The following is a 113,247-nucleotide window of genomic DNA, read 5'->3' as shown; positions in this document are numbered from 1 at the left end:
AGGACACAATGAGTTAAAATACAAGTGTCTAAAACAGTTTGACACTCAATAAACGTTAGCTTTATTTTTCTGTATGTCCCATGGCAAAGGCAACTCAAATTCATCTCCATTGCTTTTAAAGGTACATTCCAGCAGATAAAAGGAAAGGAGAGACACTTCCAATGACTATGAAATATTTATTAGCAAAAGGCTTTTTAAGATTGACATAACAAAGAGGGAAATAACTATGTTACTCTATGAGTTGCAACATGTTTTCATTTGCTGCACAGAACATGAAACATGCAGGTTGTAGTTGTCTTCTGGGGAGGCGGGATGTTGGGGAGGCAGGACGTTTGGGAGCCTTATTTTACAAATGAAAGGTGAAGCCACTTGCTGTGGGGTCACACAACTAGTTAAAGGGAAGCTCTGAGACTGGAATAATGGTTTTCTGCCTGGTATCAGAGTGCAGCTGAACTTCTTGGTTAAAACCAATACATAGGAACTAAACCACAGGCCTGCTGTGGTGACTTACATCTGTAATTCCAGCACTCTAGGAGGCCGAGGTGGATGGATTGCTTAACCCCAGGAGTTCGAGACCAGCCTGGGCAACATGGTGAAATCCTGTCTTTATGAAAAATACAAAAAATTATCCAGGCATTGCAGTGCCAGCTAACCAGGAGGCTGAGGTGGGAGGATACTGTGCCTGGTAGTGGAGGCTGCAGTGAGCCATGATCACGCCACTGCACTGCAGCCTGGGTGACAGAATGAGACCGTCTAGAAAAAAAAAAAGAAAAAGAAAGAAAAACGCCCAACACGATTTATTCTTCTTCCTTCTGTCTTTTCAACTGCTCCAGTGTGTTCAAGTTTCCAGAACATTCCTAAGGGAAGGGCATTCGCTGGCCAGAGCTGGGGAGCATTAATGAACAATTAAAAGTGGCTTTGGTGAAGAAAGCAAACGGAAGCCTGCTGCATGCATAGGAGAATAATATTTTCCCTCTGAAGAGGGCAGTATGCAACCAAGGCCAAGTTGTGTACTCAGGTTTTTCTCCCAGGTCTTGCAGTGCAGCCCTCAGAAGCCGAAGCATTTCCAAGAGCTTATTTCTGAATGACAAACATCTTCATACACGAAATAGGATTCTGGAGGTTTGAGCACAGTTACACACTGCCTCTTGCCTGAGGGGACACAAGGCAAACTGATACTAAGGTGGTTATGTAAGATGGATGGAAGAAACTCCAACGATTTCTTTTTCTATCATCTGCCCTCCCAAACCGTCCTCTATGAAATTAAACAATAGCACAGCATTTCAGATGGTCTCTGATGTTTGCAGAAGGAAGTGTTTCTTTTTCTACTAAGACCGCATGCAGCCTGGTTTCTGCTGCCTAAAGCAAAACACCTTCTCGAAAACATCCTTTGCACAGAAATAAAATGTTGGGACTGGGGATCTTAGCTCCTGGGATGCATTTATCAAGCCAATCACAGTAATTATAATTAAAACACAAACTAAGTGAGAGCCGAGCATGAAATACATTAGCAGGAAACCTGAACTGCCTACAATTAAGCCCTGCTTGGTGGCATTTTGAGGTATGTCATTAATACATTTTTGGGGTGGAGAAGATTGATTTTTTTTCCTTAAACATCTTGGTCTAGTTGCATGAAAGGCTTCAACATCAGTCACAAAGGAGGAATAAGGATACACACTATTAACTGCTAAGATTAGAGCTGTAACACAGATGTCCAAAGGTAGCCTAATTGGCTATTTTTTAAAAAAATCTTCCTCAGACACACTGTTAAATATGTTTATTGGGCATTAATTTAACCTATGTCTATTTTAGGGAAGCAAATAATTGAAGATCTTTAGGGAAAATACAGCTTCCATTCCTAGCCTCAATGCGTTAAGTCGACAGTGTTGAAAACCTTTCCACTCTTCCCCATTGTCTAGAGGAGAAAGTCCGTTCTCCTTACAGGTTCTTCATTCAGGTGTCGCCTCTTCAGTAAAGTCCTTAACATATTCTGCTCTCCTAAACCTGGGCTCCCTCAGTCATTAAAACAGGTATCACACTGGTTTTTAACTCTATTTATTTATTTGATCTTTCTCCCCTGGGTCTCCAGCACCTAGCACATGACCCAGCACAGAGCAGATGCTTCAAAAACGTTGAATGAAGAGCGACCAAATAAATAGATAAATAAACGAATGAATAAATGAATGATCTATCTTCCTGGGCACCACAAACCAAATCCTCCAGGTAATCCTCCATTTTGCCCTACCCTGGACAGAAGTCAGCTGGCTCTGCAATGGAAATTCTGGAAGACTTTTAGGAAAAATACATAGAAGAGTAGCTTAGGAGAGGCAGCTCAGGTTGGAAGGGATGCGTGTGAGGTAGGGTGTGTGTGTGTGTGTAGCACTATGAAGCTTCCCATTAGAATAAAAGCACAGGATTTTACTTAAATCTTATTTGGGGGATTGGGTGGGTGATGACAGACTCCAGGGCACACCTGGGTGTATCTTCCCATTTTGCCTAGGGATGGGAGAGCATAGAAGAGATCTTTCTCCAAGCCACTTCAAATATGTATATTTTTAATTTCTATTTTGAGATTGTAGATCCAAATGCAGTTGTAAGAAATAATACATAGACATCCCATGTACCCTTCACCCAGTTTCCCCCGATATTGACACGATGGCAACCAGGACATTGACATTGATACAATCCACCCACCTTACTCAGATTTCACCAGTTTTATATGCGCTCATTTGTATGTGTGTGTGCGAGCGTGGGGTGTACACTTTATATAATATTTCTGAAAGTGGCTTTTCCCTCGCAATGGAGACTGGTGAGGGGTCCAGCCTGATCCATCCCTGCCACGGAGTTGACTCCGGCAGACAGCAGTCTACGCTTGTATTCGTCTCCCGCACACAGTAGGTGGCCAACGACCGTCCCAACCCTTGAACTTGTCATGTCAGGGCGCGTGCAGGAGGGGAGCGCCACATTGTAAGGAAGAAAACCGAGACTTAAGTGCCCAGTATTTTGGAAGCAAAAATCAAACAAACAAAAAACTTGACGATTTCCCCCCGAATTGTGAATTAGCTAGCCGGCTAATTACTCCAAAGCGATCCTGGTGCCGGCACTCGCTGCGACCGCCGAAAAGCGCTGTTTCTGAGACCCGCTCCCGGCTCTGCCAGCGGGGTAGGGGACGCGGGGGCTCCTCCCACCCCTACCGCCGCGTTCACCCCTTTCTTCCCTGGGGCTGGACTGTTTCACCCCGTCTCCAGGCAACGGCCAGGCGCACCGAGCGGGACGTCATTTCCTGAGGAGCCCGGGGGGAGGGGGCGGGCAGGAGGAGGGGCGAGGGGGCGGGGCCCGAGCCGAGCTGGCAACGCGACGGCGTCGGAACTCGCTGGAAGACTCGGCCCGGGTGGCTCAACAGTTCGCAAAGTCCGGGCTCGCGGCCGGGCGGCGCAGGGGCGCAGAGGCTCCCCGGGCGGCTGCATCCCGGGGCTGCCCCGGACATGCCCCGCACCCCTTGTCGGACGCCCGCGCGGCTTCACCGCCTGCGACTCCTGGACTTCTCTGGGACTAGAGCGCCCTCCGCCCCAACTTCTGACTTTGGGGTCCCCCAGCCCTAGAGGAAGGGGCGGCCCGGCTGTAGTAGCCCCGGGCATGGTGTGACGGGGCAGTCAGGTCAGCTTTGCGGCGCCCCCAAACTCCAGCCACCCGTCGTCTCCGTGCCCTCCAGAATGTAGCTGCTGACCCCGCGTCCCCCGGACTCCAGCAGCAGTCTCCGCCACCTCCGGGCTCCAGCAGCCAACTCTTGTGTCTCTCAGGAACCCGCCGACGTCTCCGCGTCTCCCGGATTCCAGGTTCGCGACCCCCGCCGTCTTCGCGCCTCCAGGACTCTAGCAGCGGTCTCCGCGACCCCCTAGGATCCAGCCACTGTACCCGTGCTCCCCAAACCCAGGCTCCAGCCGTCGTCTCCGCGCTCCCGGGGATCCAGCTGTCGCCCAATACCCGCGAGGACAGCGGCACCCCCCACACCCCGCGCGCCCAGAGCCCGGCCGGGCCTCGGCGTGGAGATGAACGCGCCGCTGGACGGCCTGTCGGTGAGCTCGTCCTCCACCGGCTCGCTGGGCTCGGCGGCCGGGGCGGGCGGCGGCGGGGGCGCGGGGCTGCGGCTACTGTCTGCCAACGTGCGCCAGCTGCACCAGGCGCTGACCGCGCTGCTGAGCGAGGCGGAGCGGGAGCAGTTCACCCACTGTCTGAACGCTTACCACGCGCGCCGCAACGTCTTCGACCTGGTGCGCACCCTGCGCGTGCTGCTGGACAGTCCGGTCAAGCGGCGCCTGCTGCCCATGCTTCGTCTGGTCATCCCGCGCTCCGACCAGCTGCTCTTCGACCAATACACGGCCGAGGGCCTCTACCTGCCCGCCACCACCCCCTACAGGCAGCCCGCCTGGGGCGGCCCCGACGGCGCGGGGCCAGGGGAGGTGCGCCTGGTGAGTTTGCGGCGTGCCAAGGCCCACGAGGGCTTGGGCTTCAGCATCCGTGGGGGCTCGGAGCACGGCGTGGGCATCTATGTGTCTCTGGTGGAACCAGGCTCTCTAGCTGAGAAGGAAGGACTGCGGGTCGGGGACCAGATTCTGCGCGTCAACGACAAATCCCTGGCCCGGGTGACCCACGCGGAGGCCGTCAAGGTAAGGCTGTGATTTGGAGAGGAGTCTGGGGCAGAGTATGGACAGAGTGGCACAGCTTTTTCAGTAACTCCATGCTGTGTGTCCTTAGGTGAATCACTTGGCCTTTCTGGGCTTTTTTTTTTTTTTTTAAATACTTTAAAACAGGAATATATAGCTTACAGAGCAAATAGCTCTCAGGCACTGGGAACGTAGTTCTGCACAAACAGACATGGCCCTTGCCTTCGTGAGGCTTAAAGGCTAGTGCAGGCGATAGTAACAAATACTTGAGCAAATGTATGGTTACAATGTGTGAAAAGGGCTGTGGATTCTTATGAGCATTAAAAGAGATAAAATCTCTGCTTGGCATCATTAGCTGGCCGTTGCTAGTGCCATTCTGTGTTTTTTTTTTTTTCCCTGAAACAAAGTTTTGTTAGCTCTTAAGTGGCCTGAGGAGGCCGTTTGTGTGATCCACAGTGCACTGGCTTGACGCTGCTGTTTTTGGACCAGGCTGTGTATCCTGAAGCAAGTCACTTGCCCTCTCAGGACCTCTTGTTCTCCACTTGGAAAATGGGGCCACTGGACCAAATAAGCGGTCCCTAACCTTTTTGGAAATGAGACTCCTGCCTGAATGTCAAAAATAAATTCCTCAGCCCCTGAGAGTGTTTGTCCTTTCTGCCATCTGTTAATTGAGAAATATAACCTCATGACAACAGGCTTCCAGGGATTTAATCATGCTTTTTAAAGGAGTGTGTGTGCTTACTGATCTCACAGCCCAGGGCTACTGAAAACCAGTTGGAGTATGATGGATAGTGTTGGGTCCAGGGTGGATTCATGGATCCTTTGCAGGCATTTGTCCCCCTTCCCCCTTCCCCCGACCTCCTTTTCGTACAAGAAGTGAAGAGTTTGGGGGAAAAGGGACACATGCTCTGCTTCTGCAGAGAAATGCTTTTCAGGGGGTTGGACTGTTCTGTAAACCCCTACTCCCTGCCAGCGCAGGTGTTTTGAACTCCAGCTGAGGGCCTGCTGGCTACTGGGCAACTCCTAGGCAGCAGAGGCCCACGACTACTTCCTCCTGAGTGCCGTTCAGTGACCTGTGTGCAGGTGAGTCTTGAGCCATCTCCCTGGCTGTGCACCTGATGTTGGCTTCCCTCATTTGCTTCCCAGCCCATCAACCCCTTTGGAGGAAGCCCTTGAGGCTTTCAGAAACTTCTTTGCAGCTTCTGGAAAAAGGCCGATCGGTTTATACTGCACCAGGGTGCAGTGGGCGAAGCTCGTTGTGAGTTTCCATGCAACAATGCCTCTTCCGCCTCTATCAATCTTTTCCCTTTGTTTAGCATTCCATATATTTATAAAGAAGTAGTCCATTAGCCTTGGCCTTAAAAGGTCTGGAGTTCCCAGATGATAAATTTATGCACTAAAGATACTTGATGCAAATGATCATTTATAAATGTGGATTCAATTTTAGTGGCAATTTAAAAAGACTTGGGTAACTTAACGGTCACAAGGTGATAAGGTGATACGCTTTGGAAAGGCTGTCAGTTACCTTGGGCATTCAAAACGCAGACTGTGCCTTCCATTTGCACCCCAGACTCAGCTATGCCATAAAGGTCAAGCTGCTTGGCTGTGAGTTTCAGTTTACCAGCAATGCTCCCCGCCTGCCACCCCCGCCTTCCCCCACCACCATTTCATTGAGCCCACTCCAGATCTTCTCTCTGAATCTCCCTCAATAACACCATGGTGCTGTTAAACTGTGACTCAGAGCAGCACCAGCCTTTAGCTTGTTTATTTACTCTTGCTGCTTCCAGAGTAAAACCTAAACTCTCCGTGTCATAGTTTTTGAAGCCTGAGAATAAACCCTTGTTGGCAAGGGAGAGGTTGATAGGAGCAGAGCTGTCCTTTAAGTGTGGGAGCCTGTGGCGCAGGAGCCTGTGTGAGCTGAGCGGCTCTGTCTCTTGACTGTCATTTTCCCAACAGAGGTGGCTACATTGGCAAAATGAGCTCTTGCCCTAGGGTCACCCCACTTCTAGCCATGGCGGGACACATAACCTGCCTGGCATGGACCCTTTGAACCCTTCAGAAGCAACAGGCAAAAGGATGGCTGCTTTGTGTTACATTAACCCCAGGGGGAAAATAGGACAGACTTTTCTTTGGTGGGTGGAATTTAAAACGGAGGAGGCGGAACTTAGTCCCTGAGGCCATGGCACTCCTCATGTAGTTTCAGGGACAGTTTAAAAGAACACCTGGAGAACTGTTGACACATTTCCACAAAATTAAGAGCGAAAAGCCCCTTAACTGAAAGCCAAAAGAGGCCCCAGGTTTTCTACTAGGCACAGACTGCCCTTAACCAGGATTTCTCCACAGGGAGCCGTTCTTTGTGAACTGCAGTGCGGCGAGTCACCATGTCGGGGATTTTATGGTAAAAGTACATAACTGTTAACTGGACTTCAGACTTCATTCAAATTTCGCCATTTTCTCTGCCTATGTCCTTATTTTATTCTAGGATACCACATTGCATTTAGTAGAAGATGTGTTTTCAGTCTTAACAATATTTTTTTTCCTGCAATGGAAGGTGGGGTAAGGGGGAGGAGATCCTTTGAGCTTCCCAAACGGAGAGATTCAGTGTGTGTGTGTGTAATAAAAATTAAATTAAATTAAATTTTAGGAATCAAGTTACCTAATAATTTATGAATAAAGGAATGTTGCAGCTTTTTAAAGAGTGGGTCGAGCAAAGTTTTTTCCACTTCTCTTTCTGATAAATCAAGCATCCATTGTTACCTGAAGCAGTTCAGTGAGGATTTGATCCTATATCCATTGGGGCTTCCACCCCTCTCTTGAAACCCATTTGCAAAATCAGCAGTGACAGGTCCATATGAGGCAAGCCATGTACTATTTGCAATTATGTTGAAATGTTTGATTTTTGAAAAAATATCTTGAATGGGAGCCAACTAATAATAATAAAAAAGTAGACCTTTCAAAGGTTTTCCGCCAAATGTGCTTGATAAATTGGCCAAAGAGTCTACAGACCAGGGATGCTGCCTTAGGCCCTGCTGCATACTTCCTGTGTGACCCTGGGCAAGTCACTGACCCTCTCTGTGTTCCAGGGTGGATGGGCCAGGAGCTGTCCAAGATCCCTTCCAGCTTGGACAGTCTGTGATTTGCTTGGTATGTGCTACACAGAAGGCATTTAGAATGTCTAATCTGATGTTTTCTTGTTCTTTTGAAATTGCTTTCATTTAAGGCAGAATAAGGAAAGTTGGCTAAGGCTTGGGAGATGAGGATCTTGGCACTCTTGTGTAGCATCCTACTATATCATGAAATTGATGGGTTATACACTGTACTGACGAGAGCTTGACTGCTGTCTCTTGACCCACGAACACCAACCCTGGTGCTGTTCCGAAGCAAATGAGGAAACAATAGAATTCTGGCACAAACAGCACTGCCCTGGGGGCATTCAAAATCAAATTCACTTGCTCACTTGCCTTCTGAATCTCCTGATTACGCGGGTAGCAGAACACAGGGTATCCGGGTGCTGCTGGGATATGTGCATATATGTGTGTGTTTCATCTCAATAAAAATTAAACGGCTTCCTTATGGCCTCAGCATCCCCATGGGTGGATTCAAGGAGCATATTAGAATTGAAATATTCCAGAAGTTAAAAACTGTTGCTGGTAATTTCATTTAAATACAGTGATCGCATCCTCCCTCGCTTTGCATAATAACCTGGAAAGAATCTTTCCATATTAATATAAGACATTATATTTGGTCCAGCACGTTCTAAATGACACAGTTGTCCTTTTCCCATTGTGCATGGTTAGCTGAAGCCATTGCAAATTATTACCACTTCCAACTTTATGTCTGAAATGTAGCTTCTGCCCCGGTCTCGTTCCTGTGTCCAGTTTGGAAACTGTGGCACCGTGTCGTGCACAGACTTTCCTCTGGCCCTGTTTTCACTCTTGGGTCCTGTGAGTCCTGCCAGCAATTACATGTAGAAAAGCTCACTTATTAATAAGCCCATTATTGAGTAGATTTGTGGCTGCTGCACATCCATTTCTTTAATTTAGTCTTGTATATTTAGTTGGCTCAAGCTGACGCTCAAGGTTTTAGAAAATTTAATACCTAGGTAGGACAAAATCCTCTTTCATCTGGTTATTTACTCTTTAAATCAAAGAAGCATTTTGTAGGATGGAAGAGAATGCCCTTAAAAAAAATCGGTATTTTTATAGAAAATTCTTGCCTCCTGACTTGAAGCTGGACATGAAAGAGATATAGAACCACACTAGCGCTAGTGTCTTGTTTTCCTGTCATTCTCCTCTGCTGACAAACCCAGCGTTGTTTATTACTTGCCATCAATTCATCAGTTGGTTGGAGCTGCAAAGATAAGTGTGATTCTTTAACCCCCCGACCAATTGGATTGTGTGTGTGTTGCTGCTTTCCAACTCTGCCTGCCGTCAGCCGAACCGGCGGTACGCAGCCTGCCTGCACCTGTCAGTGCCTGCAGCCCCTCACTCATGTGCCTGACTGCTCAAGCTTGAAGCACATGTACAGTCTCCTCAGAGTCATAATCCCTCCTTCATCCTGCAGAGGGCTTTGCACCGAAGCAGGCGTCCATAGGGGATTAGGCTCCAACTGGTGATTTCTTGCAAGGTTCTTTTATGACCTAGAAGGGAAGCCTTTGGTTTACCTTTCTCAGGGACCCCAGACTAATCCTCATCCAGGACCAGCAAATCTGATTGGAAAGAATGACATTAAATGGCTGGACGTATTTGGAGGTTGAAATACAAATCTTTCAAAACTGACTTCTTTTTTAAACTCCTGAGGAAGAATCTGATATTAACTCTGAACTCACACAGACTTCTAATCATGCCCCAGGGTAGGGGTGATTTTTAAGATTTTGTGCTGCTGACATTGGCCTTTTACTTTTAAAGCCTGGCAAGCGGAAAGGGTGCGGAGAATAGGAATCACACTCTCTCTCCATTCTTTTTCCGTGCATTCCTGGTGTCAGCTGCAGGAAGCAGCATCATGGGGCAAGTGCACTTGTGGTTATTTATTTTTTCAATAGACTATTTATTAAAGCAGTTTTCGGTTCACAGCAAAATTGAACAGAAGATACAGAGATTTCCCATATAGTGGACACATGCTAGCCACCCCCATTATCAACAATTGATGAACCTACATTGACACATCATTGTCACCTACAGTATGTAATTTACATTGCACTTGCACTTTACTTTATTGGAAGCCTGTTGGGAACAGGGGAGACTGGCATTAACGAGTACCTACTATGTGCTGGGTGCTTTGTCCCTCCTGTTCCCTTTAACCTTCCCCAGGGGAGGCAGGCAGGCGAGGAGGATCATGCTCAAGGAGATGGAACTGGGGAGCTCAAGGTCCCCATTGGGATTGGGAACCAAGTGGCCTCCCTGCTTGGACCCCAGCCCAAGAATTTTGTAGTCAGCCTCCTGGAAGACAATGCCAGCCAGTCCCCTTACTAGAAAGTGTGGCAGATGTCACATTTTGTACTTGACATTTGAGGGCCTTTTAAGAACCACCCAGAGACTTCACTTTACTAAGATGGGGGCAGGGGGGCGGTCTGAGACCTACATATCAAGGGAGAGTGGTATATTTCAGCCTGTTCCATCGTTGAGTAGAGACATGCATCCATACATTCTCTGAGCAATGCTTACCACACACAGGCCTGTGGCTGATACTTGGACATCAGAGATGAATAGGACATGACCTCTGTCCTTGGGGGATATAGACCTATCCGTGGCCACAGGTCACCCAGCATTTAAAGTGCTGTGACATTCTTATGCTTCTGCATCCCTGCCACCCTCTCTGAAGTAGTACCCCTACCTGCCCACTCCTCTATCCTTCTACTTGGCTTTAGTGTCCTGCAGCCCACTTGTCACTACTAAAAGGACATTTCTTTGTGTCTCTTTATGGTCTCCCTCCCCCATTACAAGTTTGCTCCAGGATAACCAAGACTTGATCTGCCTTGCTCATTCACGCATCTCCAGCTCCCGGCACACCGTAGGTGCTTTAATAAATAAATGAATATTTGCCGAATGAATGGAATGATCTTGCTGCTAATCCAGCACTAGTGAGTTCAGAATTCCCCAGCTCCTGAGAGTGAGATCTGAAGGAAGTCTGTGTATGGCAGCGTTGTGGGTGCTAGACAAAAACACTGAAAAAAGCCACAGGCTCTAGTGCGTGCTTTACCGCCAAGCTGGCTGTGTGGCCGTGGGCAGTTCACGTGACATCTCTGAACCTCAGTCTTTGGAGCTGTGAAATGGGCATACCTACCTCCCACCTGCCTCCTTCCCAGGTGGCTGTGGGGATCAAATGACTACTAGTTGTGACAACATTTGGAACCCTCTGCTATTCGAGTGTAAGGCCTTTAAAAAAAATGTGGTCTGTGCCTGGATACTCAACGGCTTTTCTCATCCCCTGAAGCCCAGAGCCACTCTACAAGACTCTTTCAGCTAGTTCATTTGTCACTTTGCTCTTAATTTTCAAACCGCATCCCCAGAAGTGGGTTATTTCAGCAGCCTGATTGTGTCTTTGATTCCAAAATAGAATCATTTATGCATTCTGAAGCAATCAATGAACCAATTTTGGGTGAGATATATCTTCTGGCTTTTGGTCTTCTTTCTTTCTTTTTTTTTCTTTTTCGTTTTTTTTTTTTGAAAAAAACAAAAACTGTTCAGGTTTCTAGAAACCCAGCATTTTGGGTGAAGGCCAAGTTTCCAGTAACCACACATATGCTTAAAAGCTGCTTTATTCTCTGAGCATGCATAAATGGATTTATTTTTTCTTCCTTTTCAGTCCCAGCACCTTTGCCTCCTTCCCTGTTTGAGAATTTGTGTTCCTTTTGCTAAATTGGCTGTGGCTTTGCTTCAGTTAGCAGCCAGTTTCGTCATGATTTTTTTTCTCTCCACCTGAGTTTCCTAATATCAGCATCCTCTCAACTCTGAATACAAAGCAAATATATCAGCCTTCCATAAACAAGTCCCCAAATGTCCTCTTTCCTGGATTCTAAAGCTGTAGGCTGCAGGGAAGAACAGAGTAAAATGATAAAAAAAGAGTATTCCCAAATCCCCGGGTGTTAGAGCCTTAGAAGTGGTAATTTACAATGTTAGCTTGCTTAAGAATTAACAAACTCCCCAGCCAAGCCTTAACCATGCTAAGGTTTGGGAAACACTGTCTTCCTTTAGGATTCCTCCATCCCCAACACTGTTTATCCCCATAAAGACTTGACCAGAGAGGTGAACCTTTCCTGTCCCCATCCTTAACTATCTCGCAGCAAGATTCCACTTGTGCAAGGTCAACTGACATACTGGAAAATCTGAGGAAGGGAGGTATGTACCCAAGAGGTTAGAGATGGGTTTTGGAGATGGACCTGGGTTCATCTGACAGTGTAACTTGGCTGTGACCTTGGGCAGGTCCCTTTGCCTTTCTGTTACTCAGATATCCTACCACCAAACCTGGCCCATAGTCCTCACAAACATGTCATTGTTGCTGTTGAACATCAAAAGTCTGGAAAATATGGCAGTGGAGGTCCCGCTGCAAGCATTATAATGAAAAATGGTATGGACTGCCTTCGCTTGTCTTTGAAAGTCTTCTGGTTATACCTGCCTAGTTGTTTTGTTTGTTTGTTTGTTTGGTTGCATTTTTTGCCTACTTAGGTTTTTTTTTTGTTTGTTTGTTTGGATTTTTTTAGGTGGCATTGGAAGAAAATACTGGACTCAGGGTCCATGTGATCCACTGTAGCTGTTTGAATTGCAGAGTCATTTACTAAATGTAGTCAATATCCCCACATAGACAGAGTTTCTTTAAAAACGTAATTGCTCCTATCTGGCTTTTGGCATCAGCATTTTTGCTTTATAGCAGTAATAAAGCCCGGTGGTTGAATAGAATTCTGTGTGCCCCCACCGTCCCTTCTGATTATCTGTGAGGCCTTATAACAATGTGGGTGGCGTACCAGACAGTTGCGTGACCCAGAGTGTGACAGTGTTGTCCCCTGGATCAGCTGCATCCGTAACTTTGTTTCCCAGCAACCTTCCCTGATGGCCTCCCCAGGGACCCTGATGAGGAGGGAGAGGAGGTGGCTGTTTTTAGAGCCCATTAAAGCAATTAATGCGGGTGAAATTGGTGATTCGATAACATGGGCTTCTGCCTTAAAGAAAAAACCCTGTAATTTATTTGAACTACATCTGAAAAGGTGTACAAAGTCTCATTAAGAGGTTTCTGATTAAGAAAAGAAACGTGGTCCAGCTTTCAGAAATTAACCTCCCATGTGGATAGGAAAACTTTGAAAGTCAGGGGAGGGATTTTCCTTCTGCCATGTCCATTCTCCTGTCCCTAGATGGAGGAGTGGCATCCTTTGTAGTGTTTGGACCCAGTGTACCCTTTTCCTTTTCTTCATTTCTTTCCTTCTGCCTCCCTCCTCTTTCTCTTTAGAGAATCACACATTTCTCCCAAATTTTCCCTGACTCTCTTGAGCCCCTCTCCTCCTGCAAGTCCTTCCAATCCTGAGATTTTTAAGTCTGCTTCTCAGGTCCACATACATGTACAGCTCTCCCTCAAATTCCTCTTTCCCCAAATGTCTGCATCTCCACCCATCTTCTAGGCTTGTTGTTTCTGTACAGGATCTGTGCCTCCTTTTAGTGTATTTATCTATTTTTTAATTGCCTTCTCATGGTGCTTTCTCTCGCCCTTAAATCATGGATATTTCCCCTGCTCTTGTTCCCCACTTTCTCCCACTTGAGTATTGCACCAGCCCCAGGGAGGCTGGACTTTCCAGGCTTTACTTATTTCCAGCACTTCTCAGACCACACCTCCCTCTTCCCCATCACTACCATCGCCACCAGCACTGCCGAACTGTAGCAGCCTCCTGGCCAGCCTGTCTGTCACCTGTCTTGCTCGTCTGCCCACCGGTCTGATGTCCATCCTGGTGACAGGGTGCACTCTCTAAATATGTATCTCATCAAGCTGTGCCCTGCCTACAACCCTGCTCTTGAGCTGGGAGCCTGCAGGGCAGATGCCAAGCTCCTCAGCCTGGTGTTTGGGCTGCCCATGCTCTGATCTTTACCTGCAGTCCTGTTCCCCAAGTTGTGTCCACTCTTGGCCAAGCAAGCAACATACCCTCCTCTGAAGCACGGCTTTCACTCTCTCCACCTGTTGACACCACTGATCCTGTTAGGTGCAACCTCAGTACGTCCTCTCCAGAGGACCTGCCTGCTCACCTCTGCTGCTGTCCCCATCCTCAGGAGCCTGCTCTTCCCTCCTGAACCTCCCCCCCCCCCGCCCCGCCAGTGTCATGGCCTTTCTCACTTCTGTCATGACACAGATAATGCATTTCTTGGTGTTTTCTTTTCTTTGTTGCTCCTTGTATGATAATAACCTTTGATAGAGGGCTTAGAATGAGCCAGACGCTGTTTTCAGTGTATGTGTATAAACTCACTTAAGCCTCATAATCACCCTGTGGAGTTCGAGGTAGGTATCATTTTCATCACTTTGTTTTCCAAAATCGCCAAGAGTTTGTCACTTGTCAGTCATCCCAAAGGTGGAAAGTGACAGAGCCAGGATTTACACCTAGGTTTTGTTGACTTGAGGGATTGCGTCTTTGCCCCAACATCAGAGAGAAAGGATGCTCCACAGTGCTCGAGCCTGAGCTCCGAAGCCCTGGGTTTCCAAGCCTGACTCTGCCACTTTCTAGCTGTGGGGCCTTGAACCAGCTTCCTAACCTCTCTGATTCTCAGATTCCTCTTCAATGAAATTGTGATGGGAATAATAGTAAAGTAGCAGACAAGTTACTTACCTTCTCTGTTCAGATTTCCTCATCTCTAAAATGAGGATACTGATGGTTATGCAGACAATGTATTAAAGCACTGGGTGCATCTATTGGTCTCAACATTTGATGATCATTTACCATGTTCAAACTCCTGTGTTGGGATCTGTTTTCCTATCAGATGCTGCTCTTCCTGGCAATGTAGAAGGTACAAAACAGATAACACACACAAGATGTTTACAGTACTTAGTGCACTAAAAAATATCACCACCACTGGGAATCTTCTGTGACATCACAAGCTCTGTGTGGGTTTCATGTAAATCCCCCACTGACACTTCACCATAACCCCCAGGAGAGGACTCTGAGAATTAGAATAGGAGGTGACCCATCACGGGCACACAGTCAGGGGTGGCGGGACTAGGATTTGAACCCAGGTATTCTGGCCTCCAAAGTGCATGCTCATTGCCAGGGCTCTCGGCTGGCTGCTAACAGAGAAGCACGGCATACAGCCCAGCATGGTGCTGGCAAGAGCAGGAGTTCAGTAAATGTGCGTTTCCTCCCTGAGTTTTTTCCTTGTGGAAATGGCTTTGTAGCTATTTGATGAGAAAACGTAGGCTGCAGCCTCCCTGTTCTCCCCTGGGCACGCTGTATGCATTTTATTGACGAGATTTCAGGGACGGAGGTGGCATTGGGCACTTTTTCCTTTTTGTTTTTTTTTCTTTTTCCTCTCTCTTATCTCTCTCACCGTGCCTTGACCTTTGTCAGGTTTTTATTTTGTATGTTGTCTGTGGAAATTCCCTGGTAGATAACTGGTGACTTGTGAAATTATCTCATTGAATGGTGGAGTCTCTGAATTCGTCTATACTGCCTGATCAGCACACTTCAAAGATGAGAGGAGAGTCTCTCTCCTGGGCCTCATGTAAAAGGCTGGTGGTCATTAACTCTGCTGTCACAGACTGGACAAGTTGAAGGGGCATTTTGTTTGGTCATAGGAAACAAGTGGAATAGAGGAGTTTGTCTAGGCTGTTAAATAAAATGTGTTTCTTCTCCCCACCCCCTGACCCCCACTTTTTTTTTTTTTTTTAAAGATAGGGTCTTATTCTGTTGGCCAGGCTGGAGTGCAGTGGTGCAATAATAGCTCTCTGCAGCTTTGAACTCTTGGGCTCAAGTGATCTGCTTGCCTCAGCCTCCCAAGTAGCTGGGACTACAGGTGTGCACCACCACACCTGGCTAATTGTGTTTATTTTTGGTAGAGATGAGGTCTCACTATGTCGCCCAGGCTGGTCTCAAACTTCTGGGCTCAAGCGATTCTCCTACCTTGGCCTCTCAAAACACTGGGATTACAGGCGTGAGCCACTGTGCCCGGCCTCTTTATTTTAATTACCTAACATATATGGACTTAATTGTTTTTCTTTTGTTGAGATAGGGCCTTGCTCAGTCACCCGGGCTGGAGTGCTCTGGTGCGATCCTGGCTCACTGCAGCCTCAACTTACCAAGTTCAAGCAATTCTCCTGCCTCAGCCTCCCGAGTAGCTGGGACTACAGGCTTGCGCCACCATGCCCAGCGTGGTGTGTATATATATTTGTGTGTGTGTGTGTATTTTTTTTTCTTTTGTAGAGGTGGGGTTTCACCATGTTGCGCAGGCTGGTCTTGAGCTCCTGGGCTCAAGCAATCCACCCACCTCCGCCTCCCAAAGTGCTGGGACTACAGGTGTGAGCCACCACGCTGAGCCTGGACTTAATTTTTAAAACTTGAAAACTTCAGAAAAACACCAAAAGACCCTACCCAAATCAGTAATAATTGTACCCACTCACCTACCAGAAATAATCACTATTGACAATTAGAGTACCCTGTATGCATCTGTGTATGCATTTATATTGGGAATTCTTCTCAAAGCTGCCATTCTGAGCATCATTATCTAGCCTATTCGTTACACCAAGCGATGTATGATGACTGTGTTCCCACCTTGATAAATGTTTTTACACTGTGATTTTTAATGATTGCATAATATATCGTAGTGAAGAGGTACATGATTTATTTAATTTCTTCTTGTTAGACAGTTTGTTTTTTAATATTATCCATATTGCTGCTTTAAACATCCCTGCACATTCATCTTTAAGCACATTTCTAATAATTCCTTGGGCTGTCTTTCTAGAGGTGGCATTGGCTCTGGGGAGAGGCGCAATTTTAAAGCTTCTGATTAACTGTTGCCAGATTGCCCCTGGGACGGAATTTGCTTTGTATATTCCCTCCCACCAGCGTTTAACAGCAGTTGATGCTCTTCATTTTTCTCCAGCCATGCCAACACTGGGTATTATATTTCTTTTCCAGTTTTGCCAATCTGATAGACAAAAAGGCATCCTGTTTTAATTTACATAACTTAAATAGTGAAGTTAAGCTCTTTTTTTTTTTTTTCAAATTACAAAGCTACTTTTAATACTTTGGGGTGAGCACCACAGGAATAAAAAACACTGGGAAGGGGTAACCTTGTCACCCCGGGAGTGACCCAGGAGGAGAGAGGCCACCTGATGGGGGAAGGAAGCACAAAAGGGACCCGCTGCAGACTCAGGGCAAAGGGAAGCCATCAGGTCTGGGACTTGTGGGCCCTGCAGGAGGAGATGTGGGCATGGTGGGACTGGCTCCAGGCACTCAGGTGAAGGGCAGGAGGGTTGGACACGAAGCACAAAGCTACTTGGGTTCCTGCTGCTTCTTGTTTGCCTTTTTCTGCTTCTGCTGCATGATCTCCGAGTCCCTCTGCTTGCGGGTGGCAGCAGAAAGCCCGTCATCTTGCTGCTTTCCCTTAACCGAGGTGCACTCTGCTTTTTCATACTCTTCTGGTGGGGAGCTCTCGCTGGTTACCACAGGTCATGGTGATGGCAGCGGCTCTGACCTGCCTCCGTTGCATCCCCTCATTCTGTCCCACGTTACAGTGAAGTTAAACTCTTTTACATATTTATTGTTTGTGTGTGTGTTCATGTATTTACACATATATATTTCATGCATAACTGATTGATATCCTATGCCCATTTATCACAAGAGTTTTGCATTTCAGTGTCATCAAATCTATCATTATTTTTCAGATATCGGCTGAGTAGGTTTTTAGGAAATGGTTGATTAATCCACCTTGAATTCAGATTTTTCATCTGAGCTTGAATTAAATTGGAGGCCCATCACCTTTTCAACTGAGAATTGTCAGAAAGTGATGAGGCACAGGGATATCAAGAGTCTGGGAGGAGACTAAATCCCATCAACGTGTCTATTCATGGACTGAGAAAATGATATGGATATAAACAGATATTCCTGATGGATCTCTGTGCTTTGGACATCGATCCCAGACAACAAAATGCTCCATTGCAAACCCACTGGGGCTCATCTTGAGTGAATATATTTATGACTCTGAGAATCTTGTTCTTCCTTAAAGAAAAAAAAGAATAAACAGACAAAACTTAAAAGAACATTTATAAAGCAATTTACTTAAATTATAACAGACTAAAAGCCAGGCTTTGAGGATAATTGAAGAATTGCATTAAAAAGCAATCAATATCTTTCTGGAATCTGTTCTGTCCTTATGAGTTGTTTTGCAAAGGGGTGGACAGCCTATCTGTCACTTTGTTGCAAATTTCTTGTAGCATTATTCCCAAGGTCAGGATTTTATCCCTCTCTTTGAAGGTTTATGTTTTTTTCTTTTCACACAGCCTTAACTCACCCAAACATTTAGAAGCAATGACAGTGGAGAGCAGGGACTTTAAAATGTCAGGTCTTTCTTCCAGCCTCTGAGATCCTGGCGTTCCCAGCATGGGAGCAAAGGTTTCCTTCTGCATCCTCACATTGAACCCTCGGAGAAGGTCAAACTCTTAAAGAAAAGAGGGTGGAAGGAATGAACAGTTGGTTTTTATATCTTTTTTTAAAAAACGTTTTCTTTAAATATTCTTCTTTCCTTAAATATTCTCCTATCCAGCCGTTGGTTTTTAAAAACCTACTTCGTGAGACCCAAATTAAAGGCATATTTAAATAGCATTAAAGAAAACCAGAAAAGGGGAGAAGACACCCACGTTCCCACCCTTCTAACTGGACATCATACATTTCTCTGCCATCTCCCCTGGCCTTTATCCTTGTGTGTTCACATTTCCTCAATTGTCGAATCACCTGCTTCTTTGCATTTCTTTTTGACGTATGTTGTCATTTTGTTTAATGATCCTTTTGTTGAGCTGCATTTCAGGGATGGGGTCTTGGAGGGGTTCACACCAATGCTCTGTGGTCCACTCAATTTACCCTGGGATGCAGCAGCTCAAGGAAGCGAGGTGGCTGCACAGAGCCGGAGCAGATGGGCCATGTCGTGGCATGGCTGTGTCACAGGTCCTGGATCCCTGATGAGCACACAGATGTTGAGGATGCTACTGTGAAGCCACAGTTCTTTTAGAAACAGAATTCTTACCACACCATTGCCCAGTTATATCATCATTCCAAAATAATATAAGAATAACAATTTTTGGACTTTTGTTTAAGAGAATGTTTACAAATGACATGTGTTCTTAGACCAAACTCAGTAGCTGCAGAGCCTTTCTATAGAGTGGAGGGAGGGAGGTAGGAGGAGAAAGCAGAATGATTGCCCAAGCATCTGTAAAAAGGATCTCCATCTCCAGCTGCATAGAAAAGGTATCTAATTCTAGAAATGTGCTTAGATTTTAGTGTTTATTCACTCAGCAGTGGTTTTATTGAGCATCTACCATGTGAATGGTGTAGTTTAACCCTCTCTTTAAACTTTGCTTATCTCATTTGCTTATTTGCTAATACATTTATAATTAAGATTCTTACTTAAGTCAAAAGTAATTGAGTGAGTTAACGTGAAAAGCACTTCATTAAAAAGGTAGAGGAATCAGAAGTGAACTTGGAAAGTGTGTGTGTGTGTGTGTGTGCACGTGCGCACGCGTGTATATGCATGTGCGTGTGTATGTGTGTGTGGTGCCTTTGGTAGGAACAGTATTTATATTGAAATTGAATTCTGAGCCCCCTAGCAACCAAGGCAAAAGGAGAAATTAATGGATTATTTCCATTCTACTAGAGAAATCATTGGTAACTTCAGGAGACGTAAATTTCCTTATTGGTGTTCAATTCCAAGAAGAAAGCATCCTTTCATTTCTTCACTGTCTCTTTATGTGGAATCTCTTACCGTCTCCTATGTTTTCTATTTATTGATACATCTCTGATCAAGCCACAACAATTTCTTGCCTTCCTGGTCAACTGAGAAGAGTGTAGATAATAAAATAATCATTTGCATAAGTAAGTATGTTGAGATATGTACTTTCAGGGACAGAGCATCACGTGCAAAGGCCTGAAGTGGAAAAGAGCTTGGAGTACTTGATCCTATAAGGAAGCTCAGGTGGCAGGGCAGGAGATGAGGCTGGCCAAGCATCAGGACCAGGCGCACAGGCCCAAAGATGCACTGTGGGGAGTTTTATAGCAGAAGCAATGGGGAGAGTTTAGGGCAGGGAAGGGCCAGAGTCCACTTATGTTTTATAAGGATTCTCTGGTTGCTGTGCAGTGACTGGGCTGAGAGAGGAGGCTGGGAAGCTGTTGCGGTTAGTGGTCCCTGTAAGAGGTAATTAACACAGATGAAAATGGTACAGATGGAAGGAGCTTGGAAGACAGAGTGCTAATTAGGGTTTTACCTTCTCATGACATTAAAATATGCTACTGAAGCAGAGTCCGCATCACCAATTTCTGTCCTCCCTCAAAGCAGGGCTAAATAGGAAGGGACTTTCCAGTCCATGTGGCTGGACACAGCACCTGCTTGGGGTTCAAGACCCTAAGGGACTTTCTTTTGTTTACATCCTGTGAGGGCCACGTCCTTTTTAAAAACCCTCCCCTGTCTGTCTTGGGCCAAGGTGTAGGATTGGCCTGGTGTTTAAGGGGGTGTGAACCCCCTTAAACTGCTGGTGAGAGGGCAATGGAGGGAAGTGGGGAGAGGGCTATAAAAGCCCTGCCTTTTATCTTCTGTGACCGTGCATAGACGCTTCACCACCTAGAATCGCTTTCCTCATCTGTGCAGTGGGAAGAATAAAACGTGACATCATTGCTGTAATTTTGCTCTTACTAATGCTACCCACTATTTGCCAAGCACCTCCTGTGTGCCCTGCCCAGTGCAAGATGCTTTGTGCACATTTTCTCATTGGCCCTCATTCAGTTTACATGACAGCTCCATGAGCATAGGCGTTATGGCCCCTTTTAATAGGTGGGAACACTGAGGCCAGAGAGGTTAAGTAACTTGTCTGAAGTCTCATAGCTAGGAAGGGGTTGAACACTGTTTGAGAATGGCTTTCTAGCAACTGTACCTTCCACTGGAAAACACTTTGAGGGAGTTCGCACCCTAAGACACCACCAGGTTACCCTTTTCATTTTGGTGCTTTGCAATGCTTTAGGGCCCAAGATTTAGCCCCCAGATGATTGGAAGATAGAGCCAAGATTTGCCTAAACTGGGAGCTTTTTGGAACCTGTGGAAGAAAGCACGAAGGAGTGTGGATCTCTCTACCAGAGTGAGCACTGCCTTGGGAGAAGGACATTGCGAGGCCTCCACCCAGCCCCATCCACATTGTCAGGGGAATTCAGGTCCTCTGTAGGCCCAGATGGCCTAGTGCCTCCCCCTGCAGGTAGATACAGGAACTACAAAAGGGATAAGTCATGCCCCAGGGGACACCCTGGCAAAGAAATGTGATTGTCTGTGAATAAAGACTCACTGCCTATGGCTTCAGGAATTCCATTTTTCTCTAGTTTAGGGAATTAGATGCATGTATGCTCCAAGATGGCATATACAAGGATGTTCATCGCAGGTGATGGTGCTAGCAAAAAATGAGAAACAGCCTAAATGTCCATTGATAGGAGAATGAGAATTCGGTAGTGGTGAGTCCCTTCCAGGGAATGGGATGGAGTATGGGAAGAGATGAGCTTTATGTCACTGAACTGGTAAGAAAAGATCTTCAAAATACATTTTTAGTGGAAAAAAAGATGGAGCAGAAAATGTTCAGTTGTGAGTTGATTTATGTAATCAGATGATAAGCTTGTATATGTATATATATGTGTTTATAAAGTACAAGAGCAAGTCAGGAAGAACAGACATCAACACATATCAGTCGTTACCATGGGTGGTGGGTTGAGACTTCCACTCTGGGTTCTGGGTACTGAGTTCTCTACAGTACTCAGAATTTCTTGTTGTTAGACAAAAAAAAAAAAAAAAATTTTTTTTTTGGTATCTCTTACCTAGGTTCCAGGTGCTAAACACTTTATATATATATTGACTAATTTAATAATCACAACTACTCTGTGAGATAATGCCTCTGTTATCTCTTTCTCTCTCTCTCTTTTTTTTTTTTTTGGTATCTCTTACCTAGGTTCCAGGTGCTAAACACTACACACACACACACACACACACACACACACACACACACACACACACACACACACACACACACACACACACACACACACACTAATTTAATCATCAGAACTACCCTGTGAGATAGTACCTATGTTATTTCTCTCTTTCTGTTTGTTTTTTTTTTTTGCCTGGGAAGCTGGGGCACAGATTGGTTAAGTAACTTGCCCAAGGTTACTGTTGGCAGGTGGCAGAGCTAGGATGGAATTCCTACAGCCTAACTCCAGGGCTGTGGCTCTTAACCACACTTTCTTCACTTGTCTCTCCAAATTCCATGTGTATCTAATGTGTCTATGCTCACATTAAAGTAAAAGTGTGGTCTGCCTGACTACTGATCTGAAAGAGCACTGCTCTTTCTGTGTCCTAATTTGAACAGATTCCTGAGGCTATCTGGCATATAGAAAACTCGTTAAATATCTTGTTCAATGAATGAATGAATGGATGGTTGGCTAAACAAATGAAAAGGAGCAGGGAGAGGTCCTAAAGGAAACAGAACATGTAATGTGCCTCAAGAAACTTGTCTTGTAGTCTTAAAGACAAGATCACAAATGTGACTCAGAGCCTGTGGTATAGACGGCAGCACAATCACAGAAGTGTGCTGGATGCTCTTGGAGGACAGAGTCAGCCACAGTCTGGGAAGCTTTTCTGGAGGTCGTGGGAAAGGAGCTGAGTGTTGAAGGCAGCGCAGATACGAGGAAATGTGGATTAAAGAAGGATGTTTCTTAAAAAGGGGAAAGTTGGGGGACACATGTGTTTGTGTCCATATAGATTCGAGGTTTAGAGAATTTCCGGGACCTGTGTTTGGGAGAAGGAGCTGGCAGCCTCAGGAAAGGAATTAGCACGCATTTAGTACCTACCATATGCTAGGTGCTGTATACACAGTTTACAGTTAATCTTTACAACAGTTGCTTTTAATTTTATTATTATTTTGAGACAGAATCTCGCGGTGTTGCCCCGGCTGGAGTGCAGTGGCTCGATCATAGCTCACCGTAGTCTCCATCTTTTGGGCTCAAGCAAACCTTCCAACTCAGCCTCCTGAGTAGCTAGGACTGCAGGTGTACACCATTATGCCTGGATAATTTTAAATTTAAAAAAAAATTTTTTGTGGGGTCTCACCATGTTGTCCAGGCTACTCTTGAACTCCTGGCCTCAAGTAATCCTCCTGCCTCTGTCCCCCAAAGTGCTGGGATTGCAGGCCTGAGCTGCTGTGCCCAGGCAACAATTGGTATTTATATACTTATTTATTTAGAGATGGAGTCTCGCTCTGTAGCTCAGGCTGGAGTGCAATGGTGCAATCTTGGCTCATGGTAACCTCCGCCTCCTGGGGTCAAGCAATTCTGCCTCAGCCTCCTGAGTAGCTTGGATTACAGCCACCCGCCACCATGCCCGGCTAATTTTTTGTATTTTTAGTAGAGACGGGGTTTCACCATGTTGGCCAGGCTGGCCTCGAACTCCTGACTTCAGGTGATCCACCTGCCTCGGCCTCCCAAAGTGCTGGGATTACAGGCATGAGCCACTGTGCCCGACCAGCAATTGCTTTTTAAATATAGAAACAGGCACAGAGAGTTTAGGTAATTTGCTCAGTGTCACATAGCAAGTCGTCTACAGAGCCAGCACCATTGTCCAGTGTGTCTGAACACACAAAGCCCCAGCTAGGCAAGGTGCGGCTGGGAAGAGCAGGCATGCATAATTTTTTCCTCCCTTCTGGGTCACTAACCTGGGCCTTAGACCAGCTCTCCTTCCTGTTGTTGAGTCTCTGTTTCCGAAAAGAGAAAACCTTGCCCTTTGAGGTCTGCACCCTGAAATAAGCTGGGTGACTCATTATTACGTGTCCTTGCTTGAGACTTTTTTGGAATACCTCTGTTGCACATGCTCCTCAGCACAGTATTCTGATAGTCTTGTGACCTTGAGGTCCACCCCATGCTTGCCTTTGGTGTATGGTTTTGAACACAGAAGCATATGTGCGTCTGCCGTGTTAACACATCCCATTAGTCCCCCTACACTGTGACCCTCTCCAGTCTATTTCTCACTCCTCTGCTAAGCAGAGAATCGTGTCAGCCTGGTCTATGATTTTGGGGTTTCAGAGTTGGCTCCAAAGAGCTGAGTGAGGCAAATTTGCCTCCTGAGAGCATTAATCCAAGTAGCAAGTTATTAAGTTTGAAGACATACACATATAATTTACATTTCCGTAATCATAACGTGCTGCCGGAATAGTCATCTGGTGATGGATAGTATCTTAGTCGTGCCATCTGCTGGGTCAGATCGAGATTTCTCTATGATTTGAGTTGGTGGAATGCCCCAGGGTCAAGTTTCACCAGTAAACATGTGATAACGAGCATGGGAACACAGCACTCTAATGACCATCCCTGCATGCGGTGGACTCTCCCCAGATCTTGCAATTTTCCTTTTCAGCCGTAGCTCATTGAATTCCTCAGTGATAGGCATTGTGCTAATAGGGCTCCTCTAAGTAAAGAGAAAGGAGAATGGTGATCTTCATTTTGCAGGAGAGAAAACAGAAGAACAGAGAGGTTTGGTAACTTGTGTGAGGTGGCACAGCTAATATGCCATTGATTCAGGAAGACTGGTGGATCCTGTGGAGCTGTCATGGCTAGAGAGGGGTGTGGTTGATGGAGAGTCACCAAAGTGTAGATGGATGTGTTGGATGTGACTTACCACCTGCAGGCAGCTTCCTACGAAGAGCAAGGACACAGCCATGGCCTCGGAGGGGCAGCCCTCTGGCCTTCAAGTCCTGTCAAAATCTCCTGCTGCTGCTGATAGTGCTGAGTTGGGGTGTGCATCCTGCCATAACTGAGATGCTCCAATTGTCCTTCTGGTGTTTTCTTAAACCCTGTGGAACCTCAGAGCCCCCAGGCTCTGGATCTGGTTCAGTGACCTGGTAGCAACACCAGCCAGCATAACTCAAGTGCTCACTGCTGGGATGGGAGAAACTGAGGACAGTTTTCCAGGCCCAGAAGTCAGGTGCCCGTAGGTGCAACCCTCAGCCTGCCTGGAGTTATCCCTGGGTGTCGCAGAGCCCCTGATCTCTCCACTTTAATGACCTGTGACCACCATAAGAGCAAATACAGTCTTTCCTTCTAAATACAGCCCTGAATCAGAAAGACATAGAAGTTTAACTTGGGACAGGATCTTAGCAAACAGGTCCAACCTGCTCATTGCCAGAGGGCAAAACCGAGGCCTAGCAAGGGGAGAAGTAACCCTAGGACACCCACAAAGCTAATGGCGCAACAGGGACCTGCTGGGTCTCTGTCTCACAGGCTCAAGCTCTGCTGCCTAAGGCTACTCACTCTGTAGGCTGCTCTGGTGAGAGAAGTGAAATGAGTGGTCTGGTGCACCTAACCGTGGGTGAGGATCTCTCGATCCCCCAGGTGGCCTGAGCCTCAGGGATCAAGGTAGCAATGGCGGGTGAGTTTGAAAGGCTGGCAGGGTGGCTACAGGGGAGAAAGCATTACCAGCTTTGTTTAGGAAATAACTCTCCCGTTTAATGATGCCGTTTAAAATAAGCAAGCAATGGTTTGTAGAAATGGAGACAAGAAGGCAGTGGGAGCAGAGACCGTCCTCTTCCCCTTCCCTGCATGACCCACACACATTTTAGTGGCATTAAACAGCAATGGATGGAGCTGTTCCTGCAGGATTCTGATGGCCACTGCACCAAGACCATATCCCAAGAGCCTGCGTAGATGTTGAAAGTCTGTCCCAGGAATCTTGTTTATCATCAGTTTTGCCAGAAATATAAAAAAGCAGTAGAGGATGATGATATTCTTGCTCTCCGAGACCCAGAAAAAGCCCATATTTATCCCTAAAGAATAGTCATTATCAGAGGCAGACGAATGGTCTACACTTGAGTGGCTGTCTGAGTTTCTAATCTCAGAGTCCTGTGATGGGGAAACTGAGGCGCAGAGGGGAAGGAGACCCAGGGCTGGCCTCCTGCGTCCTGGGCTGTGCCTCTTGTACTCCTGAACCCTATGTGTCCCTTCCCATCTTGGGGCTTCAGGGTCCCCTTCTGTAAAATTCCGGGGGTGGGCAGCCTGTGGGAGACTCAGTGACTTGGCCCAGGCCCTCTCCAGCGCTGGCTGTCCGTGGTGTTCTCATCAAGGACATTAACCTCCTCTCCGTTCTCAAGGTTGCTGCTGGCCTATTTATAGAGCTGACCAAGAGGATTCTACTGTTGCCGGCGATAAAGAATACAAATGATGCTCTGCGCATTGTTCTTTATTCTTTCCTTCACTTTTTTTTTTTTTTTTAAACTCCTTGGTCAACGTTTTGCTACCGCATGGTTTTCAATCTCCATGCAGACATGCTGGGGGAGAGGGGAGTGGGCTCTGCCATTTGCTGAGCTCCTCCTGTGTGGCCAAGAAGGCTCTGAACTTTATGCACATTGTCTCATTTAACCCACGCTGCCCTGGGAGGTGAGCATTGTCCTTCTCCCCAGTTCACACATGCTGCTTTGCAAGGGGAAGCAGCTGGCCCAAGAACTCTCCACTGGCAAGCCGTGGAAGTGCGACTGGAATCCCATTTTGTCTGTCTCCACAATCCACGTGTGATTTTTCCACCTGCACTCCTCTGTTCCTGACCCGAGCATAACCTTCCAGACTAGATGTGGGTGCAGGAGAATGCCTGTGGATGTTAATGGTTTCTTTTGGGGGCAATATTTACTTTCTTAATCAATCAGGCAGTCTTTTCTTAGGACCTACTGTGTGCCAGATGATACTTTATCTCTCACCAGGCTGCAAGCATCATTGAGGACCTACTGTGCACCAGATGATGCCTTGTCTCTCACCAGGCATGTGTCATGAAGACCTTCTATGGACCTGGCTATGCTTTGCTCTTCACTACGCACAAGTTTCACGAATACCTACTGTGCGCAGGACAGTGCTATGTCCCTCACCAGGCTCAAGTGTCATAAGGACCTACTGTGTGCCACACGATGCCTTGTCTCTCACCAGGCGTGTGTCATGAAAACCTATTGTGTACCAGGCAATGCCTTGTCTCTCATGAGGCTCAAGTGTCATGAGGACCTACTGTGTGCCAGGCAATGCCTTGTTCCTCACCAGGCATAAGTGTCATGAGGACCTGATGTGTGCTGGGTGATGCCTCCTTGTTTCTCACCAGGCTGCAGCCTGTCATGAGGATAGACCCACTTTGTTTCCTCTAGGCTTGGCACACAGTAGGCATTTGGTCAGCCCTTGTTGAATGAATGCTGTTGTGAGTGTTGCAGTCTGTCTAGGAAGGAGCAGAGAAGGAGGCAGGCCAGGTGGAACAGCACTGGAGCAGGGAGCTGTGCCCTCATGGAAGAGGGAGCAGGGGGCAGAGACGAGAGGAAGAGGAAAGAGAGGTCAGGAAGACAGGGGCCATGGAGGATGTGGTGGCCTCAGAGGCTTCTGCTGACGCCTCCTGTGCCCTGAACCACTTTCCACTTTGCTCTGGGAGAAGCCCACTTGGTCTCAGGCTTTCTCCATCCCGCCTCTTCACCTTAACAGGGATTTGATTTTCCCGACTGTTCCGCCAGGGGAGCCCTGGGGAATGCTAAAAGAATACTGTAAATCTTACCCTGCTCATTTTCACAAAAATCTTTTTTAAAAGCAGAATTTTGGAGAGATGCCATCCTTGTTATCCCTCCATTGGGGACTGGCATTTAGCTGTAGAATTGAGGGCCTGGGTGCCTCCTGGCTCACCCTTCCTCTGCTGAGAGAGGCTCAAATGTCAGAGAGTTGCCTCTTCCCGCAGGCCTTGCCTAGCCAGGGCTCCCTTCTGTCTTGGAAAGCTCAGCCCAGGGTCTGGTTTGTCTGTTGAGAGTGTTGGGGAGTTGGTAGAGCTGTATGTGCAAATTGGGGCAAGCTTGGGGGACGCAGAGAGCTAAGTGTCCACCCCCCTTCTTAGGCATATTATTATTTTTTTCTCCGATATTGAAAGCAATGTGACCTCATTGTGGAACATTTGGAAAATATTGAGAAACAGGAAGAGCAAAATAATAATCACCCATAATCCTACCACCCAGAGAGAAACACTGCTAGCATCTTGGCACATTACTTCTCAGTTTTGTTTCATTTTGTTTTTCCAGTATGATTTTTCTCTTAACATAACTGACTTCATACTATAAGACATGATTTATAGCCTTTTAACCCCACTTAACATTAAAATATATCACATTTCCATGGCATTACAACCTTTGTAAATAGGATTTCAATGGCAGCATAAAATTTCAGTGTGTGTGAATTCTATCATTTATTCAAACAGCCAGATGGTGCTGCCATAACAAAATACCATAGATTGGGTGGTTTTAGCAATAGACATTTAATTTCTCACAGTTCTGGAGTCCAGAAGTCTGAGATCAGGGCGCCATTGTTCTCAGGTTCTGGTGAGGGCGCACTTTGAGACTTGAAAACTTCTATCTTCTCATTGTGTCCCCACATGGAAGAGAGACCAGAACTCTCTCTATCTTCCTACAAAGCTACTGATCCCATCATGAGGTTCCCACCCTCATGGCCTCATCTAACTCCAGTTACCCCCTAAAGGCTTCATCTCCAAAGTAGCATCACATTAAGGATAGAGCTTCGGCATATGGATCTGGAGGGAAACACATTCAGTCCCTAACACAGGCTGTGTTTATTGTTAATCCTAGTGCTTAGTGAGTGTCTCCTTGGGTCAATGTCTTCATCTCAGCTGCAGGTGCCTTGTGGTGAAGCAGTATGGCAGACCTCAGCTTCCACCCCAGGCTGTAGAGTTTTGGGCTTGTCTTTCCTCACAGTGGTTCCATCTGAAGACTGGGAAGTGTACAATAAAGGTGGTGTTCCACACTCAGAATTAGTTGCTATGAAAAAGGAACTTCTTTTTTTTTAATTAATTATTACTATTTTTTTTGAGAAGGAGTCTCATTCTGTTGCCCAGGCTGGAGTGCAGTGGCGCGATCTCGGCTCACTGCAACCTCCACCTCCAGGGTTCAAGTGATTCTCTTGCCTCAGCCTCCCAAGTAGCTGGGATTACAGGTGCCCACCACCATGCCCAGTTAATTTTTGTATTTTTACAGGATTTTGCCATGTTGGCCAGGGTAGTTTTGAACTCCTGGTCTCAGGTGATCTGCCTGCCTCGGCCTCCCAAAGTGCTGGGATTACAGGCGTGAGCCACCGCGCCCGGCTGAGAAAGGAACTTCTTTCTCACTGTGTGGGCAGGCAGTTTCCCTCCATTTCTTCATCTGGCAAATGAGATCCTCCTTCCCCTCTACAATCCCCCTCCCCCATTGGGTTTCATTAGGATTTCATGAGATAATGCATATCAGGTGCAGCGCAGAGTGGCTGACACATACAAGCCCTTTATAAATGTTAAGTGATTGCTATTACCATTGTTTTTATCTGTAGACTCTGTGCTTGGTATTTTATCAGGGTCCCCAAGATGACACCTGGGTTCAGTGATTCTCTAGAAAGGCTAACAGGATTCAGCATATGGTTGTACCTGTGGCTAGGGTTTATTACATCCAAAGGATACAGAGCAAAATGATCACGGGGAAAGGGTGCATTGGGCAGAGTCCAGAGGAGACCAGGCACAGGCTTCCACGGGTCCCCTCCCTGTGAGTCCCACAGAACACACTAATTCCTCCAGCATCAAATGGTGACAAAGGTGTGGAATGTTGTCTATCAGGGGAGCTCATTAGAGAGCACCCACAGTTTTTACTGGGGGCTAGTGACATAGACCCTGTCTACTTGTACCCACCTTCCAGACTCCCAGGAGGAAAGCAGGCTGAGCATAAACCGCAGTTTACAGACAGTCTAAGCACATGAGCCGCATTTCTCAGTTAGGGAATGGTGGGACACTCCCCAAATCCAAGTTCCGAGATGCCAGCCAAAGCCAGCCTTGCAAACGAGCCTTCCTGAGGATAACAGTGTCAGGCCTGCAATGTGAACTCCTCTGCAGAGGTATCCTAAGAGATCATATTTCTTGTATTTGGACCACTTCAGGATAGGGGTGGGACAGATGTTCTTGTTTTCATAGGACAAAATCGAGGGCTAGAGAAGGAAAGGGACTTTGGGGCTGGCCTCTTCTTCCGCATGGGGCTTCTGAGAAAAACCAAGGTCTGGGCCAGGGGAGGGTGTTCCTCCACACCCCTGGCACCTCCCTTCCTCTAACCTGTGTATCGCTCTCTCCCTAGGCTCTGAAGGGCTCCAAGAAGCTGGTGCTGTCTGTGTACTCAGCAGGGCGCATCCCCGGGGGCTACATCACCAACCACATCTACACCTGGGTGGACCCGCAGGGCCGCAGCATCTCCCCGCCCTCGGGCCTGCCCCAGCCCCACGGTGGTGCCCTGAGGCAGCAGGAGGGTGACCGGAGGAGCACCCTGCACCTCCTGCAAGGAGGGGATGAGAAAAAGGTAGGTGGGGTGGGGAACGGAGGCCAGCCTCTCAGACACCATATTCTCCCTACAAACCCAGAACAGCAAAGCTGCTTGGAGGCTGCAAGAAGAGGCTGGTTCTGTCCAGGCTCTGTCTTCCCTCAAGTCCGTACTGAAGGGTGGTGTTTTTTCTTTGCTTTTCTTTTTGACCTGTGTAGTGTATGTTATGATACAGGCTAAGCTGCCACAATAAAAGAGCTCAAATACTGTGATTTATTTATTGATTGGTTTATTTATTTATTTGGAGACAGAGTCTCACTCTGTTGCCCAGGCTGGAATGCAGTTACGCGATCTTGGCTCGCTGCAACCTCTGCCTCCAGGGTTCAAGCAATTCTTGTGCCTCAGCCTCCTGAGTAGCTGGGATTACAGGTGTGCACCACCATGCCCAACTGAATACAGTGATTTAAATGAGAGGTTTTTTTTTTCTCCATCATATAACAGAATAGAGGGACAGTCTCATCTGGGGGACAGTTCTGCTCCAGGACTTATCCTGGGACCCAGATTCCCGCCATCTTCCATCCCCCAGGGGGTTGCCCCTTCGTGTGGTTGAAGCTGGGCCGCATCAGGTCCCCTTTCTACCTCCCAGGAAAGGGGAAGAGAGGCATCTCTTCAATTTCAAGATCACCAAACTTCCCACTGGCCTAGACCCAGGTGCATGGCCACACATAGCTGCCAGGAATGTGGCCAGGATTGCTGCTCCACAGGGAATCTTGTGCAGTGTGGGTCTTGGGCGTAAGTAACAGAAACCAGCCCTGGCCATTTTACAGAGCAGGGATGTTCTGGAAGGATAGGGGCAGTCCCAGAATAGAAGCCAAGAACCTCAGGGTGCAGCCTGCAGGAGGGGAATGTCCACCATTCCGTTCTTAGTGTCCTTTCCCTGAAGATTCCCAATGAGGAAGCATCTCATGGGCTGGCAGGGATGTCTAGGGACTTTGATTGACAAGACCACCAAGACTGTAGCCAGTGGGAGAGGGATGGTTGCCCAAAGCACTGTGGGGTGTTCTAACTTGCAGAAGGGGGCAGGAACACCAATAGACGTCCCCTATGGAGCCCTCCTCCCCTCAGACCTGGACAGTTTCTTGAAACACAGGAAGGCTGAAATGGTCCCTGATGTCTTACCCTTCTCTCTGGGTGCTGTTTGCATTGCATCCCTTGGTTACTCCTGGAACCAAGAACGTGGCTCCTGCAGGCAGCTCCCTGGTGTGTAGGACCTTGACACTGACTGCCAGGAGGCCACATGGCTTGGGGCTCCGGGCCAAGCGCCATGCCTCTGGAGACTCTTTCTCAGCTCTCCTTTTCCTGGCGATAAGACTGTAACATTTATTTAATGTGTTTTGTGTTCTTTGCTCAAACGTCAATATGCAGGACGCGGCAGAGATCACAGCAGCTTCTATTGGAGGCGAGCGGCAGCAGGTAGTTGGTTGGTATGCACCACAGCAGCCCGGGCCGCGTCAAGGTTGCCAGGGCTGGGTGGGCTCGTACCGCCTCCCCACCAGGGAACTTGTTCTCTGACAATCTTGAGAGAATGCTGCCAGTGGTTATTGAGCCATGATCAAGGGCAGCTGTCTAGTGTTGGGCACAGAACTTGTTTTATCTTTTTCTCAGTCCCTTTTCTGTGCAGGGCATGGGGTGAGTTGAGCTTATCATTGATGGAGAGCCCTTGTGTGCCTAGCCCTGTGCTCACAGTGTCTTCCTGAGTCCTCCTTGCTGCCACACTGGGAGGTAGGTGTCGTCATCCCCATTTTGCAGATGAGGAACCTGAGGCTCAGCGTTGTGGCAACCACGACCCAGCCAATAAGTCTCCCAGTGTTTGCTGAGCACCTGGGTGCCTGACGATGTTATGGGAGTGGACAAGAGCACTGGGGCCCTGCTCTTGGGAAGCATCCAGAGTTTGGAGGTGGTGGGAAGAGTGAGACAATAATCCCAAAATGAGCACCAGTGAGCAAGATAAGACAGTGCAAACTGATGGGAGGAAGTGAAATCAGGAGCCAGGTAGAAAGTGCCAGGGAGAGACGGGCTGTTTTGGATGAGATGATCAGGGAGGACTTCTCTGAGGAGATGGCTTCCGAGCTGAGACCTAGAGAGTGAGAAAGAGCTGCCATGTGCCATTCAGGGACTGAAAATCCCAAGCAGCAAGGACAGCATGTGCAAAGGCCCTGAAGTAAGACTGAGGCCAGCATCTGCAAGGATTGAGCAAATGGGAGGGTGGGGGTTAGGTAAGGTGCCTCTGGGAGTCTCAGAGTAACTCATATAAGAATGTGAGGCCGGGCACAGTGGCTCACACCTGTAATCCCAGCTCTTTGGGAGGCTGAGGCAGGAGGATTGCTTGAGCCCAGGAGTTTGAGATCAGCCTGGGCAATGTAGCGAGACCCTGTCTCTACAAGTATTTAAAAAAAAATTAGCCGGGTATGATGGCATGTGTCTGTGGTCCCAGCTACTTGGGAGGCTGAGATGGGAGGATCACCTGAGCCCAGGAGGTTCAGGCTTCAGCGAGCTGTGATTGCCCCATTGTACTCTAGCCTGAGCAACTGAGTGAGCTCCTGTCTCAAGAATAAAATAATGCAGAGGTGGAGGCCGCATGAATCATACTCCAGGGAGGACCCAGATACCGAAAGAGGCAGGAGACACCCTGAACCATCCCAGAGAGAGGCCGTCCCAGATTCCACAGCCCCAGACTGGCGCATCTACCCTCCTCCCTGTTCCTCCTCTTCCTGCTGCAGCGTGGAAACCCCATTTCCCTATTGGGAAGGGGCATGGGCTAATGTCTCTGGATCCCTGGCTGCTGGATCCTGGGTAAGGGGCCTGGTGGGGTCTGATTCTCTTCTCTCCAGCAGCCTGGTCCCATCTTCTGATAGTCGAAAAAGCCACGGCCAGACTCTTGGACTTGTAACCATAACCTCCACAGAGGAAGTATACCTCTCAGGAAGTGGGTTCTCAGGGCAATAGTGGCATAAAAATCACACATGTAGCCAGGTTACCCTGAAAATCCTTATGCTGTCCTCTGGAGCTGGTTATAGCTTTATAGCCCTTTTCAGGAGTGTCCTTCTCTGTGCCATGGTATGAGACCTGTCCCGTGAGGCTGAAGACAAAGTACAGAGGGAAGAACAGATGTAGTGCTCAGGGAGTCAGACGTGGCTGCTCTTAAATCACTGTCAAATCCTCAGAAGTGAACGGGGCAGGGTGCAGAGTGCTCCCTGTATGGCTTCTCATGTTGTTCTAACCTGCAGCCTCTGTAGCTCTCATAAACTAGAATCAATTTGTCATGGGGGGGGGCTAAGTGGGATAGCCTCAGTGTGGCAGGGATGGTAAGACCTTGGGTCCCAGGCTGCCTGGGTTCAAACCTTGGTTCTGCCTCTTGCTTTTAATTTTTTTGGTTATATACCCCAAAGTGGACTTGCTGGAGCATATGGTAGTTGTATTTTTAATTTTTGGAGGAACCACCATACTGTTTTCCCTAGTGTCTGCACCATGTTACATTCCCACCAACAGTGCACAAGAGTTCTTCTTCCTCCACATCCTGGCCAGCACCTGTTATTCTGTTGTTTTGAGAGTAGCTGTCCTCGTGGGTGTGAGGTAGTATGAGTTTTTTCCTGATCTGTCTTTACTTTGGGACTTTATGCGATGCCTTAGCAACGTGATGACAGTGCTGAAGGTCACAGCAGGGACATGGCGGTGTTCAGGGGCAAGGTCAATTCTGCGTCTTTTTAAGCTCTTGATCCTAACCATTCCCCTATTTCACCTCCCCAGTGTGAAGAGGCAAGTTTGTGGCACAGGACTTGTTCTGGCACATTCTGTGAGGTATAAATGTGATACATGTCTTCTGAAAGGGACAGGGAGAGTGCTGTAGTGTGCAGAGAAGGGAGGTCCTGCCCACCAGAGAAATTGGGGAAGGCTTCCTGGAGGAGGCAGCATTTTAGGTTTGGACATGTGGCAGTGGAAGGGAAGGGTGACCCAGACAGAGGGAACAGCGTGACAATATCCAGAGGTTAGAGAGAGCAAGACAGGTCCTAAGCTATTCCTTTGGCTGTGAAACAAGGTTGGAGAAGTAGAATGGAGTTAGCTCCTGCAGGCTGAGATGCTGGGCTGGGAATGTGTGTGGGTGGGGGACACTTTTTTTCTGTAGACAACAGAGACTTGCTGGGCATTCTCTTAGCTGGTGAGGGAAGAAGGGCAAAATCAGTTTCAGGTATGCAAAGACCTTTAGCAAGACCATGAAAAGCAAGGTGTGCAAAGCTCGTTTTCAAGAGGGGTGAGAGTGGCTAAGTAAAAACACAAAGAACTTCTGGAGTCAGTAATGATGTTTCTTGTTTTAGTCAAGGTGAACTTCAAAGGTGGAAAATGAACCTTGGGGGAAGGTTCCAGTACTCCCTCCTGTGTACATATTCAGGATGAGATTGTTCCTGAGTTGAGTGGGGTGAATTCATTTCTTTGAAATGGCTTGAAATGGAGGATGGCTTGAATCAGCTTACAGGGCCGGGGTGGCAGGAGAGAAGGAAGGAAGACCCAGGGGAGGAGGCTGCATCGGGAATGGGAGAGCGAGTGTATTGCCGTGGGGTCTTTGGGGTGGAGGGAATAAGCATGATGTTTCCAGACTCTCCTCTGTGGCAGGCGCCTTCCCTTCTCCTCTGTGCCTCCTACAGGCTAGAGGATCCAGTCTGAGCTGCAGGACTGGTTACCTGTTTTTGATTTCTGACTGTGAAGGTGTCATGGCTCAGCCTGGGGCCTTTGCAGAGCATCCAACAGAAACTCACAGATGGGCTTTCAGAAGGCGGCCTGCGTTTCCTGCTTCTGTTGCTTCCACATACCACACTTAACACTTCTGTCACCCATATTTATTAGAGATGGGGTTGTTAATGTCGCGATGAACCAGTATCCAGAGTGATGGAAGCACAGCTTCCCACGGGCTTATCTCTTCACTGCAGTTTTCAGATTTCACTGTGGTTTTGTAGAATCATTTGACTGGCAGGCCAGTCCTATAAAATATTTACAGATAGTGTCATTATTCCGATTTTCCAGATATGAAAATGGAGGCCTGGAGAGCCTGCATGAATTATCCCAGGTCATACAGCTAGAGAGTGGCTGGGACAGGTCAGGCTCACATCTCAGGCTTATGCCTGGTCCCTTCAGTGTCCCCTGGGTCTGGCCCTCTCACAGTCACAGTGGTGGCTCCATCCAGGAGAGACAGCAGAGCCTGCCTGCACACAGCACCAGTCATCTTGGTCAGCATCTGGAATCTGCTCGGGGGAATGATGCGGGCAGGAACAGCTGTTTGTAGAACTCAGATGCCCCTCTCACCCCTCCCTGGTCATTTGCCCATGAGCTTTATTGAGAACCTCCTAAGTCTTATTCCACTGCAGTGTCCCTGTCCCACGGCCCCCACTCTGCAGTGAGCAGTTAGACCCTGCTGCAGCAGAAGCAGCCGCTCCGCCAAGCTCATGTGTCTCCAGCAGCCACAGAAACAAGATGGGACCTGCCCTTCTGCTCAGGCTGCTACAAGCCTGGAACACAAGGAGCAGGGGCTTTGGGCTCAGCAGCACTGGGTTTGAAGCTTGTTTTTGAAACTTCCTGACTGTGTGACCTTGGGCAAGCCACTTAACCTTGGATGAGTCACTTAAGCTTCCCCATCCATGATTGGAGGATGGCCATGCCAGCCATGTGAGGCTGTTTCAAGGATTAATAATCAAGGCTCATAAGCACAGAGCACAGTGCCTGGACATAGTAATGAATTCCAGCAACAACCATCAGTTACTAAATGCTGACTAGGTACTAATATTTTCCCCCAAAATATGTACCAAGTACCTATAATGGGCCTGCTGTGCATACTGGGGATACAGCAGTGAACAGACAAAGAGCAGACAACACCTTGGCCACTGTCAAGGGCTGACGCTCTAGTGTGTTGTGGGGGGACCGTGAGGGGCATGAAAAGGAACAATATACAGTCTTTTGTAAAATGAGGGAGAACCGAGCAAGGAACAGGCATGGGAGGGTGGTGTATGCGCGGGGCAGGGTTAGAGAAGGGGCAGGGAAGGCTTCACTAAGAAGGTGACAGAAGAAAGGATCTGAAGCTGATGAGGAAGTGATTGTACACGGATCCATCCTGTCTGGGCAGAGTGCTCCAGGCGGCTAGAAGCCTCAGGCAGGAGAGCAGGGCCTCTTGAGGAGCAGCAGTGAGACCTGTGGGATTACAGAGGAGTGAGGCAGCAGGCATGGGCAACTCTGAGGACATGGCCGAGTCTGGGGACTTTCCTCTGAGTCAGATGGGTGCCATGGCAGAGCTTTGAGCAGAGGAGGGACCTGGTGCATATGAGATTCCGGCCAGACTGTCCAGGCTACTGGATGGAGGGTAGATGGCAGGAGCAAGGGTGGAAGTTGGGAGCCCACGCATCCTCATCCTCACAACAGCCCTGGACGGCGCTATCAGTTAGGGGTGTTTTTGGCTGTGGATCACAGAAAGCCTGGATTATAGGAGCACACACATTCAGGTGTTCACTGTTCTCTTCAGAGGTGTAGGGCTGGGCAGCCCCAGCTCTGGTTTGTTAGGGAGTGAGTCTCTCCTTACTGTTGTTGGCTCTTGCCTTGGGCTCATTGCTTCACAGCTGCAAGGTGGCAGCCACTGCTCCTGCCGTCACAGCCTCTCACAACCGTGCCCAAAGCAGAGTGGGTGGAGGGAGCAGGAGGCCCTTCTCTTGCTGTGTTCCTGTCTTTTCAGAGTAGAGAATCTTATCCAGAATCCCCTAGCAGACATCTGCCACCATGCCTCTTGGCCAAAACTGGCCCAGAATTACCTACATCCATTCCAGTTCCTGGTATAGGGGAATGGATAACCTAGCCTGGTGTCATCTCCTGGAGCTGCTCTGGCTGCCTCTTGGACATAGTTGAGGCTCCGTGGCAAGGCAGGAAGGGAGATGGCTACAGGCAGTGCTGGCCCCAGGCAGGTTGCACAATTCTCATTTCATAGACTGGGCAACTGAAGATCCGAGAAGCAACAGGGCTTTTCCCAAGGGTGCCCAAGAGTGAGGGGCAGAACCAAGACTTGAACTCAGGCCGGTGAGAGGCAGTGTGGTGCATTGGTTAAATGCCCAGGCACTGCAGGCAGGCCAAGCAGCTGGGCATGTGAATCTTAGCCCCATCATTTCACCCCTCAGTGAGAGTTGAGCCTCAGTTTCCTCATCTGGAAAGTGGAGATAACAACAACACCATAGAGGAGGAGTGAGGATTCAGTGAGGTAATGCGTGTAAAGTGCTGAGCACGGTGCCTGGGACATAGGAAACAGTACATTTGGTGACCAATTTTATGAGTTATTATTCTATTAATATTATTAGCAGTAGTGGTGTTATTTTCACTGGGCCAGGCTGCTTCTCACAGCGTCGTTTGCTTTCCCATAGATGAATTCCGATTCGTGCCAAATGCTGGTTGAATTTTCAGCAAGTGATTGAGGCAGATTACCCTGTGCTTGATAGAACTGTTATTACAGTTCTGTGATAAAGACTCATTTTATTCTGATGTAAAGAATTTATGGGGAGGTGGCGGGGAGGTGGGGAGGTTTGTTTTCATCCTTAGTATTCAGAGTGGGCTGCTGCAGACACGGGCTGCCATCTGCGTGTTCCTGGGCTTGGCTGCAAAGACGCCCAAGCTCCTCTTGGCTCTCTCCCTACTGGGATCTTCATGTCCTGGAGCTGGAAGGGCCCCGGGGTGGGGGCGGCGGTGGGGTGGGGTGGGGCGGGGGACTGCCTGCAGGTCACCCAAGGAGCTGGGCTAGATCCTGGGTGTGTAGACCCCAGGCCGGGCCTGGCGTGTTCCAAGGCCTTAAGGTGCAGCATGGAGGAGGGGGCTCTGCCAGTCGTGGCAGGAGTGGGGATCAAGGCAGGAGATGCCTACTGTGTCCTCAGCCAGCCTCTCTGTTCTGTCCCTGATCTGAACCCCACCTTCCTCCTACATCAACACCATCGTAAGACACACCACTTCTCATGGGGGATCTCTAGAAAGTCACCCCTCTCCTGCTTCCCGTTTCCAGGAGTCTTCCTGGAGTCCACTTTGGAGCCTGTCACTGTCTTGCTCATAGCCCAGCCTCTTTTAGCCTGGCTCATGGCACCCTCACCAGTGAGGTGAATCTCAGCCATTTCCCCCACTCTCCTGCCACACTGTGGCCATACAGGACCTGTGTGGTGACTCTACGGAGCTGCGCACCATGCTGTGTGTGGGCTTAGCACATGCTGTTGCTCCTGGAATGGCATCTTCCCTCTTCTGTCCCTGGCTGCCTCCCCACCCCGCCCCAGCCTTTAAGTCTCATTGGTCATATTTCTGGGGAGCTCTGCCTTTGGCTGGGCTCCTGGGAATAGACTCTGAGACCAAGATTTGCCTGAAAAAGGTTTGTAAGAGTATCCTCAAGTCTGAAGATATCCACCTCCTCCTCTCTGGAACCTGTGAGTGGAACCCTTATATAGCAAAAGGGATGTTGCAGATGTGAGTATGTGATGGTCTTGACATGGGCGATTGTCTGGGTGGGCCCCGTGTCATCACAGGGGTCCTTGTAAGATGGAATCAAGAGGTCAGAGAAAGGGAGACGTGATGCTAAAAGCAGAGAGCAGCTGATCGGAAGATGCCGTGCTGCCAGCCTTGAAGATGGAGGATGGGGCCGTGAACCAAGGAATGCAGGCGGCCCCTAGAAGCTGGAAGAGGCAAGGAAGCAGGTTCGCCTCCGGAGCCTCTGGGAGGAGTGTGGTACTTTTGGCACACTTTATACTTCCAACCTCCCAAACTGTCAGATAACAAATCTGTGTTGCTCTTAGGCTCTGACTGTGGTGATTTGTTACAGTGGCAGCAGTGCCTTGGGGTCAACACTGGCAAAGGAGTGAGGGACACAGGGTGGGGCTGCAAGTGCCGTCTCAGCACGGATCTCGGCAGGTCCCACAGGGAGCTCTGGAGCTGGGATGGCCCTGCAGAGGTGTCCAGAATTGAGGCAGGGGCTGGCTTTTACCCACCCCCATCAGCTACTAGCCACAGAGCTGCCTCCAGGGAGGGGTGTGACCCTGGTGAGGTGCTCCCTTGGCCTAGGGCAGTTCTTGAGGAGAGACTCGCTGCCCTGAGGAGGAGCGCCTTGGTCCTGGAGGGGGTGCAGTGTCCCGTCCTGGGTGGCCTTGTTCTTTTCTCTCAGCATTCTCTTACCACCCGGTGACTCCTGAGCTTCTGGAGGGACCCAGCACAAGGCCTAGCGCAGACTCCAGGCTCGAAAGCGTTTAGTTGGAACTCCAGCCTGGCTCATGTCCACGTGGTCGTCCCAGCCTGCATAGCAGCCCACAGTCATCATCTCCCCTGAGGAAGGCCACGCATGCTTTCCAGGTCGCACCTGTTGGCTTGGCTGAGATGCCGCTGTGAGGATAACGACAGCCACTGTTTTCTAGTGCTTCCCTGTACCAGCCATGACCCTACGCACTCTACACAAATGGACCCATTCATCCCTCATAGCAGCCCAAGGAAGTGAGCGTGACTGGTTTCCCCATTTTCTGGATGAGGAAACTGAGGCACAGAGAGGTGAAGCAACTTGGCCGGGGCCACACACCTAGCAAGTTGGCAGTCTGGCTCTGGAGCCTGAACGTGCATTAACCACCATGCGGTTTCCTCCCAAATATGCAGAGCTGCCTGTGACAAGGGACCAGGGTGGGCCTTGAACTCAGGTCCCCTCAGATCTGCTCAAGCCTTGGAGCTGGCACAGCACGGGCAGGATGGGTCAGATCATGGGGGCAGAGTTACTGTTCCCAAGTCTGACCTCAAGTGTCCGCAGAGCCTGCTGTTTCCAGAATATCTGTCTACCCAGTGGCTGCATGTGGGTCTCCTGCTTGCTCCCTGCAGAGCCCTGTGGGCCTCACCAGAGCCCTCCTTGCTAATGTGGTCATTCTGTCTGAGGAGCAAACTGGGGCTGGTCCTGGACTAAGGCAGCTGGGTCCATCCCACAGAGCAGTGCCCTCCTGGCACCGTCCTACATGGGATAGACCACCCTGACATACCGCAGAGTCTGCCATCTTGGAACCAAACCCTGGAGAGTCACTGTCTATTGGACTCTTTCCTGACATCATTTGGCAACCAACAGGAGCAAAGCCACCGCTTTTTGTTCCCAAGCGGTGGTCCCAGATAGGGTCCCAGAGAGAAGCAGCAAATTAAAGAGTTCGGAGTTCCAGAGGTGGGCAGAACCCAGGTCTGACTTGGCCACGAGTTGGCTGCGACTGTGTGACATTGTCAGGTTTCCCAACAAGACTCGTCATGTGCGCAACAGAACCAACAGTAGCTAATACTTACTGAGCATCTGCTAGGGGCCAGAGAGTAGCCACATGCTCTCACTTGTCTCTTAATTTGATCCTCTTCGTGGTAACCTTACAAGACAGACAGATATTATTGTATCCTCATTTTCAGGTGAGGAGGCTGAGGCACAGAGAGGTTAAGTAACTTGCTCAAGGTCACACAGCTGTGCCCTCCCCTGGGAAGCTGGGACTTGAGTCTCTCTTCTTCACCACCTCTGCCCAAGGTGGTTGAAGAATTCAATGAGATAACACATTTAAAGGGCACAGAACACTTGATAACTCTTGGATGAATAACTTCCGAAATAGAAATCTGGTTGGATGGCTTTCCCTAATGAAATGTGTCTTTCCTGGTGCCTGAAGGTTCCCCCACCACTCCCTGTCCCGTGGGCAGTCACACTGTGCTCTCTTTGGATCCCTTACCTGTCACTGGGTCTTGTGGCCAGGTGTTTCTCGTCTCTTTGGGCTAGGTTTCAGCTATTCTGGTCCCCTGCTTTCTTTTCCATGAATCCGTCTTTCATATACCGGAGACACACTTAACCTGCACGTTCCTGCAGCTTCCCTCATGGATTAGGAACCGTTCTAGAATCTGCCCGCAGCCATCCCTTGCCTGTCCTCGCGAGCCCCACCCTGTCCCCCAGCACCTGCTGTGGCCACTGTGACTCACCTCCTCCTGGGCGGGGCTTGCTCTCCTGAGCACTGACCTGAGCTGTCCCATATTCTGGAATGTTCCATTTTCCCTTCCCCCCCACCGGCTGACTCTCGCTCACCCTCCTGTCTCATCAGAGACACCACTTTTCTCCAGGAAGCACCCCCCACGCCAGTCAGGACCATTGCCCCTTCTCTGCACCCATGTGGCCCTCGAGCCACTTTGTCACGCGCTGCTCGCACTGTACCGTGAAGTCCTGTTGACTGTCTGTACCACTAGATTGTGGGCCCCTCACGAGCAGGACTGTGTCTGTCTCATCTCCAAGCCCCAGCACTGGGACTGCATTTAGTGGGTGCACCCTATGTATGTAGAGCCAGGGACCATCATGGTCCTTCAGGATGGATGGCAGAGCAGAAGTCCCCCGGGGAGACAGCAGACGTCAGGAGAAATAGACCCCCCAGGTGATAGGAGACCCCTGGGGAGGCAGGAGACCCCAGGAGAAATAGGAGACTCCCGAAGTGACAGGAGACCCTTAGGTGACAGGAGACCCCTGAGGTGATAAGAGATCCTTGGGGTGACAGGAGACTCCTGAGGTGACAGGAGACCCCTGGGGTGACAGGAGACCCCTGAGGTGACAGGTGACCCCTGGGGAGGCAGGAGACCCCTGAAGTGACAGGAGACCCCCGGGGTGACAGACCCCTGGGGAGGCAGGAGACCCCTGAGGTGACAGGAGACCCCTGAGGTGTCAGGAGAGCCCTGGGGAGGCAGGAGACCCCTGAGGTGACAGGAGAACCCTGGGGTGACAGGAGACCCTTGGGGAGGCAGGAGGCCCCTGAGGTGACAGGAGACCCCTGGGGTGACAGGAGACCCCTGAGATGATAGGAGACCCCTGGGGAGGCAGACCCCTGAGGTGACGGGAGACTCATGAGGTGACAGGAGACCCCTGAGGTGGCAGGAGACCCCTGGGGAAGCAGGGTGGTGGCTGCCCTGACCTGGCCTGAGCCTTGATCCTAAGGAGGGCAGATGGAGCCTAATTGAGACCCCAGGGCACGAACACTCACCCCCTGACTGAAGCCTCAGGTGAACGTGGCCACTGTGGCGTGAAGAACATGAGTGAAGCGTCTGAGTGGTCCCGGGTGTTGGCCCTGAGGGGATCCCGGAGGCCATCTCCCTCAGCACCTTTCCCCCACTACACTTGCAGCTGTGACCAAGAGGGGGTGAGGGGCTTCCTCAGGGTCACCCATCAAGTCAGAGGCAGAGCTGGGGCAGGAACTGGAATGTTCTAGGGTATCTTCCAGGCCTTGGCCTGGGCCTCCTTGCCAGCCGGATAAGATGTGCTCTCCAAAGTACGAGAGGGGGCTCTGCAGCCTGCTGTCCCCTGAAGGTATGGTTCCCCCAGTCCCTCTAATGTTATCCTCTCCCTCTGACAGGTGAACCTGGTGCTGGGGGACGGCCGGTCCCTGGGCCTCACGATCCGTGGGGGAGCTGAGTATGGCCTTGGCATTTACATCACTGGCGTGGACCCAGGCTCTGAAGCAGAAGGCAGCGGGCTCAAGGTGAAGGAGGGCCTGAGGGAGGGAAAACTCTGTGCATGGAGCTCTTTGCTGCTGATTTTGAATAGACCTCCAGCATTAAATAGACCTCCAGCTGATTCTCAGAGCAATCAGCACCCCACCTTGAGGACTGGTCCCAGCTGGGGAGCCCTCCCTGGCTGCTGTACCTCTAAATTCACAGCTCACAGCAGCGGGGTGGCCGCCTACGCAGCAGGCCAGCCCGAACTTGTCGTGCTGCTTTTTTGCAAACACTGCTGATGGCCTGTGGTGGCCCTGGCTTCAGGGTTTGTGACGATGCGTGGAGAGGGAAGAGGAGAGAAAGTGATAAGCTGGGTTGGGGGTGCCCTGGGCAGCTTCAGGCCTGGCATTCAATCCAGACAACCAGCAGTTATCGAAATGATATTACTGGCTCCCATTTTAAAGAGCGCTAATTGTGTGCCCAGCGTCTGTGATCCACTTTTCACCTGTCATCTAGTTGACTCCTCACGTGACCCTGAGGGGTAGGGTATTACTACCCACATTTTCCAGTTGGGGAAACTGAGACATAGGTTAAACTGACTTGTCCCAGGCCACACAACTGGTGGGTTGCGGAGCAGACTTTGAACTTAGGCAGTCTGAATTTCAAAGCCCTCACTTAGCACCCTGCAGGGTAGCCCAGGAACTTGCTCAGACAGACAAGACTGCTCATGGGGACGCTGGACCCAGGACACCAATCACCAAATTAAAGAGCACCATGTGTTTAAATCCTGATGCCAGGGATGCCACAGCAGCAGTGATATGGAGTGGTGACCATGGCACAGGTGGCCCTTGAGCCAGGCCATGGGGAGTGTGAGAGAGAGGGATGGGTAAAGGGGAAGCATGGGAGTGGCTGGCCGAAGGACCATGCGTGTCTGACTGTTGGTGACTGACTAGATGGATGCCTAGTCTGTGTGCAAAGCCAGGGGAATGAAGCACATGATGAGGTTGTATCTTTGTAACAAAGGGCCTTCCTTGCATGCCCTGATACCAGGAGATTTCATTTTCCATGCAGACAAGAAGAAAAGGTCACATGTGGCCACCAAGCCACGTCATGGCAGACAGCCTGGAGTACAGAGATGATATGTCTGTCAGGTTCTCTTAGGAAACAGGCATTTTGGGAAGAGCTCCGAGTTTGCAGTAGGGAAGACTGGGTTCAAGTCCCAGTTTTGCTGCTTTTGCTTTCATAGCTGTGTGATCTTGGAGAGTCCCTCCACCTGTCTCGGCTTCCCTTTCCTGTTAATAATACTAAGTAAGCCCTCACCAGACACTGAACCTGCTGGCATCTTGATCTTTGATTTCCCAGCCTCTAAAACTGTGAGACATAAATTTCTGTTGTTTATAAGCTACCTAGTCTATGGTACTTTGTTATAGCAGCCCAAAGGGACAGACAGACATCATCATCATCATCATCATCATCATCATTATGGACATAATCATTAACATCTACCATGTTTCCTCTTTCCCAGTTACTCTTCCAAGTGTTTTACATCATTAACTTGTTTAACCTTGCTTCCCTTCACTATATAATAATAATAGGTAACATTCCTTTCTCAGGGTTATTGCAAAGATCAAATGGGGAATTATTATTATTATAGTAAACATTGCCACAGGTTGTGTTCCTCCAAAATTCATGCATTGAAATCCTTACCCACAAGCTGATAGTATTAGGAGGTGGGGCCTTTGGGAGGTGATTAGGTCGTGAGGGTGGAGCCCCACGAATGGGATTAGTGCCCTTATAAAAGAGGCTCCAAGAACTGCCTCGCCCCTTCCACCATGTGAGGACACAGTAAGAAGGCACAGTCTATGAACCAGGAAGTGGGCCCTCACCAGACACTGAACCTGCTGGCGTCTTGATCTTGGACTTCCAACCTCCAAAACTGTGAGACGTAAATTTCTGTTGCTTATAAGCCACCCAGTCTGTGGTACTTTGTTATAGCAGCTCAGATTGACTCAGACAAACATCATTATCATCATTGTTATAGACATGGTAATTTACATGGATCATGTGTCTTCTTTCCCAGATGCTCTTCCAAGTGCTTTATGTCGTTAACTTGTTTGACCTCATGATACTCCCGTGAAAGTAGGTTCTATTGTGAGCACCATTTTATGTTTTTATTTTTAATTTTTGTGGGTACATAGTAGGTGTGTACATTTGTGGGATACATGAGATGTTTAGATACAGGCATGCAGTGTGTAATAATCACTTCGTGGAGAATGGGGTATCCATCCCCTCAAGCATTTACCCTTTGGTGAGCACCATTTTACAGGCTCAGTAGGTGAGACTCGGAGAGTTGCACAGCCAATGAGAGGGAAAGCCAGGATTCCCATCCAGGAATGAGGAGTCTGGTTCTAGAACTGTGCCCATAACCAGGCCAGCCAGATGGGTAGGAGATGTTCCACAGTGTCGGCCGGGTCTAGTTGATTCTGAAACGTGTTAGATCTAGGTGCTTGCTTTGCTTTTAGCAGGTAGGAGTAAAGCTTTGTTGGGACTCCAGGGGGAAATAATCTGATAATATTCTGTATGGAATTTTTATTTAATAAATTTATGTTGGAATAATTTTAGACTTAGTGAAAAGTTGCCGAGAGTTCCTGTTTATCCTTCACCCAGCTTCCTCTAATGTTGACATCATGTATAACCGTGGTATATTTGTCAAGACCAAGAAACTAACATCAGTACAATATTGTTAAACAAACTACAGGCGTTATTCACAGTTTCTCCACTCATGTCTTTTTTCTGTTCCAGGATCCAGTGTAATCCAGCATACCACATTGCATTTAGTCTGTATGAAGTTTAAATGCCATTTATTTTCCCCAAAAACGTAAAGATTAGAGACAGTTTCTAAACACAGAGTAAAGATTTTGAATAAGTGGAGGAGACTGGGGAGAAGGAAAATGGGGGCAGAGGAAAAGAGATGAAGCAGAATGAGTGATTTCCCAGAACACCTGCTGCATGGGGGTTCAGACCCAGCTACAAGCGGGACACAGACTTGGCTCTGAGCTTCCTGGCAGCCAACACAGAGAGTGAAGCAAGTCAGTGATGTCTGTAAGAGGAAAACAGACCAGCTTTGTTTGAAAAGCCTAGTTATTCCTCTTTCTGAGGCCTCAGAACAGTTTTCCTCTGGTCCCTCCTTGAGAGGATGTTGTGTGGTGCCATAGTGTCCTTGGTGACATAAATGCATGAACAGCTTACATAACGTTGTTGGTGGTAAGTACCCTCTGATTAAATCCACGTTAAGAGAAAGGGAGAGAGGGAGCGTTCCAGAGAGACAACACGTTAGGTCTTGGCCTGAGAGCACTGGGCATCTCACCCTGTCTCTCTGATTACTGATGGGTGGTGTCTTTTATTATCCTGTTACCCTTTTATTGAGCAGTTACTATGTCACATACTGTGCTAAATATTTCTTATTCATTATTACACAATTTTTGCAGTGATATATTTTAAAAAAGAATGTTCTTCTTGCCGATTTATAGATAATAGATTTAGGAGCAATGTTAAGCAACTTGTCCAAGACCACCCAGCTAAGTGCTAGAGCTGAGATTTTAACTCACCCCAGCAAACTCCAAGTCCACGTTCTTAACTACTATGGTATAGTGCCTCTCAGTCCTCGGTTTACAGCTGAAGAAACCAAGACTTACAGACTTAAACTGAGTTGCCCAAGATCAAATTCTTTCCGTTATCAGAGCTGTTATTTAAACCGAGGCCTGACAGAGCCTGGGGTTGCCTTGAGCAGGGAAGGACAGGAGCCCTGGGGCCTCCACTGACCAGCTGTGTGAAGGTGGGCATGTCCTTCCCCTCCCTGGGCCTCAGTCTCCCTGCTTGGACACTTGGGCTAGATGATCTCCGAGGACTTCTCCTAGATCTGTACATTTTCCTGGTCTGAAAAGTTGCAGAGTTCTCTTTACATAGAGCAAAAATTTTGAATGAGTGGAGGAAATTGGGGAGAAGGAAAATGGCGGACAGGAAAAGAGATGAAGCCTGGATGAGTGATATTCCAGAACACCCTGCTCTGTGGGGCTGCAGACCCAGCTACAGGCAGGACACAGACTTGGCTCTGAGCTTCCTGGCAGCCAGCACAAAGAGGGTGCCCAGACACCAGGAATGTACTCCACTCTGTTTCACCTATAGTTTTCATATTTACAAAGAGATGCCAAAACCAGTAACCAGCTGATAGATCCCTCTTTTGTGTGGAAGGATGTGGACATTCCGTGTAAGCACGTGTCTGTGGCTCTCCCTTGCTTTTCCTCTTTCCATTTAGTCTGTGAGTATATATACTCATGACTCCTATAAGCTAACACTGTACTTTGCAGCTTCTGAGCTGAGCAAGACAGACACAGTCTCTGACCACCTCAGCTTATATTCTAGTAAGAAAAACAAAAACAAATTACACAACTGTGTATTTAGTTACAATTGTAATAATACCAAGATGGCAAAGCACATGGAACCAATTGAGTGTATGCCCGGGGAGACCAACCCTGGTCTTGGATATCTGGGAAGACTTCCTGGAGGAGGAAGCATTTCGGTTGAAATTTAAAAGAGAACAAAACTAATTATGTGAAAGAGGAAGTGAGAATTCCAGGCAGAAAGAACAGCAAATGCCAAGTCCCTGAAGTGGAAAGAAGTGTTCCAGCGTGCAGAGGAAGGCCCATGTGGCTGAACGTGGAAAGCCAGGTGGGGAGAAGATGCCTTGGCAATGCTGCTGAGGAAACAGCCCGATCACACGGGAGATGTAATTCACCCAAGACTGTGCAGCTGTGTAAAGACGATGATCAAGATCTGCAGTTATTAATGTGGAAGGATGTCCGTGGGCTGTTATTAAGTGGAAAACTCGGGCTGCAAAACCACATAGCTAACAGGATTTCATCTGTATTCTATATGAATGCAAAAATATGCATAGAGAAACATCTATGCCGGACGCACACCACAGTGTCAACACTGGTTATCTCAGGTGGTAAGATGAGGGATGATTTTCACTTTGTTTATGTCCTTAGGCGGCATCTGAATGGAGCAAGTATTCCTTTTATAATCTTAAAAACAGCAACAATAAAGTGATTTCCATTCGTAAACAAGGCAGAGAAAAAATATTCCATAGAAGTTTCCACTCACTTTAGTTTGCCTCTCAGTTGCAGGCAATCAAAGGCTTTATTTGCTCATAAAATGCCCGCCTTCAGTAAAGTCCTTTCTATCTTCAATCCCCTCCGCAGTAAAGCATTTTATATTCCTGCCGTTTATTGTACTTTCCCCTCCAAGGCCCCTTGGATATGCTAACACCTGCCTACACTCACTTGGGCATCCAAGACTGATTAATTCTGTTTATTGCCAATGCACTTTCAGTGGAATTAGGCATATTGAAATGGAATAAAGGGGCTTGGCTATGTGGGCAGTGGAGCCAAGAAAAGGTTTTATTTGTAAATAGGGCTCCTTGCTGCTGTGCAGAGCTTCCCTGGAGAGAAAATGTGCCTTTTGCTTTGCTTCCAGCTGCTCAGCCCACTTAGCTCCTGAAGGGCCTGGTTTGAGTCTGGGGCGGGGGGTGTCAGGACAGCACTGCCCTAAGTGGAAAAGCACTTGGGGGGTCAGGCAGATTCCCAGTATTTGCCCTGGGGAGGCCCCATGGAACTTGGCGCCTTCCCACCCCCACCAGTGGGGGCTAACACCCCTTTGAGAGTTTATCTTCGGATCTCTCTTATTCCTTTGCACCTGCCCCCCAGCTTCAGACCCCACCAAAGAATGGACCACAAAACCTCCTTTGTTCCTTTAAGGACAACTGAGATTGACTAGCATTTGAAATTAATCATAATGATAGCAGTTGCCATTTATTAACCAGTTATTATGAATCAGGCACTGTACTCAACACGTTAGATACACTTTTATTTCATCCTACCGGTAGCCCTGTGGCAGACATTAATAACATTGTTTAATACATGAACAACTGAGGCTCAGAGAGGTGCAGTAGCTTCCCGGGGATTACACAGGGATCTAGTACCTGGCCTTTTAAGGCCCTCCAAAGGTCATACGCTTTGCTCTGCCACCTTCCTAGTACCCTAACTTGATCAAATATCAAAAGGCTGCAGAGAGAGGAAATAAAGGACATTGAGTCTTCTTAGAAATCACCAAGCTTCCCAAGCCCAGTGTGGTTCCTGGATCTTGCCTGGCCCACGGCCTCCACACCTGAGCTTCCCCAGGGGTGGGAGCACATTTCATTTCTGCTCCTGGGGGCCAGCTGCCATCCTGGCTGAGGCTCCTTGGAACAGGATCTCTGTTCCCATGAATGTCCCCATCTTGGGGTCACTGCTATGCTTGTGGCTACGGTAACCTCCCAGCCCCACCTCCAACACTGGGGATCACATTTCAACATGAGATTCGGAGGGGACAAACATCCAAACTACATCAGTTACTATATAATATTTGTTTAATAAGGATCCTTTAAATGTATTTTGTTCTGTGATTATGGCTGATTTTATGGCAGTCCTAATGAAGGCCCATCGAGTGTCTGGTGCAGAAACAATGTTTCAGTGACTGTGGGGATGACCTGCTGCTCTACAGGTCTATCACGGGTGCTGGGCTTTGCCGGGAGCCTGACCATATTAACTTCATTGGTGAAGCCAACCGAGCTGGGGCTGCTCCCTCCACGTACTGGCTTCTGCGAGAGTCTATTCTCCCCACCTGCCTTCTCTGGACTGAGTCTCTGGACAGCACCCCTGTGCTAAGTATGCACCAGGCAGCAGGTGATCTATATGTGTCATCTCTTTCTACCCAGCTCTAGGAAGTAGGAACTCTGTTTTTTTTTTTTTTTTTTTTTTAGATGAAATCTCGCTCTATTGCCCAGGCTGGAGTGTAGTGGCATGATCTCAGCTCACTGCAACCTCCGCCCCCCAGGTTCAAGCAATTCTCCTGCCTCAGCCTCCTGAGTAGCTGGGATTACAGGTGCCTGCTACCACACCTGGCTAATTTTTTTTTTTTTTTTTTGTATTTTTAGTAGAAACAGGATTTCACCATGTTGGCCAGGCTGGTCTCAAACTCCTGACCTCAAGTGATCTACCCGCCTTGGCCTCCCAAAGTGCTGGGATTACAGGTGTGAGCCACCATGCCCGGCTGAAACTCTTAACCCATCTGTAAATTGGGAGCACTTGTTTAATGAATGTCTCTTCTCCCAGATCATAGCTACATGAGGTAAAGAATGAATGTTCTTTACACATCATATCCCCTGCCCAAGACAGCACCTGGCACATAGTAGGTATCCGGGAAATTGTTCTTGTCTTGAAGAAGTGGCTGTGGAGAAGGCAGGCCCTGAACCAGGTGTCTTTGACGCCAAAGCTCCTATCTTGAGCACTATCTCCTTTGCATCCTGGCCTGAACACAGCACAGAGCAGGCATTTTTGTTTGAGAAGTGTGAGTGGTTTTCCCACTCACCTAGGTTGTGAATTGAGCAATCAGACCCTGTCTCTCAGAGATGCTTGCCTTTGGGCTAAAGGAGGCTGGGTAGCAGCCTGGCCCACAGTGAGGTTTGCTCATCACAGGTGCTCTCTGGACATGAGGTGCCATCTTCATCTCCTCCCTGATGGAGGGCAGATGGCGGGAATCAGTCTACACTCACAGATCTCAGCTGCCAACCCTCCATTTCACACATGGGGATGCTGAGGGCCAGAAGGAAGGAAAGGACTGGCTGAGAGAAGGGCCCAGAGTTCTGGGCCCCCAGCATAGAGCCCCGTTGCCATCAGGCAGTTTGGCTTTGTCTGTTGATTCCATCCTGATAATTCTGCTGGGAGGCTAGAGCAAGCCTGACAGACTCTCCACACCTGCTTCCTTTTTCTTCATGGAGGAAGGGGTGTGGTTACTGTGTTTGTTTTGCATTGCTATAAAGGAATACCTGAGGCTGGGTAATTTATAAAGAAAAGAGGTGTGTCTTGGCTCACGGTTCTGCAGGCTGTACAAAGAGCATGGTGCTGGCATCTGCTTCTGGTGAGGCCTCAGGAAGCTTTTACTCATGGCACGTGGTGAAACAGGAGCAGGTGTGTCACAAGGTGAGAGAGGGAGTAAGGGAGGTCCCAGGCTCTTTTAAACAACCAGCTCTCACATGAACTAATAGAGCAAGAACTCACTCATTACCTCTGGGAGGGCACCAAGCCCATCATGAAGGGTCCACCCCCGTGACCCAAACACCTCCCAGTAGGCCCCCTCCAACACTGGGGATCACATTTCAACATGAGATTTGGAGAGGACAAACATCCAAACTACATCAGTTACTATATAATATTTGTTTAATAAGGATCCTTTAAGTGTATTTTGTTCTGTGATTATGGCTGATTTTATGGTAGTCCTAATGAAGGTGACAAAAATAATGTCCTAATATTTATATAATTCCTGACAGTTAAAAAAAAAACTCACATAATAAGGGCACCTTACAAGCAACTCTCTGCCTTTAAATTCCACAACTTGGATGAATGGACCAATTTCTTAAGAGACGCTAACTACTAACACTCAAGAAAGAAAAATAGATAACCTATAGATATCCTATATACTACATGTCCAAAAAATGGAGTTTATAGTTAAATCATCTCCCCCAAAAAAACTCAAGCCCAGACACTTTCATGAATGACTTCCCAACTCATTTTATGAAGCCAGCTTTATATAATACTAAGACTAGATACATTATAAGAAAAGAAAACCCAGACCACTATCCTTCATGAACACAAATGGAAATATCCTCCACAAAACATTGGCAAATCAAATTCAGCAATCTCTATAAGGGATAATTTATCACAACCAAGAGTGTTTATACAAGGAATGCAAGGCTGTTTCAACATTTGAAAATCAATGTAATTAACAGATTAAAAGAGAAAAGCCATATGATCAGAAAAATACTTTAAAAATTCAACATCCATTCATGATGCTCTCTAAACAAACTAGGAATCAAACCTGATGAAGAGTATCCACAGAAAATCCCACAGCTAACATACTTCATGGTGAAAAATCAATGCTTTTCTTTAAGATAGAAATAAGGCAAAATTTTTCTCTCAACTGTTCTACTCAGTATCATACTAGACATTGTAGTCAGTGCAATAAGTCAAGAAAAAGAAATAAAAGGCATACAGATCCAAAAAGAAGAAATAAAACTCTGACCATCTGCATAGAAAATTTCAAAGACTCTGCAATAAACCTCCCAGAACTAATAAATGAGTTTAGCAAAGTCAAAAGATACAAAAGTCAACATATAAAAATCAATTCTATTTCTAGCAATGAACACCTGGAATCCAAAGTTAATAAAAACAGTACCATTTATAATGGTGCTGAAAATACTTAGGTATACATAGCTAACAAAATATGTGTAGTTTCTGCAGGCTGACAATTACAGAACCAAAAAAAACCTAAATAAATGGAGAGATCTGTGTTCATTGATTGCAAGACTGAATAGTATGAAGATGTTAAATCTTCTAATTTGATCTAGATTCAACACAATTCCAATTCCAATCCCAGGAAGCTATATTTTTTTTAGGTATTTACAAGCTGATTCTAATTTTTTTTATGGAAATACAGAGAAACCAGAGGAGCCAAAACAATTCTGAAATAAGAACAAATTGGAGGACTCTGTACCTGACTTCCAGACTTACTGTAAAGCTACAGTAAACAAGATAGGGCAGTGTTAATGAAAGGCTTGGTATGTAGATCAGTGGAACAGAATAGAGTCCAGAAATAAACCCACACAAATATACCCAAGTGATTTTTGGCAAAAGTGCAAAGGCAATTCACTGGAGAAAGGGTAGTCCTTTCAGCAGATGGTGCTAGAACAATTGGCTGTCTATATGCAAACAAATGAACCTCAGTCTCACACTTTATATGAAAACTCAAATCATGGACTAAAATGTAAAATGCAAAACTATAATACTGTTAGAGGAATATATAATACAAAATCTATGTGACCTTGGGTTAGACAAAACATGGCCAATAAAAGAAAAGATTGACAAAATAGACTTTATTAAAATGAAAAATTCTTGCTCTGCAAAAGATACTTTTGTTTGTTTGTTTGTTTTGAGACAGGATCTCACTCCCATTGCCCAGGCTGGAGTGCAGCGGCTAGATCTCGGCTCACTGAAGCCTTTACTTCCGAAGCTCAGGTGATCCACATCAGCCTCCCAAGTAGCCGGGACTATAGGCATGCACCACCATGCCTGAAAAGACGTAAAGATACTTTTAAGAGAATACAAAGACAAGCCACAGAATGAAAATATTTTCCAGCCAGGCATAGTGGCTCATGCCTGTAATCCCAGCACTTTGGGAGGCGGATTGCTTGAGCCCAGGAGTTCAAGACCAGCCTGGGCAACATGACAAAACTCTTTCTGTACAAAATACAAAAAAAATTAGCCACATATGGTGGTGCATGCCTCTAGTCCCAGCTACTAGGAAGGCTGAGGTGAGAGGATCACTTGAGCCCAGGAGGTCAAGGCTCCAGTGAGCTATGATCATGCCACTGCATGCCAGCTGGGGCAACAGAGCAAGACCCTGTCTCAAAAAAAAAAAAAAAAAGAAAATATTTTCCAATCACATTTCTAACAGAGAACTTGAAAAGATGCTCCTCAACTTATGATGGTGTTGTATCTCAATAAACCTATAGTAAGTTGAAAATATTGTAAATCAAAAATGCATTTAACACACCTAATCTACCAGACATCACAGCTGAGCCTAGCCTGCCTTAAATCAGAACACTTACATTAGTCTACAGTTGGGCAAAATCATCTAACACAAAGCCTGTTTCATAAAGAAGTATCGAATATCTCATATAATTTATTGAATACTATATTGAAAGTGAAAGAATGGTTGTATGGGTACTTGAAGTATGGTTTTTATTGAACGCATGAAGTTGAAAAATCGTAAGTTGACCCCTCATAAGTCAGAGACTGTCTGTATTGAGAATGTGTTAAAAAAAACTCTAAAAAAAAAAACATCTCCAAATGGGCAAAAGATCCAGGAAACTTTTGTGTTGGAATTGCAGTGGTGGATGCATAACTCTGCATTTGTCAAATTCGTAGAACTGTACATCACAGAGTGACCTTATATAAATTTGTAAAACTCAACCGGGATGCATATGGGAGGGGGCACGTGTGGGGCATAGGAAGCTAGAATGCAGACTGAGATGAATGAAGACAGCAGAACTCTTACAAATGATTTCCATAACCACACTGCAAGGGGATACAGAAGAAAGGAACCAACTTAAGTAGCTGGGAAACATTGGTTCAACTGATCTTATAAGACAGAAACCAAGAAGAGTCGTATGTAAACACTGTACTTCAGTTGGGAATTTTTCTCCCTCCTCAAAAGCATATGGGTTAGGGGCCAGGTGTGGTGGCTCATGTCTGTAATCCCAGCACTTTGGGAGGCTGAGGTGGGCGAATCACTTGAGGTTGGGAGTTTAAGACCAGCCTGGTCCGCATGAGGAGACCCAGTCTCTACTAAAAACAGAAAAAAATTAGCTAGGTGTGGTGGCGCACGTCTGTAGTGTCAGCTCCTTGGAGGCCGAGGTAGGAGAATCGCTTGAACCCGGGAGGTGGAGGTTGCAGTGAGCCGAGATCGCGTCACTGCACTCCAGCCTGGGTAACAGAGCAAGACTGTCTCAATTAAAAAAAAAAAAAAAAGCATATGGATTAGGAATTCTGAAATGACTTTGTTTCTTCTAGGGTGGAGAAAGTATGTAACTATGTTTTAGGTGATTTCTTACTCTGGGAAAAAGTTACAAGTAAGGAAAGGGGAAAGATAGAATAAACCGTTTGATACTGGGGTTAGAATCAGCCTTATCAGTGTGGACTCATTTACCAAAAGAAAAAAATACTGTGTGTGTGTATACACAGAGATGAATAGATACAGATATAGGTATGTGTGCATGCATGAGTCATTAAACATATTTACTGTTCCTCAGTCTATCCATTGAGAAGGAACTGTAAGCTGGGACACCCCAATAAAAATGGGTATACCTAGCACCTGGATCTTGGTTTCTAAATACTGTTCTTCAAATAAAAGGAACCAGGGCTCTTTGTAGGAGTGGTGGATTCCAAGTCTAGGGCAGGGGAAACAAACAAGGTGAACCTGGGATTTCTTGTGCCAGAAAGTAAAGATATGCTACAAAGTAAACAAATAAATAAGCATATCAAATGTGCACAGAAGCCAACCTAAAAACACTCCCTATAGGCAAAGGAGAATAAAATAAGCATCCATGAGGCCATAATAATGTCATTACATAATTAACTGAATAAATAGATAAATGAGGGAGAAGGGACAATTCTTCCTTAAGGAAGAATGGGAATTTTCCTTTCCCATTAATAAACGTAGAAGGAACATGGGAATAGAAAATCACCCTTAGAACATTACGTTTTGGTAATCATTTCTGTGGGCAAGAATCCAGGCGCAGGGGCTCACGCCTGTAATCCCAACAGTTTGGGAGGCCGAGGCGGGTGGATCACTTGAGGTTAGGAGTTTGAAACCTGCCTGGCCAACATGGTGAAACCCCATCTCTACTAAAAATACAAAAATTAGCCAGGCATGGTGGCGGGCACCGGTAATCCCAGCTACTCGGGAGGCTGAGGCAGGAGGATCGCTTGAACCCGGGAGGCAGAGGTTGCAGTGAGCTGAGGTGGTGCCACTGCACTCCAGCCGGGGCAACAGAGCCAGACTCTCTCTCAAAAAAAAAAAAAAAAAAAAAAGTGGGCATGAGTTTATGCAGAAAAAGGATTTTCTGTGTGTGGTTTCAAAATATCTCTATCACTGTACTTCATAATTATAAAGGGAAAATAGTAAGTTTACAGTGGCAGATTTTGGCAGTCACCCTTAGCAGAGCGTAATACATATTTTTTAAAACCTTTACTGTGTTTTCCAATTGCAAAAATAATACTTGCTAGTTGTAGAAGAGAGAAATAATTTACCAGGATGTGACAGCTGTCAGCAGGTGGCATGTCCTTCCAGATCTCTTTTGGTCTGACCTACTGTACACAGTGGCTTGGGATCCTTCTTGTTTGTTCTGTTCCTTTTATGATTCAACCATCGAGTTCTTAGATAGTTGCTTCCCTTCTTCTTCAAAACCTGACATCTCTAATTTATAAGATTTTGACTAAGTTGTTGCCATTTTAGAGTATTGAAATGGGCCTCCTCAAAAGTAGAAGCACAAAAATGTAGCAAATGTGTATTTTTGCGGGCTTCGCATTATCATTTTTTCCTATTGTGATTCAAAATCTATAATGTTGTCTCTTCTGCTGTCAGAGAAAAAAATGCGGGAAGGAGAAACTACAAAATGTCTCCTGAGCATGCTTGTGTTTTCATTTTCCTTGAGCAGTGGGGTTTGGAGAGAGCTGTTTTGATGGCGGCAGAGGGGGTGGCCCCGTCCCTCCCTGGGTGCCCCAGGACCCAGTGAGTCTTTGCTGTTGTTAGAGCACTGCAGGCACTTTGGCGAACACCAGGTGCTGGCAACCCATGGATAGAGCAAGCACCAGCACCTAGATTTGTGTCTGCATCACGCTCTGCATGGAAATTACGTTGAATGAGGAGGGTGGGAGTGGGAGACAGAAGGCAGCAAAGAATCCTGGTGCCCCAGGTGTTGTGCTGGTAAGAGAAATGGTGGCAGCCAATATCCACTGAGTGAGTATTCTAGGCTGGGCACCCTGCTAAGCACTTTTTATGTTCCACCATAATGAATCCCTGAACAGTCTCCGTGGTAGGTGCCATACCATCCTTCACTGAAAGATGAGTAAACTGAAGCTCAGAGAGGGCATCACTTAAATGCCCAAGGTCACACAACAAGGAGGTGGTGGGGCTGGGATGGGGATCTGGCTCCAGGACCTCCCTTGTTAGCCCTATAACCCTGAATTTGCATGATGGAAACTCAGGCTGATGCCCCTTGGCAGCCGGGCAGCCAGCTCTCCCCACTTCTGCCCGGTTCTCTGCCGTCAGCATGTTGGTGACACCTGCCCGACGTTTCTGCATACTCTGCTTTTTAGATTTGGAACCTGGAGGATTCTTCTGGCCATTCAGGATGTGTTTAAGTAAAAGCATGGTGAAAATGGCAGAAGATACAGCAGCATGAGGGTAGTGGTGATAACAGGAAACAGTAATGATACATTTTTTAATTTTAATTTTTATTCTTTACGTTTCCTATGTTGCTGAGGAAATAGTAATAACAGAAATAAGTCATTAGGATGAGCAGTCTTCTAGTTATTTCTAACATGTAGGAATAACAACAGCAATTGCCAGCATTTTGGGAGTCCACCCTCCGTCCCACCATGGTGCTTAGTGAGTACTGTGCCTACAGTGAGTCATTTAATGCTCCCAGCATCCCTTCAAGGAGGCTCTGGTATTATCCCTATTTTACAGATGGGCAGCTGAAGCCCAGAGAGGTTAAGTAACTTGCCCAAGGTCACACAGTTAATAGGGAGAAGAGCTGGGATTCAAACCCAGGTAGGTCTAGCACTTAGTCACAGAAGTCCCATTCTCATCTCTTCTGTCTCCTCACACCTTCTCTGGTGAACCCCAGAGGTTCTTACAGAACTTAGACGGGTCATCTCTTTGTGAAGTGGTTCTCAGGCAGACTGGGGGAGGGACACAGGGCAGGGCCTTCCCCTCTGGCAGCTTGAGTTTACAGCTTTGTGAAAATTAGGGAGGAGTGAATGGTCTTTACTTGGGATTTTCTTGTGTGTGTGGTGTGTGTGTTCATGCGCACACACCCCCACAGTGATATTTCTGATGTCTCCATAATAACAATGCCACAAAAGCAACTATTTATTGACAATTTGCTGTGAGCCCAGCCCTTTCCAGGCGATTCCTCGGAATCATCTTGCTCTGTCCTCTTTGTAGCCCCAGGAGGATCTCCTGAGTTTCATCATGCCTATTTCATTGATAAAGAACCCGAGACTCAATGAGATTAAGCAGCTTGCCCCAAAACATATTTTTAGTTGGCAGAGAAGCTGCGATTCAAAGGCAGGGCTCCACAAGGCCACGTGCCTCACCTCTGTGCTGATGCCAACAGGGACAGCTGAGCACAAAGTCATAGTGCCTCGGACTGGCAAAGGACTTTCTATTTTACCTTGGATGGGCTTTGTCCACGTTTCTCTGACCCCAAATCCAGTGCTTTTTCCGTTCCCAAGGGCAGCAAGTGATCGATCTCTTGCATGCCAAAGCCATTTCATTAGTGCGCCTGTACACGTGTTTGTACCTGTGTGGTTGTAGCCGGGCTCTGCAAGAAGGGATAGTTAGCTAATGCTAAGAGTCACTTAGCGCTGTGTCTGCCATGGGGCAGAAAAAGGGGGACCTGTGGCCCAGATGATTCAATGTCTGTCATTCCCACATGAGAGGATGGGCCTAGCTCAACTTTTAAAATTATTTAATTAAGAATGTATGACTAAAGCTGTATCTCAGCAGAAAGTATTTTTTTGGGGGGAAAACTAATAATAATAACAATAGCAGCTACTTCTGACACCTACTGTATGCCGGGACGGTGATGACATTCCCTGGTGGTGTTGCATGGTATGTAAAACCTGTCTTGTCACTTTATCACCCTGAGACTCGGTTTCCTCATTTGCAAAGCTGGGGTAATAATACCTCTTGGAACATGGTGAAGATGTAGCCAGAGAATCTCTAGCAAGCACTTGATGCAGATAAAAGTATTTTTTTAAATTAGCTTTAAAAATTGTTTCTGATTTTCAGTATAACCCTGTAAGGTAACCGCATGAGTCTTGCTTAAGGCTCAGAAGGTGGAAGTGATTTGCCCAAGGCCACTTGCCAGGAAGGGGCTGGCCAAGGTTGCAGGCTTGGCTCTGTCCTCTAACACCAGGTCAGGGCAGTTTCACAGTGGGGCCTTCCTCCCAGGCTAGGGGACAGTCTTGTATTGTCCCTCTGGGATGGAATAAACTCGAGGCTAATCCTGCCTGTCCCTCTCTGGCACTCCAGCCCTGGCCCCACAGAGCCCTTGCTTTCGAGGACTCATGGCAGAGCAGCAACCTCTCCAGCACCTGGTTGCTTTGGGGCCTCAAAAATCCCCAGGCTTTTTCAGCAGAAGGTGGGATGACAATTTCCTTGTCCTTGCTGAGGCCCAGCTCAGATAACTGGGCTTTGCCTCCCCACCAGCACCTTTTGCTGGAGTGGGTTTTTTCTAATGAGCCATGCCCTTGGGACTGCCTATCCCTGAGGTGCAGTGGCCACCTCTCACTCCTGGGCGGGGGTCCACAAGTCCTAAGCCTCAGAGTTGGCTCTTGCTTCCTTCATAGAGATTGTAGAGGAGCAGTGCTTCCCAAGCTCCTGTAGATTCCAGTTTTTGATAATGATAATACTAGTACCACCTATATCCTAGGTACTGTATTGTCAAGACAACATGAGCTAATGCATATAAAACCCTTAGCCCAGTGCCTGGCACATGATAAGCAACCAAAAAAAAAAAAATGGTAGCTGTAATTGTCTAAGTGATTTGCTTGTGGCAAGACTGATCTGCAGTTACATCTGCGATACTCAGATAGCTGAAGAATTGACATTGATGATGAACGTCTTTCCCAAGGAGCCGGAAGGTGATTTATTTCCCAAGAACCTGCCACAGGCTGAGTGACTGCTGTAGCCTCTGCCCCCCACCCGCCCCCGGCTGTGCCACCTTCTCAGTCCTTCCTTACGATACTCTCTTAGTTGGATTTTTGAAATGGCCTCTCTGAATGAGTGTTTAATCAATTGCAGAAAGGGTTCGAGATGCTTAGTCCTCCAGCCTGGTCTTTACAGCGGCCTTTGGTAGGGTGGTAATTATGCCAAGGCAGGCTGCTGCCAAAAAGGCTTAATTTCTCTGGGCAGGCCCATTACAGCAGAGCTCACTTGCAGCTTGGCCACAGGAAAAGGTGAGATCATTTGTTCGTGTGCTCAGGGTCCCTGTGAACCATTCTGTCCACCAGAGAGAGGCTACTAGCTGGGGATGGCTGTGGGTTTTCCTTCTCATCTCATTCCCAAGTGGCTGAACAAAGGTCCTGGAATAGTGTAGGGGCTTGAAGAGCTCACTGACCCCAGGGATGTCATTGGTTGCCCTTCTGGCTTTACATGTGGTCATGCCAAATTAAATGCCTGCTCGTGGGTACATATGGTTTACTGAATCTGAGGTCAGCACGGTCCCCTCTTTCATAAGGGAAATGATTACCAGTGAGCATTTCTTCAGCCTCTGCTATGGGATAGAAACATGTGAAGGGCTTTGGGAGAGGTAGATAACTATATGGGGCAGTGCTTTGGGCACTTGACCATACATACAGATTCCCAAGGGACCTTTTCCAGTGCCAATTATGATTCAGCAAATGTGGTTCTTGTGGCCGCATAACCACCACAGGACTTAGGGATGTACAGTAACCACGAGTTATGCTCCCAGGTCCTGTGGGTGAGGAAGTGACAAGGCACAGCAGGGGTGGCGTGTCTCTGCTCCATGATGTCTGTAGCCACAGCTGGAACACTCAACATCTGGGTGCTGGAATCATCTGGAAGCCTGTTTCCTCCTGTGCCTGGAAGTTGATGTTGGCTGTGGGCTGGAGGCCCTAGTGCTTCCTGCATGGGCCTCTCCCTGTCATCTTTCCACAGTGCTAGTTTGGGCTGCCTCTAAGAATGGTAGCTTAGGGGGGCTTTCCAGGGGATGGGTGCTGGGAGAGAGGTGGGTGGAGACTGTATTCTTTTGATGGCCCGGTTTCAGAAGGCACAGAGTATCCCTCAGCTGGGCTCTCTTGTTTAAAGCTGTCACAAGTCCAGGCAGGTTCAAGGGGGAGAGGGGACTAGGCTCTTCTTTCTTTGTGAGTGTCCTAGGGCTGCTATACGAAATGACCACACACTGGGTGGCTTAAAACAACAGAAATGTATTCAGTTATGGGGGCCAGAAGTCCAAAATCAAGGTGACAGCAGGATCACACTCATCCCTCCAACCGCTCTTCCAGTTTTTGCTGGTTTCTGGTGATCTTCGGCTCGTGGCAGTGTCACTCCAGTCTCTGCCCCTGTTTTTGTGTGGTCTTCCCTGTATGTTTCTTTGTGGCTCAAATCTCCCTCTCTGTTCTCTTATACAGACAGAAGTCATTGAATTTAGAATCCTCCCTAAATCCAAGATGATCTCTTTTTGAGATCCTTAACTTAATGACACCTGCAAAGACCCCATTTCCAAATTATGTCACATTCACAGGTACTGGGGGTTAGAACTTGGACATATTTTTGGGGGAACACAATTTGACCTACTCCTTATGATGGGGTGACAGGGACCTAGCAGGCACATGAAACTCAAAATATTGCTGTGGCCATTTTTGGAAAAGTACACTCTGCCTCAGTAGATTTGGGATGGAGCCTGAGAGTTTGCTTTTCTCACAGGCTCCTAGGTTTTGCTGATAGTACTCATATTAGTCATTTTAGCAGCTATAACAGAGTGCCTGAGATTGGGCAGTTTAAAATGCGTATAAATTTATTAGCTCACAGTTTTGAAGGCTGGGGCGGAGAGAGAGAGACAGAGAGAGAGAGAGAAAGTGTGTGAGAGAGAAAGTGAGTGGCAGAGAGAGAGAGAAAGTTGGAAAGGTGGAGTTCTTGTGGCCTAATCACCTTTTAAGGGTCTCATCTCTTAATACTGCATGAGTTTTAGTGGAGGACACACATTCAAACCACAGCACAGTTGGTTGATGGACAACACATGGGGTCCTGCTTTCAAATTGCTGACAGTCTAGTGAGGAAGAGGGAGGAGGAAATAGCAAACTGTAATAAAGTCAGACCTGTAAGAAGTACCATGCTTTTAATAGGAGTACTATCTGATAATTGGATAACAATTAACATCTACGATGTACAGGCAGTATTCTGGGCATTTTGTATGTATCAGTCCTTTTACCCTCACAGCAACCCTATGGTGAGGGTGCTCATCCCTTGTTTACTGATGTGAGGCTCAGAGAGGTTAAATGATTTACGCAAAGTGACACAGCCAGGGCGTGTGGAGCCAGGCAGGCTGCTTCCGAGTCCCTGTGGCCACTGCACGGCCCTTCCTGTGCTGGGACCTCAGGTGGGAGCAGTCAGTCCAGGTGAGGGGGGCTGGTTGTGGCTGCAGAGAGGAAGTGGATCTGGAGCTGGACTTCTCTTGGTTAGCAGGTTCTTGCTGAGCCTCTCTATGTGCCTGACATGTAAACATGAGCCAGAAAACACATGATTTTTGCCCTTGTGAAGAGTGCGGTCTGGTTGGGGCATTGAATGTGGAAGATTATGCCAGGCAGAGAAATGAAGGAAGAGCTCTTCCAGGAAGAATTGGCAGGAGCACAGACACAGAAGCATGGGGGTGAGGGACAAGCAGGCGGGCTGAGAGGGACTGAGGGGCTGACAGAGAGGAGAGTTGGGGAGGGAGGGGGAAGGGGTAGGGAAGGAGACATGCTCCAACAGCTTTTCCAAGAGCTCCCGGCTGGCTAGACGCACCTAGGGATGCACGTGGCACTAGGACTGAGTGAGGGTATTCATTCCAAAGTCAAGGAGCTGTGAGTTAAGGCAGATGGGAGGAGGCAAGAGCTTTCAGAGTTTGGGATGTCCAGGGAACTGAGTGGTGCTCTGCACTAGAGCTTTTGGCCCAAAAACCTCAAAGGGTTTGAGCCAAACCCTTTGTTTGTTTTGAGTTTTATTTTTCCAGCTACTAAAGTAATAAGTTCAATACATAATATACACACAAACACATGCAGAAAGTAGAAGGACCCAGACATCCTGCCTTCTAAAGCCAGCCTTTATTACCATCGTTTGTTTTTTGAGATACAATTCATATGCTATAAAATTCACCCTTTTAAAGTGTGCAAATCAGTGGTTTTTAGGATATTCACAGGGTTGTGCAACTATCACTGCTATATAATTTCAGAACATTTTTATCACCCCTGAAAAACTCTCTGTACCCACGAAGTCATCACTCCCCGTTCCTCCCTCTCTTCACTGCCTGAAAACTGCTATTAATCTGCTTTCTGTCTCTCTAGATATGCCTATTTTGGGCATTTCATATCAGTGAATCAGAATATGTGGCCTTTGTGTCTACCTTCTTTTACTTAGCATAATGTTGTAGCATCTACCAGGAAATTCCTTCTTATGGCAATAGTATTCTGTTGTATGGTGATATCGCATTTTGTTTATCCATTCGTTAGTTGATGGACGTTTGGGTTGTTTCCATCTGTTGGCATCTTGATGTAGTTTCTGTCATTCTCTTCTCTGTATTCTTTGACATGCTTTCTATCGTATAGCTTGCTTTGCATTTCACATTCTTATCTGCATTTTCCCATGTAAATAAAAACTTATGGGTACAACTTGTAATAGTTGCATAATCATATTCCATCTTGGGGCTAAATTATAATTTACCTAACCATTCCCTTGAAGTCAGGCATTTAGCTGTTTCTAATTGAAATCAGGTTTTAAAAGGAGCAACAAATGAGAGAAACCTCAGAGGACCTTTCCAGAGGAGATTAAACCGCCTCCAAGCCTATCTATGCCAGCAGGCTTCAGAGCCCAGTGTGGGGCAGAAATGATTTATCCCAAATTACTAAGAGGCATGGAATGGACCGGGTGAGATAAAGAAGATTCTTCTCCAGCGTGGCACGGCATATCTGCCGAGGGCCTAGACCCACTCTCCCCCAGACCCCCAAACATCGAGGGAGGTGTCAGAGAAGGCGGGAGAGATGATGGTGGCCTGTGCTATGGCTTGTCTCCCCACAATTTTTTCATTTAGTTGTGGAATTTTTTTCTTTCTACACTTGACAGTCTGTTCTTTGTATACAATTTGAAGAGGTGCAGAAAATGAATAAAGAACTTGAAATTAAAATTGCCTGGAATTGATCACTTGGAGGCAACTCCTATGAACAGTTTGGCATATTTCTTCCCAGTCCCTTGAACACAGTTGAAGACCACATTAGATAGGCAATATTAAGATAACATTAGAGCCCAGGTACGGTGGCTCACGCCTGTAATCCCAGAACTTTGGGTGGCCAAGGCGGGCAGATCCCCTGAGGTCAGGAGTTTGAGACTAGCCTGGGCAACATGGTGAAACTCCATCTCTACTAAAAATACAAAAATTAGCTGAGCATGGTGGTGCACGCCTGTAATCTCAGCTACTTGGAAGGCTGAGGCACAAGAATCGCTTGAACCCAAGAAGTGGAGGTTGCAGTGAGCCGAGATCACACCACTGCACTCCAGCCTGGGTGACAGAGTGAGACTCTGTCCAATAATAATAATAATAATAACATTAGAAAACCTGAATTCAAAAGTGAAGTATGTTCACTGTAGAAAACAGAGAAAACCCTACACTTAGAGAAAACTAGTGCCACAATTTTGTTGTATAACCTTTCAGTGTGTTATGCCTACATGGAATATAATGTAGATAAAATATTTCAGCAAAACTGGGATCAGACTGTTTTCTTTCCCCCACCTTCCATAACATTTTAGCATTTATCCTACCAGCAGAGGTGTGTATGTATGTGTATACATATATGTATATGTATACACATAGCATTCAGATCCTTCATGTGGGAAAGACCTTTGCAAAATATTAAGTGAAAAAAAGCAAGTTACAGAGTATGGTTATATAATTCCATTTTTGCGTTTTTAAAAAGAGGAATATATTTATTTGTACATACTTGTATATGTGAAGAGAATCCCTGAAAAAATGACCAAGAAACTGATCCTGGGGCTTTAGATTTCAGGAATGGAGATGTGTTTTTAAGAGAAGGGGGTTTCAGAGGGGAGATTTTTTTATTTTTTATTTTTTATTTTATTTTTTTCTTTTATTATTATTATTATTATTATTATTATTATTATACTTTAGGTTTTATGGTACATGTGCGCAATGTGCAGGTAAGTTACATATGTATACATGTGCCATGCTGGTGCGCTGCACCCACCAACTTGTCATCTAGCATTAGGTATATCTCCCAATGCTACCCCTCCCCCTCCCCCCACCCCACAACAGTCCCCGAAGTGTGATGTTCCCCTTCCTGTGTCCATGTGTTCTCATTGTTCAATTCCCACCTATGAGTGAGAATATGCAGTGTTTGGTTTTTTGTTCTTGCGATAGTTTACTGAGAATGATGATTTCCAATTTCATCCATGTCCCTACAAAGGACGTGAACTCATCATTTTTTATGGCTGCATAGTATTCCATGGTGTATATGTGCCACATTTTCTTAATCCAGTCTATCATTGTTGGACATTTGGGTTGGTTCCAAGTCTTTGCTATTGTGAATAATGCGGCAATAAACATATGTGTGCATGTGTCTTTATAGCAGCATGATTTATAGTCCTTTGGGTATATACCCAGTAATGGGATGGCTGGGTCGAATGGAATTTCTAGTTCTAGATCCCTGAGGAATCGCCACACTGACTTCCACAAGGGTTGAACTAGTTTACAGTCCCACCAACAGTGTAAAAGTGTTCCTATTTCTCCACATCCTCTCCAGCACCTGTTGTTTCCTGACTTTTTAATGATTGCCATTCTAACTGGTGTGAGATGGTATCTCATTGTGGTTTTGATTTGCATTTCTCTGATGGCCAGTGATGGTGAGCATTTTTTCATGTGTTTTTTGGCTGCATAAATGTCTTCTTTTGAGAAGTGTCTGTTCATGTCCTTTGCCCACTTTTTGATGGGGTTGTTTGTTTTTTTCTTGTAAATTTGTTGGAGTTCATTGTAGATTCTGGATATTAGCCCTTTGTCAGATGAGTAGGTTGCGAAAATGTTCTCCCATTTTGTAGGTTGCCTGTTCACTCTGATGGTAGTTTCTTTTGCTGTGCAGAAGCTCTTTAGTTTAATTAGATCCCATTTGTCAATTTTGGCTTTTGTTGCCATTGCTTTTGGTGTTTTAGACATGAAGTCCTTGCCCATGCCTATGTCCTGAATGGTAATGCCTAGGTTTTCTTCTAGGGTTTTTATGGTTTTAGGTCTAACATTTAAGTCTTTAATCCATCTTGAATTGATTTTTGTATAAGGTGTAAGGAAGGGATCCAGTTTCAGCTTTCTACATATGGCTAGCCAGTTTTCCCAGCACCATTTATTAAATAGGGAATCCTTTCCCCATTTCTTGTTTTTGTCAGGTTTGTCAAAGATCAGATACTTGTAGATATGTGGCATTATTTCTGACGGCTCTGTTCTGTTCCATTGATCTATATCTCTGTTTTGGTACCAGTACCATGCTGTTTTGGTTACTGTAGCCTTGTAGTATAGTTTGAAGTCAGGTAGTGTGATGCCTCCAGCTTTGTTCTTTTGGCTTAGGATTGACTTGGCGATGCGGGCTCTTTTTTGGTTCCATATGAACTTTAAAGTAGTTTTTTCCAATTCTGTGAAGAAAGTCATTGGTAGCTTGATGGGGATGGCATTGAATCTGTAAATTACCTTGGGAAGGATGGCCATTTTCATGATATTGATTCTTCCTACCCATGAGCATGGAATGTTCTTCCATTTGTTTGTATCCTCTTTTATTTCCTTGAGCAGTGGTTTGTAGTTCTCCTTGAAGAGGTCTTTCACATCCCTTGTAAGTTGGATTCCTAGGTATTTTATTCTCTTTGAAGCAATTGTGAATGGGAGTTCACTCATGATTTGGCTCTCTGTTTGTCTGTTATTGATGTATAAGAATGCTTGTGATTTTTGCACATTGATTTTGTATCCTGAGACTTTGCTGAATTTGCTTATCAGCTTAAGGAGATTTTGGGCTGAGACAATGGGGTTTTCTAGATATACTATCATGTCATCTGCAAACAGGGACAATTTGACTTCCTCTTTTCCTAATTGAATACCCTTGATTTCCTTGTCCTGCCTAATTGCCCTGGCCAGAACTTCCAACACTATGTTGAATAGAAGTGGTGAGAGAGGGCATCCCTGTCTTGTGCCAGTTTTCAAAGGGAATGCTTCCAGTTTTTGCCCATTCAGTATGATATTGGCTGTGGGTTTGTCATAAATAGCTCTTATTATTTTGAGATATGTCCCATCAATTCCTAATTTATTGAGAGTTTTTAGCATGAAGGGTTGTTGAATTTTGTCAAAGGCCTTTTCTGCATCTATTGAGATAATCATGTGGTTTTTGTCTTTGGTTCTGTTTATATGCTGGATTACATTTATTGATTTGTGTATATTGAACCAGCCTTGCATCCCAGGGATGAAGCTCACTTGATCATGGTGGATAAGCTTTTTGATGTGCTGCTGGATTCTGTTTGCCAGTATTTTATTGAGGATTTTTGCATCAATGTTCATCAAGGATATTGGTCTAAAATTCTCTTTTTTTGTTGTGTCTCTGCCAGGCTTTGGTATCAGGATGATGCTGGCCTCATAAAATGAGTTAGGGAGGATTCCCTCTTTTTCTATTGATTGGAATAGTTTCAGAAGGAATGGTACCAGCTCCTCCTTGTACCTCTGGTAGAATTCGGCTGTGAACCCATCTGGTCCTGGACTTTTTTTGGTTGGTAAGCTATTGATTATTGCCACAATTTCAGCTCCTGTTATTGGTCTATTCAGAGATTCAACTTCTTCCTGGTTTAGTCTTGGGAGGGTGTATGTGTTGAGGAATTTATCCATTTCTTCTAGATTTTCCAGTTTATTTGCATAGAGGTGTTTGTAATATTCTCTGATGGTAGTTTGTATTTCTGTGGGATCGGTGGTGATATCCCCTTTATCATTTTTTATTGCATCTATTTGATTCTTCTCTCTTTTTTTCTTTATTAATCTTGCTAGCGGTCTATCAATTTTGTTGATCCTTTCAAAAAACCAGCTCCTGGATTCATTGATTTTTTGAAGGGTTTTTTGTGTCTCTATTTCCTTCAGTTCTGCTCTGATCTTAGTTATTTCTTGCCTTCTGCTAGCTTTTGAATGTGTTTGCTCTTGCTTTTCTAGTTCTTTTAATTGTGATGTTAGGGTGTCAATTTTGGATCTTTCCTGCTTTCTCTTGTGGGCATTTAGTGCTATAAATTTCCCTCTACACACTGCTTTGAATGCATCCCAGAGATTCTGGTATGTTGTGTCTTGGTTCTCGTTGGTTTCAAAGAACATCTTTATTTCTGCCTTCATTTCGTTATGTACCCAGTAGTCATTCAGGAGCAGGTTGTTCAGTTTCCATGTAGTTGAGCGGTTTTGAGTGAGATTCTTAATCCTGAGTTCTAGCTTGATTGCACTGTGATCTGAGAGACAGTTTGTTACAATTTCTGTTCTTTTACATTTATTGAGGAGAGCTTTACTTCCAAGTATATGGTCAATTTTGGAATAGGTGTGGTGTGGTGCTGAAAAGAATGTATATTCTGTTGATTTGGGGTGGAGAGTTCTGTAGATGTCTATTAGGTCCGCTTGGTGCAGAGCTGAGTTCAATTCCTGGGTATCCTTGTTGACTTTCTGTCTCGTTGATCTGTCTAATGTTGACAGTGGGGTGTTAAAGTCTCCCATTATTAATGTGTGGGAGTCTAAGTCTCTTTGTAGGTCACTGAGGACTTGCTTTATGAATCTGGGTGCTCCTGTATTGGGTGCATATATATTTAGGATAGTTAGCTCTTCTTGTTGAATTAATCCCTTTACCATTATGTAATGGCCTTCTTTGTCTCTTTTGATCTTTGTTGGTTTAAAGTCTGTTTTATCAGAGACTAGGATTGCAACCCCTGCCTTTTTTTGTTTTCCATTTGCTTGGTAGATCTTCCTCCATCCTTTTATTTTGAGCCTATGTGTGTCTCTGCACGTGAGATGGGTTTCCTGAATACAGCACACTGATGGGTCTTGAGTCTTTATCCAATTTGCCAGTCTGTGTCTTTTAATTGGAGCATTTAGTCCATTTACATTTAAAGTTAATATTGTTATGTGTGAATCTGATCCTGTCATTATGATGTTAGCTGGATATTTTGCTCGTTAGTTGATGCAGTCTCTTCCTAGTCTCGATGGTCTTTACATTTCGGTATGATTTTGCAGTGGCTGGTACCGGTTGTGCCTTTCCATGTTTAGTGCTTCCTTCAGGAGCTCTTTTAGGGCAGGCCTGGTGGTGACAAAATCTCTCAGCATTTGCTTGTCTGTAAAGTATTTTATTTCTCCTTCACTTATGAAGCTTGGTTTGGCAGGATATGAAATTCTGGGTTGAAAATTCTTTTCTTTAAGAATGTTGAATATTGGCCCCCACTCTCTTCTGGCTTGTAGGGTTTCTGCCGAGAGATCCGCTGTTAGTCTGATGGGCTTCCCTTTGATGGTAACCCGACCTTTCTCTCTGGCTGCCCTTAACATTTTTTCCTTCATTTCAACTTTGGTGAATCTGACAATTATGTGTCTTGGAGTTGCCCTTCTCGAGGAGTATCTTTGTGGCGTTCTCTGTATTTCCTGAATCTGAATGTTGGCCTGCCTTGCTAGATTGGGGAAGTTCTCCTGGATAATATCCTGCAGAGTGTTTTCCAACTTGTTTCCATTCTCCCCGTCACTTTCAGGTACACCAATCAGACGTAGATTTGGTCTTTTCACATAGTCCCACATTTCTTGGAGGCTTTGCTCGTTTCTTTTTATTCTTTTTTCTCTAAACTTCCCTTCTCGCTTCATTTCATTCATTTCATCTTCCAGGGCTGACACCCTTTCTTCCATTTGATCGCATCGGCTCCTGAGGCTTCTGCATTCTTCACGTAGTTCTCGAGCCTTGGTTTTCAGCTCCATCAGCTCCTTTAAGCACTTCTCTGTATTGGTTATTCTAGTTATACATTCTGCTAAATTTTTTTCAAAGTTTTCAACTTCTTTGCCTTTGGTTTGAATATCCTCCCGTAGCTCGGAGTAATTTGATCGTCTGAAGCCTTCTTCTCTCAGCTCGTCAAAGTCATTCTCTGTCCAGCTTTGTTCCGTTGCTGGTGAGGAACTGCGTTCCTTTGGAGGAGGAGAGGTACTCTGCTTTTTAGAGTTTCCAGTTTTTCTGCTCTGTTTTTTCCCCATCTTTGTGGTTTTATCTACTTTTGGTCTTTGATGATGGTGATGTACAGATGGGTTTTTGGTGTGGATGTCCTTTCTGTTAGTTTTCCTTCTAACAGACAGGACCCTCAGCTGCAGGTCTGTTGGAGTACCTGGCCGGCCGTGTGAGGTGTCAGTCTGCCCCTGCTGGGGGGGTGCCTCCCAGTTAGGCTGCTCGGGGGTCAGGGGTCAGGAACCCACTTGAGGAGGCAGTCAGTCCGTTCTCAGATCTCCAGCTGCGTGCTGGGAGAACCACTGCTCTCCTCACAGCTGTCAGACAGGGACATTTAAGTCTGCAGAGGTTACTGCTGTCTTTTTGTTTGTCTGTGCCCTGCCCCCAGAGGTGGAGCCTACAGAGGCAGGCAGGCCTCCTTGAGCTGTGGTGGGCTCCACCCAGTTCGAGCTTCCAGGCTGCTTTGTTTACCTAAGCGAGCCTGGGCAATGGCGGGCGCCCCTCCCCCAGCCTCGCTGCCGACTTGCTGTTTGATCTCAGACTGCTGTGCTAGCAATCAGCGAGACTCCGTGGGCGTAGGACCCTCTGAGCCAGGTGCGGGCTATACTCTCCTGGGGCACCGTTTCCTAAGCCCGTCGGAAAAGCACAGTATTCAGGTGGGAGTGGCCCGATTTTCCAGGTGCCGTCTGTCACCCCTGGAAGGGGAACTCCCTGACCCCTTGCGCTTCCCGTGTGAGGCAATGCCTCGCCCCTGCTTCGGCTGGTGCACGGTGCGCTCACCCACTGACCTGCGCCCACTGTCTGGCACTCCCTAGTGAGATGAACACGGTACCTCAGATGGAAATGCAGAAATCACCCGTCTTCTGCGTCGCTCACACTGGGAGCTGTAGACCAGAGCTGTTCCTATTCGGCCATCTTGGCTCCTCCCCCCGATTTTTACAGTTTGTATATACCCCCCTTTTTACTGTTTGACTATTTGTACTATGTCATTATATTGGTTTTGTAATTTTTTTTAAGTTTAATTGGAAAAAATAATTATGTTATTAAATATTATACATCATTTTTAATGGCAGTATAATAATTACTGTATGGATATACCATGCAGTATTTGACTAACATTAATTCATAGACTTTTTGGAGGGGGTTCAAATTCTTTTTGTAGATTTAAATTCTGTATAACCATGGTTATTTGGTTGGGGTTAATTCCTAGCAGTAAAATTGCAAAAGTTTTTGCGCGATTTTGTCAAATGCTTCTTAGCAAGTTTCAAAGAAGTTATGCTCCAGCTGGTGAAGCGCCAGATGCCCCACTAACCCTTCCTCATCTAGATGGGGTAGGGGAGTTGATATGGATTGGCTGTGTCCCCACTCACATGTCATCTTGAATTGTACTCCCATAATTCTCATGTGCTGTGGGAGGGACCCAGTGGGAGATAATTGAATCGGGGGGTGGTTTTCCCCCATACTGTTCTCGTGGTAGTGAGTAAGTCTCATGAGTGCTCATGATTTTATAAGGGGTTTCCCCTTTTGCTTGGCTCTCATTTCTCTCTTGCCTGCTGCCATGTAAGACGTGCCTTTCACCTTCCTCCATGATTTGAGGCCTACCCAGCCACGTGGAACTGTGAGTCCATTAAACCTGTCTTTCTTTATAAATTACGCAGTCTTGGGTATGTCCTTATTAGCAGTGTGAAAATGGACTAGTACAGGGACCTTCTGGTGTTCTGTTCTGTTTGGCTATTCATGAATGCCCACCATGTTTTTGTTACCACAAATATGGTAGGCACAATAATGGACCCTCCAAAATGTCTACATCCGAATCCTCAGAACCTGTGACTCTGTTAGGTTATATGGCAGAGGGAATAAAAGCTCCTATTCAGCTGGCCTTGAGGTAGGGAGATGATCCTGGATTATCCTGGTGGGTCCCGTGTCATCACAAGGGTTGTTGAAGTAGAGGTGGGAATCAGAGGGAGGGAACCAGAGAGGTGGCTATATAAGAAGGCCTTGTTGGTGCGAGGTTGCTGGCTTTGAAGATGGAGGAAGGGGCTACCGAAGTAGGAATGTAGGAGGCCTCTGGTAGCTTGGAAAGGACAAGGAATTGGATTGTCCCCCAAACTCTCCAAAAAGGAACTCTGTCCTGCTGACATCTTGATTTTAGCCCAGTGAGATCTATATTAGAGTTCTGACCCCAGAACTGTAAGATGATAAATTCTTGTTGTTTTAAACCACTGAGTTTGTGGTGATTGGTCCAGCAGTGTAGGATTCATATGATGTGTACAATATCGCCAACACCTATTACAGCTCTTCCCCTTGGGAGGCACTTGGCTCTTGTCTAATATTCTTCCATTGTCTGGTACTGGCTGCAACAGTACTGCTTTCTTCTTGGTAGGAGTTGGAGGATTCCCATGTATTTGGAAGAGCAGGTCAATTTGCTTCTTTATGGCTGTGAAGCACAGAAATGGAAACACACTCTAGATTCTGATGTCTGATACTCCCCACAAAGGACTGGACCTAGAAGTTTTTTGTTTTTGTTTTTGTTTTTTGCTTTGTTTGTTTTGTTTAAATCATTTTATTTTGAAATAATTTCAAGAATACGGCAAAGAACTCCCGTATACCCTTGTGTTTGTGCGTTTTGCGTTGCTCTAAAGGAATATCCGAGCCTGGGTAATTTATAAAGAAGAGAGTTTTGTCTGGCTCACCGTTCTGCAGGCTGTGCCAGCATCTGCTTTAGGTGAGGACCTCAGGAAGCTTCCACTCATGGCAGAAGGCAAAGGAGAGCAGGCTTGTCACGTGGTAAGAGAGGGAGCAAGAGAGAGAGCAGGGAGGTCCCAGACTCTTTTTGGCAACTAGATCTCTTGGTAACTCATTACCGTGGGAAGGGCACCAAGCTGTTCATAAGGGATCCACCCCCATGACCCAGACGCCTCCCACTAGGCACACCTGCAACATTGGGGATCACATGAGATTTGTAGGGGACAAATATCCAAACCATATCAGCCCTTCACCCAGATTCACTCGTTTTTCATGTTTCGCCACGTTTGCTTTATCTATTTTTCTCTTCTCCCCTCTAAAGCATTGGAGTTGTCTATCTCATGCCTCTTTATTCCTAAATACTTCAATATTTTTTTTCTCTAAGAGCAAGGACATTCACTTAACTTAATCACAGAACAATGCTCACAATCAGGAAATTTAGCATCAGTACAATGCTATTATCCAATCTGCATAGCCCCAGCGTTTGCCATTTGTCCCAATAATGTCCTCTTGTAGCAATTCTTTCTGCTCCCAGTCCAGGAGTCAACCCAGGATCACATGTTGCATTTTGTTTTTATGATTGTTTAGTTTCATTTAATTTGGAACAGTTCCTCAGCCTTTCTTTATCTTCCTATGACATTGATATTTCTGAAACATTCTGGCTCATTATTTTGTAGAATGTTTCTCTATTTGGGATGTCTGATGGTTGCTATGATTGGATTAGGTTATGCATTTTGGCAGGATCATGCTAGCTTTGATGTCAGATCCTTGGTGGGTCCCGTGATGTCAGTTTGTCCCATTATTAGTGAGGGTAACCCTGATCACTTGGGTAAGTGTCTGCCAGGTTTCTGTACTGTTTTTCCTTTTATAATAACTTATTTGCAGGTGATATTTTGAGACTGTAAATATTCTGTTCTGTGTCAAAATTTACCTACTAGTTTTGCCTGATTCAGTTGTTTTGCAAAATTTTTAAAAACTCACTTGCTATTTTACTGTAGAGAGGAGCTTTATCCTGTGATTTATTTATTTAGTACAAATATGGATTCATGCCTTCTTACTTTGTTATTTATGATTGGCATTATTTACTTTGATACTCAGAGTGTCCCAGATTTGGATATGGCAGAGCCTTCAGCCTGGCTTCTGTGTCCATTTGACATGCGTCTGTCATTCTCAGAGAATTTCCTTACTTTCTGGCTCAAGAAGATAGTTCAGGCTCATCTTGTACTTTTCCTGCCCAGCCTTGGAACCAGCCATTCTCCACTAGGCCATGATTTTTCTCAGTGGCGAATGGCATTTAGATATCAAGATCTGGGGGCTAGATGGGCTTATTGCTACTGAGGTGTCATTACTAATAGGCCTTTTAGTGGACAACGCTAGGAAATATACATGCCTGCATTTGTATGCACAGTCACCCCTTAAACAATGCAGGGCTTAGAGGTGCCAACCTTCCCACACAGTTGAAATTCACATATAACTTTTGATTCTCCAAAAACTTAACTATTGATAGCCTACTATTGACCTTAAGCCTTACCAATAGTCAATTAACACATATTTTGTATGTTATATATTTATATACCATATTCTTCCAATAAAGCTAGAAAAAGAAAATGTTATGAAGACAATCATAAGGAAGAAAAAATACATTTATAGTGCCTTACTGAATTTATTGATCCCGTAAGTTTACATCGTCTGTTTACAAGATGAATAGTCTGTCTGAAATGGTGCCCGAGTGTAGCTGCAGACCTCAATCTGTGGCACATATTAAGCAATGAAACTTTTTCTTATAATGTCATGACTTTCTCTGCTTCTTGGGAGCACTTCCAGCATCACTAATGGCACTTCATGGGGTCCTATGGTGTTATTCAAGCTTTATGGTAGTGCACAAAATATGTTGAAAAATATACGAGAGCCACGAGAGACCACTTTTTACTATGATATGCAATTTACTGTAGAGACAGACTGCTCACACAGAGATGATGAGCGGCACACGGCGTTTTAAGCTGATGCTTTCAAAACTTAACCACACTGAACTAGCAACAGAAGGTGGCTATGAAATTATTACAGTACTACCATGTGTACTTCTGTGAATTTTATGCAGTTATGATTTAATACTGTACCTTTATGTTTGTTTCTATTTCTCTTGACTGTGAATGGTGCCATGTATTATCTGCAAGGGCTTGTGTATATAAGTTTTGATAAATCTTAATTTTTTAGGTCAGGCGGGGTGGTTTACACCTGTAACATCAGCACTTTTTGGGAGGCCGAAGTGGGCGGATCACCTGAGGTCAGGAGTTTGAGACCAGCCTGGCTAACATGGTGAAACCCCATCTCCACTAAAAATACAAAAAAATTAGCTGGGTGTGGTGGTGCACAGCTGTAGTCTCAGCTACTCGAGAGGCTAAGGCAGAAGAATCACTTGAACCCAGGAGGCAGAGGTTGCAGCGAGCCAAGACTGCATCACTGCACTGAGCCTGGGCAACACTGTGAGACTCCATCTCAAAAAAAATATTTCTTTTTAACTTTTAAAAATAATAGATTTGTGGCTGGGTGCAGTGGCTCACGCCTGTAATCCCAGCACTTTGGGAGGCCAGGGGTGGGCGGATCACTTGAGGTCAGGAATTCAAGACCAGCCTGGCCAACATGGTAAAACCCTGTCTCTACTAAAAATACAAAAATTAGCCAGGCATGGTGGCGCATGCCTGTAATCCCAGTTAGTTGGGAGGCTGAGGCAGGAGAATCGCTTGAACCTGGGAGATGAAGGTTGCAATGAGCTGAGATCACACCACTGCACTGGAGCCTGGGTGACAGAGAGACTCCGTCTCAATAAATAAATAAATATAATAGATTTGTGTATGTTTTATGATAGTAAATGATAAAGTAGACTATCTACATATATTTTATGCATTCATGACTTACCTTTTTCTTAATTTTCTCAATATTTCTAGGCTACGTGGCTCGTGTTTTTCTAAATTGTCACAAATCTCCAAAAAAATTCCAGTATATTTAAGAATCTGCGTATAAGTGTACCTACACAGTTTAAACCCATATTGTTCAAGAGTCAACTGTATACATATAATACGCATATTCATACATATGTGTACACACGTGTCTGTATGTATGTGTGTATATACAGATATACATGAATATAGATATTCCAATATTTGTCTAAAACATGAGTTCACTCATACTCCTCTTCTAGGCCAACATTACATGGTTCTTCCTAGCTTCTCCCATTTCTTCAACAATGAGAAATCAAGATCCTACCTTAAATGTTTACCCATTTGCCCAATTTTACAAGACACAAAAGTAGTTTCAGAATTCCCATGTGAAGTAGAGCTTCTGATTTGTTTGAAGTTTATTTTGTCCTGAAACTGAGGGTTTATAGTCAAAGTAGTCTGTTACTTGGGTTAGTTATTTTGTTTCCCACTTCAGCTGAATTATGTTATTCATATGAACAAGGTTCATCTGTTTTTGCTGGCATTGAATAGGGTTTCCCCCTGTCTTTATTGATTTAATTTTACTTTCTGAGTACTAAAACATCAAAACTATACAAAAAGGTACACTCGGAGTACGACTCCCCATGTCCCTTCTACCCATTCTCACCTGCTCCTTAAAGGCAACCAAATAAGTTTTTGGTTTATTCTTCTTGTTTCTTTTTGCAAAAATAAGCAGATTTATATCTATATGCTTTCTTTCGTCTATAAAAGATAGCATGCTATAGATACTCTTTTGCACTTAATTTTCTTCACAGTATCCTGGAAATCCTGTTATGTCAGTGCACAGAGGTCTTTGTCATTCTTTTCGACGGCCGTGTGTACTCTGCTGTGTGGCTGTACCATACGTTATCCAACCGTTCTCCTCTGTATGGACATTTAGGTTATTTTCAGTGTTTTACAGTCACAAACAGTGCTTCAGTGAGTAACTGTGTAAGTATATCTTCAGGGTGAATTTTTGAAAGTGGGATTCTGTTAGCCAGGCACAGTGTCTCATGCCTGTAATCCTAGCAGTTTGGGAGGCCAAGGCGGGTGGATCACGAGGTCAGGAGATAGATACCATCCTGGCTAACACGGTGAAACCCCATCTCTACTAAAAAATACAAAAAATTAGCCGGGCTTGGTGGCGGGCGCCTGTAGTCCCAGCTACTCGGGAGGCTGAGGCAGGAGAATGGCGTGAACCCAGGAAACGGAGCTTGCAGTGAGCCGAGATTGCGCCACTGCACTCCAACCTGGGTGACAGAGTGAGACTGTCTCAAAAAAAAAAAGAAAGAAAGAAAGAAAGTGGGATTCCATTAAGTGTTGGATCATCCTGAATTCCCACCAGCTGTGTAAAAGTGTGCCTGTTTCTCCATAGCTGACAGTCACTATAAAGTTTTAAATTTTTTTCTCAATCTGATAGGTGAGAAATGGTATCCTGATGTAGCTTTATTTTGCAATTTTTTTCTTTTTTGAGAGGATCTCGATCTGTTACCCAGGCTGGAGTGCAGTGGCATGATCTCGGCTCACTGCAACCTTCGCCTCCCAGGCTAAAGTGATCCTCCCATTTCAGCCTCCCGAGTAACTGGGACTACAGGAATGCACCATCACGCACCATCACATACATCAAAAATAATTTTTTGTATTTTTTGTAGAGATGGGGTTTCACCATATTCCCCAGGCTGGGCAATTTTCTTATTATGGGTGAAGTTGAACATCTTTTCATATATTTAATGGCCATTTATGATGTCTTTTTTTGTAACTTGTTCATGTCTTTTATTATCCTTTTGCTGTCAGGATTTTGGATCTTTTTTCCCCTGAAACTTAAGAATTCCTTAAATATTATTAGAACTAACCGGCCCTTTAGCTGTGGTATATATTGCAAGTGTTCTCTCCATGTGTCTTAGTCAGCTTAGGCTGACTGAAATACCAAAGACAAGGTGGCTTAAACAATAGGACTCTATTTTCTCATGTTTCTGTAGGCTGGGGAGGCCAGGGTCAACATGTTGGCCAGTTCAGTTCCTGGTAGGGGCTATCTTCATGGCTGGCCTTCTTACCGTGTCGTCACATGGCCAAGAGAGGACTCAGGTGTCTCCTCTTCTTCTTATAAAGGGCACCAACCCTTTTGGATTAGGATCCCACCATTGGATTAGAAGGTAACTGTATTTACCTCCTCACAGGCCGTATCTTCAAATACAATCAGATTCAGGGTTAGGGTAGGAATTTGGGGGGGGACACAAACATTCAGCCCATAACATGCTGGTTGTCATTTTTTTTTGACTTTGCTTATAGAGTTTTTTTAAATACAAAAGTTTTATACATTTTAAATCTAATTTAATTATTAATCCTTTCTTTTGTTGAATTTGAGTCAGGTTACATGTTTCCTTATGCCCAGGGTATAGATGAACTTATCTGTTTTTTCTCTTAATGCCTATAAATACATTTTTCCTTTAGACCTCTGATCTGTTTGGCATTTATTCTTATAGAGGGCATGATATATTTTATCTTTTTCTAAATTAGCTACTCATTTATCCTACTGCTGTGTATTAAAAAGTCTGTCTTTGTCACAGTGATTTGTAGTGCCACCCTTATCATACACTAAAATTTTGTGTGTCCTTGGGCCTATTTCTAGTCTGTTTCACCGTCTGTCTGTCTACTTATGAGTCAGTGCTACACTGGTGTAATTACGGAGGATTTAGAGCAGGCTTTAGTGCCTGGTAGCTTCTCTAGTAGCTTTTCTGTATCAGGGTTTTTTATAGCCGTTCTTGCATTTTATACTTTTAGATTTTAAAAGAATTGTTTTTATTTTTAAATAACAAAAAGTTTATTTTTTATTATATTTAAATAATAAAATTATTTTATGTTTTAAAATTAATAGATTTATTTATTTTATTTAGTTAGTTTTTTGAGATGGAGTCTCGCTCTGTCACCCAGGCTGGAGTGCAGTGGCACGATCTCGGTTCACTACAGCCTCCGCCTCCGAGGTTCAAGCCATTCTCCTCCCAAGTAGCTGGGATTACAGGCGCCTACCACCACGCCTGGCTAATTTTTGTATTTTTGGTAGAGACGGGGTTTCACCATGTTGGCCAGGCTGGTCTCGAACTCCTCATCTCAGGTGATCCACCCACCTCAGCCTCCCAAGGTGCTGGGATTACAGGCATGAGCCACTGCGCCTGGCCAATAGATTTATTTTTTTAGAGCAGTTTTAGGTTTACAGAAAAATTGAGTGGGAACTACAGAGTTCCCATTATACCTCCTCTGCCCCAACCCTTCCCCAACACATTTTCCCCTATTATTAACATTTCGTGTTAGTGTACGAGAGGTACCTTTGTTACAGTTGATGAGCAAATATTGATAATATTTTTATTAGTCCATACTTTATATAAGGGTTCATAGTTCATTGGATTTTGATCAATACATAATGTCATGTATCAAACATTATAGTGTAATACAGAAGAGTGTCACTCCTCTAATAATCCTCTGTGCTCTACTTCTCTTCCTTCCCTGAGCCTCAGGCAACCACTGATCTTTACAGTGTCTCTATCAGTTTGCCTGTTTCAGAATATCACATAGTTGGAACCATGCAGTGTGTAGCCTTTTCAGACTGGCTTCCTCCCCTTAGCAGTATGCATCTAAGGCTCTTCCCTGTGCATTTTTATTTTTCCCCATGAATTTTTGCTGACTTTCCTAACAAAAGCTTTTTGATGTTTTTGTTGGGATAATGTTAAATACGTAAGTGAGCTGAGAGAGAGCCGATGTCTGGATAATGCTGAACCCTTTCCAAGAAAAGGGGATATTTTATTTGTTGAGTCATTTTGAGTGTTTTAGAAGTGTGTGAAGTTTTCTTCATATAGGTGTTGTACATTTCTTGTTAAGTTTATTCCTTGGTAGTTTTTTCTCTTCTGTTGCTACTATAAATGAGGTTTCCCTTTCCTTCCATCCTATCTTCCAACTGGTCACTGTTTGTGTCTATGAAGGCTGTGGACTTGAGCTTGAGAACTTGATTCTTGCAGGTCTGCAGAGCAGCTTGAAGCAGGTGGTAGACTGGGTTCTGGTCCAGCTTTGCCCCAACTGCCCAGGAAGCCTTGGACCTGTGACACCCCTCCTCTACCTCTCACCCTAGTTTTCTTTCTTCCAGAATGAGGGGCTGGATTAAATGTACACCATTTCCCAGAGTGTGATTCCAGCAAAAACAAAACTGATTTGTGTTTTTACCTCTTTGTCTTCCCTTTGATTGTAAAAATCAAGTGCTCCTTCCCTGCTGCAGCCTGTAGAGCTGGGCTGCATGTACCCAGCCTCCCTACATGCCCTGGCCTTGTCAAATGCAACCTTTACATAAATGGAAAATGTCTCCAGCCTGTCTGCAGGAACCAGAATGGGGAGGGGACTAGCTTGTTTGTATGCCTGCTCATCCATTTATTTAATTGTTTATTCATTCATTCATGGATTCCATCAGGCATTTGTCAGGTGCTTCCCATGTGCCGTTCAAGGGGGGTGCAGCGCACTGACTTTGAACTCTCTGCCTGTAGTCTAGTACGATCTCAAACTGTGGGGAGTGAGTGCTGCAGGGTGCCCTGGGTGAGGGGGATTAGTGATATCTGCCTTGGAGTTGGAGAAGGCTTCTTGGAGGAGGTGTCATTTGAGCCAAGACCTGAACATTCAGTAGGCGTTATCCAGGTGAGAAATGAAGGGAAATACATTTTGGGCACAGGAACAATGTGTGCCGAGGTCTGGAGTGGGGAAAGGGCTCCATCTGTTGAGTCAACTGAGAGATGGCAACTATGGTTGGATTGGAAAAAAAAGTAGGGGAGGAAGGTGCGAGATGGGTTCGGGAGCTAGGGCCCCTCTCAGGCTAGGCAGAGGAGCTTGGAAGCTACTGGGGGATTTTAAAGGAGGGTGTGACAAGATCAGGTTTGCAGTTTAAATGAATCTGTCTTCTACATAAGGAAAGTATTGGGCAGGGTGGTGAAAGTGGAAGCAGGGAGGTCACTTAGGAGGCTGTGGTAATGGTCCAGGTGAGAGACGAGGATGGCTGGGATCCGAGTGGAGTTAGTGAAGATGGAGGGTCCTTTTGGAAGGGAAAGTAAAATCCATTGGGCTTGATGATGGATCCAGTGGGTTTGGAATTTTAGGATTGAGCAGTGAGATGAGGAGCCCCGGAGAAGGACCAGGCTTGGAGGAAAGAATCGGAGAAGGTCAGGGGTTTGATCTGGAGCTGTGTTTAGGTTTGTTCAGGATGGTGGCCATTAGTCACATGTGGCTAGTGAAATGGAACTTGTGTGACTGGGGGAGTGAATTTTTAATTTTATTATAATTTAAATGTAAATAATAGTTGTTGGACAACCTAGTTATAGAACATTTCCATTATTGCAGGTCTGGGTCTCAGAATAGCAATTGGTTTGGCTTCAAATCCCACTCTGCTGCTTGCTTGCTGGGTGTCCTTGGGCAAATAACTTCACCTCTCTGAGCCTCACTGCTGTCATGTATGAAACACGGACCCTTCCATGTCTCAGGCGGTGCCTATTAAGTTTAGAGCTAAACTGTACGAGGTAGCTGGCCTAAGCGAGGCACTTGGGGGTTGGTAGTTGTTATTCTTTCTGTGTTTGACCTCTGTAATTTCTCTGTTTACTTTGGAAGCCGGATTTTCCTGTGGGAAGAACTCAGGTTTGACCTTGACTCAGAGTACGACCTTAGGCAAGTTCTTTCCCCTTTCTGGCCTCAGTTTTGATTGATGGCTGGGTTAGAGCAGGCCTTCATTGAGGCTCCCTGTGTGGTGAATAGAGTAAGCAGGTACTAACAACGGATCTGCCAGCATCAGAAGAGGGAACCGGAAGGAAGCATCGACCATATTGGGAGTCAGTGTGCATTGGCCTTGCCGGGTCGATCCACAGCGTTTCTGGTTAGGTTCTGCCTTGTGAGAGCTCTAAACCAGAGAGGGTTGGGTGAAGAGCTCACCCAGACCCAGTCCATACCCTGAGCTTGCTCCAGGAACCGTCTTAGCAATTACCTGCATCTTTTTATTTTCTTTTTCAAAATATGGACAAGGTTTACTGACTTCTGAACTGTTGGGAAAAACTAATGTTTCATTAAAACTGTATTGCTCACTTGTAATGACAGAAAAAAAAAACAGCCCATTAAAGTTTTATACCTGACATGGAAAACTATTAAAGATTCATAATTGCAATAAAACTCTTTAATAGAATTTGAATTTTCCTTGTGATAATGCTGCAGCCAACAGGGTCCTCCCGTGAAGCCGCAAGATCCATTTTAACACAGGCTTGGGAGGGTGCTGAAGGCATCTCTGAAATCGGCTTCTTTCGGGCCCTTCCCAGCGTGGCTGGTACAGGTGCATGCGCGGCCTGAGAGGATGGATTCCCATCTCCCAGCTCAGCATCGGGATCAGGTTGTTGGCAGGCTTCTCTCCTAACAACTTCTGGCGAGGGAGCTCGAAGCTACTTGCCATTCCGCCACAGGTTCTTCCTGCCAGTTCCCTTCATCGGGCACGAATACAGCACCTACTGAGTGCATGGCCTAAAGCCCAGGGCTGGGAGGGGTAAGAAGTAGAGGAAGGGCAGGCTGGCTTTTCTTAAAGGAGAGGGTGGTATTGGTTCGTGCAGGGGCCTTGCTGGCTGGTAGAATGAAGGCCAGATCCCAGCTCTTAATGACTCTACTTCCCGTCCTCGGCTTCCTCATCTGTAAAATGGGGTTAACAATATGAGTTTTATGGGTGTGGTCAACGTGTGTGGGTCAGTGGAAGCCAGAGGCAGGGCCCTGGGGAAGGTGGGTGGAAAGGCAGGGGGTGGCGCTGAGAGACACCCTGGAGGTAGAATTGCTAGATTTGGTTGGTGAGTGATCAACAGGCGAATTCAGGGATAAGCATGGCTTTCAAAAATGCATTTATTGCATTTATGGCCCCGTGGAGACCCATGCAGTTACTGTATGTTAGCTGCTTGTTTATGTGCTTTATACTTGTTCATTCAGTAAATATTTATTGAGCACCTACCATGTGCCAGACCCTGTTTTAAGTGTTGGCGATACACTGGGGAATGTATTAACTCATTTGTCAACCAGGTACTGATATTATCTCTATTTTCCAGAGGAGGTAACAGGCACAGAGAAGTGAAGTCAATTTCCCAAGGTCACACAGCAAGTAAGTGGCAGAGTGTAGAATCAGTCAGAGACTCCTGGGTCTGTGCTCAGAAACACACACCAGATGGCCACTGGTATACTTTGCACAACACACTAGCTCCATTTTGGGAAGGAAGGCTTAGAACAATGAAATTATTTTCCTCAGGTCTCTTAGAGAGTAAGAGAGTTCTGTTAACCCAGCGAGGTCCACTGAGTGTTTCTGCTGTTACGAGGGCCCCCTCTCCTCCTGGGGCTCCTGCGCCTGCCCCAGACCTAAGGGAAGTGAATTCTCTGCTTACTGGTGGTTGGCCAATTTCAAGGAAATCGGTATCCTGTCCTTATTGAAGCCCCGCCGTGCTCTTCTCAGAGTGTCTGAACATGAGCCAGTCACTCAGTGGGCTGTGGATGATGGAGGAGTCTTTCCTCTGCCTTAAAATGAAGGGCATTCCATGGTCCACCCTCCGCTCCTCCATCAGTGGTGACAAATAGGATGCCCATGGTGACAAATAAAATAAAGCTGCCTTTATTCGTTTATCCTTCCTCGTCCTCCCCATCAGTGCCCTGCAAGCAAGCTGAGCAATGTTAGACACTCAATCACACTTGGCACCTGTCTCTCCTATCTCCAGCACGTCCTGTCCCAGTGAGCTCTGGTGGAGGGATATGAGTGTTTCCACGGTTAGCCGTGGGTCTGGGCTTTGCCGTTGCCTTGCTTTGTGGCCCTAGACACGTCCCTGTCCTTTCTGGGCCTTGGATTCTGCATCTATAAGAGACGCCTTGGAAGGCCCCGATGGATACAGCATCTTTGCCTCTATTTTCTGCTTTATTTTCCTGTGCCGTCTAGCTCTGAGTTGGCTTCAGTGGGTGGGGAAAAGCCACATTGCAATGAACAAACAAACAAAGCTCTTAGTTTTCTTTGGGAAAGAGTGAGAGTAAGATCTTTAAACATGCTGCCTCCAAATTCACATCACACCAGCTGATGGGAAAGGGGAAACAAACAAGTGAGACCAAGACAGGAGGAAGGCCAGGTCCCCCCATCCATTCACCATTTCCTAAGCATCTCCCGCATGCCAGTGCTGTGCTGGGAGGAAGGTGGCATAGGGTGGTAGGAAGAGGATGAGAAGATTGGGCTCAAAGCCTGGTTCATTTGTTTACTTCCAGTACGACCAGTGACTTTGAGCAAGTCGTACTGAACCTGTCACCTGTATTTGGAAGAGAAGCGCATGAGAAGCCATGGAAAGCCTGAGGTGTCTCAGGCTCTGCAGGGTGGTTCCATTTGATTCTCACAGCTGCCTGGGAACTAGTGGTAGTATCATGCCCGTCTTACAGATGACAAAACCGAGACTCAGGTTGTACTTGAGAGCTGTGCGGGGCCACTCAGCTACTATGTCACGGTTGCCTGGCTTCAAAACTAGAGGCTGCAATGTAGGGATGGGACTCCATACTCCACTGGCCACATGGGGTGGCACTAGGACACTAGCAGCAGGGAAGACACCAGACTTGGCTGAAAGTGGTTTGTGGACTCTACATCACAGTGAGCGTGTAGACAGCTCTTCTGACAGGGCTCCTAGACCTGGGGAAGCTTTGCAACAAGTAGAGGAAAAGGGAGAGAGCTGGACACAGAAAAATGGGAGCCACTCAAAACCAACTCAGATGCTGCGGAGGGCCCTGTGGAGACCCTGAAGCCAGTCCTACCTAGCACTTTGGTTTGAACACAGGCTCTGGAGGAAGAAGAGACAGGAGAGGATTGAAAAGAGATTGGGAAGATGGGCTTACACGTCCCCAGTAAGTCAGGGTTTCCCAAGTGTGACTCCCATTTCACAGCCGTTCCCCAGGCGGATTGCACAGGAATCCACGCTGCCTCTTCCAATCTGGTAGGGATATATTTACTTGACAGACATGAGGACAATGTGACTAGCACAGCCAACCTGGGATTTCACGCATATTAATGCCTAGGATGAGGCTGAAGTAAGTGGGATGCTGGGTAATTCCCACGACTCAGGTTGCATAAGTGCCAGGTGCCAGGCTCAGGGTGAGGGAAGTGACCTAAGTTTGGAAGCCACAACACTAAATCAGCCCCCACAAGAGCCACTGGTCCCAGAGGTGACTGATACCTCCACCCCAGGGTGGCTAGATTTTCAGTAATAAAAATACAGGATGCTCGTTTAAATTCAAGTGCAGATAAACAATGAATACATTTTTTAGTATGTATATGCCCTATGCAATATTTGAGACATACATTTATTTTTAAAGCATTTGTTTATCTGAAATTCAAGTTTAACTGGGCCTCCTATATTTTATCTGGCAACCTTCCCCCAGCCTCATAGAAGGCCACGTCGATGCTCATAGAATTGAATTGTTCCCTCCCCTCACTGCCCTCCTGGCCTGGACCCATAGGAAGAGGCTTGCATACAGAAGGATGCCCTTCCGTAGCTGGTCTCTTGGATGCCAGTTCCTTTAACTAAACTGCAGGGATGAAATAAAGTGTGTTAAAGGGAAAATTAAAATTGATGCCCTTAGCGCAATGAAAGCAAAAGCTATTGAGGGGCATACTTAAAGAAACAAAGCACTTCAACGATGAAGAGTACAGCCAGCTCCAGCTCAGAGCAGCAGGTGGAAGCGGAGAAGATTCCTGCCCAGCAGAGATGAGAGGCGGAGCTGCCACGTGGGGAGGTGGTTTAGCAAGTTGGATGCCAGTGAGCCCAGCAGGAATGAGTTTCTCCTCCACCCTCAGTAAGGCCTGAGTACCTGGGAGAGCTGCACAGCTTTGCCTCTTAGCGTCAGAGAAAGCCAGCTGGGAGAGAGAAGGGAGAAGGGAGCTGCAGAGGCGAGATAGGGAAGGGCAGTATCCACACCTGCATGCATAAGCACTGATTGAGTGCTTGCTGAGTACCAAGCCCTGAGCCAGGTGTTGGGTCTTGTCTCGAGCTCTTTACAGGGAGACCAGCCAGGGCTGCTGAAGTTCTCAGGGGCCCTGGCTTCTTAACCAGGGAACTCAGAGACATAGAAAGGGAGAAAGAGAATTGCAGATATTGCTGGGGGCATGGTGAAAGCATGTGGCATTGAGATGCTGCTGACTATAGATATTTGGAGAAGGACAATCCTGGGCTAGGACTCCTTTTTTACTCCCAATGAAAGTGAAGCACAAAAGCTATTGTGGGTTTTGTGGGGCCATGAGGCACGGAAGTGATAGAGTTAGGATTTGAACCCAGATCAGATTGTCTTTGAAACCATTAGCCATAGTGCTTTGCTTCCTCCTAGATTATGAGGGGTCATGGGAGGTGTCTAGGCAGGGAGAGATGTCATCAAAGCAAAAAGTTGATGAAATTAATCTGACACTGGCAGGGCGCGGTGGCTCATGCCACCCAGCACTTTGGGAGGCCAAGCCGGGTGGATCGCTTGAGCTCAGGAGTTTAAGACCAGTCTGGGCAACATGGCAAAACCCCACCTCTACTAAAATACAAAAAGTTAGCTGGGCGTGGTGGTGTGCACCTGTAGTCCCAGCTACTCGGGAAGCCGAGGCATGAGACTTGCTTGAACCCAGGAGGTGGAGGTTGCAGTGAGCCAAGATTGCGCCTCTAGCCTGGGCAACAGAGGGAGACTCAGTCTCCAAGAAAAAAAAAAAAAGAAATTAATCTGGTACTATGTCTGTGGCCAGTTTAGATGTAAATGCACAGTGAGGAGGATGCTAGCTCGCTAACGTGGGAGGGAGCAGGTAGGAACCCAGGTCAGGGGGCTGATGGGGGTGGAGGACGGGATTTGCTGAAGGATCTGCTCAGGGGGGTAAAGGCAGAGTTGATGATGGGATGAAGTTTTCAGATCTGGCTACTGCAGGCAGGGTCAGGGAAAGGATGGCAGCACAGTAGCTTTGGACACGCTGGATTTGAAGCGATATCACGTGGTCCCCAAACAGAGCTCTGGGCAGCAGCCCAGTAGTAGAAAGCAGAGGGGTCTTGGCGCTGGCCTGAGCTGGATGTGCAAATCAGCACTCCTTTTCACTAGCACTGTGACCACAAACTATGTGCTTAACCTTTCTGGGCCTCAGTTTCCTCTCTAGTGAAATGGAGAGCCATGATACCTACTGTATAGGATGTTGGTGATATTAAGGAGAAAACATATAAAGGGACAAAGAAGGCTGGCATAATGTCCATCTCTGAGCTGCAGCAGAGATGGTCCTGGAGTTGGAATGGGTGGAAATGCGTGTCTTTTTATTAATCTGATTTTTTTTAAAAAAAACAGAGTTTTGCTCTGTCACCCAGCCAGGCTGGAGTGCAGTGGCACAATGTTGGCTCACTGCAATCTCTGCTTCCGGGGTTCAAGCGATCCTCCCGCCTTAGCCTCCCGAGTAGCTGGGACTACAGGCGCACCACCTCGCCGGGCTAATTTTTGTACTTTTAGTAGAGATGGCGTTTTGCCATGTTGGCCAGGCTGGTCTTGAACTCCTGACCTCAAGTGATCCGCCCACCTCAGCCTCCCAAAGTGCTGAGATTACAGGCATGAGCCACGATGCCTGGCCTCATCTGATGATTTTTTTAATTCCTACTGTGTGCTGGGCCCTGGGGATACAGTGTGGAGAGGCTGATGGGGAAACTCAGTCATCACACAAAGCTGAGCTCACCCTTGATCGTGAGCTAAATGGAACAGGAGCAGGTTATCCTGCTCAGCGCAACATCCCAGCACACAGTAGGCATTGCAGTAAATGGTGGTGAATGCTTGAAATGCAGCACAGACCCCACTCTGTTAGGGTCATGGAAGCAGAGGCAGCAAGCCTCCCCTGAGCGTGTCAAAGCCGGTGCAGAGGGGAGAGGTAAAGTCTGTCTTTGTAACCACTTTCTCTACTGGAAACTCCCAACTGGGGTGAGGCATTCAAGAAAAGCCGGGGAACTGGGGAGCAGGGTTTTGGTTCTCAGCCTTGTCATCCCATCTTCTTTTCTCCCAAGCTCCCATTTGTCTTACCTTTTCCAAATCTTTGAAAAATGCTGGGTAAACCTACAGGAGTTGATCGTGTGCTCTCAGCAGGCTGGGAAACTGGGGAAAAGAAAAAACAGCCAAGAATAACCAGCATTATGAGGCTGCCCTTCAAGGCCTCAGTGGCACGTGACCGTGGGCAGCCCTTTCCTGTCCTTAGACCTCAGTTGACCCATTTGTGAAAGGAACCCTGAGTTTAAAGGTGCGGTCCCATCATACCCTGTAGCATCTTCCCTTTCAACTCCTTCTATTTTTGTCACATATTTGTTTCTATTGGAAGGCTAGTTTTATTTTTTGCCTCTATTTTTACCTTCCTTCATTAAAAGTATTTTTTTAAAAAGAGAGGATCTTGCTCAGTTGTCCAGGCTGGAGTATGGTGGTGCAATCACAGTTCACAGCAGCCTCGAGCTCCTGGGCTTAAGTGATCCTCCTACCTCAGACTCCCGAGTAGCTAAGGACTACAGGCACACACGACTGTGCCCGGCTATTATTATTATTTTTAGAAATGGACTCTCACTGTTGCCCAGGCTGGTCTGCAACTACTGGGCTTAAGTAGTCCTCCCACCTCATTCTCCCAAAGCTCTGGGATTATAGGCATGAGCCACTGTACCTGCCAGAAATATTTTTTTAATTACAAAATAAAGCTGCCTCCTTGTAAGAATCTAAGCCATATGTACTGCTTTAATGGAAAGCTAATTTTCTCATTTATTGCTGTTTCTTTTAGTAGATTAAAGTGTTGTTTACATTTTAAGGTAATATAAGAATGCATGGTTGAGGTAAAAACCTCAACAAAGTAAAAGCGTAGGAGGAAAATTATGGATGTCTGCCTTCATGGCTTGCCTCATCCTACCCCAGCTTCACGCCCACCTTGGGCCTGAGATGACTGTTGTTTCTAGATAAGGGGACCCTTGGGAATGTCATCGTAGACCTACCCCTCAAAGCCATTGCTGAGTCATGGGGACGTGCCCCCTTTTGATGACAAGAGCATGGACTCTGGGTCAGGATCAGAAGGCTGACACTGCTATTGACTTGCTGTGTGACCCTCAGGCATCCTCACATCCTCTCTGATCCTGGATGATCTCCTTGGCAGGCTGGCCCAGAGGAGAATTGGGATCTGGGCTGTGAAGTCCCTAGTGTGAATCCTGCAAACAGCCCAGGTGACTGTGTTGTGTGGTGGTCTTGGCAGGTTGGGGACCAGATTCTAGAAGTGAATGGGCGGAGCTTTCTCAACATCCTACACGACGAGGCGGTCAGGCTGCTTAAGTCATCTCGGCACCTCATCCTGACAGTGAAGGACGTCGGGAGGCTGCCCCATGCCCGCACCACTGTGGACGAGACCAAGTGGATTGCCAGTTCCCGGATTGGGGAGACCATGGCGAACTCAGCAGGGTCTGGCCACTCTGCTCACTCCAATCTCCAGACCCCGGGGCCATTTCTGAAAGCCAGTGATAGCCGCCTCCCATCCCTCCACCGCCTTGGCTCTCCTCTCAGCCTGCAGTCCCCACACCAGGGACCTCCATTGGCAGGACATGACCTGGGCACATCCCTCTCCTCTCTTGGCCTCAGTTTCCCCATGGAAAGCTGAAATACACCATCCAACTGTCTCATTCTTTATTTGTCCCCAAATTACTTAACTCATTCTATAGACCTTAGTTGCTTCATCTAAAAAGTGGGGCCCATAACCCTGCCCTCATCCCAGATCTGTGCAGATGGAAGAGAGGGAGGGAGAGGGAAAGAGAGAGATGCTTTGGGGTGTATTTGGCCAGAGGCCACCAGGCTGGATCCCATGAAGAAATCTGGGTGAGAGGGTCTTAAAGTCATAAACTGAGATCCAGTTGCCAGGTGGCTGCACAGTTGCCAACAGTGTAATGTGTCACCTTTTGATCTTCATCAGAAATCTCAGCCTGGTGGCCCCCTGGCCAAATACACTGCAGAGCATGTCTGTCTGTCTGTCTCTCTCTCTCTCTGTGTGTATGTGTGTGTGTGTGTCTCCCCCTTCCCTTCCTTTCACCTGCATCGTATTAAACATTTTTAAAGTTACTTGCCAACATCTAGAAAGATACCAGGTTTTCTATAAAAGAAACTGGATTTCTGGATGCTTCTTAAAAATCAGGAAGCCTGGCAGCCTGAGCCCACATGGGCTGGAGCTGAGCCGCACCCGCGAGTTGCATCTGGGATCTCCAGTTCACCAGCCCCTAAGCTCCTGAGGCTTGGCCTGACCCTGAGGTTGCCTGTCAATCACCATTTCTTCCCTCCACTCCTTGTGTTACCTGCCTGGTCCTGCGGGGTTGGCAATGACTCAGGAGCCCACCTCGGGTGGTTTTGGAGGTGCCGTGCACACTGCTGATTGGGAGGCTGGACGCTGCCAGTCTGTCCAGAGTTTCATTTACCCCTGAGTAGGCCCCAGACTGAACTGGCAGCGAGTGGAGGCCACGACACATGGTTCTCTCGAAGCTTTGCTCTTCCTGCCCCAAGCCCATTTGATCTTGCCCACGCCGTTGCCCATTTGTCCCTTGCCCACGCCCATTTGATCTGCTCAGATGCACAACTGGAGACATGTGTCTTTCCCCACAGGTTTCTTGGCGATCTCACAACAGAAGGAATAAACAAGGTAGGGCATCCTCTAAGGGGTATTCTCTGCTTCCCCACAGCTCCCTGAGTGAGGAGGTCTGGCCAGCCAGAGGGTGCCGAGTGACTTACACTACCTCATTCCAACTGGGCAGCCCCTTATCTGCCCACCCCCCATCCCACTTATCTATGGCTGACTGCTAGGTTCTGGGCACCACCCCTGGCACCAAGGTTGATGGCAGTGAACAGAGCAGACCAGGCCCCTGCCCTCATGCAGGTTATACTCAGTGAAGGAGATGTAAAGACAAAACAAATTCTAATTAAGAAAGATAGTACTATCAAGGCAAAGTGCTGGGGGTTATGAGCGAGAGTAACAGATGAGACACCACACTTAGACGGGATGGAAGGGCAGAGGGGGAGTGGCATGGCCACTCAGCTCTAGAGCAGCTCAGAATTCCTGGGCTTCTATCTTTCTGTCTTGCAGCCAGGATTTTACAAGGGCCCAGCCGGCTCCCAGGTGACCCTGAGCAGCCTGGGGAACCAGACACGCGTGCTGCTGGAGGAGCAGGCTCGGCACCTGCTGAACGAGCAGGAGCGCACCACCATGGCCTACTACCTGGATGAGTACCGTGGCGGCAGCGTCTCCGTGGAGGCCCTCGTCATGGCCCTGTTCGAGCTGCTCAACACCCACGCCAAGGTGACCCGCACCCTGCCTCCCAACTGGCTTCAGCGTTTCCAGGGCTCTGCATACTGCCCTGCCCCTGCTCCTTTGCTGAGAACCTACAAGGGGTCAGGCCTGAACTGAACCCTGGGCAGAGACCTGGGACTGAGGCAGCCTCCCGCCCCTGGGAAGCTCACAGACTCCTGGGGGAAACAGACATTGAAAGCGCCCTGTGATTGGGTCCCTATCGCAGTGGCTTCCAACGCTGAGTGCACAGAATTACCTGGATTGCTCTTAAAAGCAGTGCTTGGGCCCCATCCTAGGCTGGTTAACACCTCATATCTGGGGATGGGAGCCAGCCATCAGTCATCTTCACAAGCCCTCCAGGTGACTGTGCTGTGCCACCAGCATTGAGTACTCTGCTCCAAGCTGTTTGAGGTCCGGAAACTGTACAAAGGAAGAGGTGGTGAAATCCACTGGGAGGGGTTATGTTTCGGAAGACTTAACAGAGGAAATAGGATTTGGAGACGAGTGTTGGAAAGGGTATTCTGAGTGGAAGGGACAGACAGCCAGAGGCTTCATGGCATGAAATGTTGCAGTGTGTCCAGGGAGTCACAGCCACGTGTGCTTGCTGAGGAGGTGACAGGGAAGCAGGAGTCAGATGATGCTGGGCCCAGTGTCCAGGTGACGGTGTTTGGCCTTTCTCTTGAGAGCACTGGGGAGCCAGACAGTTAAGGAGGGAGGCAGGGTCAAGTTTGCATGCCAGTCCTATGGGGGTAGCAGGGCCCCTGTTCCACCTTCTGGTAGCGCTCCCTGCTGAGTGCCCCTTTTGTCCCCGCCTCCAGTTCTCACTCCTCTCTGAGGTGAGAGGCACCATTTCCCCGCAAGACCTAGAACGCTTCGACCACCTGGTGCTGAGGCGTGAGATTGAGTCTATGAAGGCGCGGCAGCCCCCAGGCCCCGGGGCCGGGGACACCTACTCCATGGTCTCCTACAGTGACACGGGTTCGTCCACAGGCAGCCACGGCACCTCCACCACCGTCAGCTCGGCCAGGGTGAGCTTCCCCTGCCTTGTCCCTGGCTTAGTAGCCCAGGGCAGAGTTAAGATGCTGGCTTTGGAGTGAGACCAGCCTGAGTTCGAATCCCAGCACCACCACTTACCAGCTGTGTGCCTTGCCTCTCTGAGCCTCAGTTTCTTCCTCTGTAAAAACCTAAAAGTTGTTGAATGTCTACTGCATGCCAGGGATGGGTTCTAGGGGACAACAGGTGAACAAGAGAGATGTGGCCCTGCCTCCTGGGGCTTGCAGTCTGGGAAGCTGGGGGAGAAAGGTAAAAAAAAAAGTAGGTAATTAGGCAAATAGAAAAAGATCATTAGAATCCTTGGGAATGCCTCTGGCATGGTGCCCACTCCCACTGGGCACTCAGTAGATGGTAGTGGGCGTGGTAATTTGGACTGTGATTTTTATTTTCCCCAAGAGGCCACCCTTTTGTCTCTAGAGCCCAAGCCCAGCTTGACTTTCTTTTTTTTTTTTTTTTTCGAGATGACATCTTTCTCTGTCACACAGGCTGGAATGCAGGGGCGCGATCTTGGCTCACTGCAACCTCTACCTCCCCAGTTCAAGCAATTCTCCTGCTTCAGCCTCCTAAGTAGCTGGGGTTACAGATGCCCACCACTACGACCAGCTAATTTTGGTATTTTTTGGTAGAGACGGGGTTTTGCCATGTTGGCCAGGCTGGTCTTGAACTCCTGACATCAGGAGATCTGCCCACCTCAGCCTCCCAAAGTGCTGGGATTACAGGTGTGAGCCACCACGCCTGGCCCCAGCGTGACTCTCTTGCAGACTCACCAGTCCCCCAGCAAAGCATCTGGCCACCTCAGGGTATGGTTCTGCCCCCTGGATGCTTGGAGGCAAATGAATCCCAGGAGGCCTTTGCAAGGAAGGGGCAGGAGCATATGCATTGTTACCTGTCTTGGGAAACAACCGGTTATTAAGGTCCATGCAGTGGAAAAGTCAGGGCTGGAGGTCAGGAGAGCTGGCTTGGCCCCATACTCTCCTCTATGCCCTTGTTTCTCACCTTTAGGTCATTCATCACCACTCTTCTATGGAAAGGGAGTGGGGAGAGTAATGTTTCTTAAGCAGGCGGTTGCTCCCAGATGCTGAACTGAGAGCTCTTTCTGGAGGAATCTCAGACTGGAGGCAGATATAGTGTTAGCTGTCTTGTTAAATGGGAGAGCAGGAGCTCAGAGGTGTGCAGCGATGGCCATGGCTGCAGACACAGGTGGTTAATGAGTGAGGATGAGCTTGCAGCCACCAGGAAATGGCCCGGGAGCATGCACCCCTCTCTTTTGCAAACTCCAACTCCTAGTTTGTCTTTTCTTTAGCCCTGGGGTTCTAGGTTTCTAGGGGTGATTCCTTTATACTCTTTTACCTCTATCTCTCCCATCCTAGTTGCCATCATTTCCAAGGGTGTTCATCCCCTTCCTGGGATGTCCCCACAAGTCGCCCTGCATTCCTCTAGGGCTGGACATGGCTGAAGCAGAGGCAGTTTCATGTTCTGGGACAAGCAGATCACTTCTGGGGCAGGGAAGAGGCTGTCCTTCACCCCAGGCTCTGAGCACGTACTTTGATATGGCATTTAGGTGAGGATCTGGTTTAAGGGTGCAGGTCCTTGGTCTGATGACTGTTTCTCTCTAAGATGGGCTCCACTGAGATCGGCCTTGATAATGTTCAGGCCTCAACAGCCATGAGCCACTGCTCTAAAACCTGGGAAACTGCAGACTGTGCTTCTGCAATGGTCCCTTTAGAATCAGAGATGAAATATCCAGTGAATGGGGTGGGATATGTTTTGGTCTGGGAGGCAGGAGGTCTAGGTTTGAGCCCCAGCCTTTCTGGTCTTCAGTTTCTGGATAAAATGGCCTGGGGTCCTTGCTGGCTCTGACTTCAGCAGCCCGAAGCCCTGAGGGCAAATCAGGCTGGAGTGCCAGGAGTCAGGTGACTATCTTGCCTGGCAAGGGCTCTGGGCAGGGGTCAGGAGCCCCCAGCTCGGCACTGGCCCACAGCAACCTTGTCCCAGCTCACGGGGCTCTCCCCCACCCTGAGAAGCACTGTCTGGGGCCAGTCCAGATCCCAGCTGTGGAAGCTGGCCCTGCTCGGCCAGAGGGGCTCTCACTGCAAATTGGGGCACCCTAGGGAAAGCAGGCCTCAGAAAGGCCATAGGATGGTTTTATACAGGGAGTTTTTTGGGACAGATGAAAAGAGTGGTCCTGAAGGTTTTTCCCCAAGTTTCTGAGGTGGGAAGGACTCAGAATTTGTGACTGTGAAAGTCCATGGCCCACCAGGTGGCACATGCATGTCAGGATTAGGACTCACCTAGACCAGGGTGAGCTCCTGGAAGTGATTCTAAGAGAAAATTGTGCAAGCAGGAAAGGCAGCGTGGAAGGGGCACTTGAGCTCGCGGTGCCTTGGTTTCCTCTTTTGCAGAGGGGCAGTGATACTACTTCCCCCAGCTTGTTGGGAGGATTAAATGAGAGGATGCCTGTGGGCCCAGGGTGAGTAACCTGCTAGTACCAGCATCCCAGAAATGCTGGTCACACCCCAAGGGCAGGTGAAGCCTCGGTTCTTTCGGACCCAGCCCCACCTGGCTGGGGAAATCTACCTGGAGATTGTACCCAGGGCCTTGGGGACTCGTGGAGGGTCTGGAAAGTGCTAGGCTGAGGGACTGCCACTGCCCCTCTGACCTTCATCCCACCCAGGTACCCTCCACATGCACAGTCCAGAGCTCCCTTCCACAGATTCAGCTTCTCTGACATCACAGGGCTTGGGCCTCCCTGAAGTCCAGGCCTTCTCCAACTGAGGCTTCCAAACAGGGCCCTCCTTGAAGCTCTGCCTTTCATTAGCAGGTGTGACCTCAGACAATTCACTTCCCTTCTCTGAGCTTGTTTCTCTACCTGGGAATAGGGATCCCAGCCTCGCCCCAAAGTAAATGACTGTCTCCTGAAGGCCCTTTAGCAGGGACAAATGTCTTTTCTTTAGAGCAGTGGGGACTCCCCTGTTTCCTTCAAGGAGGCAGGCAGAATAAAGGGATGCTGGTCATGGCAGTGGGGTCTTTCCCTCCCCTCTCTCCAGTATTCCTGCCCAAAGCATTCAAGGTAAATAGAAAAGGGGTTTGGAGAATGTGTGGATTTTGCATGTGTGTGTGCGTGTGTGTGTTTGGGGAAGGGGTTGTTGCTGCACCCACACATTCCCTAATATTTATTTGATGTATCTTTTCTTTTTGCCTTTTGCTCATCCTTCCTCCCCAGGAGCGGCTGCTGTGGCTTATAGACCTGATGGAGGTACCGTCCTTCCTGCCGGTGGGGACTGTGGGAGTCCCTTAACCAGGGGCCGGGGTAGGGGGCTGTGGCCTTTCTGCCACCCCCGTATATCTGCACCCAGTCCTGGTGGGGACCAGGGGTTCTTATTGGTGCTGACTGTCTTTCCAGGTCATCAGGTTTCCTGAGCTCTGCAGTGAGAATCCCGTCCATTCAAATCCCAGCTCTGCCACTTTCTTGCTGTGAGACCTTAGGAAGTGGTTTCACCTCTCTGAGCTCAGTTTTAGGATCTGTAAAATGAGGATGGTAATTTCTAGGCCGTGATGTTGAGAGACCCCTTGGCCTTTGCATATGCCACGTGCTTTCTGTCTGGAATGTTCTTCTCCCCACTTCGTATGACCTGACTGTCTCCTATGTGTGCTTCAGCCCTCAGCTCAGAAGCTGCCTCTTCCAAGAAGACTTCCCTGATCCTCCCAAGGGGAGTGACTTTCAGGCCATGGCTCCTCTTGCCCCCGGGCTTCCCTTGGTCACAGCTCTTGCCTCATTATGTCCTATTATAAACGCCTGTACAGGTCTCCCAGTTACCCACTGTGACTGCTGACTGCTTGAGGGCAGCAATCGCATGTGCGGTTACTGTTGAGTTCCTACCCCTAGTGCTCAGCACAGACCCTAGCCCATAATTTGGGCCTTTATTAATAACAATAGTGGCTGAGATTTGGTGAGTGTTCTCTATGGCACTGTGGTAGTGCTTTCTATTCGTATCTTCTTTGACCATCCCAGGAGCTAGGAGTTGTGAGTACTGCTGTGATCCCCATTTTACAAAGAAGAAAACCAAAGCTCAGAGAGGAGAAGCAACTTGCCCAAGGTTGCACGGCTATTGAGTGATGGAGCCAGGATTCAAACCCAGGCCTGCTCAACTCTTGAGTTCTGTTGTTATCCCTGCCATCTGGCTGTGATTCTTCCCTGAAGGATCTCACCAGCTCCCTGTTAAGCATCATTTCGTCATCTGTCTGCCTCTCTCCTCCCTTCCTTCTTCTTGTCCTTCCTTTCTGTTAACAAATATTGAGCACTTGCTGTGTGCTATGTACATTTTGAGGTTCTGGGGATACAGTGGTGAACACCAAAGAAATCCTTTCCACGATGGAGTTGAGCAGACAGCAGGAATGCCAGGCAATAACACAGGATATAGATAACTGAAATACACAGTAAGCTAAATGATGACAAGTGCTAGGGAGAAAAATAAAGCAGGCAAGGGAGACTGGAGAGGGGTGGGGTGGTTAGGGAGTGACCCTTGAGTCAAGACCTGCAGGTGGTGAGGGAGAGAGCTATGCCCACATCTGGGAGAAGAGCATTTCCAACAGAAGCAGCTGCATGTGCAAAGGCCCTGAGGTAAGAGTGTACCTGGAGTGTCAGAGAATTCCAGGCGGCCAATAAGGCCAGAGCAGAGGGAGTACAGGGGCAGACGTGCTGAGGACTTTGACTTTGACTCTGAGTGAGATGGGAGTCCTTGGCAGGTAAGAGCAGGGAACTGATGTGGTCTGACTTCGATTTAACAGGATCCCCCTGATTATTGAGAATAGATAAGAGTGGGTTTGTACCAAGGTGAACTGGTTAATTCCCAGGAACCAGCCACACCCAGAGGTCTGTGGGCCAAGAAGGGCCTGGGAAGGTCATGCAGCCTGAGTTGCTAAAGATGTGATGATGGGTTCTGCAGGCACCAGCTCCTCCTGTGGCTGGGTCAGCCCCTGCCCTGTTGTCTCCTGGGAACCCCTCTTCTCCCCACCCCCACACACAGCAGGTCTCAGATTGGAGGCCCTGCCTTTTGCTCACCCTTCCTCAGGAGCGACGGCTGTGGTTTATAGACCTGATGGAGGTACCACCCTTCCTGCCGGTGGGGACTGTGGGAGTCCCTTAGCCATGCACACCCATGTTGGCTGCATGTGTGGCCACAGGACAGAAACCTCCTCCACCTGGAAGCCCTCCTGCAGAGTACGCAGGGCACTGGGACCCATCCTAGGAGTCTGGACCCCCACACCCGTACTCCACTCTGTCTCTCCCAGGCAGTGTGCTCTCAAGAAAGCCCCTCACTCACTCTTGGCCTCAGTCTCCCCATCTGTACAACCACAGCAGACTCCCATGGCTCCTCCAGTTCTGAAAGTCTTCTCTGCATCAGGAGGTGCTGGAAAATATTTGGGGGAGGCACAGCAAGGAATGACAGCTCTATGTTCCCACCTCTTCTGTGTGTATTTGAACAAGGACTGCAGCATTCCTCCAGAGAGAGAAAGAGCTTGAAATAATCACCTTTATTCACCACTAAGTGCCACTATGTGGTCTACAACACCACATATTAGTAAGCTTTTGCTGTAATAATGCTGAGTAATAACCCTAAAATGTGGACAACAACCCAAAACATAACATGGCCAAAATCCCTTTCTGCATGGAGCTCACACACTCCTCATATCTCTGCTAAATCACTTGTCACATTGCTTTAACCTCTTTGTGGGTTTCCCTTCCCCAATAAACAGCGAGAGCTGGCGCAAAATGGAGGCCCAGAAAGTGTGGAGCAGAAATGGAAGGAAAGCACACACTCCCCAGCCACCTGCAGGATTATCTTCTACTATGCGGCCTTCTAAACATTTGCCTCCCACATCGTAGGAAAATGTTCTTTGTTCTAGTATTCACATGGGCAAGATGACATCAGGTGGCTGGCTATCGATGACCGAGATGCCCCAGACACTGGCCCCAAATGGAGCCAGTTTCCATATAGCCTGAATTCCTCGGATCATGCTGTGTGGTTATTGATCCCAGGTTAAATGTGGCTCATTCTGCAGTCATTTCCCCTCAAAGCAGACACAGTCAATCAAAGGAAATCAGATCCAGCTTTCCCCCATTCACAAACTGTGTTGATTTTCCATTTGTCTAACAGAAAGCCAGCCCTGAGCATTTTATGCTGCCTTCACACAATATCATTTCCCCCCATAAAAACGTTGGCCCGGAGAGCAGAGTGAAAGAAGAAAGGCCTGCCTGTTCTTTCTTGAGTTCTTCATCTAGTGCCAGCATGCCTGTGGCAGAGGGGCTTAATTGCACAGATTCTGGGATCCCACCAGCCGGGTTCTGCTCTCCAGAGTAGTAGCTTTGTCACTTTGGGCAGATGACTTGTGTCTTCTGGGCCTCCATTTCTTCATCTGTACAGTGGGCTGAGAAAACCAGCTGTCTGTGGGTTGTTCTGAAGATTCAGTGAGATCAGGAGTGGATATGCAGGTGTGGAGTGTGGAGGAGCCCATCCTATTTCTACTCCAAAGGTTGGAAAAGGGCCCTGTATTAATCTGTTCTCACACTACTGTAAGAAACTACCTGAGACTGGGAAATTTATGAAGAAAAGAGGTTTAATTGACTCACAGTTCTGTAGGCTGTACAGGAAGCATGGCTGGGGAGCCTTGGGAAACTTAAAATTATGGTGGAAGGTGAAGGGGAAGCAGACATCTTACATGGCTGGAGGAGGAGGAAGAGAAGGGGGAAGTCCTACACACTTTTAAGCAACCAGATCACATGAGAACTTACTCGCTATCACGAGAACAGCAAAAGGGAAATCTGCCCCCATGATCCAGTCACCTCCCACCAGGTTCCTCCCCCAACACTGGGGATTACAATTCCACATGAGATTTGGGTGAGGATACAGAGCCAAACCATTTCAGGCACTGCAGAGCATTGTAGAGAAAAGGGGATTGGAGAGGTCAAGGCCAGCCTTGTACTCAAGGAGCAAATGCCCTTGAGGTCAGGAGGCAGCAGCTGGGATTTGCCCTGGACTTGACCTCGGCTTTTTCCACCTGGATTTGAGAGAGTTTGTGCTCCGGCCCTGTCATATGCCTGGAAGGAGGCTCCCAGCACCTGCCCAAGGATGCTGGGGACAGGATCCCTGCCCCTGAAGGCCTTACTGTCCTTCTTCCTTCCTCTTGTCCTCCAAAAAGAAGGCGAATAGGGCGCAGTGGGTGTGGCTGTCAGTGCTTCTCTGCATTGGCCTCCTATGGCCTCTGTGCCTCCTGCCTTGTCTGCAGCACGGTGAGCTGGGAGAAGCTCAGGCCTGTCTCAGGCCCCTCCAGCTGCAGGGACCCCTCACTGTCAAACCAGCTTTTTTTCAGAAACAAGTAGAAAACTGTCAAAGGGCCTTATTTCTCCTCCTGCATCCTGACTTTGGTCCAACCTGGATGGTTTAGAGAATCCTCCTCCATCCATGAGCGGGGTAAGAGAGGAACTCCATTTATTCCTTCACTCATGCGTTCAGCCACTCCTTCTTCTATGCAGCAGCCTTTGTGGAGCATCTCCTGCCTGCCAGGTGCTGAGCCTGCCCTCTTGAAGCTGATCAAGTCCAGTGGAGGAGGCTACCTCAACTCAAATCATCTCCATAACTCACACTCTGATAAAGCGGGCTGAAGGGTGGTCTGAGAACATACTTGGGCCCCGACCAGTCCGGGGTACTTGGGGAGAGAGGCTGAAGCTAAGATCTGAAGTTGTTGGCTACAGCCAGGCAATAGATGAGGTGAGACAGCTGAGGAGCTGGCCGGGCATGCCTGAGGGCCCTGAGCAGGTTGGCACACGGCCACTCAGAAGAATGGAAGGAGACCAGTAGGGCCGGAGTGTCAGGAGTGAGGGGTAGAGGGGCGAGGGTCAGGAGCGGGAGGCGTTTGTGTTTAACCCTAAAACCACGGGATATTGTGGAGAATCTTGAGTAAGGATGTGATGTGACCCTGTTTGCGTCTTTTTTTTTTTTTTTTTTTAAGAGATAGGGTCTCTGTTGGGGTAGCTCACTACAGCCTTGAACTCCTGGGCTTAAGTGGTCCTCCCACATCAGCCTCCTGAGTAGCTGGGGCCGCAGGCGCACATGCTCCCATGCACAGCTAATTTTTACATTTTTTTGTAGAGATGGGGATCTCACTATGTTGCCCAAGCTGGTCTCAAACTTCTGGCCTCAAGGGATCCTCCCGCCTTGGCCTCTCAAAGTGCTAGGACTACAGGCGTGAGCCACTGCGCCCAGCTCTCTGTTTACATTTTTTAAGCTGCCTCCTCTGTGTGGAGAGAGCCCAGAGGTGCAGGGTGGCTGCGGGTGACCGGGAGAGGCTGTTGCTCCTGTCCCGATGACTCCTATCCCCCACCCCAGGAAGCTGCTGAGTGCCCGGAGAGGGCACAGCGAGGATGGTGGGTGTCTCCTCCTTGAGTAGAAGAGCCCACTCCATCCCAGGGAGGCCTCAGCATGTGCCCCCTGCACCTTCCAGAATCATCAGTTTGCCCAGAGCATTCAAGCCTCTCAGGCCAGCCACAGCTTTACCTGGAGCCTGAATAGGACCGTTCCTCCCAGCCAGTGCTTTGCTGTCTCTGTAGCGGTTTATGGAACACTTGCCTTCCCCTGTGACAACCTGGGGTTGCTAGAAGCTCTTTCCACCAAACAGAGCCAAGCCCGTGGAGGTCAGAGCCTGTTTGAACATGGGCTGGCCCCTCCTGCCCTCTGAGTGAGGACTTTCCAAGCTATCAAAGGGGAACTTGGACAAAGCACTGACTTAGGACTGGGGGTCTTCCTCATTTCTGTGCCATAGACCCCTCTGGCAGGCTGGTGAAGTGCTGGGACCCCTTCTTAGAATAAAGCTCTAAGTGTTTAAAATAAAACACAGTACATAGGATGACAAATTATATCAGGAAATACCTGACATAATTTTCAGAATATGAAAACACAACGTAAAACATGCTACTTTAGGACAGCAATAACAGGGTTGAGCAGTGAGTCCGTAACTGCTGTAACTGTGAAGCCAAGAAGTGCATAAATGGGATTTTGTGACATTTGCAGCAGCTGGAATGTGACGTGAAAGATCAGTGCTCTCTGTGGGTGACCATGACCAGTTCCTCTGAGGCTTTGTTGCTTCTGTTAGCAATGAAAGGAAACGTGGCCTTTCAGTTAGAGGTTAATGGAAATGAAGATGTAACAGTTCCCCCAGCCAAGTTCTTGGGTGCCTGCATTCCCTCCCAGGAGCCCTGGTTTCCAACCTTATCCTGAGGGCTCTGCTTGCCCTAACCTTCTAGAGATTCTGGGTCACTCTCTCTTTCCACTGACGTCCTTTTCTTAAGACCACAGGGAGGGAGGCGTGGAGCAGGTTTCAGCTGAGCAGGAGGAAGCCTGGTCTGTTCAGCAGGGCACAGGCCTCGTTACAAGGAGGCAGCAACTCCTGCCCCATCTCAGGAGGGCTTCATGCAGAAGCTTTCCAGAGAGCTCCCTAATGTTGTGATTTGGTGGTCAAATATGATAGCCAGAATAGACAGGCTGGTAGAAAAGCACAGTGCTGGCCCGCTGTTGAGGTTGTTCTCGTGATCTCAGCCACACCAGCCAGTGCGGGGCCCAGTTAGCTGCTTTCAGGATTATTTCTCTCCCATTCTGCACCTCTGACCTTTCCTTTTGGCCCACAGACTTACACCCCTACCCTGTGCTTGGAGAGATTGCGGGTCCAATGATCCCCCATCGCCACCTGCATGACTGACACTTCCAGGGTCTCGTCCCACAAATCTCTGGCTCCCTGGCCCCTGCCCCTTCACTCTGGGGAGCCCCGCTGCCCCCCAGGAATGCCAGGACTTCCTGGCTCTCCCCGGCTCACATCCCTGTCCCTCCATCTCCCTACCCCCGTAGCCTTTCCTGGGGTCACAAGCTCCTCTTCCCAGCCCAGCTCTGGCCGTGCCACCGGCCTTGCCCTGCTCTTTTCTTTGCTTCTTCAGTTTCTCTACATTGCTCTCCGCCTCTGCCTTTTCTGCTGAATCTTCTGTTTTCTCTCTTTTCTGTTATTCTCCCTCTGATCTCTCTCCCTCTGCCTTTATCTCCCTTCCTGTCAGCAGCCCCTTCAGGCAAAATCTAGGCCCCCACTGGCGAATATCCAGAGGCCTTTGTGACTCAGTGCCTCAGTTTCCCCACATACGGAATGAAGAAAGAACCACTCAGCCTTAGGCCTCTGGTGCATTTTGGGGTGGGGGTTGGGGGACCCTGTTGGTGTGACAGAAGTACAGAAGCCCGACGAACAAAGAGCTGGAAATAGCACCTTTATGTAAGAGCCCTCCTGTTGTAATGAGGGGAAGGAGGCCTAGAAACCCGGAATTGGGCTGAGGGGAGGAGAAGGGCTAGGAGGGAGAAGCCGCATTTTGCTGAGGTGGCCCCGGGGTGCCCAGGTGGCCTCAGGCTTTGACGTCATGCAGGGGAGCCTTACCTGCCCCTGAGTCCACCCCGCAAAGGTTGCCCCTCTTCATTTCATCCCCTTACAGTTCCCCAAGACCACACTTCTGTGATATCTGGGCCCTGAATGGGCCAGCTCAGGAAATAAGGGATTCTTTTCTCTGAAAAAAAAAGGGAATTTGCTGAACTGCCACAGGTTTGAGGAAGGAGGTGGAAGAACAATGGAGCAGGTCATCTTGGGTCTTATGGGAAGCAGGTTTTTGTCGGGGATATGGAGTTGGGCCTTGAATAGAGTTCAGTTTTCTGCCCTGTCCTTGCTGTGTGACCTTGGACAGGTGACCTTCCCCCTCTGATCTTCAGTCACCTCAGCTGTAGAGAGGGTGAAGGGTCCCATCTGGCAGGATTAATGGAGCTGCCAGGTCTAGGCCCTCACTGAGGCTCTGGCCTCAGTGGGTACAGGGGGAGGGGGCCCAGGTGGCTGTGATTGTGTGTGGGTGGTGGCGAAAGTGAACAGGCCCAGCTCCTGCATGAGCTCTGACCTTGAGCCTCCTCTGGAAGCCCGTTCCGCAGGCATTTCTGCTGACGCATCCCCCGGGTTCTTAGCCGGCTGTCTGCAGCTATTTCAGATGCATAAGGAACATGGCTCGGGGACTTGGGACTCCTGAGCGTCTGGATTCAGCAGATGGAGTCTGGCAGGGCTGGGCTCTGAGGGCTGGGCTCCGACCCGTCTGCCATTTGCTCCACTTCAAGCCTCCCCGACAGGGCTGGATATTCATCCCTCGTCTACCCCTCACCCTCCCAACCCTCCATCTCCACCTGCCATGTCCCCAGGATGCAGTTAGTAGCAGGGAATGAGGCTGAGGCCAGGGCCAGCTATGGCTGCCTTCTCTGTCATTTCCAAGAGGGTTGCTCATGGGGGCCTCAGGTTCCTATGACATCAAGGCCCTGTCCATTTCTGGGGTTGGGATAGTGCAGCATGGGCGTTGGGGTGACCCAGACCCGGATTAGAAACCTGATCTGTAGAATGGTCAGATGACCTTGGACGAGTCTCTTCCCTCTCTGAACTTCAGGCGTAATCGATGTGACAAGGGACAGTCCTAGTGCCTGCCTCACAGGATCATTGGGAGGATCAAATGAGATAATATAAGTAAAACACCCAGCACGGGGCCTGGCACACAGTAGGTCCTTTGTAGTTCTCTAATACCCTTTCCGGGAAAAAGTCACACCCTCCCTGAGCTTCCCTGGAAAGTCATGGCTGCCTGGTAAGAGCTTCCTGCACAGCTGAATGTGCAAAGCCCCTGATGCGCCAGAGCAGGGCAGGATCCCATGGCATTGGTCCTACCATGTGCTGTCATCTGAGCCCAACCCCAGCTTCCCCCAGGATCAGCTGCAGGTTGAATTCCTGGGGCAGGGGGCAGTGGCTCCACCTGAATGTGGCAGAGGCTCCCCTTGTCTTTGCTGTAGATACCTCTGAGGCTCTGACCCCTCTCTGTGCCTCCTGCTGACACCAGGACCATGAATGTTGAGCCTGAGGAAGTGATAGAATGTCAATCACTGCCTCACTGTTCACCTTAACGCGCCTGGCTGGACTACTTCCAGGGAGCACTGGACTCTATAGTCTTGGAGGAGGGAGGTGGTGTGAGAGGGCTGCCATTCCTTTCCATCCTAGTTGTCATATGGGCCAGGACACGTCTTGTGGTTCATTCTCTTGCTGGGGCAGATTGCAAGGCCTCCCAATCTCCTGATGCACGTAACAGTCACCTTCCTCATACATTGTGCCAGGCCCTATTCTGAGTGCTTTGTAAGTGTTAACATGTCCACTGCATAAGGCAGGTATTGCTGTTAACCTATTTTACAGAGGAAGGATTTACCCACCATCACTCAGCTGCAAGCGGCAGAACTGGGTGTGAGCTCAAAGAAGCCTCAGAGTTGGCAGATCCAGAACCAGTGTCACTAATCAGTGAGTGAGAGAGCAGCCCAATCACCCTCCCCCTTTTCAAAGAATCCCCCCCAACCACCACATACCGCGCTTGCATCACAGGGGCTGTCAGCAGCAGCTTCCTGTGAGGCAGTGTGCAGTTAACAGGTCAGGACCAAGGTTTGTGTGTAAGCCTCAACTTTGTGGGGAAATGGGGGCAGTTGCCTGACTCTGCCCCTGAAGCATCATGGGACCAGATGAGGAGCTCTGGGTTTGCAGGGCTCTGACCCAGAAGGCCCGAGCCAGCATCTTGTGGGTCGAGATGGGGATATGTGTGGCATGACTGGCCTCTCTCTGTCTTAGGGGTATGGCGTCAGGAGTGCCTTCTGTCCCCACCTGCTGCCTTCACACTCACTCAGACATTCATTACTGCTCACTGCAGTGACCTGCAGCACCACCCCCCTCAACTCCCTGCCTGCTCTGGCCTCCTCCAATGATGGCTAGAGTGATTGATTCATTAATTCATCCTGCCATTCATTCATGGATTCATCAGTTTGCTTTGTAAATATTTATCCAGCAGCCACTGTTCTGAACACTGAGGAGAGAGTGAGGACCGAGTAGCTGCACGTCCTGCCTTCTCAGAGTTTATATCCTATTGGGAGAGACAGACAGTATGCAAAGAGTATAAAGTCAGATGGTGATAGGTGTTAACACACAAAACCAAAGCAGGAACAGGGGATAGACAGGGATGGGGGTGGGGCAGTACTGTTTTAGACAGGGCACCTCTGGGAGGGCCTCGCTGAGGTCTGAACTAAACAAAGTGAGGGAATGAACCACAGTGCGGTGCAGAGTGAGAGCGGCAGGTACAAAGGCCCTGGGGCAGTAATGAGCTTGTGATGTTGGAGTAGCAGGAAAGGGCCCGGTCATGTAGGCACAATGAGTGGGGTTTGGAACTTCCTCCAACTGAGATGAAGAGGCCCTTGGGGGTCCTGAGCTGCAGAGAGACCTGACGTATGTCTCCGGCATGACTCCCTAGCTGCTGGGTGGAGATGGTGATCAATGAGAAGGAGAAAAATAAAGCAAGGTGGAGTGGGATGAGGGGAAGGTTATGATTTTAGCTGAGGTGGTGAGGGTACACCTTGTCGAGGAGGTGACAGGTGGGTTAGGTCTTGGAGGTGAGCGACAGCATGCCTTGTGGATGGGTAGCCAAGCAGAAGAGTTGCAGACAGAGACAACAGCCAGTGTGAAGGCTGACACATCCGTGGTGTCCCAGCCTGGCTGGAGAGAATGTGAGCAAAGGGGATCTTTGTAGAAGGCAAACTTGACCACATCTCCATGGCAACCCACTGTCCTCAGGCTTAAATGCAAGAGCTCCATGCTTGACTTCTGTGGAGCTGCTCGGGGGTTCTCAAACATCCTGTCTCCATTCCTGCTGTATACCCTTTCCTCTGTCTGAAATACCTATGGTTCCCTTCTTTGCTCTGCTCACTCATAAGACCTAGCTTTGAGTTGTGCCCCATCCTCCAGGAAGCCTTCCTTGATAACCCCTCCCCCGATTACATTATATGCCTGTGTTTGCCCATTGGATGCTCTCTCTGCAGTCTCCCTGTTGCTTGTTTGCTTGTCAACTGACCCCATTGTCTCTGAGCTACCAATGGCAGGGTTGGTGTCCCACCTCCTCTGTGTCCCCAGCCCCTTATCAGCCTGGAGCTTCAGAGACTGCTCAATACTGATGAGCACTGCAGTTGAGACCTCAGCCAAGTGTTGATGTAGCCAGCAGGGTTCTCCAGAGAAGAGAAGCAATCAGATATACTATATTGTGTGGGATTGGCCCATGCAATGATGGAGGTTGAGAAGTCCCCTGACCTGCCATCTGCAAGTTGGAGGCCCGGAAAAGCTGGTGGTTTTGTTTTAGTCCAAGTCCAAAGGCCCAATAACCATGAGCTCCGGTGTCTGAGGGAGGAGGAGATGGATGTCTCAGTTCTAGAAGAGCGTGCAAATTTGCCTTTCCTCTGCCTTTCTGTTCTGTTCAGGCCCTTAGTGGATTGGATGAGGCCCACCCACATTGGGGAGGGTGAGTTTTGCCCAGTCCACTCATTCAGATGCTGATCTCTCCTGGAAGCACCCTCACAGACACACCCAGAAATAATGTTTTACCAGCTATCTCGGCATCCCTTAGCCCAGTCAAGTTGACACGCGAAGCTAATCATCACAGTGGCGGAAGCTCTTTTCCATTCTGGGCTCTGGGGGCGAGAGAACCGGCTCCCTCAGCCCTCAAGAGAGCCCAGCTCAGAGAGGAGCTCCGATGGGCCCCCCATAGACGGCCCACAAATGGCCTTTTGGCAGCCCAGTGTCACTTAAGGGGGCATTGGGTTTCTTCCTGTGAATTGGGAAGGGAAGAAAGAAATAGACGTTTTTTGCAAAATAAGATCCATTTAAACCTTAAACTACCACCTTGGGATTAAAACCATTAGAATTTCAAAAAGGGAGAGACTCTCCCCATCCACTTCTCTCTTGCCATTTTCACACCTTCCTGGGATTCATCAACAAGTGGTGGAGAGAGGCCTTGGCTTTGGGAGGCATGACTGTGGAGCACAGCACTCGTGGCCAAACCCAGGAATTCCCAGCCCAGGCTAGAGACGCCCCAGTATCTCTGGCAGTTCAGGGGATGCCTGAAAATGATCAGAAAGTCCCAAAGAAAACTTAACTTCAAAGCGACCAGCAGGCAAATTGACCTTCATTTTAATGGGTAAAGTGAATTTCGATGAAGTGAGGTATGTCAGGGCTCACACGAACCACATGGAGGTGTCCTAAGACTTCCTCAGTCTTGGTGTGCTGGAGAACAAACCAGTTTTCCCTTCTCAGCTTCTGTTTGCTCACTTTGCTTTCTCATCCATTTCTAGAACACTCTGGACCTGGAGGAAACTGGCGAGGCTGTCCAGGGCAATATCAACACCCTCCCAGATGTGTCCGTGGTAAGGCCCTGGCTGGCCCTTTGGTTCTGCTCTCCCTGGTGTGCTCAGGTCCTGGTGGCTCTTTGCTCTCCATGACAGCCACGGACAAAGGGCACAGGGTGGCGAAGGAGACAGAGGCCTCTGCCATGAGCTCTCACACCCAGCTACAGGTCTGTGCACGAGCTCACCATTCTAGTATCTCTAGCAGGCACCAGGATCGCTTGCCTCTGGTGACTTCAGGCGGGGCCGTCAGGCTGGCTGGCCACAGTATGACTTTGACCAAGTTTCTTAGCCTCTCTGTGCCTCAGTTTCCCCGTCGGTAAAGTGGGGATGATGATCATAGCATACCTACCCCATAAGTTTGTGGCATGGAGTAAATTAATTAAGTAAAGCCTTTAGTACGGTGCCTGGAAGGCTGTTGGAGCCGTGCAGGTGTCTGGTGTTGACCTGGGCAGAGGGAAATGGTAGTGACAGTGTCCGTAGCCGCCCCTCACTGTGCACCTGCTGTGGTGCGGGCACTGTGCTAACAGTATTCACATGGCTTTTGCCATCACCACGCCACCTCTGCTGGGTAGGTGTGCTTTTCCCCATTGCCCAGAGGTGCACTCAGAGAGGTGTCGTGCCGTGCCCGGGGCCACACAGCACCCCAGCCCATGTATCCATCTCCTCCCGTCCATTCTCTCTCCAGTCTTTTCACACCTCTTGCCTCTAGTACTCAAGATCACCCCCTAAAAAGAAAAGCCAAATAAATGCATTTTTTGTATTTCCATCCTCTTCACCCTGTCTCTAATGAAGTCTTGTTCCCTGTGACAAGCTCTGGCTGATGCCAAGCACTTCAGTTCCCAAAGGTAATGATGCTGTCCCCAGAGACACCCGCCAAGATCCCAACGCTTATCAGCTACCGAGATGCAGGGGAGAAGTTTTCCACTCAGGTGTTGCATTATTCAGAGCAGCGTGGCCAAGAGCAGTTAAGAGTGGGGACAGAATTCCAGCCGGGCCTGGCACCACTCAGCTGCTCAGCCTCCCCTCTTCCGGGCGTGATGGGTTCTGACTCCTTCTCCGCCTGTTGGGTCTTTTGGCAGGATGATGTCAGATCCACCTCCGAGGGGCTGTCAAGCTTCAAGCCACTGCCTCCGCCACCACCTCTGGCCCAAGGCAACGACAGCCCACTAGGCCAGCCAAGGAAGCTGGGGAGAGAGGACCTCCAGCCACCTTCCTCCACGCCTTCCTGCTCGGGCACTGTCTTCTCAGCTCCACAGAACCGCAGCCCGCCGGCGGGCACCGCACCCACCCCAGGGACCTCGTCTGCACAGGACTCGCCCTCTTCCCCCATCTATGCCTCCGTCTCCCCTGCCAACCCCAGCTCCAAGAGGCCACTGGATGCCCATCTGGCCCTGGTCAACCAACACCCCATCGGCCCCTTCCCGCGGGTCCAGTCACCCCCGCACCTGAAAAGCCCCTCTGCAGAGGCCACAGTGGCTGGGGGCTGCCTTCCGCCCCCATCGCCCTCTGGCCACCCAGACCAGACAGGCACAAACCAGCACTTTGTCATGGTGGAGGTCCACCGCCCCGACAGCGAGCCAGACGTCAATGAAGTGAGGGCGCTGCCCCAGACGCGCAGTGAGTACAGCAAGGCCAGGCTCGGTGGTCCTTGGGGGTCCCTGTCCTCTCCGGGTCAGTCTGCCTGATGACACAGTGAAGGGTCGGACCAGCTACTTGTTGAGGGGGCTCAGGGCCAGAGTGGCGAAGGGAGTGGGAGACCCCAGTTTGAATCCCAGCTCTGCCAATGACTAGCTGTGTGACTGTGGACAAGCTGCCGTCTACACCTTGCTTTCCCCATCATGGTGTGACAGTCCTGCCAGGTTGCTGTGAGCGTTGGGGCGCCTTCTCCAGCTCCCCCTACCCTGGCCACCCTGTGTTCACCAGGAGGACTGAACTCGTGGAGGGCAGGGGTGGCTTGTCTTCCTGTCCCCCACGGCCTGGCCTGGAGTAGATGCTGGGGGGAAAGGTGGAAACTGAAGTGGCAGTCTCTGGACCCCTGGCAGGTCTAGGTTCAGGGTGCAGGAAGAATCTTGGGGAGGCCAGCTGACACTGTGCCCCGGTTTGCTAGAGGACATGGGCTGGGGGGTAGAGGGAAGGGCAGAGCCTGCTTCCCCACCCTGAAAGCTGTGGAGCTCCACCCTGTGAGTGAGTTGGGAGCATTTTGTTGGATTCTGCTGCCATCTTGTGGCTACAGTGATACATAGGCCCCGTAGGACGTTCCCTGACCGCCTGCATAGACCAAGATGCAAAATGCAGGGCCCTGGCGCTCACAGCCTAGTGAGGGGAGGCAGCTGAGGGAGAGCAGGCAGACGTGGTGAGAAGACCCAGGGCTGTCACAGATGGGTCACTGCTGTCTCTAGAGCTGGCACTGAGCTGGACATGCAGGGATAATAAGAGCTAACAGCCGTACTAACAAGAAGCGCTTTGTGCCAGTGTTCAAAGGGCCTTGCCTATAGTATTAACTCATTTAATCCTCCCAATAGCCCTATGAGGTTAGTACTATTATTATCCCCATTTTACGAATGAACAAACTGAGACATAGAAAGTAGTAATTTCTGGCTGGGTGCAGTGGCTCATGCCTGTAATCCAAGCACTTTGGGAGGCAGAGACGGGCAGGTCATTTGAGGTCAGGATTTCGACCTCAGGAGCCTGGGCAACTTGCTGAAAGCCCCATTTCTACTAAAGATACAATAATTAGCCAGGTGTGGTGGTGGGCACCTGTAGTCCCAGCTACTCAGAAGGCTGAGGTGGGAGGATCGCTTGAACCCGGGAGGCAGAGGTTGCAGTGAGCCAAGATTGCACCACTGGACTCCAGCCTAGATGACAGAGTGAGAATCTGTCTCAAAAAAAAAAAAAAAAAAAAAAGAGAGAGAGAGAAAGTAGTAATTTCTAGCTTACCAAGAGAAAAAGAGAAATTCCACCACACCTGGCCTGAACCTCTGCACGGCCCCTTGCCTGAGCTGAGTGGTGGACACATATCCTCCAGCCCACCGGTCAACCCACGCTGCTTCACTATGTGTATAACAGCCAGGCCCCTGAGTTTGAAACCCTAGGTTAAGAACCCACACCCTGGAGCCAGGCAGTCTAGCACAAGTCTATTCCCTAGACTGCTCCATTCTATACATCAGATCTGTGAGTTTTTACAATCACCCCAGTGGTTAGGCACCATCGTTTCTGTATTGGAAGGAGAACATAGGAGGCTTAGAGAGGCTCTGTTACTTGCCCAGGCTTGCACAGCTGGTCAGTGGGAATTCATACCTGACCTGCCAGACTCCAGAGTGTGTGTTCTTAACTTAGGGTCTCAAACTCAGGGGCCAGGCTGTTACACACATAGTGAAGTTGACTGGTGGCTGGAGGGCGTGTGCCCACCAGTCGGCTCAGGCAGGGGCCGTGCAGGGGTTCAGGCCAGGTGTGGTGGAATTTCTCTTTTATTCCTGGGAAGCTAGAAATTACTTATATGAAATTTTCTAATTTGAATGTGTTGGTTCATCATTAAAAATTGATAGCATTATGTGAGTTTTAAAACAAAGAAAACACCCACATCTGTGGGCTGGATTTGCCTCCTGACCTCTGTTTTATTATTATGCCAGTGGCTGAGAACTGGGAGATCTAGGCAGATGTCCTGGAAGTTACAGCCTTCAGGCCAGGTCTGGTTGAAAGGACAGGTCTTGAGTAGGTGGAGAGGGTGGCAGGGAGTGGACCTGCCCTCCAGCCCCACGATCTCTTCATTCCTTCCCCCATCTTTGCCTGGGGAATTCCCCCAGCCTTCCAGCCTCCATCTCCATCACTGCCTCCAGGCAGCCCTCCCTGACCCCAGCTATATAAGCTCCTTCTCTCTTCCTTTTCCCCTCTCCAGCAGCCTCTACGCTCTCCCAGCTCTCGGACAGCGGGCAGACTCTAAGCGAGGACAGTGGTGTAGATGCTGGCGAGGCAGAGGCCAGCGCCCCAGGCCGAGGCAGGCAGTCGGTGTCCACCAAGAGCAGGAGTAGCAAGGAGCTGCCTCGGAACGAGAGGCCCACAGATGGAGCCAACAAACCGGTGAGCCAGGAGGAGGAGGATGCAGGGGGCTGAGAGGAACACGGGCCCCAAGTACAGAATGGGAGGTCCCGGGACCAGGGCTCAGCTTGGCAAGTGACCACAAGGGGAGGTAGTGAGCTCCGTATCACTGGAGGGGTTTGGAGGTCCCGGAGGAGCACTGGATTAGGAATCTGGAGGCCCAGTTTCAGCTCTGCCTTTGCACTGACACTAGGGGCTGAGGCTGAGATTGGTCTTGGGACTCTTTAAACTCCTCTCAGTTTTGACTTGGCCAGGTGGCTGAGACAGTCTTCGGAATCAGGCCTGGATTCAAGTCCTGATGCCACCACCAGACAGCCTTAGGCAAGCTCCTTAACCTCCCGAGCCTCGGAGATTTTGGTGAGGATTAAAGAGCCAAGAACACAAGTGCTTGGCTTAGCGCGTGGCACACCTGAGGCTCCCGACACAGGGCTGGAGCCTGAGCTCTGCTGACCCAGGGAGGTGTCACGGCCCGGCCCAGCCCCCTGGCCAGGCCTGCCAACTGCGAAGGCCTCAGTGGTGTCCTTCCTAACACCCACAGCCTGGACTCCTGGAGCCCACATCCACTCTGGTCCGTGTGAAGAAAAGTGCGGCCACCCTGGGCATCGCCATTGAGGGTGGCGCCAACACCCGCCAGCCCCTGCCTAGGATTGTCACTATTCAGGTATGTCCCCAGGGGCCCCACCTGCCATCTCTCCCTACCCCCGAAAGGCCCTTTCTGAGCATCTCCAGGGTTTTGCGACTCCCATGGGTAACATGGCACTCAGGGCAGACCTAGGCTTATGTCACCTTTGCTCTTCTGGACCTCAGCTTTCCTAATCCGAGAATTGGACACCCAGATTGTAGCTGCCTGCTTGGCAGTGTTGGGACTGACCCAGTGGGTGGTCAAAGCCAGGCCCGTGTAACCCTCGGGCACCTCATGCCCTGTGTCTCCTCCCTGTAGAGAGGCGGCTCAGCTCACAACTGTGGGCAGCTCAAGGTGGGTCACGTGATTCTGGAAGTGAATGGGCTGACGCTTCGGGGCAAGGAACATCGGGAGGCCGCCCGCATTATCGCCGAGGCCTTCAAGACCAAGGACTGTGACTACATCGACTTTCTGGTCACTGAGTTCAATGTGATGCTCTAGAGGCCAAGGCCCGAGGGCCTCCCACCACTGCCCAGCTCCTGGTCCCAGTCCCTTCCCACCGTTGGCTTCATCAAGCTCCTTGCGGGGTTGGGGCTGCATGGCCAGGGTAGCAGGAAGACATCCCCCCTCCATCCCAGCCCACTGGGCCAGAACTGGGAGAAGAAGAGAGCAGGACAAGGCAGACAAAAGGTCAGGTCAGGAACTGGTGCTGTGCTGGGTACACAGTAGGCACCCAAGACAAGTGGGTTGCAAGACAGGAAGAAAGGAAAAGGAAGGGCAGAGTGCTGGTTTCTCCAGGTTGGGTTGGGGGCACTGCTGTCCCCCCTCCAGCTAGGACCCAGACCATCCCCAGATGCCTGAGCCTTTGTCCAAAGTGAGGTCACTTGAGAATTCGTGGACATGGCCCCCAGTCAGGGGGCATCTTGCAGGACCTTTAGTGCCACAAATAAGCATCGAGCACCTCCCCATTCACACCCCCATTCCTCCTGGCTCCTTATCCCCCATGGTGTTTATTATTTATTTCCCTCCCCATGCCCCTGGGGACCCCAAGGCCCCAGCTTCCCTCTGCACCCCCAGCCTATCCCAGAGGCCTTGCAGGTGACCAGCAGTGTCATTGCATTTATATACAGAGCTTATGACTTTAATTTTTCAATAAAGAAATCTGAACAAGGTTAGAGGCCAGCGTGCTGTGTGGTCTACCTGTGAGGCTGGGGAGGGGTGGGCAGGACAGGTGGGGCAGTCAGGGCACCACAGACCACCACCCTGACTGCCCCCATGGCTCCATTTGGGATACACGGTGGGGCGTGCAGGGGTGCTTGAGCCACACTCACATCTTGGAGCCTCTTAATTGAAGGCTTGAGGGCAAAACTTGAGTATTTACAGATAGTATTTTTAGATTAAAACCCACAAGTATATTATGAGGCAGAATGCACAATGTGCATGAATGTTTTAAATCTCAGATGCGGCCCATTCCT

At 48.0% G+C, this 113,247-nt stretch overlaps 1 protein-coding gene, 1 long non-coding RNA gene and 1 pseudogene across 4 annotated transcripts; 1 reads left to right on the top strand and 2 right to left on the bottom strand.

Moving 5' to 3' along the window:
* Positions 1-2,053: 2,053 nt before the first annotated feature.
* WHRN (whirlin) lies at positions 2,054-112,944 on the top strand. 3 transcript variants are annotated; one of them, XM_054520516.2, is made up of 13 exons: positions 2,054-3,657; positions 3,801-4,667; positions 30,024-30,242; positions 42,635-42,760; positions 88,625-88,827; positions 90,013-90,049; positions 90,491-90,703; positions 91,513-91,722; positions 107,002-107,073; positions 108,135-108,672; positions 110,951-111,132; positions 111,689-111,811; positions 112,091-112,944. In XM_054520516.2, the coding sequence occupies exons 2-13, from the start codon at positions 4,050-4,052 to the stop codon at positions 112,271-112,273; spliced, it is 2,724 nt and encodes a 907-aa protein (XP_054376491.2). In that variant the 5' UTR covers positions 2,054-3,657; positions 3,801-4,049; the 3' UTR covers positions 112,274-112,944. The 3 variants fall into 3 exon arrangements, with proteins under 3 accessions (XP_054376491.2, XP_009243063.4, XP_054376492.2); XM_009244788.4 differs by having other exon boundaries at positions 2,054-4,667; positions 110,954-111,132; XM_054520517.2 differs by lacking the exon at positions 42,635-42,760 and having other exon boundaries at positions 2,054-4,667.
* On the bottom strand, positions 17,106-17,302 carry LOC100450000 (small EDRK-rich factor 2-like; annotated as a pseudogene).
* Positions 37,597-41,230, bottom strand: LOC129047994 (uncharacterized). Its single transcript, XR_008509953.2, has 3 exons — positions 40,979-41,230; positions 40,557-40,630; positions 37,597-39,632 (listed from the first exon to the last, which is right to left on the bottom strand). It is a non-coding gene; the product is annotated as an uncharacterized LOC129047994 (long non-coding RNA).
* Positions 112,945-113,247: the final 303 nt, after the last annotated feature.

Source organism: Pongo abelii, chromosome 13, assembly GCF_028885655.2.
Source record: "Pongo abelii isolate AG06213 chromosome 13, NHGRI_mPonAbe1-v2.0_pri, whole genome shotgun sequence".
NCBI classification, from domain to species: Eukaryota; Metazoa; Chordata; class Mammalia; order Primates; family Hominidae; genus Pongo; species Pongo abelii.
The sequence above is the reverse complement of the archived record's forward strand: the minus strand, read 5'-3'. Positions and strand labels throughout refer to the sequence as shown.

Coding starts and splice junctions, on each gene's coding strand:
- WHRN (XM_054520516.2), top strand. CDS start 4,050: ATGAACGCGCCGCTGGACGGCCTGTCGGTGAGCTCGTCCTCCACCGGC. Junction 42,761..88,624: donor CAGAAGGCAGCGGGCTCAAG/GTGAAGGAGGGC, acceptor TGGTCTTGGCAG/GTTGGGGACCAGATTCTAGA. Junction 111,812..112,090: donor CTAGGATTGTCACTATTCAG/GTATGTCCCCAG, acceptor TCCTCCCTGTAG/AGAGGCGGCTCAGCTCACAA.